This window comes from Micromys minutus, assembly GCF_963924665.1.
Source record: "Micromys minutus genome assembly, chromosome: 27".
Lineage (NCBI taxonomy): Eukaryota > Metazoa > Chordata > Mammalia > Rodentia > Muridae > Micromys > Micromys minutus.
The window spans coordinates 42089172-42232013 of record NC_137962.1 but is presented as its reverse complement, the minus strand read 5'-3'; the positions used below and the strand labels follow the sequence as shown (position 1 = coordinate 42232013).

Here is a 142842-nt window from a genome sequence, read left to right as displayed (position 1 = left end):
TCAGCAAGAGAAGCCTAGGAAGGTTGAGGGCTTCTCTGTTCCTTTTCTATTCCCAGTCCTGTGTGGGGATAACTGTCCCCTCCCTTTTGCTAAGCCTTGAGGACCAGCCCAGTTCAGGTCACTGGGTCTTTGAGTAGGAGGTTTCGTTTCTCTGACCGCATCCCTTTCCTCTCTGATCATAGCCAGGTCCTGTTCTGGTTTGGTCAGTGCTATTGCGATGTCAGAAGTGATGGCCAAGCTCTCCCAGAGTTAGACAAGAGCATCCACCATGGAAGTCAGCCATGCTTAGATGGCCTTTGTTTCCAGAGGGTGGAGAGATTGCACCAGGAGAGAGATGGTTACTCAGCATCTGTGCCCTCCCTGCTGGGCACTTCCCTCGGCCCAGTGTGGAAAATTGGGTGTGGGCTATCGGCTTCCAGAATCCATCAAGCCCAGCTTATCTTGCCTTTCCACCAAAACAGGTTAGGAGGCTGGCTAGGCCCTCCGAAAGTGAACCAAGGTTAAGAAGGGCAAGAACAGGGTCTGGGGCCGGTGAAAACTCAGAGACTGGCTGCTCAGCTCCCCAGCAGGTCAGGAAGGGGCTGGGGCTGTGGGCCATCAAAAGCTAGATCCTTTTACAGTAGGATCTTGTGAAAATGGCGTTTGCAGTTAGCTTTGAAGACAGGAGACTATTGTGGTCTGTTTCCCTCCTGCATTGGTAGGGGTGGCCCTGAGAGGACAGTACAACGTGGCTCACTCTGCCACTATGCTATCTTGTGCCAGCTATCCAGAGAGTGAGTCACCTATCCGTGGTCACCCAAGGATGACTTAATGGCCTCCTTCTTCCAGAGTGAGCCCAGGTGCCACTTTTGTGGGCGCTCTTTAGTGGCATGAGCCTCTCTTGGAAAGCTGGCTTCATGGGGCCACAGTCAAAGTGAATGCCTCCAGGAGCTCCATCCAAGCCAAGATGTAAGCCTCGATTAATCCCATGCAAGGTGCCGAGGATGTTCTTCACGTGACAGTAAGCCACACTTTGAATGCATGGCCAGGATTCACACACACACACACACACACACACACACACACACACACCTCTGTGTCATTTGGACGAGAGCCTTTGAGTTTCTGTGACCCCCTCCCTCATATGTGATCACTAGTGAGGGTGTTCCCCAGGGAAAGAACCATCTGCCAAATCTTTACAGCTGAGTCTTAGGCTGGTGGGTTGACCCACACAGGGTCTGAACCCTGCATGGCTTGGAGGACTTCGTGCTGTGTCCAGAACCACTGATCCCCACTCCTTGGCAGCTCTGAGAGGAAGCCTGTAAGCCACGGCTGGGCCTGTAGTTGGAGAGAGGGGATGTCAGATAACACTGGCCACTGTTCTCACATTACACAGGAGGAGCCTTCATCCCTACTGGAGCTGACAAAGGCACACTGGAACCCAATGCCTTGTTTACTGTATCACAGACCTACCCACTGCCTGAGCAGCACCAGCTCACGGCCCGTAGCTGCATGGTTCTCAGTATCTGTGTCTATGCTACTTCTAAAGCCCTGTGGGCAGAGACTTGTCTCCAGGGCTATGTAGGGCCAGGCCCTTCCAAGGAGGTTCATCCTGGGTTTCAGTAGTGGCTCTCTGGAAAGATGGTCAAACTCCAAGGCTAATTGTACCACAACTGCTTAGTTGATCTGCTGAGTCCCCAGAACAGAAGACATTGATTTCATCAAGGACAATTAGAAAGGACTTTCTATGGAGAACTACAACATTTGTTTATCTTTATTTTATGTGCGTTGGTATCTGTGTGAGGGTGTCAGGTCCCCTGAGACTAGAGTTACAGCTTTGAGTTGTCGTGTGGATGCTGGGAATCAAACCTGGGTCCTCTGGAAGAGCAGCCTATGGTCTTAACCGCTGAACCAGCCCCTTATTTTAATTTTATCCGCCTATAAGTATAGGTGTCCTTGGAGGCCAGAGGTGTTGAATCCCACCCAGTCAGAAGTAGAATTTCAGATAGTTGTGAGCCACCTGACATGGGTGCTGGGAACAAACTTGGGTCCTCCACAAGGACAGTATGGGCTTAACCCCTGAGCCAACTCTCAAGAGGTGGGTCCAGAGCTCCACCCACATCACATTTTAAACTGTAGGGCTATGGAGTGCCCAGTGATAGGAGAGTTGGTTTTCTGGAGAAGCCTCGTGATGTATGGCCCAATTCGTTGGTTGGGATGAGGCTGAGCCTATATTGTCTGTGAACCATTGAGGAGGAGCATTTCACCCCTGTACCCCAGCCAGGCCTGCCTGGGCCCCTGCCTGTGGCACTAGCTTGGGTTCCAGCCCACAGTGACTACTTCTTTCCCCAAAGACAGGCCAGGGTCCTCCGAGCTTGGCAGAGGCTATGCTGATGGGGGCTCTGTGGGCGTAACCATTTGCGCCCTTCCTGCAGAGCTACGACTCCTTCGTGCAAAACCAGCCTGGCCAGCTGCAGAGTCACAGGGCTCGGCTCCACCAGCAGATCAGCAAGGAGCTCCGAATGAGGACCGGTGCTGAAAACCTCTACAGGTGAGCAGTTGTTGCTGCCTAGCCCTGGACAGGGTGACGCTCCTGTTATTAGTCAGAAAGAGGGACACATGCAGATGACCATGACATAGCTACCATTCCGGTCCCAGTAGCCACATACTACACCATTCTGCCTAGACCCTCATAGACAAGCCAGCCCTATTCCTACCTCTGGGCCTCCCCGTACATGCTTGGCTAGAGGACCAACAGCCCCTTTAGGAGGCCCAACTCTGAGGTATCTGGTGAACCTCAGAGGCTGCTCAGAAGAGGCTGGACATTCTAAGGTTGGAGACCTTACAGATGATAGATCATCTGCCCTAGGCTACTCCTCAGAGCACAGTAGCATTCTGAATGCTCTCATCTCCCCATAGCCTTTGCAACCCACACTACATGGGATCCCCAAGCCCTTATGCCCTAAGCATCCTCCTCTTCCCTGTCATCAGAGACCTGTGTTGGTCACCAGTACAGATATATAGGGAGGGCTGGCTGTACCCATAGTCCAGTTGGAATCAGTGGCACTGGAGAATAAGCTATAAGAGTAGGCATCCTAGAAGGGAGGCACTTCTGAGCCAGCCCTACTTAGCTCTACTTCCAGCCTTACTCCAGCAAGGGGAGCTAGCCCAGCAGCACGTATCCCTTTGGATGAGCTCTGACGCTTGGGTGGGTCACTGGAGCTGCCTCAGGCATGGGTCTTCTCGCCTTCCCTGACCCCCTCCCAGAGCCACGAGCAACACCTGGGTCCGAGAGACAGTCGTCCTGGAGCTGAGCCATGTCAACTCCAACCTGCAGCTGCTGAAGGAGGAGCTGGCGGAGCTGAGCAGCAGCATAGATGTGGACCAGCCAGAGGGGTGCGAGAGGCCGGGGGGGGGGGCATGCACACACGTGGGGAGCGTGCACCTAGGTGGTGGGAACCTCAGGATAGGACTCCAGACCTAGAGCCCATTTTTCTGGTTCTAGTGAAAGTGTTACTATTCCCATGATCCCCCTGGGCCTGAAGGAAACCAAGGAGTTGGACTGGGCCACACCGCTGAAGGTAAGTGCCGGCCTGTGAACTTTGAGGGACATGGCCCTGAAGTGGGCTGAGGGAGGGGTTAGATGCTTCCTAATCTCATCATCTCAATGAACAAATGAGGAAGCTGAGGCACAGTGGGGAGGAAGAGCCACCATATGGGAAACCGAACCTGCCCTCCTGCTACCAAATTCTTCTGGTCCCCACAACCTGGGCTAAAGGTTATATGAAGGATTGGATTGGGGTCCTGCCCCAGAATTGCTACGAAGGGGCCTCATCATTCTGGAAGCCCCAGTATGACCACCAAGTTCTAGGACTCCCTATATGAGGTCCCCTGGCACAAGGATGTCACCCATCTGGTACCTACTCTCTGAGAACAACTGGTTCCTGAGTGACCTGGAGGGGAGTTCAGAGCATACAGGACCTCCCAAGAAAGAGACTTACCTTTGGTTTAGTGTCCGAGTCTCCAAGGTGGTAGATGACAAATATGTGTAAAGACAGTCCTACAAGGACCCTGGCCCAGTTCTGTTGTAGGAACCCAAGCCCTGGGGACCAGAACACCAGCGTCAATGTTCCAGCCCTCAGGTCTTCCGCCCTTCTCCTTGGCCCCAAGTACAAAGTCAACCTGCTCTACCATGGCCCCTCCCATTCCTGGAGCAGGCTGCCAGGCGTGGAGTGCCCCACGGGCAATACCCGTTCTTCCTTCAGGAACTGATCTCTGAGCACTTCGGAGAGGACGGTACGTCCTATGAGACAGAGATCCAGGAGCTAGAAGACCTACGGCAGGTGGGTGGGCTACTCCCGAGACAGAAGAGGAAGATGGGAGAGACGGTTGGATCCAGGCGTAGAGCTTCACGTGATTCCCTGCATGATGGGAGGAGATCTGGGACCAACAGCTGACTCTGTTCTGCCCGTACTCTGTTGGAAGGAGCAGTGCATGTCCCCTCCTCAGGGCCCTGCTTGGCCTCTTGTGCCAAGCTGCCTTCAAAGTCCCTAGGATGCCAAGTGCTCTTTGGAATGATGCCCAGAGATTCCCTAGGATGGCATCATGATGGTGAGTCTTGGAACTGGGCCTACCCAGACTCTCCCTTCTAGGCCACAAGGACTCCCAGCAGGGACGAGGTGGGCCTGGATCTGCTTGCAGCCTACTATAGCCAGCTCTGTTTTCTGGATGCACGTTTCTTCAGTCCCGCCAGGAGCCCAGGGCTGCTCTTCCACTGGTAGGGGCTAGCAACAGAGGCGGAGACCCAGGGAGGGGAGGCCAGGTCCTTGTGGGAACTGTACCCATCCTGACACCACGCCACAGGTACGACTCGCTCACGGGGGTCCCGGCACAGCAGCGGGCTCTGGCCTTCGAGAAGGGCAGTGTACTGTTTAACATTGGGGCACTCCACACGCAGATTGGAGCACGGCAGGACTGCTCCTGCACCGAGGGCACCAGCCACGCCGCTGAGGCTTTCCAGAGGGCTGCTGGTGAGGGCTGTAGACCATAATGAGAGGGATATGGTGCCCATCTCTGTGGCAGGAAGTAGGGTTGGTGGCATGGCCTCCCTGTGTGAAAAACTTAGCACATAAGCCCACTGATGCAAAATTTTGAAGGCAGTCCTGGCGGGCATAGGGAATCCCTGCCCACATGAGCACTCTGTCCATCCTTAGGGGCCTTCAGACTCCTGAGAGAGAACTTCTCCCATGCGCCAAGCCCAGACATGAGTGCCACCTCCCTCTCTGTGCTGGAGCAGCTCATGACTGCCCAGGCGCAGGAGTGCATCTTCAAGGGTCTATTGCTGCCGGCCTCGGCCACACCTGACATCTGTCCAGATCAGCTGCGGCTGGCTCAGGAAGCTGCCCAGGTGAGGCCAAGGAGCCCTGCCCAGAAGCCCCAACGAGCTGGTCAAGCAAGCAGTGGCCACTCAAAGAGTGGAGAGCAGAGCTCAGGAGAACAGGAATAGAGTTGGGCTGGAGCCGGGTCCGGGAAGGATGGGTAGCCACAGACTTCATTCATCTTCACCCTGTGTTTTGCGTAAATCCCTAAAGCCAGCTGCTGTCCCACTTTTCTTGGGGTTCTGAGAATAGGAACCAAGCCCCCCAGATGCCCAGGTCTGTCTCAGCTTGGCATCTAGGGAGAGGGTGCTGGAATGTGGGGTCGGGTAGGTGGAGATTGAGCCTAGGGTGCAGAGGCAGGAGACTTACGCTGTTGAGTGGCCTTGTCTTTTGAGCTCCATGGGCGGGAGCGAAGGACAAGGCTCCATCTGTACCTGCATGCCTGTTGTTAGGTGGCAAACGAATATAGGCGTGTGCACCGGGCCATGGCCCAGACGCCTGTCCGAGACTACCTGCCTGCCTCCTGGACCAACCTGGCGCATGTCAAGGCTGAGCACTTCTGCGCCCTGGCCCACTATCACACAGCTATGGCCCTCTGCGAAAGCCACAGTGAGTGTGTCGCTCTACATGCCTGTGTGTACCCACAGAGGCTCCCTGCTTAGCATGGCCTCTCTGACCCCTAGCAGCAGCCGAGGGAGAACTCTCAAGGCGGGAGCACACCTTCCAGCCCTCAGCTACCTGTGAACCCCAAGGTCCCACACTGCCGCAGCACCCAGAAGAACGCAGGAAGCTCGGTGAGGGCCCTGGGCTAAACATGGCAGGCTGCCCCCAGAGTCACTCAGCAACCGACATCCCTGGGTTGGTGGAAACTGCTAAGAGCAGGGTTGTTGAACTGGGCAGCTGGGGGCATAACTGGGGACAGCTCTTTCTTCCCTTGCTCTACTATATGGCCCGGCGGAACTTTCCTAATTTAGCCAACACTGTCTGGCCTTGTGGCCCGTTCCACTTCCTGATGCATCCTGAGACAGAGGGTCTGGAACCAAGCCTGGAAGGGCCAGCTTGCATGCATGGGGTGTGTGTGTCTGTGTGTGTGTCTGTGTGTGTGTGTGACAGTGCCATGCCTGTGCACAGCCAAGGCCCACCTGAAGCGTGCCATCCTGGGCCAGGAGGAGGCGCTGCGGCTTCACACCTTGTGCAGAGTCCCGCGCAAGGTGGACCTGCTACAGGTTGTGGTGACTCAGGCCCTGCGGCGCTCCCTGGCCAAGTACTCAGAGCTCGAGCGCGAGGATGACTTCTTCGAGGCTATGGAGGCCCCCGACATCCAACGTGAGCATCTGGGCCCTTTGGGATGAGTATGCCAGTCAGAGGGCCAAGCTGGACCCCTTTAGGCAGCCAGCGAGCCAGGTGTGGTAGCGCGTGTCTTTGATCCCAGCCTAGCACTAGGAACCCCGAATCAGGAGGAAAGAGTTGAGGGTCAGGTGGGCTGTGTTGAGGAGCAGAGCCTGTGAGGGTATCAGGCCAGCATCCTCCGCCACGTCCTTTCCTACTTGACTCTTGCAAGGCAAGAGGGGACAGAGGCACAGTGCCAGCTGGGGCCTCCTGGTGGGTTCCTGGGAGCCTCTACATATATTCGGGGAAATAGTACAGCCCCAGCTGTCAGTAGGGACAGCTAGGCTTTAAGGACCTAGGGCAGTGCCATGTGACTCAAACTGAGCCACATCTCACTGGTAGAACTCTGGTTTTCTGGGAGGGCCAAAGGCCTGGGGTTCATCTCCAATTCTTCTTTTCCTCCTGTCTGGTCAGCCAAGACTCACCAGGCCCCAGAGGTGAGAATGCCTAGCCTGTCGCAGGTGAAGGTGACTGACTTCTTCCATCGGCTGGTAAGCAGGCCAGTTCCCCCTACCTGTCCCTCTTCCCTTCGGCCCCCTTCCCTGTTCCTGCTCCAGGATGGGTGGGCTAAGATGGGGTGCCAGACAGATCAGAGATCTGCGACTGCCACTCGGAGAGCCCTCAACCACTCGTCTCCTCCCAGGGACCCCTGTCTGTGTTCTCAACCAAGAACCGATGGCAGTTGGTCGGGCCGGTGCACATGACCCGAGGAGAGGGAGGCTTTGGGTTCACACTGCGCGGAGACTCACCTGTCCTCATTGCTGCTATCGTCCCTGGGGGTCAGGCTGAGGTAAAAGCCCCGTAGCCCCTGATCCTGGGGATCCTAGATGACCATAATGCGCTGCCTCACTGATCCGCATTCTCCGTAGTCTGCCGGCCTGAAGGAGGGTGACTACATCGTGTCCGTGAACGGGCAGCCTTGCAAGTGGTGGAAACACGTGGAGGTGGTGACACAGCTGAGGAGCATGGGCGAGGAAGGTGTGAGCCTGCAGGTCGTGTCCTTGCTACCCAGCCCTGAACCACGCGGCACGGTGAGCGGGAGGCCTGGACTAGCCCAGCCCTCAGTCCTATCGGTCACCTCCACCACCCTGCCCCTGGGTACTCGGAGAAAAGGTGACCAAGCAGCCTCACTAAGGGTGGCTTTCTGGGCAATGGTCACCTCTAGCGGTGCCTGCATAGTGTGGCCACTCTCCTGCTCCAAAGGAAAGCCCCAGACCACGTCAGTGGGATTTTTGTCCCCAGAGTAGAGGCTTCTCAACCAGGCTATCCCAGAGGTCACGTCTGTCCAGGATAGCCACTCTGGGGCTGGGTGGCAAGCAACATACAGAGAGCCTCACATGGCCAAAGATGCCCCTAACGTGTCCGGAGCACACCTATTGCTCCTAGAGGGTTCTGATCTCTTCTCAGAGTGGCCACAGATAGGGCAGGCAGTGACGGCTGACCACATTCATCTCTGTCCTGGCTGCAGGGACCCCGACGGCCAGCACTGCTGTGGAACCAGAGAGAGTGTGGGTTTGAGACACCGGTGCCTGTACGTGCCCGCCCCTGGCCCATCCTCGGCTGGGGCCGCAAGAACAAACAAAGCAAGACTGGGAGCCACCCTGACCCCTGCACCAACAGGAACTGTGTCACCTGCCCCTGAGCTGGACATGCTGTACCCCTGTGCTCGGGGTGACTGTGGGGGTCATCTTCCTATGTACATCACCCTGTAAACAGCTCCAGCTAGCCCGGTGTGCCCAGTGGATTCTGCCCTCTACTCTGGGGACTCTCAGGCTGCCCCCCCCACCTTGCTTAAAGGTGTTTATTAAAAATGCTGGTCAGATGAGGTGAGTCGGGGTCAGGTACTGGAGCCATGGCCACTTTACCCCACCAGAGATATGTCTCCGTGTAATCCTCCTGCAGCAGGCCTCTTGGTTCCTGCCATGCCTCATCTACTCTGCTGCTGCCTAGCTCTATCCTCAGGTCCACTTGCTGTTGGCATGTACCCTCGTGTCCCTGCCCTGAATAGCAAGATTCTGCCTGGTTCATGGTAGCCCTTCTGGTCACTCTTGCTGGTTAGTCAGTTTCTCTGTGTGTAAGATCCCAGCAAAGACATTTTATCTCCAGTCCCCTTATTACCCTCCCCCCAACCTTCAAGACACCCTGTTTCCCATTCCACCTGCTCCCAAGCAGGTCCTGCAGGTTCCTTAGAAAGGTGAGACCTGGACTCCAGGGGCACAGGATGGGGGCACCATGTGAGAAGCAGTCCTAAACTGTACGTGGCTGAGGCCGTGAAGATGCTCTTCCTCTGGCAGGTCCCGGATGGAAATAGAAAGGCTGTATGTTTCTCTGTGGTAGAGAATGAGAGAAACCCTGGGCTCAGTCCCTGGAACTAGAAAAACCAAATCAAATTAGATGGGGAACTTGCTCTCTGAGACCACCAGGGGGCAGCTGCCACTCATTCATGCAGCCCTCCGAGGCTGCAGCTCATCCGTCCCCCATGAGTGTGAGAATCTGGATAGCCCAGGAAAGAGAAGAAGCAGCCAGGCCAGCTCCCCAGCTCTGTAGTCAGCAGTGCACCCACTCTTTCATCCCCCAGCCTCTGCCCAGGGGCCAGGTGAGAGCACCCAGAGTCTGTTCTCCAGGCTCTGCCGCCCATCGCGCTGTGCAGACATCTGCTTCAAGGTCCTTCGGGTAAAATGTAGGGTGTAAGCACATGAGTCCAGAAGATCCAAGTACAGTTTTTCCTCTGGAGTAGCAGAGGCTCCCAGGGGATCCAGGTGAGTCCCTCATAACTCACATACCCTCCTGGGACAATCTCCCAGCTCAGCAGAATGGCCAAGGCCACTCGGGTTCCTCAACACTTGCTAATTTTATTAATAAAACTGTGTGTCAGGGAAGCCATTACGTGATAATCAGGGATGACAGGGTGGGCAGACCTTGTGGAGGACAGTGAGTGTGGGACCACACAGACGCGCACACACACACACACACACACACACACACACACACACACACACACCTTTTGGTGAGCTGTCAGGATGAAGAAGACTGACACTGCCCCTCCTCTGCTGCACAGTGAGTGACAAGGCTACCAGGGCCTGTCTACACTTTTCTGCTAACCTTCCCACGCCTGGGCCATCCGACCCTAACTGAGCTCTCTACCTTAACTCCTAAGTCCCCAGCTCAACAGTTTCACCATTTCAGGGGCCTCTCTTAAGGTTGTCCCCGTGCTTTGGTAACTCCACACACAGTTCTGTGTCACTGTGCCTGACTGGGTCATCCCTGCACTCCCTCAGGGTAAGGTGAGTACCTGGAACACACTGTCCTTGACTCAGGCCCAGCTGTCAGTATGAGAAAGCTCCCAAGACCAGAGTCTCCTGGGTCTAGAATCCCATCTGGGCTTGGACTGAGTGGCCAGGAGAGCCCTAGCTAGCCCTTTGTGTGAACTTTTTAGACAGAAAATAGGTGTATGTAATATACACCAGCATGCAGGAGGGAGGGTACTGGCCCTGATTCTTAACAACACACTGCAGCTACCCCAGTGGGCTAGCTGATGGACACCCCATCAGGAATGTGAGCAATCCTGGTTCTGGCCCATTTAACCTGGCATATCCCTTCCTACCACCCTGCCCCCACACAGTTCCCCAAACTTTCCATGGGCTGCTTTTGCTTGGCCACACCCCTGCTCTGGACTACAACCAACCCCTTCTGGCCCAGTCACATAGTGTTTACTCTTGTGGATCATAGGTGGACCCTTGGGTCAGTGGGGGCTCTGAGTACCTGAGGAAGATGTGACATATGCCATGCACGTGTGCTGCCTGAGAGGGGACAACAGGGACCTGCCTGTCTCACCACAGCCAATTCAGACCCGGAGCCCATAGCCAGCAGGGAGAACATAAGGCTCATAGAAGTGGGGTGTCTGTGCACGCTTGCCATACATACACCCCAAGGCACCTCACGCCATGGAGGGGTGCTTCATTTTCAGAGTGGCTCCCTGGGCAGGAGGCTGAGGCGTGCGTATGCTACGATTCCTTTCTGCTTTGCCAACAAAATCTGCCGAGAGGGGAAAAGGCAAACTCTGTTTTGCTTGAATCAGCAGTGAGAGGCCTGGAGATTAATGTGGGAGAGGGAGGCGAAGAAGAGAGAGTGGGGGTGGGGATGGAGTGAGGGCGGGGTGCATGTGGGGTAGGGGAGTTGGTGATGGATAGTCAAAGAGAGATGGCCAGGTGGAAGGACCCTGCTACCTGCCTCAGCCTCAGGGGTCTCAGGGCTAAAAAGACCCCCCCCCCTTTTGCATGTGTGCTTTGAGTCTGAGGCCCAGCTCAGAACCTCCGCCTACCACGCACCCCCACGCTCATCAATATTTTATTTTGTTCATTGTTCCCAATGGCCAGGGATTTGTGAGTTCGGCTGCAGGCATGGGAGAAATCAGTGCACCAAGCTCCCAGGCCAGGAAGGTGGGTCCCTGAACTCCAGTCATCCCTGAGTAAATTTAACACTGCACAGTTGGGGTATCCAAGGAAGAGAGGTGAAGATGTGAGCCAGACATATATGTCCTGCCTGATGGGGCACCTGAGTCGAGAGCCCATAGTAGGGGGTTTCTGGCTGGGTACTGGCTGTGAGTGAGGAGAGGCTACTGATGTAGGACAGATGCAGGGGTTTGGCAACAGGGGTGGGCCACTTAGAGCTGTATTTGGGGGGGGGGGGTTGGAGGGGGGGAGAATGATGGCCAAGCCACAGAGTTACAGAGGTCTAGTTGTGGATGCCTCAGTTTCTCAGAATAAGGGAGAGAGGAATAAGACCTGAGGCTAGCCTTGGAGGAGCTGGATCACTCCAGATCATACAATAGCCTGGCCAGAAAGCCTCTAGAAAACCACAGTCAGAGAGCAGCCATTCCACCATGGCCTGCCACAGCTCTCCACCGAGAGCACAGACCCACATCTCCGGTGTGTGGGGCAATAAAACTCTTGGGACATTGGGGGCCCAGGATCCTGGCTCTGTCGGGTAGAGAGGTTCTTGGCCTTGTTCTGAGAGCAGAGGACACTAGCCAGGCCCACCAAGGGCTCTGCTCTGGATCAAGAAGAAGGTGCTCTGCACCACTGTATCCGTAGCGGCCACTGATGTTCCAGTCACCTGAAGCTCTTCCCTCAGCTCTGAGGAGGTGAGCGGGCTGTGGGTACAGTCCAGCACCTCATCCCGAATCATTATTCTCAGCATGCAGCTCTCCTGTGTCAGGTAGAGGCCAGAGAGGCCCTACCCTGGTCCTTTCGGTTCCTAAGGCCCGTGTCCCATTCCCCCCTGTAGGCTGCGGTAGTACCCTCCCCACACCCCTGTTCCGAGGCCCCCTGAGTTGTTCTGCTAGGCACATACCCCCATCACTCCCCTCTTCTGTGTCCCCATCCTCACAACCCTCACACTCCCCTTCTCCCCTTCCAACTCTATTTCTCTCCCTCCCTCTCTTCTGTCTCCTCCTCTCCCCTCTTCTCTTTCCCCAACAGTTTTGCACCCCATCTCCATCCCCACCAACCCAGGTCTGCTTCACTACCCATCCCCCATCCAACCAAGGCTTACGTCAAAATCGCCTTCCCTGCCGCCATCACTGAATTCCCTGGTATCACCAGCACCACCGTCCTGCCTATTCATTTCTGCCAATTTGACACAGATTACAGTCACCTGAGGAAAAGGACCCTGGTGGGGGGGGGGAGTTGCCTCCCTCAGATGTGCCTGTGGGCAAGTGATTGATGATTGGTGTGGGATGGTGTCATGACTGGTCAGGTGGTCCTGGGTAGGATAAGAAAGCAAGCTGAGGCAGGCCATACAGAGCAAACCAGGAAGCAACAGTCTTCCTTCCCCCTGGCTCCTGTCAGCCTGACCTTATCTACTACCTCTGGTATCAGCACCTTTATGTAGCACTATCTTTTTTACCATCTCTGATACTTAAGTGTTCAGTCCGAGCCTAGGCAACCATGAGGATGTGCCTCATGAAAAATGGGGTGGTGTTAGGAATGGTGGACCTCTTGGTGCTGGCATACGAGTGGACCAAGGTAATGAAGTAGATGCTGGGTGTATTCTGTGGCTGGACAAAGAGGCCAGTGTCACCGAAGCCCAAGTGTCACCTGTAGAGAAGAGGGACGGAGAGTCTAGGAACCCCGGGGATGAAGTCTGGGAACATCTAGAGGAGGAAGTCAAGGTGGGCTGGAAAATGGGGAGGCAGCTCTGCTCAGCCCAGGCTGGCCCAGCTGCGGATGGGCAGAGCTAGAAGCAGAGCCTTAGCTAGGATTGAAATGGCAGCCTCCTGTTGTAGGAATCCAGACTGGATTGCAGACTTTAAGCTGGGGCTTCGGGGAAGTTGAGCAAGAAGCCTTACACATCTGAGGTCCCATCCTTCATGGAGGGGTCTCCACATCTCAGAGCTTGCCTGTCTTCCCAGAAGCCCTAGGAGGCCTGTGGCCAAGGCCTACCCCACCAAGAGGGTCCGCAGCAGCCTGGACTGGCTTCTTTTCTGTGTGTGTCCACCTTGGGGTAGCCCAGGCTCCATGCCCATGCATAATGCAGTATTTACCTGGGGGGTGATTGGCAGCTGCTCTGACTTCCCCTCCCCCCACAGCCCCAGACGTTGAGCCAGACCTGCATTAAGGCGGGAGTGACTTATCGAGCTGTCAGGGGGAGCGTTTTAAGACAGAATTATAGGGGAGAGGAAAAAGATTTTTACCAAATTAATGAAAAATCAATCTGGCCTCAAAAATCCATTAGCCTTCATAATGTGCCTGTTCCAGGCTGAGCCGCACAGCCCAATATCGGCTGTTAAATACCGCAGTGGCTCCCCCGTGGCCCGCCATTCATTATAAGCGGGCAGTGTTTACTTCTGAGAGTGACACCTGCCCCTGTTGTCAGCGTGGAGCTCCTGGCTCCATGACCCCCAAGAGGCCCCAGGCCTGGACCCCCATCCGGGAAGTGAGTCATCGGCTCCCTGACACACGGCCAGATGAGCAGGACCGGCCTGGGAAGCTACAGGGTGAAAGGGCAGACCTCCATGAACGGTGGTTAGGCAAACTGAGATGCCTTGCTGGTGACCAGTGGTGGTATCTGAGAAAGTGCCCATGAGGCAAGGTCACCAGGGACGAGGTCACCATGGAGGTTAAGTGACCACAAAGTGAGGTGCTCATGGGGGTGGGGGTGGGGGAAGCTGGGTGCCCACTGAGAAAGTTATAAGGATGCGGTGATCCTGGTGTGAAGTGCTCTGAGGAGAGACCACAAAGATAAGGTGACTATGACAGAAGTCACAGGAACATCACCAGGATGATGGTACCCATCAGGATGTGGTTGTGCAAACATAGAGTGGGTGATAGGACCAAGGCTGGTGGTCACTAACTAGTAGCTACCATAACAACACTCTAAGCTATTAATGGGAGAAGCTCACTAGGCCATAAAGGTGACCACGGGGTGGCTAGGCACCCTGAGGAACTGGGCAGCTCTCACTTGGGGACAGACTCCCTATAAAAGCAGGTAGCTTTCCTGTCCCTTTCTATTCAAACAGGAGGATTGCCCTGGGACCCAGGGCCTCATACCTAAATCATAAGATAGATGGACAATCAGGGGAGGACAGCAAGAGGAATGTGGAAGCTTAAAAGGCCCAGGATGGCTGGGGGAGGAGCCTAAAACAGCCAAAGGATGCTAAGGAAGCCTGGGGATATTGGGGGTGGCAGGGAGGCTGAGGAGACACGTGAAGGGTGGGAGGCCAGAGACACATAGGATAAGCTTACATGAAGAGGTCAGAGGTCAAAGGACCTGGTCAATAGGAGGTCTAAGGAGGCCCACAGACAGGCTTGCCTGGGGTGGGGCTGGGGCTTCTTCCCCACATCTACATCTTGAGCCACCTGCTGGGCCAGGCTGAAAGCAGATATCTGCGTTTGCTCTGTGCCCTATATCAGTCAGATACACATAGCTAAGAGACTGGATGGATTTTTCTCATTAAATTGACAAAACCCTCTGTACTGGTTGGTTTTGTGTCAACTTGACACAAGCTGGAGTTATCACAGAGAAAGGAGCCTCAGTTGAGAAAATGTCCCCCAAGAGATCCAGCTGTAAGGCATTTTCTCAACTAGTGATCAAGGGGGAAAGAGCCCAGCTCATTGTGGGTGGTGCCATCCCTAGGCTGGTACTCTTGGGTTCTATAAGAAAGCTGGCTGAGCAAGCCAGGGGAAGCAAGCCAGTAAGTAACATCCCTCCATGGCCTCTGCATCAGCTCCTGCTTCCTGACCTGCTTGAGTTCCAGTCCTGACTTCCTTTTGGTGATGAACAGCAATGTGGAAGTGTAAGCTGAATAAACCCTTTCCTCCCCAACTTCCTTCTTGGTCATGATGTTTGTGCAGGAACAGAAACCCTGACTGAGACAGCCTCCTTTCCCTCCCTATGGAACAGTGTCTTGAGATGCTCGCTGCCATCCTAGCAGCAGCCGGAGGTCCCTAGAAGGAAGGCAGAGCAGACACCTACACTGGTTTCCTTGTGAGGTCTCCCTTGGACATGGCCTTGGGCAGGGCAGCATTTCTGGGAAAAGCCCATGACAACAAATCCTACATGGCATTCAGTGTCCCTCCGGAGCCATATGGGCCACCATGCCCAAGTCCTGCTCCTCACAGTCCCCTTGACTGACTCTGCTCTGGTAGAGGTCTCACGGCCTCCAGACCATACTGTGTAAATATATTCACGTTCCAGAGAACCCAGCTCCCAAAGCTGCCAAAGAAATTGTCTGGTTTCTTCTCTCACACCTTCACTTCCTCAGAGTCCCAAGCGTAGAAGATGTGTCATGGGGTGTCAACTGTCCACTGGGGCTTAGTCCTGGCTCCTGCCCCCAAAAGCTGGTGGGTTGGTAATGGCCTATCAGGAGAATGCATCCTCACCAAGTACCCCCTGGAGCCAGACTGCCTGCCAAGGTCTTTTAGATTAAATCCCAATTCATTAGTGGTAGAGGTTGGGCGGGAAGTGTGGGTAGCCCGAGGCCCTGTCTGCAGTCTAGAGAGACTCCACAGGCTGCCAGACCCCACCAAGTAAGCCAGCTTCCCTCTATTGATCTGTGGCCATGCATACTAGCTGCAAGTCATGCATGCATACATGCAGGCAGGCAGGCAGACAGACAGATAAACACAGACAGAGGGCTGCAGTAGCCCCACCTGAGCATGGGCCCATTCTGAAGATTTCCCAGGGCCAGTAGCAGAATCCAAATCACCAAGAACAAAGTTGCTCACTTCTGGCACATCTGTCTGTTAGGGTCTCCTCTTGCAACTCCCTCCTATGTCTGTCTGCAGGTTCAAGAGGACATTTGGGGACCCCTGTCTCTCTCCCTATGCCTGTGCCTGCTTCTCTCTCTCTGGCCTATGAATCTCATGCTGCCTGTGGTATCCTCCCACCCCTCCGTAGCATCATGGTCTGTATAGGAGTGTCTGTGTCCTGGGGTGCCCAAAGCCAACCAATCAGCAAGACAGCCACAACCTGGTTGCTAGGGATGGAGCTGAAGGCCAGGTATCCTCTGTGTAGGGACCTTAGAGCCACAGCTTAAGCACTGGAAAACATCACACACTCGATGGAGAAACAGTCCTGCTCCCATGACCGCCTCTGAATGGACTAATCCCCAAGAGCCCAATCCAGCCTGTGTCTGTTCGATCAATAGCCAGGCACATCCTGTGCATAACGGATCTGCTGACCCAGGCCGGGCCTGTTCCCTCCTGCTCTCCTCATCAATAGCAGATCATCCGGACCCCTGCTGGTCTCAGCCCCTTGGGGAGAGGCAATGCTGACCAGTGCTGACCTGGCCCCAAAGCCATACCAGGGCGCCATCCTGACATAGAGGCCAGACAATCGGTTGGTGGCATCTAGGCCTCCCCATTCTGCTGTCTCCTCTAGGGACCCAGGTCCATTGAGGTGGACTCATCTCGACAGTGTAGGACTTGCACCAGACTCTACTCCCAGATCTCTCATACAGAACCTAGGGCACTGACCTCACCTCAGAGACTCTGCCTGTCAGATGCCATGGTTAGGATGACTTCCCAGGTTGCAGGACTGGATCCTGTGCCAGGAACTTCATGCCTGAGATTTTAGGGGAGGCAGTTCCAATGGAGATGTCCACATCCTGTTTCAACAACATCTGGCCTCTATTTTCTTACCGGCAGTGGTCGGGACAAAGCAGACACACGCCGAAAGAGCAGAGATTCAAAGCATAAACCTCTGCGTTTTATAACGTTCATGCTCTCGGCTCACTTGACCCAAGTCTTTGCTTAACATGGAGGAGCGGGGCTCAATGGTTCCCTTGACAAATGCTCCATCATGATGGGCCAGGGGGTAACAGGGACTTCCCATGGACAAAAACAGCACCTGCTACTGGGTGCTCAGGCACCAGAACACAAGAACCCAAAGTGGGAAAGAAGAGGGCTTTGAAGAATGCTTAGGAATTTCCCAGGCGGGCTGAAGAGGCTTTAGTATTGCTGTGTGGGTAGGTGGGGTGGGGAGGAGGTTAAGCAGGCAGTTCACCTGATGCAGAAGAGGATCTATAGACAAAAAGTCACCTGGCTGGTGGCATGGAAGTAGTTAGAGGGACAGAGGGGAGGTGCCTGGGACTCTCATCTACTTCACAGGTCCTGGGCTAGACTTGGGCTCCTGTTTTAGCCAAAGAGGCTCAGAGACCTGTGAGAACCACATAGCATATGGAGTTCGGCCAGGTTTGACCCTTTCACCCCCTGGAAATGTTCTGGGCAGTTGGTGGCATCTACAAGAAGGCAGCCCCCATCCTTCTACCCCTAGTGTTTATCCCGTCTCGTAGCTGTCCCCGTCAGGAGCAGGGACTCTGTGCCTTTTGCCTTGGAGAGGCCATAGGTTGCCTCCTGTGTTCCCCACCTCATGACTGGCTTGACGGGGACCTGGGACATGCCTGTTCTTGGAACTGAGCTTCATGAATATTCTTAAAGAGGAGGATCAATCAATTACCCCAGAGCAAGGCCGTTTTTTTTTTTTTTTTTCTGACCAGGACAAGCAGCATCATACACCTCAGAAGAGCCTCGTGGCCGATCAATGGTGAGTGAGCAGCCCTCTAAATCCTCTGGGCTGGCGGCGCCCGTCTCAGTCTCAGTGGCAGCCTGCCCTCTGCCCCTGCCAGGTCAGCAACCTTGGCTCAGTGGACTGGAGAGCCTGAGGAGGCAGCAACTCAGGCTCGGAAGAACAAAATGGCTCCTTTAACCCAGCCATGATCTCTGCTGCCACATCAGCACCCTGTCTTCTGCCAGCACCTTCCAGGGATCCCAGGGCACCATGAAGTTTGGTGACAGCAGCGTCTCGGTGATCCTGCTGGCCTGGACTGTTCCCTCCCACCTGGTGGTATTTTCAGGTTCTCTTCCAGACCGGGAATGAGCACAGGCAGCAGGAACCTATCCCACACTGCCACCGTGAAGTGTCCGTCCCACAGGTGGATTGTCCCCTGTGCCCAGCACTGCTTCATTCTCTTGTAAGTGGCTCTCTGGGTGGCAATGGCATGTTTCCCTAGCCCTGATCAGCCCACAAGACTCCTAAGTCAGGCCCGGGATGGTTACCTTCCATGGAACTACACAGAGCATTCACAGCAGCCTCCCCGGCAGTCCCTGGCTTGTTAACCCTCTGCTGTTCCTCCTTGGAGCAACGAATGGGACCCAGAAGCCTCCATTGTCGCCTCTTCAACTTCTAGGGCCCTCAGCTGGGCAGGCTCAGGAAATATAGTCAGACGACTACCCCATATCCTGCCCAGACAGGCTGGAACTGAACCTGCACAGCCTACTAGAAAATAGTCTCAGACATTTTCAGCAAAGGTCAGTGACACCAAGCATAGTGCCACTAGAGCCTAGGGCCATCCCCACTGTTACCTCCAACTTCCCATCTTCCCATGCTGGTCCTCTGACTCACTGATGTCACCTCCTTAGCTAGACACCTCATTCTCCTGCATCTAGAGCCTCCTGTCAGTGAGACCCCCAAGATGTTCCCCAGGGTAGCCCTCAGCAGAGTGCATCCCTGAGGCTCTGAGGATAGGTACCTCTCACATGGCAGGGCAGAGGGGCCCTCGCCTGGAAGGACGGGAGCTAAGAGAGGCCAAATTGAGGCTGGAGAGCCGAGGCTCCGGAGGAAGCTCGGGGGAGGTGAGAGCAGCAGAGTTGTGTCCAGCACAGATTGATGTCTCGGGCGGCCGGCAGCCCAGAATGTTCTTAATGGTCCCTAAAGCCCTGGGTCAGCCAGTGCTGAGCTCAGCAGGTACTTTGGCCAGTGAGTAGGGCGTGGGCCACTAGAAGCCCACCTCGGGCTCCAGCCCCCACCCGATTGCCTCCATCCATACTGGAGATCGGGGAAATGCCCACCAGGAACCACGGAAATGGGCACAGCTGTCTCCTGGGCTTCCCCAGACTCACGCAGTGACTTCTGAGTTTGGGGTTGGAAATATCCTACCCTTGTAGCCTTTCTGGGGGCAGGCATGGAGAGGTAGCTTCCACTGAACCCCACCCCATTTGTCACAGGCCCATTAGGTGCTGACAGCTACTTTCCATCTGTCCAGTCAGGGCAGGACAAGCCCCTCACCAACCCCCCAGGGCCCATCCATCACGGGTCCTCCACCTTGTTCTGGGAGATTCTGAGGAAAGCTTTCCCACAGAGGAAGCCAGAAGGGGGAGTGCCTGGAGGGAGTTGAAGCCTCATTCTGAAGCAGGGATGATAGCTTGCAAGTTTACATTGAGCACCACCTTTCTTACCCGGAGAAACACCACAGCCTACAGGCTGTGTCACCAGAAGCTTATCTAATGACTGGGCCTCACCAGCCCATCCAGGGAGGTTTGGGCCTCAGCTGAGTACAGCTAGTCGTGGGTACCAGAAGACAAAACAAGAAGGCCATCTGCTCTCCTAGACTCCCTTGGCGTGTTCTCTGAACCCCTGACTCATCGTCCAGATTCTGGGGGCTTCCAAGAGCTTTCTCCAAACCTTCAGGAATAGCTGGTGACCCCTTTGCTCTTCTGGGAGGTGTGAGCCACTTTAAATGCAGGATATTGCCTGACCTGGCTCAGCAGCTACCGAAGGTCCAGGCATGCACACAGGCCATGGTTGTTTATAGATGCACTTTATCATTTTTAGAAGACTTCTGGGGTTTCTACAGCAACCCAGGTCCCAGAGATACCCGAGGCCACACTACAGAGGGCAGAGCGGTGCTCTGAGCTACAGCCTACACCACTCCAAGTAAGAAGCACCTCCAGCACCACACCTTTAATCCTAGCCTGGGAAGACAGAGGCAGGCAAATCTCTGTGACTTCAAAGCCAGAGTTCTGGTCTACAGAGCGAGTTCCAGGTCAGCCAACGCTACTCAGAGAAACCCTGCTTCAAACAAACAAACACTTTATTTGAGGCATGTGGTTTCAGAGAGCTAGAGACAGAACAAAGGCCTGGCAACAGGATCAGCTAAGCAGTCACATCTTCATCCGTAAGTTAGCAGGCAGAGAAAGAGAACAGTATGAATCTTTTGAAGCCTCAAAACCCACCCCCAGTGCCACACCTCCTCCAACAAGGCCACGCCTCCTAATCCTTCCCAAATAGTCCCACCAACTGTGTGAGGCGGGAGAGTTTTTAACTATAGGAGCCTATGGGGGCCATCCTCATTCAAACCATCACAAGGTTTCTCCATGGGAAGCACAGGGGCCATAGAGTTACCTGAGGGTAGTGACAACCACATTTATTGAGCATGCAAGCATTCGTCATGGATCTATGGTCTTACTTCAGAAAGTGGGGGTGACCAGCACAGGCTGGATGAGTCTACACTTCACACTGGGGTCTCCAGAAAACATAGACACTCCAAGACGTGTGTTTATATAGCAGTGAACCCTTCATCAGCTAAACAAATCTCAAGTAACATTGGGAATGAGGGAAGTAGAGAGATACACCTAGGCTGGTGTGGTTCTGCTGTTTCCCCTTGCGTTTCTGCATTAGGGAAGCAGATAGCTGCCTTAGAGCACACTTACTGAGGGAGAAAGCGCGTACTGCCTTCTCACGGGGGTGTATTAGAAGGCCGAGAGACTCCCATAGAAGTTCCTGTCTTCCAACCTCCTTCTGTATCTCAGCTTCCCACTTTCCCAGACCCACCCCCACCACAGACTGGATTAATTTGGGAAGGACAATGTTTATATTAACCATTCATTTATCGACATCTGCTTGCTGGGTCAATGGCCAAATTTATTGTCTCACAAGATGGGCTGTATCGAGCCAAGCAGCCTTCTCCCAACCCCCGACAGCCTAGGGTGGAGAAACATTGTCAATATGAAGTCCACTGACCTTGGGCCTACTTAGTCTCTGCTGGGAGCTGGGGAAGGAGAAAGGGGAATCAGCAGCAGGGTCACCCCTGCATACACACACCCACTGTGGAACCCTCATAGCTCCGGTGTCACGGACCGAGGCAGAGGACAAGACAGAGAAGTTGGGTCAGAGAGTTAGTTGACCATGCACACACAAAGTGCCTGCCATGCCTAACCCAGGCTACCAATAGGGATGGAGGAGGCATGACCGGCTGGTTCAGAAGTCAGTGCGGATAAGTATATTAGAAGAGGTTCCAGGGGCCCCAGCCCTGCAGTAATAATGCTCAGAGCCCAGGACCATCAGAGGCAGGGAGGAATGAGGGAGCCAGGGAGCCTCCTCACCTTTGAGCTGTGCCAGCCTTTCTACCAGGACGATGAGGAGCTGACGAGGGTGAACAAGGCCTCTGATCTCTACCTCTCCAGATTAGCCACGCAGTTATACCATATTAGAGGAGGAAGAGGTAACGGGGGAGGGGGGGGCTGAACCTTCCTTCTCACAGCCCTAGAGCTTGTTTGTGTCCCTAGAGTTCAAGTGGGTCAGGTGCCTTTACACTGCCAAAATCCCACCATGCTGCCTCCACAGCGCCCTTCAAGAGAGACCCAACCTCAGCAGCTGGCTCCGGACATTCCTCAGGTGAGAAGCTAAGCTCTGATGAGGAACAGGAGGGCAGGAGCTGATATTAGCATCCTGCGGGAAACTCCAAGCTCAGCTCTGTGACCACCAGGCTCTCCTGCCCCTTCGCACCTGGTTATTTCATCCTTCCGGTCAACAGTGGGCATGCTATGTGCCAAGCTATGTACCAAGCCAGCAAAGGGCTCTGCCTTCTAGAACAGTCCAAGGCTGGGGTGCAGGCTGCAAGGCTGGGGTGCAGACTGGGTGGGGTGCGTTTGGTCACAAGCAGAGGAGCTTACAGACATGGTGACGGCTGTCTGCCTACGGACCTGCACATGCCTGAGACGTGTGGGGAGCAGGGTGATCTGGAAAACAAGGGTGACAAGCATGGGGCCAGCCAGGGGACTGTGGGGTTACTAGAGTTAGAAAATGGGGGCGGAGGGAGGCATTCCGCCCAAGTTGGGAATGGTATGCTCTGGTGTCCTTTTGTGGTGTTTCTTGTTTGTCCCCTTGTACCTCTGAATGGCCTAGAACTAGCTAGTGACCAGGCTGGCTTTGAACTCACAAAAAAAAAAAAAAAAAAAAAAAAAAAAAAAAAACCACATGTCTTGGCCCCCCCCCCCCCCCAAGAATTGGGATTGAAGTGTGCAGCACTGCTCCATTCTGGAGTCTTAGAAAGGTGTCTTGTGTAGGGTGTGACTGAAGAGGGTCAGGGCCCAGAGGCCACACAAGGTGGTCTTCTGCGGTGCCTCCTACAGGCTGCCCACCAAGATCAGTCACCTCCCTCATCCCATCTTCCCCTCTGCCCATAGCTTTCTAGGCTGTGTTTCACCCCATGGCCACTAGAAGGCGCATGGAGCCCAGGTAGGTAACAGCTCTAAGAAGGCCAGGGTCTAGTCAAAGGACTCATTTGTCCACAGGCAGCTTATCGATGGCTTGGGACAGCAGCAATGTTGATTGAGATGCCACACTTGAGTTAGAATCTCCACGAATGGTGATGAGCATTGATCAGCTCATCAGGGGAGCTGGCTCTGGCGATGGAGAGGGGAGGAGGAGAATAGGAAGGAGAAAGGGAGGAGAGCAGAGGGGAGGAGGGGGAGGCAAAGCAGGACAGAAAGGAGGCGGCAGGCGGCAGGCGGCGCAAACACAGCTCCACCCTCAGCCCCTTCAGGTCTTACTCAAGCCCATCTCTCTACCTGTGACCCTAGGGACAGGTAGATTCCCAAGCCTGCATTCCCTTCAACAGAGGTGGGAGCCATGCCAGACCCAAATGCCTCTTCGCAGTTTCCTCTTATACACATAATTAATTGCGTTATTTCCTTGAGCTGTCTTAGATCGTAGACAAATGATGGAGGATTTCCACGTCCCCTTGGTCTCCCCTGTCAGCCACAGCCTGCATTGCAGAGATTGGGTGGTTCTAGCTTGCAGTCCTTGTGACTGGTCACAAGCCCAAAGCCATGCCCACCCTCGACTTGGCTCCTGTGACTCTGCCAGGACCAGGCGGCATCACCACACCCAGCCCTTCCTGCCTGCAAAGTTGATGAGCTCTTGGCCCAGCCCATTGTCTTTTGCGTGAGGAGTCTTCCCGTGTTCCCCAGCTTTGTGGGGTACCCCTTTTAAGGGCTGGGTCATTTCCTGCTGTTTGGATGGGCTGTGGTTTGTATCTCTGGCTGAAGAGCACCTTAGCTGCTTCAGTTTGGGTCACCCTAGACAAAGCTGCTGGGAACACTGTGTGGTTTTGGTGGGGATGTGGTGTGTGTGTGTGTGTGTGTGTTTACCAGCTGGCAAAGGCCATGGTGTACCACCTTTGCTGAGGCCTGTAGCTCTCTTGAAAGGAACCATTTGTCCTTCCATAGAAGATCTGGGCTACTGCCTAATAGGCTCTATGCCACCTAGGGGTACGGGCATGCACCACTACAGAACACGGCCTCCATCCCCTTACCCCTGTGGGCTCCTTGTCACCCCTGGCTCTAGTTACCAGACCACTTGGTCACACTGGGCATATAGATACCATCCAGCAAGTCAGAGTTGTTTCCCCTCCCTTCCTCTGTTTCTGTCCATCTCTCTCATCCCCCTCTCCTTCTTTATGCCAGTATCTTCCCCTCCTGTCTCTTCCTCTCTCCACGCTGGGTACCCTGACCTCCAGTGTGGGAACTTTTGAGACTCAACACTTCAGAGGTCTCTCTTCTGCAATCTAGAGTCTGGTAACTGTATGCGGGGAGGGGGTACACACCCAGTGAGGTGCCCTTCTGATTTCCTTCTGTGTCTATGCCCCTACTCTCCCCTGATGGAACCTTCCAGTAGACTCTCTGCTCTCAACATTGTGAAGTTTTGTGGTTGTCTGGGTCTCTTTCTCCTAGGCAGCAAAGCTTGAGCCCATTTACTGGGGCAGGGAGGGGCCTTCTTCTCTGTCTTTATTGGGGTCTGCTTGGTCCTGCCCAATCTTGGATGCTTCAGGTGACAACTAAAGACCTTTGGTCTCACTGAAGGAAACTCCTACCTCTCCCTAAAGAACATCCCTCTGCAGAGTCCTTGGCCTAAGTTTGTCCTCAGCCATGCCCAGCCCAGGCCACAACTACTGTGCCCTTCTTCCACACAAACCCTATAAAGAACCCAACAGAGAAACCTGAGGTGGACAGTGTTCCAAGCAGCAGAGGGGAAGCCTTTGGGAGGCCTAAGGACAGCCTCTGGAGTTAAGTTCACCATTAGTATCCAGTCCAGTACCAGTTTCTTTGACCCACCCAGGTGGTTAGGCTGGTTTGGGGTATCTCCTAAGCCCCTAGAAATCCTGTAGGGTGTCAGTGAAGAAGACAAGGTACAGGTAAGCAGTAACCAGAGGAGGCAACACGGACTATGGCCACCCAGTTAGGAATCTGCTCATCCTAGCTCTGGCCTCTGCCTGGCATAAGTTCCACAGCAGGAGCTGCGTCCCCCAGGAAGTCCCCTCCACTCTGCCAGCTGTGTGTCACTCTGGTCCCTGTGAATCATTCCCAAACCTGGTGGGCAAATTCTGACCCGCTATTATCACGTCCCCTATAGACGCCCACGCTGCCTTCCCCTGCAAGATCCCTGCTCTTTGCCCACTCTCTCCCATCCTGATCATTGCTCTCTGCACACTTGACCCATGTTGTGTCCTCGTGGAGCAGGTGACAACATCACAAGGGTGTTTGTTGCAATGCAGACTCTGATTTTCCATAGGTCCTTAGATTCCCACGGTGGAAGCAAGAAAGGTGGCCTGTGCTCAGGGCCTCCTTGTGGGTACCTTTGATGAAGTCCGTCACAAGATATGTCTCAGAATCCCCCTGGAGGGACTGGAACATCTGAGTGAAAAGACCTTACCTCCCTGACTTTCCCTATCTTGAGACATGAGGAGCTCTTTCCTCTACAACATGCTCTGGGAGGTTGATGGATAAACTGTCTGGCTTCTTTCCTCACTGTGAGGAAATACACTGAGAGCCAGGCATCGTTACTTTTTCTGTTTAATAAAGCTTACGGGGCCAAGTATAGTGGGACCAGCAGTAATGGCACTTTGAATCCCAGAACTCAAGAGGAGGCATATTTCTTTGAGTTCAAGGCCAGCCTTGTCTACATGGCAAGTTGTACGAGAGCCATGGCTATCTAAAGAGATTCCATCTAAAAAATGATGATGATGATGATGATGATGATGATGATGATGATGATGATGATGATGATGGTGGTGGTGGTGGTTATGGTGATGTGGCTCCAAAGCCACCCCAGGCCATTGCTCTGCCTGCAGTACTCAAGAACATGGCTCTGCCTCCTGTTGCAGTACTCCTGCCCCATGATTCCCAGCTGGGTTCTTTACTCTGTTTGGGCTCCTTAGGCAGGACTATCTGAGGAGTCCTGTGGCAGCCCAGGGCAGCATGATGTCTGCCTAGCAGTAGAGTCAGGCCTAAGCTTCCGGGTTCTTCTACAACCTGACCCAATGACTTTGCCCTCCCACCATGGGGCTTGCAGTGACATTAAGACATGTCCCCACAGTATCCTCCAGCTCACTGACATGGATACCAGTAGCACCCCTAGCAAGGCTTGGTGGGATGCTTGCCTCTGGGAGGAGTCCCTACCCAGCCCCCATCCCACTGCCTCTGTCCTTCTAGTGGGGATGGCTCCTGGATGCTCGGGTTAGATAGGGAGAACTCCGCATATGCCCTTAAGTTCCACAGCGAGCCCTTTAGGACAGGGGACAGTGCTGGCTTCACAGACTTTTTCCCAGAAGCCCCTGCCCTCTGTGTGGAGGGGGATGGGCAGGGGAAAGGCTTCAGGGTCTCTACTCAAGCTCTGCTGGTCCACTGTTGTGTGCTGCCACCAGATTCTGAGCCCTGGATCTGAGGTCCCTTGCTCTCTTTCCTGGGGTCCAGCCACGAAGTCCATTGTCCTTCCTCCTGGGGACTTCAGGGATTGCACACAATTGTTGGGCTAGCTCCAACAATCATGGCATAGCTTCCTTAGGCCCCAGAGCCACCAACCAAAGGGCAGTTTCTACCTATTCCCCCATAGTTCACTCTACAGACATGGCTCTGTGCTGAGTCCTGTGCTTTGCGCCCCAGTCTCGCCACAGTCAAGCTCTCTCTAGTCTGCAAGAAAAGAGATTTGCCCTTCGGTTGCGGGGAGTCCAGTACCCAAGGTTTTAAGGAGAGATAGCACCCCCCGCACATGTATATGGTCAAGTCTTAGTGCTGTGCCCCCGGCCTGAGTAAAGGGGGGTCTCTGAAATTGTCCAGCTGTCCCATCTACATTCCTCAGGGATTCCCTGCAGAGGGATTCACTGTTGGGCCAAACCCAGTCTCCAGGAAGCTTCTGCCTGGATCGTGTAGAGCCTACTCTGCTCTGTGTCCCTCCCCCCTCCAGCTTGCTGTAGACCAAAGCACTTCTTCAGGATACCCAGTGAGGAACTCATGGCACCAGACAAGGAATTGATTTCTAGCAAGAGGCAAAGTCACAGCAGCTGGGTTAGGTACTCTAAGCTCAGATCAGAGAGAGCTCCCGGAGGACAGGAACTTGTTCCCACCCCTATGTTTCTGCTACTGAAATTACTTTTCCCCCCAATCTCCTGGGACCAATCTCTATTCCACCCACATTGTACTAGTGTTCAAGTCACGGGCCACAAGGTCAGCTGCAAGCACTGTAAACAGTGAGGTGGGGGATCGGTGAACACGACGGTGCTCGTCCACAACGTTCGACTGTCCTCTTCCCTTGGCTCTGTACTTCACCCCCCCCCGCGCGCCCAGTACCTCCAACCCCCCCCCCCCATCCCAGCGCGCGAACAGGCTTGAGCGCGTGCGCAAGAGTTGTCTTCCAAGGCGCACAGCTGCGTGCAGACAGCTGTGTGATCTGCGGTTCCCACCTCATCCCACTTGCCCGGGTTGGGACAGCCCGGGGCACTGGCGGTGGCAGTTCATCGTGTCACCTCCCCTGCCACCCGCGCGGCGCAGCGGGCACGCAGCCCCTCCAGATGCGCAGAGCCCAGGGCCCCTGCGCTTCCTCGGGCGGCACCATCTGACACCCCTCTCTTCTGCTCCCGGACCCCCTCACTTGCTGCCATCTGTCGGCGATGGAACCGCGCCAGACCACGAACTGGGCCAAGCCTGAGCTCCCACCCTGTCCCCAGAGCACCAAGTCCCCGAGTCCAGGCTGTGATGTGTTCCCTTCCTCTCGAGGGGAGGAGGACATACCAATGCCAGGGATTGGAGGAGGGCAAGGGACCACCAAGGACGTGTCTTCCAAGACCTTTCGTCTTGGTCCTCCCAACCTCCAGGGATTGGACCTTCACCTGCTGCTAAAATCCAGTCCAAGTCTGCCCAGCTCAGCTGACCCCTGTGGGGTGTGAGAACTCCCTAATCCCCATTGCTTAGCTGCTCCTCAACAGTGTCCTGAGGCCCAAGATGCTCCTTCCAGAGGCCAGCTGAGGGCATTCTCTAGGCTCATTCCTCCCTGACTTTCCCAGGACTCGCCACTCTCCCTGCCTCCTCCACCCTGCTGCCAACGCCTTACAGGGCTCTATGTGGGATCACTCCTGGCAACTCCCCACAGGATTGTCATGACTATCTCAGAGAGGCATTAATACGACCAGCCTATGCGAGCCCAGAAAAGAAGAGGTGTGGCCTACCAGGACCCTAGTGGAGATGAAATGGGCAGAGACAGACCCATTGGTTGTGGGCTGGATGAGAACTGGGAGGAAAGGGCTCTAAGCCAACCCTAGCCCCTGGTTCCTCCCTTCATTCCCTCCGAACATTCCTGAATTACCTGCTGGCCACTGTGGCTACCTGTGGGAGCTCAGAGAGACACCAGTGGACCTGCTGACTAAGGACCAGAGAGGACATGTTCCGAGACCCAGACCCAGAACCACAAAGAAGCAAAGAGACTAGGGCTGGGATGGGGGTGGGGCTCTGGGAGTGGGAGTGGGTGCCAAGAGGTGGCAGAAAATGAGGCTGGCACTGAAGCTTTGGGGGGACTTTGAGAGCAAAGCTACCAGACAGGGGGTGCTCAATGCCAAGGTTGCCCTTCACCCTCCTCCAGTCTCAATAAAGACGGTAATTAGTATCCTGACCACTCAATTAATTAGGCGTCATGAGCTTAATTATGACAGAGGGGGCAGTGCCGTCAGCCTCCTCTGGGAGCTGAGGGTTATTGACCAGAACAGGCACATGAGAAAAGCGGTCATCAAAGACCATAGGGCTGGCAGCACTGGTGGGGGAGAGCAGACAGCAGGAAGGAGCTCTTCAACCCAGTGTGTGTGTGTGTGTGTGTGTGTGTGTGTGTGTGTGTGTGTGTGTTTCTATCTGTGTCTGTCTGTGTCTATGTGTGTCCCTAGCATAGGGAAGTCCACCAAAATCTGAGGACCACCTCTACACTCCAACTCTTAAAGGCCAGCATCTTTCATGTAGCTTTGTTGAGGACCAAGCTTCTAGCACATGAACCCTTGTGGGGATCAGTAGCATAGTAGGTCTCACCTTCCCCATCACAATCATATTTTTGAGGAAAACTAGATGTCAGCCCTTCACGCCCACAGGACAGTAAGTGGGGGAGGGGCTGCCTCTGTGGTCAGAGTTGCTACATCACAGTCATCTGAGCCCCATACCCCATCACGTCATGCATAGAGCACCACAGAAGGAGCAGATGTGGATGCCATCTTATGGCCGGCTCTGCTCTTCTTTGTGCGTGGTTGGGAGAGGGGATTGGCTGATGATTGAACCCAAGACCTCGCACATGTAGTGATGCCAGTGATAGTAGGAACGGTGGTGGCGGCAATGGTGGTAGTGGGGCGGGGATGGAGGAGATGGTGATGGTGGTAGTTACAGTGGTGATGGTGGTAATGGGGATGATGGTGAGGGTGGCGGAGGCGATGGTGGTGATGGTGATGATGGTGGTGGTTCTGGTGGTGTGGTGATGGTGATGAGGAAGTAGTGGTGCTGATGCAAGAGCAGAGGTGAGAGGCTCTGGGGACCGTGCACCTGAGGCTGAGAATGATGCCTATACAACCCACCCTGTCCTACAGAGCTCTGCCCATAGACACCCTTTGGTCTCTAGCAGTCTGTCTTGAACACGGGCTCAGGGTGTCAAGGCCTCCCCTTGTCCAGAGAGAAGGCAGGACCCCAGTGTTCTTGGAGGGTATTTGGGAGTCAGAGGTCCTGGTCGAGGCTAGATAGTTTCTTGGTCCTTCCCAGACTTTTCTGACCTTTCCCCTGTGGCTAGAACACCTCATGACAGGACTCCGGTTGACCATGGAGTTGGCATTTTGGCACTTGGGAGGTCCCAATCATTGGTGGCCTGTCGGGGATGAGACCTGGAAAGACCACCATAGGTTAGCAAAGAGAGTGGCAGTACTTTTCAAAGGGGCAGGAGCCTCAGGGGAGGGCAGAAACCAGCCTCCAAAGCCCAGTGAGTGGGCTATGGTACAAAAGCACCTTCCACACAAGAGGGCTGGAGAGAAAGTCCTCCCAGTGTCTACCTCGCATGACTCCTGCTGTGCTTGGAACTTTCTCTTGGGCAGTCTTCTTTCCCAAAGGCAAGCTGAGGCACTGTCAGGTGCCGTTGCTTTCTGCAGCTAGACTAGAGCAGGGATGCATTCCTGCAAACAGGCTAGTCAGGATACACCTAGAAAAGCCAGAAGGGCCCTGGCACCATCTATGACTAGGGACCCTTTACTGTTCCTCAACCCCAGGAGAAATCCTCAGCAGAAAGGATGCTGCTTTTCCAGGCTGATGGCTCCACCCAAGCTTGGGGCAGTGAAGTTGGGGAGGTGCAGAGCCTGGAACCTCAGCAGAGCCAAGAGGCCAGGGCTACGGGTGGTGGCAGGCCAGGAGTGTGAAGGCCTATGGACCTCCATTGCCCATGGTGGGTGCTCAGAGTCACATACAATTACTCACCCAGTGTATCATAATTACCACAAATAGCCCATTAAAAGAAATTATCATCAAGATGATATTAGCAGACAGCAGGGGAAATGAAGAAAGGAAAGTGCTTATTCCCTATTGTCCCTTAATGGGTACAGGGGATGGCTAGTGGGCAGCAGCCAGAGCCTTAGCACCACAGCCTGCTGGGCTGCCCCAGAGTGGTGTGAAGGGTGGCTTGCCTCGGGCCTATTACAGGCAGATGCTAAAGCCCGTTCCTCAGCCTCACATCTGGAACTTCCACAGCCAGAACTCCAAAGCCTTCAGAAAACCCTGTCCTAGGCACCTGTAACAATGTCCACGTCCTGCAAATCCCAGCAACTTAGACATCCTCTAGCCACAGTGTCCTGAGCTCAGGTCCCAAAAGTCTCCCAATGCCACCAAAAAGGTAGAGTCTGGAGAGAGGTACAGTCTGTGGGGAATAAGGGTCACTGGAAGGTGGCAGAGACTCTTGAGGGTGAAGGGACAGAGAGCCAAGGGATTCTGGGTAGAATGCCAAGGCTCGGATTGGTGGGCCTCTGTGGTTTCAGCACCAGACCCCCTCCCTCTGGCTCCTTCTGGGGACTCCTGGGACCAAGTTAAGCAAGGTACAGGCAGAAGGCCCTCACTGAGCACATGGAATTTAGTGACATTACAGACTCAGGAAGACGGCTGGAGAAGCCTTCCCTGAAAGATTCCCACAGCCACAGCCATGGAGAAAGGACCAGCCACTGGCAACAGTGACTTCCAGGAAGCTGCCAGACCATGGCCTGGCACCTTGTTGGAGAGGCCCTACCTCCGCCACACCTGGATTCCTCCAGGAAGCCATAATGCTGTGTCTTACTTGTAACTAATTCAGGACAGCTCGCCATGATCAGGTTACAGGTAGGTGATTAAAATATCCGCAACGTGGGGCTGGAAAATGGCTCAGCAGTTAGGAGCACGCACATACGGATCTTTGAGAGGATCTGGGTTTCGTTTCCAGAACCCATGTTAGGAACTGTCAGGTGGCTCACAACTATTGGGAGCTCCAACTTCAGAGGGTCTGCAGAACACATGTATGTGCACTCACCTCCCACACAGACATGCATGCATGTACATAATTTAAAGAGTAACAAATAAATAAAAATCTTCCCCCATATGGAGCAGACTGAATAGTCAAAGAAATGAAGCCTGATAAGCCAGAACATGAGCTGGAGAGATGGCTCAGCAGTTAAGAACACTGGCTGCTCTTCCAGAGGCCATGAGTTCAAATCCCAGCAACCACATGGTGGCTCACAGCCATCTGTAATGGGATCTGATGCCCTCTTCATGCAGGTAGATATATATGCAGCAGAGCAATCATACATTAAATAAATAAATACAAGTTTTAAAGATTTTTAAAAAACAGAACATAATGACAGAACAGATCGTGAGGGATGCAAGGGTGCTCAGCCCTTGCTATGTGACCCCAGACTATTATAAAAGACTTGAGGCTGAATGAGGTCACATACATCTCCCCAAAGACAAAGAATCTAGAAGTGGCTGAGTTAGCAATAGAAGAGGGGAGATAAACAATCACAGAGTCGGAGAAAGTTTAACCAGCAAGATTAGAAGATTGATAGATAGAAAATGGGGGGATGATCCAGGAGGCCCAACATGCTGCACCTGCAGTAGGAACATGAGTGTCGGGTCTTCAAAGGGACCCCAGTCATGGGTGATGTCAGAGCCTCCTGGCTTTGCCGGAGTTGGTGAGTGAGCCTTCAAACAGACAGGCTTGCCCAAATCCCATGTGGATAGGGGGAATCTCCAAATGCTGCGAAGCTGGTAGTAACAGGTGGAATGGAGGCCCTACTGGTGGGAGGGGTACAGAGGGAAACTGTCAGCAGGCAGACAGGTCATTTCACCAGAAGGAGCAGGGGAAGTCACAAGAGGGAGGAGTTCAAGGCCAGCAATGCTGCCCAAGCCTACCCTGGGAAAAGGAACCAGCAGAGGGTTTCGTGGGGAGCAGCTCAGCAATGAGGACAATGTTCCGGAGGGAGGTGGTTAAGTGGAAGTGGGAGGAGCCTTTGCTGGTCATCTTGCCATCTAGCTTTTTTTTTCATCAAATGTTTACCAGTGTCCCTCAGGCCAAGCCCTCTGGGAGGCACAGCAGCCAATAGTGTAACACACACGCTAACAGTGTGACAGTCAGGACAGGTGCAGGTGAATCAGATGACAAGAAGAGCAGAGAGAAATGATAGACAAGCTAGACAAAGGCCCTGAGGTGCGCTGCAGCCATAGGCATTCTGGACATGAGTGGGTGAGATTTGAAGGGGACAATGAAGGAAGAGGTGGGCATGGCAGGAAGGAGACCTGTTGTATGAACTTGGAGTTGCCTGTGGCTCTCTATACCTTCCTTCCCATTCAGTTTGCCTCTCTACTAGTTCCACTCAGCTATCCACATGTCTACCACCCATTCATCCACATCCATCATCTACCCGTCCATCTGCCCGTTCATTCACCTATCCATCTATCTACCCATACATCCACTTATCCATCCATATTCCCATCCATTTATTCATCTATCCAACAATCCACCATTCTACCTATCAATTCACCCATGTATCCACACATACATGGGTGTATACTTACATGCACACACACATGCATACACATATGCATGTATGCACACACATACACACATGCACACATACATGCACACATACATGCATGTACACACATACATGCACATACATACATGCATGTACACATACATGCACACACATACATGCATGCACACACACATACACACATATATACATGCACACGCACACACATAATGCATGTATACATGTATACATAAATGCACGTACATGCATGCATACATGTATACATAAATGCACACACATGCATGCACACACATGCATGCACACACATGCATGCACACGCATGCATGCACACACATGCATGCATGCACACACATGCATGCATGCATATATCCACAGGCCCATTCTGAACCACCCATGCATCCCTCTATCCAGCCACCATCCTCCCCCCATCTCTGATCTACAGGCTCTAGTTCTCTCGAAGCAACTTGGTTGTGGTTAGGAGGGTCTTGGAGTACATCTTTGACTAACTGGTCTGGGGCATTCTCTAACGCAGGGAGGTCCACAGCCCGCAGTCCTTACTCAGGTAACATCTTACACACGGAGAGCCAAGGCATTCTGTCATCCTCTCAGCTGGGTTGCACCCCTACTTCTACTCTTCCTGGTCCCTAAGCCCTAGTTTCAGTTCCAGGGTGGAACTGTGGGATCACTCACTCTCCTCTCTAAGACCTTTCCACAAGGACTCTGCAGCTAAAGCGTGTGGCTCCTGAGCTTCCTTGCAGCCAAGAAAGGCCATGTGGCTGACTTCTGGCCATAAGATAGAGGTGGATGGGCCTTCCTTAACATATGACAGCTTCCCAATTCTTCCATGGAATATTAGCAGGAAGTCTTTGGCTAAACTGTGAATTCAAGACCAGTCTAGGCTATATAAGCCCATTTTTTCCCCAAAAAAACAACCAACCAAAAAAAAAAAAAAAAAAAAAAAATACAAGAAGCAACGGTTTCTTTTGCCTTCCCAGAATACAGATGTAGTAATGCGTGGAGTCAAAGCAGCTAATCTGGACCACAAGACTTGGAGAATGTAGGCCCAGGTGGAAGAAGCCTGGATGTCAGAGCACGTCAGAAAGCAGTCCTGGACCACCAGCCTCTGTATTTCCATAAGACAGAAATTCAATCTGCAACACTAAGGATGTGGTTCAATTAGTACAGGGCAAGAATGAACAAAGACTTGGGGTCACTCCACAACTCTAAGTAAACCTGGTTTGGTTGCATACACCAGCTCTGGGGGTAGGGGTAGAGGCAGGAGGGTCAGGAATTCAAGGTCATCCCTGGTTATATAGAGTTCAAGGCCAGCCAGGGATACATGAGATTCTATCTCAAAAATGTGTTTTGTCTGCTCTATTGAGCCATTGTCCGTTCCACTCTATTAGCTGAGTTCGTGTTCTTCACTGTGCATTAGCGCAGTGAAGATGTGGGAAAACTGGGGGTAACTCAAGCCGGAAGACAGATGAGGGTGTGTCCCTGACTGCTGGGGGGGAGAAACCCGTCTGTTGCCCCTCTCTCATTGTCTCTAAGAACTAAAGCTCTAAGCAGAAGGGATCCTGAAGCCCCTCTGCATGGCTCTCTCTCCCAGGACTCCAGCCTGTGAGCTGCGCGGGAGTCTGAGAAAGGCCTTTGGAGAAAAGGTGGGAATAATCAATGTTTGCTTGTTTGCCACCACATGATGCATTTCCAGTGTTTAACATGTGGGTGTGGGTTTGATGTTTAAAATATGTCAGATAGTGGGGGTCTGTGAATATCTCTGGGCTTTTCTTGTGAATTCCTGTAGAGTAATTCTCTCTGGGTTCTAAAGATCAGGCCTCCCTGAATTCTGATTTCCATGTGACCCCAAGTCCAGGGTCTCAAAGTATCTTCAAACCAGCTACATCCTCCCCCCACCAAAAAAAAAAAAAAAATTCCCTAAGAGGTTAGGGTAGATAGACAGTCCAGAATGCCACTCCCAGACTAGTCAGGGCTGGACTTTGTGTGCTGGTTAGGGCCCATATGGGGCAAGCTCATATTGGACACAGCAGCTCCTGCTGCAGAATGCAGAAAGATGGTTATCGTATGGACGCAGCTCAGCTAAGCATCATCCCTGCTGACAGGCAACTCCCGGGTCTGCGGCAGAAGTCAAGCTACCCTCAGGAGATAACTATGCTCCCAGCTCTCCAAGTAACCAGTATAACATGGCCCATATATCTCTCGCCACGGATTGGGAGCCACCCCGGCACGGCAGTTTTGTGTCCCCCTTTGTCAAGGCTTTTCAGGGTGCCTAAGGACTGTGGGGAGACTTTCTGCAGGTTCTTACCACAGCCCCCTGTGATGGAGTGGGTGGGACAGCTCAGTGTCATTGTCAACGGGATGTGGCAGAGCTGGAAGTGGGGGCTTCGCCTGACTGTCCAGTAAGTAAAGGATGTATACCCTCCGCTGCTGAGACCACGGCCCCTTGGCCCACTCGGTCCCCAAGGACACAGATAGAAGTGGACTCGGCAACGGTGACCCCCGTCGTACAGGGAGGGCTTAGTATGATTGGACTATCCATCCGACAGCTGGAAGTTGCTGTGGGTGCTGAGCCTGCAGCCCTTTTTCTCGGAGCTCTGGCGGTCTTCCTAAAACTGACGGGCACAGAAGCAGGTGCCCTGCTGATGCCCAGTGAGTCACCTGAGCTGAATCCTCCTTCCTTGTCAGGCCCCCCTTTCTTCCCTCTGGCTCTGTTCTTCCCTGCTCCCCCTTCTCCATCCTCTCAGCCACCTTTCTTCTGCTTTCTCCCTCCTAGCCTTTCATCCCTCTTCTCTCTCTCTCTCTCTCTCTCTCTCTCCCTTTCTCTCTCTCTCTCTCTCTCTCTCTCTCTCTCCCAGCCCCCTTCCTTTCTCTTCTCTGGGCCCTCCCTTGTCTCTCTTGCCCCTCCCTTTTTACCCCTCCCCCTATTCTCCATCTTCTACCCCTCCTTCCCTTCCTTCTCCATCTCTTCCCCCAACCCCAATCGACCCCCTCTTTTTCTTCCTCCCTCACCCTCTCTCCCAATCTTTCTGTCTCTCTCCCACCCTCCTCACTCCTCCTCACTCTTTCTCGGCCCCACCTCTGCATCTTTGATTCTGTCCTCTGAACTGAGCCACGCCCCCTCGCACTGCCGCTCAGCCAAGACGTCCTATGGATACTACCCTGCCCCAGGTCCTAGGGTAGCCCAGTCTGCACCTCACACACCAACATACACAAGATGTGCAAGTGTCTGCACATGACCTCTCGACATATCTGCCAGAGTCACATCCCGCCTTGGCAAAGCATAGCCTTCGACACTTTACCCTTGCTCCAACCGCAGCAAAGGAGTAGGAGATGCCAGTCGGGCAAGACCAGGACAACAGGCGGGGCAGTGGGTGGGCAAGACAAAGAGAACAGCTCCTCACTACCCAAACTGTAGCAATGATAGCCTTGCTTTAAGAAACCTGGTGATGGCCTCCACCTAGGTACAGCTATCTTGGGTTAAAGAGGTCTTGCCAGAGAATCAGGAGATTCTGGGGTGGAGCCTAGGGTAGCTAGCTGTACCACCAAAAGAGGCCCTTAAGGGGTTCCTTGGAGTTACCTCAGCAGCACACTACTCAGGTGGCATTGAGTAGTCCTTGAGCCCTCCTTGCCTCAGCAACCTATCCCCCAGACCACTCCAAGGAGTCCAAGCATGCCTGGCACACTCAGAGTCCTCTAGTCCCCAGCTCATCTCTGAGGACAGGGTTGGAGTGAAATAGCTGGCTGCCCTTGTGAGCCAGGACAAGGCTGCTATTGGGTGGTGTGGGGGAGGTAGGTCAGGTCTCTGGTGACTTGCACCTGACCACTGGACAGCCTTGAGGGACGTAGAAGGTGGCAGAGTTGAGTTCTTCGGCTCCATCAGAGGTAATGGGGGTATATCACCCCCAGGCTAGAGTTGATTCTAATTGCCTTCTTGACATTAGGCTTAGGTGTCAGAGAACAATAGGCCTGGAGTCACGGCAGCCAACACAGAGGTAGCTGCACAGGAGGAGCCAGGCTGGGGGGTATTAAAGTTAGTGACTTAATGCTCACATCAAGAAATGGGTCTCCAGCCTTTGCTGTGGTTGCGGATCCCCCCCCCACAACCTGCCCCCAGCACAGATCTCCCCAGTCCCAGGCTAATTGGCTGTGACAGCTCAGGCCCTCAGCAGCTGAGCAGTGTCGCTGTGAATTAGGCAGGTGCTGAGCCCGCCAGTCAGTCGCAAATTACTCTGGCTCTGCTGTGCTGCGGGGCTGCTGAGCGTTTGTGAGCTCCGAGTAGTGTTCCTGCACCTGGGCAGGGCAGTCCACTGCGCCAGAGAGTGCAGATGCTAGTCTCTCTCTGTTCTCCTCTTGTTGACCAAGGGTCTCACTTTCCCACAGCCCTTTGACCCCTGACACCTCACATCTTTCCGGGAGACCCTGATCTGTCTTGCCTCCTCTCCCCTGCACCCCTGCCGCAGGTTGGTTCTCACTGGCTAGAAGGGATGCATCTCTGGCTTCAGACACCCCTCAGTGAGCCCTAGAGGATACTTGGGGCTCCTAGAGTAGCCACTGGCCCCCACCATAGGAAACCTGAGATGGGGCATACCGCCCCCCCCCTTCTGCTCACAGCAGCTCCAGGAAGCCAGTCACCAACACACAATGTTCCCTGTTCCTCCTCTGGCTTCTAGACCTGCAGCATTTTGGGGGTTCATACACTCACTGGGTGTCATACTGTGAAAGTGGGGCTCATCCTCATCCATTCCTCTGAGACTGCCCATACATCTGCCAGTTTTTGCTGCTTCCCAGTTCCCTCTGCATCGGGAAGTTCTTCCGGGGCTACTCCATCCTGGTTCTCATTCTCCATACCCCTCCCTTCGTCACTCTATCCCGCACATCTGCCCCTCAAGAAGGAGACCTCTGCGTTGGCTCTGTCACATCGAGAATGATTTGCCTCCTAAGAGCCCACATCACACAGTAGATGCTCAGTCAATGCTCAAATAAACAAGTGTCCTCTCCAGGATCTCTCACTTTTCCCAGGACATGAACCGCAGGAGGCAGGGGCAGAAGGATTGTGGTGATGGGGGTCATGGTGTGCCCCACCATCCTACCTTGGCCTGGGCTGGGTCTGGATCTGGAAGAGCAGGTGGCAGCTAGTCCCCACACCCAACAGGGCTTCCCTGGTTTCTAGCCTGACTCCATGGCCTCTGGAACTGCTGAACAGGCAGCTGGGTTCTAAGGACAGGGCCTAAGGGGGATGATCAAGAAGGCTGTAGATCCTGCAGGATTGGTGTCCCTTCACTGTGACTTTCATGGCTGGCTCAAAGTTTCCACACTTATTCCTTCCAGGGCAGCTAGTGGGTGGAAAATCCCTAGCTTGAAGTGTGGGCCAGCTTCTTCCTTGTGCTTGCCCCATCCAAACAGCAACTGCATGCCCAGGGCCAGGCACCAGAGAACCATCATACAGGAAACCCCTGCGCTTGCCCCTTGGCTTCTGTGTGAGGCTCGTAGGCCTTCATCTGCTGGTGTAGACTTTTGCCCTTGCTTGGAGTCAGCCTCGTGCACGTGCTGGGCTGGGAGATGTCTGTGTGCACAGATTCTGCACCCACATGTGTGGCTATCTGCATACACATGTGTGGGGACGGTGTGCCCTCCTTGTGGGATGCTGGGGGCACTTGGGTCTTGTTTCACCCCAGCCTTAGAGCTATCTATAAATAAAAGACAGGGAGGGGGTTTCAGGGCTTCCGTGTACAGATCAGCATCCAGCTGTAGCAGAGGTGTGTGGGATAGGGGGTCCACAGTGGCAGCTCTGGAGCTTGTAAGTGGACTGCCCAGAATGAGCAGCAGAGCCAGGACCCAGGGCCAGGATAGACTACCTGAAGCACAGTACGACTACTGGATCCAGGTTTGCAGACTTTTCTGTGAAGCTAGTCTTCTGGGGTCCATGCTGCGGTATGCGATCTTTGCAGACCACAGGGAAATGTGAGGCAGCCCCAAACCTTCCTCCAGGCCACCACTATGCTCTGGTGATAGACTGGCTGTCAATCATTTTAGTCCCCATTGGTCCAGAGGAGGCAGGTGGAAGGACGCGCGGGGTGAGGGGTGTTGCTTAGGTGCAGGTGTGGGTGTAGGCTGAGCTTGTCCTCAGGCAGCCTTTTCAGTGAGGTATCTCCCCACCCTAACCCACATCTTGTCCTCAGACCAGAATGGCTGATGGGAGAGGACTGGGGGCCTAATCTGCTCTGAGGCTCAAGAGAACCAGGCTCATGAGTGCCTGTCAGAGTTTTTGTGGCACAGGCAAGACTCCGGACAAACAGTGAACCAAGTTGTATGAAGGCTAATTCCATTGCCTGTACTATGATCACCTTTGCTTCAGTCCCGTAACCACATTGCCCTCTAGCCCAAGTGGTCCAGATAGGTCCTGGCTGATACCTGGTACTGCTCTTGCCCTTACACACCAAACACAGAATGGACAAGCACGTATATCTGCATGTTCGAGTGCGCACACGCACACACACAGGTACATTGAGTACATGCAGGACTCTCAAGTCCATCTTAAATAGAACTTTAAGGCTCCTCAATGTCCCTGAGAGTCTACCCCAACCTCCAGGCTAGGAAACAGGATGTCCGAAACCCTTCCATCCTCAGCAAGTTCCCCAAGAACACACTGGGACCTCCCTAGAAAATGGAAGCCCTAAACTGGGTATGGTGGCTCTTGCCTTTAATCCCGGCGCTTGGGAGGCAAAGGCAGGTAGATCTCTATTCCAGGACAGCTGGTCTACAAAAATGAGTTCCAGGACAGCCAAGGCTACACAGAGAAATTCTGTCTCAGAAAATGGGAAAGAAGAAGGTGGTGGTGGGGCTTTGTGTAAGAGTACCCATGGCCTTGTGCACAGGCCAGAACTTCCTTCCTGCACAGGACAAGAAAAGTCAAGGGAAACTCCCCACATACGGGTTTTCTCCCTGGGTTTCAGAGCTCCTCAAAAGACTTCTAGAAAAGGCCATCTTTGAACTCCATATTCATCTGCATGTATCACTAGTCCTAGAGGAAAAGCTAAAGAGAGAGGGGAAGAGAAAGTAAGTGAACTCAGATCAAGTCCCTCACAAATGGGGCAGGATCATAGGGCAACCCACAGACAGAGGAAGCCTTAGCGTCCTGGATCCTGAGAGGCCAAGTGTCCAGAGAGCTGAGCAGACACAGCTATTACCATCTTCCCAGAAGAAATCCAGTGGGGATCACTCAGGCTGGACCTGTCTCTGTACATCCTCTAAGGGCTCTGCATAATGGAGGGGCAACACAGAGATGCCCTGACTCTGCTGTTCTTAAACAGGACCTGTCATTGGGACCCAGCAGTCAAGTTTCCCTCAACTTAGATCCCTTTTCAGGAAGACAATTTTTGTGAATTTCCTCAGCAAGGGGGGCTGGAACCTGCCAGTCTCTCCTTGCATTGGATTAGTTCTTATAGTTCACCCCCCCCCCCAGTTTCTTCCCTTTCCAACATTTTCTCCCCAAAATGACTAGAGCGGTTGCTCCAGCCTGAGGTCCTACAGGGACCTCCCTTGAGTTTTATTCTAAGGCAGTAGGAGCAGGGGGACCGAGGTGGCCTGCCTTTCTCTGGCTTGGGATTGAGATTCAAACTCAGGCGATTCTTTCAAGACTGTGGTTGCTTGAGCAACTGATGCAGAACTTCCAGCTTCTGACAGAGAACCGAGATCTACACGGGAGCCTGGTGGGCCCCACGCTTGCCAAATTCAGAACTTTATTCTCTACTCTGATGGAGGGAGGGAGCTGTCACTTAAAAGTTTGTAGCTGCCCAGAGAGTCAAGTGAGATTTTTCAAAGATCTCTTAACTACCTAAGTTGTGTTTGCATCCTTTGGAGAACAGAAGCCGGTCACCGCCCCACCCCGGGGAGGGACAGCTAGTGAGAATGGCTGGGGCTATTCGGGCCACCAGGATACAACTGCAATGTACTTGGAGTCACCGCCAAGGCTGCCTCTGCCCTGCCCTGCCTCGATAGGAGCTCCAAGAGATTAGCCACAGAATGCAGTCTTGGTTACTGACAGACATTTATTTGCCTCTTGGTCAATTCCTCCCTGCTCTTGCCTATCTGGACATGCCAGCTCCAGTAAAACCCAATCCAGAGACTTTCATATTTTTCTATTCCAAGAGAAACACGTACAAAAATGAAAGCCACAGACACAACAGCCGGGTTCCAGTGCCTTTTGGATCTAAACAGATTTATTTTTTTTTAAGTTTTTTCTTTCCTCAGTTTCTTAACAAATAAAAAAAAGAACACAACAAAAACCAACAACACATTTTTTAAACCAACGATTTGTCTAGCGTCCTGTTCAGAAGGCTCAGCGGGAGCCACCTGGGAGCAGCAGAGGACGGAAGGAGCCTCAAAGTACCAGGGCCAAGCCTCAAAAACCCAGATCTCAGCCGGTGCAGACGCACCCAGCTTAGAACACCCTCCACCTGGCCTCTTTTCCAGCTAGTCCAAAAATATCAACCAAGGTTTAAAAAAGATTCCACAAACGAAACACAATTAATTAAATTAAATTAAGTTAAATTAAATAAAAACACCTTTCCACCCGCCCATGCCAGGAGGTTCAGGCCTAAGCCTCCTCTTTAAAAATTTTCTTCTAGAACTGTGCATTACTTTTTAAATTCTTTCGCTTCTCTGGAAGGTTAAAATAAGATATATTTCCCCAGGAGTCATAAATACGATCTGGTGCATAGAGAAATAGCAGCGCGGGAGTCCGGGCCAGCCCCAACCCGGCTGAGCACGGCCACCCCCCACCCCCCTCCCCCAGTCGAGTATAGCAGGACAGTGGGACCAACACGCAGGTAAGTTCCTCCGCTTCCTCTACGGGAGCAGCGAACAGGGTGGGGACAAGCGGGCTGGAAGGCAGGCAGGGCCGGACCCCTCAGAGCGAATGAGCGAGGAGGGCACATGCGGGCACTCGCCGATCTCCGAGGGCGCACGGGAACCAGGGGTTTCCTCCGGGTTTTTTAATTACCAAGCAAAATAAATATTAATGTTGCGAAAATATGACCGCTTTAAAAAGGAGGAAGAGTAAAAACAGGACAGGAAAACGGAGGCAGAAGGAAAGAAGACGGAGGAGCGCGGGTCCGGCGGAGACTACCGGGAGCTGGTGGCGGCGCGGCCCCGCTGTGGCTGGGCGGAGGTTGGGACGCAGAACTGCGCCCCACGTCTGTACAAGTGGACGCTGCCGAGGAAGTCAGACCTGGCTCGGGCTTTCCTAAGTATTCACCGTTCCCGGGACGCCGAGGGATCCCCGTCAAAGTCTAGACGGCGACCCCGAAGACGTTCAGACCGGGGCCCGGCGGGAGAGGCGCACCGCGGTAGGTACCTGGAGCTGGGGCTTCGCGGTGGGGCGCGCAGGGCGGAACGGAGGACCCCCGGCAACTGCGGCCGCACCGTCGGAGCGCGCGTCCCGGGCCGCAGAGTCCGAACCGAGGCCGGGGCGGCCTGCGCAAACTTGTCCCCGGCGGCGGCGAGACCCAGGGTCCGGCGCTCACAGAAAGAAGTCGGGTGCGCCTTTGGCCGCCCCGGGACCAGCCTGCGCTGGCGAGGGCTCCCGAGGGAAGCCGGCCCCGCCCGCGCCCCCAGGGCCGCCCCGGCCCGCCAACTTCTCGTATTTCTCCTTGTACAGGTCCCGCTCCTTGGCCAGACGCCCCACCTCCAGCTTCAGCTGCTCCACCTGGCTCTGGAGCTGGCACTTCTCGCTCTCCAGAATGTGCCGCTGCTGCACCCGCTTGAAGCGGCACGACTGCGCGTAGCCGCGGTTCTTGAGCGTGCGCCGCTTCTGTTTCAGTCGGATGACCTCCTCCTTGCTGAAGCCGCGGAGCTGCCGGTTCAGCTCCCGCACTGACATGGACACCAGCTGGTCGTCGGAGAAGCGCTCCTCCAAGCGCACGTGGTGGCCCGCGCCGCCTCCGCCGTGACCCGCGCCTCCGCCGTGGTGGCCGGAGCCGCCGTGGTGGTGGTGGTGGTGGTGATGGTGGTGGTGGGCAGAGTGGTGGTGGTGGGCAGTGTGGTGTGCGCCGTGGTGGTGGCCGGCACCCATGTCGTCCGCGCCGCCGCCGCCGCCCGCGAAGCTCTGGCCCCTGAAGGCCTCATAGGCCGCAGCGGCCGCCGGGTGATGCGCGCCGTGGTGCGCGCCGTGGTGGCCGCTACCGATGAGCGCCTCCACCGCGTCCTCCGGCGTCAGGTTGAGCGCCTCGGGGTTCAGGTGGTGCTGGTACCCGCTCATCCAGTACAGATCCTCCAGCACCGCTTTTCCTGAGGCGCCCCCAACAGTGCCGGGGCCTCCACTCGGCGGCCCCGGGGCGCTCCCGGCCTGAGCCGCGCTGCCCCCGCTGCCCGCGCCGCCGCCGGTGCCCGGGCTGGGTGCGCAGAAGCTGGGCGAAGAGGGCACCGAGGAGCAGGGCGTGCTGAGGGGCGTCGAGGACAGCGAGCCGGGCGGCAGGCGGTGGCAGAAGCGCTCGGCCTCGGGCGGCTCCTTCTTCACCTCGAACTTCATCAGGTCGAAGTCGTTGACGTACTCGATGGCCAGTGGGCTGCTGGGCAGCTCTGCGCCCATCGCCAGCTCCGCGGCCATCGCCCGGGGCCCCAGCCCCGCCGCTGCCGCGCCCGGCCGCGCCCCGACGGGCGGCGGGGGAGCGTGGGGGGAGCCGCGGGCCTCTCTCCCCCTAGCTCCCCCCGGGCCGCGGTGGGCGCAGGCTCTGGTCGCGCCGCCGAAGGGCGCAGCAAAAGTTTCGTGCTGTCAACTCTGGGCTGCGCTCAGGGGACGCCGCCGGCCAGGCCTTTCGGGCGGACCCCCGGCCCGCTGAGGGCGGGCGCAGGGCCCCGATCCTGCGCTCCTCCTCCTGCTCCTCCGCTGTCCTGGCCTGGAGAGTGTAGAGGCCGCGCCCCGGGCTCTGCCGCGCTCGGGGTTCTCCTGCCCGGCCCCGCCCCGCGCCCCACCCGCGCTGCCAGCCGGCCCCGCCTCCCTCGACCCAGCGCTGAGCCGCACAAGCCTTTATAGAGACGCGCTTCTGGGCCCGCCTTCCCAGGTGGGGGCCGACGCCCCCGGGCCAATCGGAGCCACAGGCCTCCCACCTTCATTTACATATCCCCATGGCAACCCGGAACCCAGCTGTCAATCTCCTACGGGAAACAGCTGTGGGAAGGGGTGGGGAAGGGCCGCCGGCAAAAGGAGTGGGCAGGGCCCCCTGGTGGCCGCCGCCTGGGACTGCACAGCAGAGGGCGCGAGACCAAGTGACGGATCCTGAGGTTCCAGGATCGCAAAGCCAGAGAGTGCAAGGGGAGCTGAGGAGGCCCTCGTCCAGGGAGGGGACTCCCTCGGTGTCTCGGACCTATTAGGTGGTCGCTTAGCTGGCTGTATCCCACACCAGGCCCAAGTGGCCTGGAGTCCCCAGAACGGGGACCTCTAACTATCTTGACACCGGTGACTCCGAGCTGCCTGGGAGCGCCAGCTATTTTTATCCGGTGGTTGGGACGGGTTCAGGAATTCAGTCAACAAAGTTGCTGGCACCTCGGGCGGCGGGATGCACTGTGGAACCGCAGGCCTCTGGGCGGTGTGGTAGGTGGAGTGGGACAGACGCCTGTGGCCACCACAGGGCCAGTTAGTTGACCAGGTCTTGGGGATTACCTGCGTAGAGGGCCCATTGAATGTATGGGGCTGATGGGGCAGGTTGCCTGCAGAAAGGCCCACAAGGAAGCTCAGACCCAGCTGCCCGCTGGGGCTGTTTGGAGGCGCCTTAATGGGTGGGCACAAGTTGGAGTGACAAGTAGAAAGCACATTGCCACCCTCACACCAGCTGAATGTCTCTACACACCTACTGTGAGGCCGACTCAGAGCAAAAGAAAGCCACAAGGGGAACACAGAGGGTGGGTGATGAGATGTGAATTCTGTGACACCACCCTTCCCCCAGAATTCCAGATCCCAACCGAAGACAGAAAGGGAGTGCACTCAGGAACAACAGCTGGGCATGACCCAGAATGGGGTTTTCTCCTCTCATTTATCTCCATTCTTATACGTCATTGACTATTAAAAATAATAGCCCGGCAGTGATGGCACAGGCCTTTAGCTGCAGCTCTCCCAAGGTAGAGGCGGTAAGATTTCTGGGAGTTCGAGGTCAGCCTGGTCTACAGAGCAAGTTCCAGGACAGCCAAGGTTACACAGAGAAACCTTGTCTCAAAAAAACCAAAATTAAACCAATCAGCCAGTCAATCAATCAATCAATCAATCAATCAATCCTTAGATATAAACCATTTGTGCACAAAAAAAAAAAAAAAAAGAAGCCTGAAAAGATATTCATAGGATACCAGTCCCAGGATGGCATGGTGCCAGTGGTTTTGCCTGCTATTATACAGGGGATGCCTGGGAGCCCGGAGTGAATAGATCTCAGCTCCTTCCTTCAGTGACACTCCTCACCTGCACATTCATCTGTGCAGGACTTGGTCTTCAGATACAAACCAAAAGCACAAGGAAACCCCTACAAAGAGTCTCCTTTCAGCCTGTTCCAAAGGAGGCTTCGGGTAGCCATTGGTGGAAGTTTATCTTTGAGACTCTAAAGGGCTGAGGTGGTAGCCGCAGCTGTCTGCCAGTGTAACCTGTCCATTGTATGAATGGGAAAACAAGGCCATGAAAAGCAACCGGCTTTGTCCAAGATGACCTACATCAGGTACACTTTGGCCAGAGGGGAGCCTGTGGGTTAGAGCATGAGGTCTCACCAAGTGTGCCAGTGTTTCAGCTCTGTCTCCTGCTGTCTGGCAAAGACATGGGACCAGGGCACTCAGCCTGAGCCCGGCTCAGGGCCTTAGGACGAGTTACATGTTTGGGAACAGCATCCCATGTGGTCCTGGGCATACTAAGAAGGGTACAGAGGAAGATGATGAAATTGGGCAGCCTGCCCCCTCTGGGCCCCACTCCTGGTGTGGATTAAAGCACAAACCTTTAATCCCAGTATTTGGGAAGCAGAGGCAGAAGGCAAGGCCAGCCTGGTCTACAGAGTGAGTTCCAGGACAGCCAGGGCTACACAGAGAAACCCTGTCTCAGAAAAAGAAGAGAAAAGGAAGAAGAAAAGAAGGAAGGAAAAGAGAAGACTGTTGATGTGTCGATTCCCTTCCAGTGTGCCAGCACAAGCTTAGCACCTCAAAAAGAGCATGTTTCCTCACTGTTCCCGGTGTCAGGTCAGGAGCACAGGCAGGGCCCAACAGGGGCTTCTGTTGGCATTTCCCAGCCTGCAGTGGTTCACCTAGGACAGGGTATTTTTTGACTCCAGGACAGTTGCTGACTTGCTGTTGGCTGGTAGCTGCTGGATTGGCCGAGTCCCGGGTGGGAAGAGCAGAAGAGACAGGGGGGCCTTAGACGTGAGGGAAGGGTGAGCCCTGGAAGCAGGGGCAGGAGCCTGGACTGGGCAGGACTGCTTGGCAGAGTGCTGGGGCAGCTAGATCAAGGTTAGACCTGCAGGGGATGTTGAGGTGCGTGAGACCATGTGTGGCTCAGGAGTTTCTCAAGGGCTCTGTGCAGAGGGGAACTGGGCTGTGAGAAGTGATGGAGACATTGGGGTACCCATCATGCCACCCCAACAACTAGTAACCCCTACTTCCTGAGACTACCCAATGCTGCTGCTCGCTAGCTGTTGGCTTGCTTTGGGTTCATTGCACCAGATACTCAGCTCAGCAGCTCCAGCAGCTACTGGATGGCACCAGCTGGGTATGGGCATTGCACAGGGCATGAGTCACAGGTAAAGCTGACCTAACTTCCACGACAGGAAGGATTTCTAAACACCACCCATCAGAAAGCACTGTGCTGTGTGCAAGTATGACCTGTCACGTATTTAATGCATGGGAACATGGCCACTGGGTGAGGCAGTGTCAGATTACATGGAGCCAAAACTACTCTGTGCCCCTTGTTAGAAAGGGTCTTGCCATGTAGCACAACAGAGCCTTAGCCTGTAGGTTATCTTTCTTCTACCTGCTGAACACTGGAGTTACAGTTATGTATCATTATGCCAGGCCAGAAAGGTCACAGGTTAAAGATATGAATTAGGTGCGTGTCTGTCATGCATGAAGCCCCAGGGTTGATCTCCAGCTGGGCATGCTGGCACAGGCCTAAAATTCCAGCTCAGGATGTGGAGGTAAGAGGGTCAAAAGTTCAAGGTCATTCTCCTCTACAGACGGAGTCCAAGACCAGACTGGGATAAATGAGGCCTTGTCTCAAAACAAGAATATTGTGTCCCACAGACTCAGTCTGTATTTCCCAGGTGGAGGCGGCACACAGGCCTGCTTGGGGTCGTTTATATTTAAAAAGAGAAGATTGGACCTTGGAGATGGCTCAGTCAGTTAAGTGCTTGTCTTGTAAACATGAAGACCCGAGCTTGGATCACTAGAACCCACGTAAAAAGGATGTGTGCTGATATGCTTGTAATCCCAGTGATGGGCAGATGGAGGGTGGAGAGAGGGAGGTCCCTGGGAACTTGCAGGCCAACTGGCATCAACTGCATGGTAAAACTATAGGCCAAGGACAGATTCTGTCTCAAGCAAAAGGTGGAAGGAATCATCCCAGGCTTCTGATGAGAGTCCTTGACTTGGTCATTGCTCTGCCCTATCCTTATCCCCATTCCTGGCTATAATCCAGGCACCATTAGTGGATGCATGCTCCATACGGAATATAAAGGGAGACTAGTGGGAAGCAGTAGGCCCAACCAAGAGGCCCACTGCCAGCCCCAAGGTAGCACCCGGTGACAAGCCCTACCCTCCATATTCCCATCCCTGGTCCCCATGGCTTCTTCTAAGCACATAGAAGCAGAACTCCACAAATACACCTCTGGGCACATTCTCTACCCTAGGGCCCTCCAAGTAAAGGAAGCAGTATCTGGGCCCTCTGACCAGTGTATCTGGAAGGCTCCTCGGCTGGGAGGTAGACAGGCTGCCCTGCCTCAGGGAACCAGTTTTGAAGCATATGAATTCCTGCTGCATGGCTCTGCCCAGCAGGCCCTGCCACTGGTGGCCGCTCATATACACCCGTCTCTCAGTTCTTTGGGACTTGGAGCATGTGAGGATTAGCTGCATGATGATCCTGGGAGGTAGAGCCCCTCCAGACAAGTCAGCATGGTCTGTGGGCTGTATCCAACTCTTGTTGGTGCTTGCTGAGAGCTGAACACGAAGGTGAGTTATAGCCAGAAGAGCAGCACCTACCACCACTGCCTTAGGCTACGCCAGTACTAGGTGAGTAGGTCCCCATTGGGTTCTTCAGGATTCCTACTTATTGTGATGCTCACTAGGGAAGGGAGCACAAAAGGTGAGGGTGTGCTTGCTTAGAACCTACCTATGAAGCTAGAGTGCTCTAGGATCCTAGCCGAGAAGCCAGCTGTGTCCTTTTGCCAGCCTGTAGGGCAAGAGAAAGGAGCAGGGAACAGGTGAGTGCCACAGCCTGGTAGCCTGCATCTCTCTGCTTATTTCTATTCCTCCTGCCCAGAAGAGGAGAGAGACTAGAAACTGATATTCTCATAGCTGGGTACCCCAGAGGCATGGGGAGGAGGATGCAGGGATCGCCTTGTAGGCCCAATGGCACTGGATGGTTGTGGTATAGATGGAACTTCATTTTGGTGGGCTTAGCATCTCACATTGTAGGCAAGCATTCTACCTCTGAGCAACACACCACCTCCAGGACACAGGTCCAACAGCATGAGCCTCTTCCATCCCCTGGCTATCCAATGAGAAAAGGCAATCTGAGGGACGGTTAAATACTAATCTGTTCACTCAAGGCCAAGGTTGGTAGCACAGGACAAACTCCTAGTAAAGCATCTAGGAGCCCAGTACATGCCAGGCAAGGAACTTGGCTGTCTTGGGGCTGTCAATAGAAAATCCACCCTAACCGTCAAGCTCCAGGGGTCCAGTATCTGGGGACTTCTATCCACAGACTGGTCTAGGTTGCTACGGTTCCTATAGTAGGCCCTTGGTAAAGTGACACCGTGATGGTGAGGTGTATCTGGCTACACAGCTAGACCTGCCTATGGTGGACGTTTTGTATGGCTCAGCCTCAGGTTTTTGTTTTTTGTTTTTAACTGAAGCCTGGGTGAGGAAACTTACCTCCTGGGCAGGGGCTATGGTAGCGTGAAACAGCTTACCTATATGTTCTATAACCTTAAGGGCAGAGGTCATTGCCACCTGTGTGGGTTGGGCACTAGGATCCTGAAGAACAGACTTGGTGCAGCAAAGGCTGAGAGGCTTGGGGTACTGAGTCACAGCAGGGCATAATGGACCCAAACTACATGGTAGAGGTGCCGCACACTACAGTATAGCATGAGGCAGTAGCTGACCTACACAAACATCATGACAGACATCCTTGGATCCAGCATCTCCATGGAAGGAAACAAGATCCCAACCCAGTCTTCTGGAAGCACCGCAGAGAGGTCGTCTATCCAAGCCATGCCCCTCTCCAGGTTAGTCAGGCCTTCTCTTCCTGTGCCTCAGCCCCAGTCTGTCCCATGTAACTTCAGACTATAACCTGCAACCCAGCAAACCCCATTTACATGGACCTGGCCAAGGAGAAAGGCTGCTTCCGAACCTGAGCCACACCAGAGTTGGTAAGAGCAGGCCATACTCTTGCCTCCCCTATTTGCCCACAGTCCTGTGGTAATGTGGTAGTCAAGACAGGCCAACTAGACACAGGATAAAACCTTTATTGCTGAACATAAAATACCCACCAGAGAGGCTTAGCCAGTCGTCTCTTCCTGGGCAGGAGTCCTGGGTAGGGAGGGTTGGGGGCACCAGTCCTACAGCTACTGCCACTCCACCACAGGAGACAGGCTGGGATGAGTCTCACATGGCACCCTGATGGGTGGGGACCCGGGGACAAGTCCTAGAGTGAGGCTGGGTGCCTTGGAAGGGAGAAGTGACGAAGGAGGAGAAGGAGAGAAACAGGGACTGGACAGGGCCTTGGCTTAAGGGAGAACAAGGCCTGGGCACACAAAGGTCTCCAGAGGCTGTGAGCCAAATGAGAGGAGCTACGTGTCCCTGCTTATAGCCCCAGCTGGGCTCAGTGGCAGGCTGCTTCTCCTCAGGAGCAGTGGTGGGTAGAGCCTCCATCCTCTCCAGGGGTGAGGGTCTGAGGTAGGTGCGGGCTGGTCCCCAGGGAGCCTCACAGGCGTGGTTTGATATGTAGCGGCTTCCCTATATAGAGAGCAAAGGTCAAGCATCAAGCCACTCCAGCTCAGCAAAAACTTCCCCACTCCAAGTTTCTGGCTGAGGCTCAGGCCTAGGAAAACTACCAGCCCAGGCCTGTCAACAAAGGTCTGCAAGGAGTCAGCCTCCAGGTCTCATCTACATCTTCAGTCCCTGCACAATCCCGGCCCTGAGGAGCAGAGAGGAAAAGGACCAGGATTCTGCCAGTTCAAGGTCTTCCTGGGCTAAGTGGCAGCTTAGGAGGGCGAGGCAGCCCGTGTACAGTGGGCGGGCCCACAGGTGGGAGCCACAACACTCTGCAGGCTGAGCTATAAATACTGGTGCCTGCAGACACGCAGACACATGCCACACTCACACCTGGGAGCAAGGCTGCCAGACACAGACAAGGCAGGTGTCCTTTCCGCATGGAAAACTGATGTGTGTAAGAACAGGTGGCCCCCCAAAAGGGTAGGGTAAGACCAGTAGAAGCTGACAGGGTCTGAAGGCAGGAAGGGCAGAAAGCAAAGGGTCCCTGGAGTGGAATATCCTGAGGGCTCCTGCCTGGTGACAGCTTTCTTTTCATAAATGTTCTGTGTCACCCTCCCAGGCACCAGTGTCCTGATGGCCACAGCTATTGCAATGTGGCTCTGTGGCATGGCCCACATGCCCCTGTAAGGCCTCTCATGGTGGGGTTCCTTTCTTCAGGGCTGTTAATTCCATTCACTGCCCAGTCAACCAAAGACAGGAGTGAGGCCCAGCAGCTGGGCCCAGACCTGCAGATTCAACTGCCTCAACCAGGTTAGCCCCCATTTCTCCTCTGGGTTGCTTCAATAGGCACAGCCAGGCTTCCTGCCAGAGACTGTCCCAGGCTCAGCTGCACTTGCCCCTCCAGCTGTGTTCCTGGCTGAACAAACCTCATGAGTTTTTTGGAGCCCTTTTCTAGTCGGTCCAACCAACATACAGGGCACTCACACCCTGTGACTCCTTTCCTCTTGGGATTAACTCCTGGGTTCCTGGTCTTTAAAAAAAACACATGCTGCCTCAGGGTCCCCAGCTGTTCCCCAGACAGTGCCACCTACATGGAAGGAACTGTTGTCCCATCTAGGTTCCACTTAGACAAGGGCCTGGTATCATCTACTCTGCACCCAAGAAGGACGATATAACCAGGAGGCAGCCCCTCCAGCAAGCACTTGAGTGTGCTCAGTGGGGCTGTTAGAGAAGCCTGCAGAAAGCATCTTCCATTAACGTTACGGCCGTGAAATATGACAATAAAATGATAGCCGTATGGTCGCAAATTTGCAGCCCGCCGAGCTGCGTGGGGTTTATCGTCACTCAAACGCGCAGAGAGCTGTAAAATGTTTACAGAAAGGGTCGTTTGCAGCCATAAAATCCTCTTTTCTCTCCTAAACAAGGCTGAGTGGAGCCATTTACCAAGCCCCAAACGCTCATTGGGGAGAGGGAACATCTGTTCTCTCCAGGAGTGTGCGGTGATCTTCCAGAACAAATTAACAGAAATGGGTGCTTTCTAATTAAATCAGCCCTCGCTGGGGTGGTCTTCAAGGCGGCCACTGCTGTGCTTGCTCCTCACTGGCCTGCCCTGGGCATCCAGTACACTAACTCCCAGGCCCCACCCAGAGATGCCATTCTGAGTGTATGTTTAAAAAGAACCTGGAGGGGCCAGACTGCTCACCTGAGTCCTTGGTACGGGGGCTCCTGGGGGCCTGGGGCCCAGTCTGGCCGCCTGGGCTTGGAGAGGAATGCAGGGAGATGAAGGATGGCAGCTTGCAGAGGCTGCTGGAGCCTGTTCCTGAGCCGGTCCCACCTGTCCCAGAGGCAGCTTCTTCCTGGTCCAGGGAAGGGGTGGGGGAGCTAGTAGAGGGAGAGGACGAAGGAGAGGAGGCAGCGGTGGCCTTTGAAGACAGGGTAGAGGTGGAGGCTAATACCCTTGGGGAGGGGGGAGGAGAGGCTGGGGCCTCAGTTCTGGAGGTCAGACCACTGGACATCTGTCTGGCAGGGCGCTGAGTAGTAGTGGGCTTCCTGCAGGAAAGGGGAAACAAAAGTGAGGGAGGGTGATGTTGGAGAGGGTGCACAGCACCTATAGTGTAACAGGGCTCCTAGCCCCTTAACCCCACACCAAACCCGAGTCCACTGGGCATGTCTGTACAGATCTAAGGCTGGCCTACAGTCCAAGGACATGCTGGTTACTGAGACTTTTACCTGAGGTGGATAGGGCTGAAGCCTGTGAGATTCCAGTTCATTCCTCACCTTCTAGAGCCCAGGGTTCATCTGTAGGGAATCCCTATAATCCATAGGATATGGGCACAACTCTGATAGCCCCACCTCCCAGGAGGCTCATTCCCTTCTTGTAGAGTGGGTCTCTAAAAGCCTCCATGCATGAGGGTGTTTGTGACTGTCCACACTCAGGGATCCAGAATGTAGGCATCTTAGAGCTCTTGCCTCCAACTGAGATTCCTCTTTGGATCTAAAGCCCACAGAGTTGGAATAAGACTTTACCCCAGAGGGTCCTAAACATCCTTAGAGCAGGAATGGGCTACCTCTAGCTCAAATAAGCTCACGACTGCAGCACCCACTGATCTGTCACCTGAGTACATGGCCAGCTGAGGCCTTGCTTCTGGGGGCTCCATCACTGGGCCCTGGGATAGGAGGTGCAGCTGTCCGCCGGCCATGTCGCTTCTGGTTACGATGGAGCAGCTGGCACTGGGCGCCACGGGGACAAATACCCCTGCGGGCAAAGTCAGGACACAGCAGCGTGTGCTTCTTCTTGCACTAGGGGAAGAATAACAGTTGCTAGGACTGTGGATACCATGGCTACACATGGAGAGGAGGCCAGTACAGCCCAGTGAGAGCTCACTGACTGTAAACTGCCCACCAGGTCTCAGAACTAAAGGTGGCTTGCTGGAATGATGACGCCACCAGGCTAGAGTTGTTCCACCTGGACATGCACTGAGGGCAGGGCAGGGCCAGGGCCTGCCTGGGGATTCCCAGAGTCTGAGGCCAGGCTACGGCTGGGGTTCTGTCTGTCTCCTCTGTCTGCTTGTCTCTACTCCAGTGGGTGTGTTTGGAGCACAGGAGGTGGGTGGGGCTTGAGGCCTCAGGGGACCTCATGGGATAGGGTTTGGGCTAGCAGCCCAGGCTAGCAGGGAAGGCAGGTCGGCTGAGGCCGGGCATCACTGGGTTAGGGCTGGGCCAGGCACTCGATCCATGGCACCTGTCGTGGGGCTAATTATACCAGTGTAGAGGGTAGGGGGAGGGCCATGCCAGGCAGCAGGTGTCCCAGGCCAAGGCTTAGACTCCGTTCTGTCCACCAGACCATATCAGGGACTCCAGAAGCCTCTGCCCAGGGTATAGTGGCAAGGCCCAACCAGGGGGAGACCCAGGGATGTTGACTGGAGTTCAGTGCTCCTTAATTCTACTCTGTAGCCCTGCTGCTACAAACTCAAAGTCTCTACAAAGGAGGGGATCCCTCTCCCCCATAGTTCATATGAGCACAATTTGAAAGAGAGAATCAGAGTCTGGTTAATCTGGGCACCCAAACTATACCTTCCGTAGGACTAGGAAACAGGAAGTCCAAGGTAAAACTGAGAAACTCCCACTGAACTCACAGGATTTCCCAAGAATTAAAATATCAAAATCAGCCATGGTACAGGGCAGCCCATGGCAAGTCCTGGCTACAGAATGGTAGGCCAGCAGAAAACAGGTCTCACAGACTTAGAACCACATCCTCACAGGTCTTATGACTCCCCTATTGCAATTTATCACATGAGGGGGGGGGGGGTCCCTACCCTGCTTTCAACAAGTAGGACAAAGCCTGGCAGAGTGCCTCACACAGAATGGTACATACACTTCTCCGCAGATGTCCGGCTGCAGTGAGAGGAGCTGAACCGAGTAAGCACCCTAGAATGATTTGCTCCTGTGATGTGGGTAACCTGTCTGCTCCGCAAGTAGGTGCAGGCAAGATTCCTCCCTCTAGACCCATTCATTCCTACAAGAATGCAAGCTCCTGTGCACTGGGAGCAGCCTGCAACCTGGAGCTTAAAACTAAGGGTAGCCTGCAGGTGGACAGAATGAAAGCTGGAATGGCCGGAGACTTGCTACCAGCATGCATGTGAGCCAGGGTAGGTGTGTACAATGTGAACCGTCACAGTAGAGTAGTGCCAAGTGCCTCACACGCATGTTTTAACAAAGCTATAGCAGACCAGCAGAGTTTAGCTCAGCGGTAGCCTGGACCCTACCGCTCTGTACTATGACCCACAAGGCACTGAAAATGGAATGGGTGTAAGCAGAGATACACTGCAGAGGTCAAACATGATTGACTTTAAACTTGGCAGGAAAAATGTAAAATATGAACAGGGAGGGCCTGAAAAAGAAACGAGAGGAGGCTATTAAATATCTTCAGTCATATGTTGCCTTTGTCTTGCTCTTTAATTTAGTAAATATTCTTAAGGTGTATGTGTATGAATGTTAGCTCAACCATATATGTATACTGTCTGCAAATGTGTGCTTATAGTTCTGTGGGAGAAATAGTTTGTCAGTGTTCACCAGCTTGTAGAAACTTAGTGCGCGAGCTTCAACATTTAAATAAATGATGAAATGCCAAAAAAAGTAAAATATGGAATTCTATTTTCCATTGATTGCATGTTAATTTTTTGATATATTGAATTAAAATAACTTTTGTTTCTCTCCACATTTCTTTTTTACACATGTGCATTCTTCCCTGAAAGTGTTAAGCTGGTCTAAAACTCCTGAAAACTCCCAAAACTCTAAGAAGAAAGTGAAGAACTTTCTTAGAATCATCCAAGAGCTATGAGGAGAAAGCACAAAAGAAAATCCTTAGGAAGCAGAGGCAGGGAGCACCTCACTCCCAGGCTGCAAAGGCCTGACCAGCAATCTAAACAAGGACCTGGAGTTAGGCTCTGACTATTACACAAGCAGAAAAATGAACCAAAGTAATGAGAGGGAAAGAAGTTAAAACACAGCAGGATAAAGGTCAAGAAACTCAAAAGGTGCTCCTTCTCATGACTAGTAACCAGAAAGCAAGGTATAAGGACAGAAGTGAGGACAGCACAGAAGGAAAGCCAGATGCTGGGATGACACAGAGATGAGGCAGGCCACAGCTCAGTGCTAGAGCATAAGCCATGGTTGTAGTTTGTAAATTCTTGGGTTCAATCATCCACACTTTAAAAAAAAAAGACCACCGGCCCCTAGAGGCCTTGCAGGTGTGGCTGCTGTGTCACATGTGCATCAGTAGGTGACAGAGAGGAGAGACTATGTCTGTGCTCTGGGTTCTGACCTATGACATCTGAATGAAGTGAACCTAAGACCATTTTGGCACTTGGACAGGCATCCAGGAAAGAGAGCAAGTAAAGACTAAAAAAATCCCACCTAGGACCATGACTCCAGGTAGGAGTGAGTCCAAGACAGATGACCTTTGCAAGGGTCACTCAGGCAGGCCGAGCAAGGGGCAAACCAGAAAGTGCCATGAGGTCTGGACAGGGAGCCAGCCTGCAGTGAACATCAGTCTGGTGCCACCCAGGCATGGGATGGGGGGTGGGGTGGCAGACCATTCCCAAGATGACCCCTGCGTGGTGCAATAATGCATGGATGGCACAGAGCACTCTTGAGATGACCCCTGACACTCAGACACCCAGGCACCACTAAGAGGAGCAAGAAAGTGGTGAAGAAATGGGAGAGAGAGAAACAGAAGAATGGGGGCAGTGAAGAGGCAGAACTGGAGACTTGAAGGTACTGAGGAACAGCCTGATGTGAGCAGCTGGTGAGGCCACCTGGGACCATAGTGGGGTCCTGATCTGTGCTGCCACTGGGGGCCACATCTGGGTCTATAACCCTGTAGCAGCAAGGGTCTGTTACCACCAAAGGCCAGGCGGACTTCCCTGGTCTGGGCTGCCAACTTGGACCATGCTGATGTCTGAGGGCTGCACAGAACTGGCCCCACTCTCCACCTGGGCATGGTCGGAGAGCTGGCCCTGGGGCATGACAGCAGGAGAGCTGTCCCTGCCTATCACTAGCTGCAGCACTTGGGAGAGCAGGCCTGGGTACATCTTGCCTGGGTACCATGTACAGCGGCCTTAGATGTGAGGGTTGTAGGTGAGCCACCCCTGAGGGTGTGAGCACAGGAAAGCTGGTCCTGACTCTTGTCAAGATACCCTCGTCCATTCCCTCACCATCTATGGCAGGGACAGCTGGCCCCAGGGTCATGAGAGTGAGAAAAATGGCCGTGTCCCTCACCAGCTGTAACACTAGGGAGAGCGGGCCCTGCACCGAGTCTGGGCAGCAGGGCAGAGCGGGCCCTGGTTGTGGGCATCGCTGGCGAGTGGGGCCCGAGGACATGAGAGCAGGCAGACCAGCTCAGACACCTCTCGGGCCCAGGAGTACATGAGGAGGCGGGGCCTACAGATCCAAAACTTAAGGATCTCCATGGCACAAGGCAGCAACAGGAGTCCAAATGAGGTTTCAGAATTCACAATGTGGCAGAAGCCAGAAGCCTCAAACCAAACCAACCAGTCATTGCCATGAATAGTTGCAAGCCAAGAAATGTGGACAAAGGATATACTGTGAGACACTACAGCTTTCACAAAGAGATTTTTTTTTTCTGTTGGAGGGGGAAGTTGCAAGGGTGGTGGGTGGGTCTAAGGGGAAGGGAAGATGAGTGGGATTGGGGTACATAATGTGAAGTTCACAAAGAACCAATAAAAGTAAAGAAAAAAAAAAGAAAGAAAAAGAAAAAGAAGAAAGAAAAGCCCAATGTGACACTGTTACAAGCTTTATGTGGCAAACAATCTGAATGCACAGGTGAAATCAACAAGTTCTAGAAAAATTAAGAAATAACAAAATTTGGATTTTCTTATTGCCATAAAGAAACTTCAATCAATATTTAAGAAAGTTCCAACCCAAAGGGGTTTTCATTATAGCTTTCAAAGAATTTACAAGACAAACCTATTTCATGAACAAATCTAATTCACAGAAGTGTAACAGAGAGAACCACTCTTTATGCCGCCAGAACAGTCTTCAGAAAAGAGCTTGTCACAAGGAGAACATCTGGGCCCACAGAGGGCTGCATGAGGACCCAACCTACCAGGACCATGAGGAAATCAACAAACAAAACCAACCAAACAAAAGGCAGAAAGCTAATTAAAGAAAGCCTGGGGATGGCAGGATGGTCCTCTGGGTAAAGCCCCAGCCGAAGCCCGATGGGCTGAGTTGAACTGTGGAACCCACATAAAGGCTTGAAAAAGAAAGCTAATCCACGGGGTCATCTGACTTCCACATATATACCACCACAGAACAGAAAGCAAGTGTGGCCCAGAGGAAAGGCACTGTGAGTACTATGGCCAAGACAGGAAAGAGGAGGAAAGAAACCTGGAATGTGTTTGGACTAAGAGAACAAACAAACAAAAAACCTCACTGATTAAAACACCACAATTTACAAATTGTTACAATCACCATCACAGACACCATGTATGAAGGTTTCAGGAAACAAGGTTAACATAAAGAACTTTTTCTATACATGAGTGAATAGTGAGAAAAAAAATTTAAATACTATTGGGGGGTGGACCTGGAATTGAACCAGGCTTCATGCATTCTAAGGAAGAGCTCTACAACTGAGTCACATCCCCAGCCCATTATATGCTATTGTAATAGTGACAGGGTCCCTTTAACGGCTGGAAAGCAGGCTGTGATAAAGGCCTGTGTCCATTCCCACCGCCCTGACCCACAGACAGAACTCCAGGTGTGCCAGGTGTGGTGACTCCAACTGTGGCCCCATCACTCTGCAGGCTGAGGCAGGAGACTCCTGAGTTTGAGGCTAGCAAGACTTTGCTTTAAACAAAACAAAAGAAGAAATCAACAAGCCAATAAAACAACCCAAGCATCTTTTTAACTTGACAAAGTGACTCTCAATTTTACATCTAGGACGTGGCATCACACCTGCCCAGCATACGAAAAGGAATGAACGTATGAATGGATGGAGGAAAATACACTCTTGGAAGAACGAGGGTAAATCATGAAAACTAGCTGGTGTGGTGGCTCGAAACTTTAATCCCAGCACTAGGGAAGCAGAAGCAGGTGGATCTCTGAGTATGAGCCCAGCCTGGTCTACAGAGTGAGTTCCAGGACAGCCAGAGTTACAGAGAGAAACTCTTGTCTCACCAAAAAAAAAAAAAAAAAAAAAAAAAAAAAAAAAAAAGTCAGAAAAAGGAAAACTTACATTCTACTAAGGAAATCATACACGGTGAGTCATGCCTGCGTTGCCATCACTCAGAAAGCTAAGCCAAGTAAGTCTGAGGCAAGCTTGGGCTCTGTGTAGTAAGACCCTGTCTCTCCAACAACCCAAGTTGCACAAAGAGGGAAAGGCTGTCTAGCAGTAAGGAACAGAAAAGGTGAGCACCCGGTGAAGGTTCCCGCTGAGATTCCTATCCTAGACACTCAGCAGCTCTTCTTACAGCCCATTCTATGTTCATGTACAGCAAATTCCTTCCAAGTCAGTAAGAAGGATAAACCCAAAGGGAGACTATAAATTTTGAGCAAAAATTATCAGAAAGGCAGGCACACAGGGTTCACACAGCAAAACAATCATCAGCAAAACACAGCTTAACAGTTCAAGAGAACTCCCGATGCCTCCAGTGATTGGAAGGAAATGCCAACATCTGTGAGGCTGCCCAGAGAGAAGCTGGTAACATGCTGTCTGAGCATATTTATGGATAACAGAGCTGGGTTCATATGCCCTGCCCAACATCATCTGAGTGGAGCCTCCCACAATGGCTCCAGGCTGTGTGCTCTTCTGTATCCAGGAGCACACAGAAGGAGCAGGTTCCAGAATGAGGGCCATTGCCCATTCCCCACAGCTGCCCACTCTAGACTAGCACAGGCATGGTGGTAGTTTTTATCAGCAAGCGGTTTGCACTCCTGTAGGTAATGTGAAGGGTGAAAAGGTCAAGGTCTGTATGGCATGCTTCACTGTGGCCAAGAACAGGCTGTCTCCACTGGCCTATGGACAACAACTGAGCCGCTCATACCCCTAGTTCCTGAAGTCTACATCTACTAACTTTTCCTGGGACCAAGTCCTCAGTCACGGCCAGCACTGTCTCCACCAAATGCCTTGCTCATGGCCCCTACCCTCAGGGCAAGCTCTAGCCTCCTACCCATCTAAAATTAGAGCTGCATCCACACCTGAAGCTCAGATGGACCCTCTGAGCACCCTGTCTGTCTATTCTTGCTGTCCTGTCACAGTCAGAACCCACCTCACCCAGCCTCATTCACCCTGAAACTGGTGAATACATGCAGTGGAAGATGGGTAGGAAGCTGGAGAAACCCATATGAAGCTTGGACAGAAGGTAGAAGAGGCTGGCAGCAGCAGGCCTCTCTGATGGGCTTTTTGTTTGTTTTACATGTCCCTCCTAGATGCTGGCCAGTCATGGGCACAGAGGGTATCAGCAGCAATGGAGGCCATGGGATCTCTGCACACCTTTTGCAAATCTATAATGATGCCAAAGTAAAAGTTGACTAGATAACATACGTGGTTATTGGCACTGGTTTGGAAAGCAGGGAACAGCAGCAGCAGTGTGGGAAGTGTGCTCCAACCACAAGTAAGACCTTGAGATGGGCCTCACATTCAACTAGTACTGGAGGCTACCAGAGCACCAAAGCCCCACAGGGCAGGATCTGAGTTTCCGATCAGGAACAGTGCATAAGGCAGAAGAAAAACTGTGCTTCTTAGGGACTTCCAGGTTCAAGACCATTAGATATGGATAGCTGATGAGAGCATTTTCTAGAATTATCTACTTCCAGATGGACTGGGCTGTACCTAGGAAATGATTGATGTTCTAGAGCACAGAGACTGAGGCTTTGGTGTGAGGGAGACGGCAGTTTTGAGTGAGCTGGGTATGCTGGGTCATCAGGGTCTGAGGAAACAGGAAGGCGGCGTTGTGTATATGCTGGGAAGAACAGCAAGGGATTAAAAAGGAGAAGCCCCCCCCCCCCAAAAGAGAACCCAATAAGGACCTAGGACTCTACCAAAGGGACATCACAGGATTGACAAAGTCAAAAAGTTAGGTAGAAGACCAAGATGAGGGAAGAGACTGCATTAGGTATGGTCCTGGGTTGAAGGACACTGAGCAGGGACATTTTATTTTTGAGGCAGGGTCTCCTGTAGCCCAGGCTGGCCTAGAACTTGCTATTGCTATGTAGCTAAGAATGACCTTGAACTTCTTATCCTCTACCTTTTAAGTGCCAAGATTATAGACTTGCACTTCCATGTATAGCTTATGTGGTGCTGGAGACCAAACTCAAGGCTTCCTGCATGCAATGTACCTACTGAGGCAACACTCCCAGCAGCTTCTGTCTTCGACTAGGGAGGACAGTGGACAAGGAAGACAGGACAGTCAGCAGTTTTTACCCCATGTGATGATAATGAGGAGGCACTTGCCCACCAATAACAGACAAGATGCCCAAATTTGAGTGAAAAATAATGTATCATCTAAAGAACAAGGAAGAGCTCAGAAGAAATGCTATGGTAGCATTTGTATTGAGTCTGGAAAAGCCACTGGGTGCTCGAAGTTCAGTGAACCGATGTTTAGGAGTTTGGCTGAGAAGAGTGCTGAGAGTCATCACAGACACGAGGTTAAGATGTGGCTGTGACATTTCAGAGGGAAGTGAGAACTCTATTAGAGCTATGCATGTGATACCTGGACTTCAGCATCTGTGGCTCTGGCCAGCTGGAGCTGAAGAACTGAAGAGACCAGAACCACTAAAGTAAAACCTTTATTTTGTTGGGACAATTAAACTCTTCTGGGAAGTGTTTCCTCAGAGTCAGCGCACAGACTCTGTATTCCAGAAGTAGCCAAAGTTGTACCTCATGCTGATAGTCATACTTGGTAGTATACAAGTCACCCAGACAGTACATGTTTTGAAGGTACAAAGAAGCTATTGAGTTGTCAGAACCATGGTTTGCCTTGTCATGAACAGCAGCAACTATGGAATAGATCCAGCCTGAGCCTAAGTCACAAGCTGCAAGTCAAAGAGCTGAGCCCAGTAAGTGATCCAAGCCCTTTGGAGGAGCCCAGAAGATAGCGAGTGGATACCACACCCCGGGCACTAAGTGATTCACACTGTTGTTAGTTGGTTTTACTTTGTTCATATTATGACTATGCCCTGGTTCTTCCTTCTTGGGGTACAGTATTTGACTTGTTTTTTGATTTTACAGGAATCCCCAGTTTTAAGAGAACTCAGCCAGTGCTCTTAACTGCTGAGCCATCTTTCTAGCCCCGAAATATTATTGTTTAATAGTGTTATGTTGGTATGTCAAGTTGACAAGGGACTAACTATCCTGGCTAGTTCTATGTCAATTTGACACAAGCTAGAGTCATTTAGGGGGAGAGACTCTCAACTGAGAAAATACCTTCATAAGATTTGCCTCTAGACAAATCTGTAACGTATTTTCTTGATTAGTTATTGATAGAGAGTGCCCAGTAGACTGTGGGTGGTGCCACCCTGTGCAGGTAGTTCTGGGTTCTATTTTTAAAAGAAGCAAGTTGAGCAAGCTAGTAAGCAACACTCTTTCAGTTTGTTTCTACCTCCAGGTTCCTACCTGACTTCCCTAGAGGATGAACAAGTTGTGAGCTAAAATACGACCCAAGTTTGCTTCTGGTCATGGTGTTTCATCACAGCAGTGGAAACCTAACTAAGAGAATGCTGAGACATTAATATGTGACAACCTGGAAGGACAGGTGTTAGAGCCACTGACAAAATTTAAAGTAGCATCATAAACTGACGAGATAGCGAGTGTGTCAAAACAGACAAGCAGGTGTGGTCGAGCCAATGGAGGTGTTAGAGCTGATAAGTACAATGACTGGAATAAACTCAGCAACAGACAAAAGGCAGAACTGGAGTGGAAATTAACCTGAACCACAGAGGGAACTAAGTCAGACAAGGGGACCTGGAGTCTGTAAGCCAAGACCTAACTATCCTGTAGTAGAAGACACAGAAACAAACAAACAGCCCCTTAAATGCCAAGAAGCATAGTGAACTTCAAACTGGACAGAGAAATCCTCCTAGAATACATAATGATCAGACTCATGAAAGACAAAGAAAGAGCCCTGGAAAGGAACCAAAGAGAAACAGCATAATCTTCAAGAAAAAAAGTAAAATAGTGCTAAGCCAGAATCTGTCTGTTTTCTGAAACAGGGTCTCACAGTATAGTCCTGTTTGGCTTGCAATTTGCTATGTAGACCAGACTGGCCTCAAACTCACAGAGATCAGCCTTAATTTTTGCTTCCTGAGTGTTTAGAATTAAATGTGTGTTCTACTATGCCCAGCTTTCTATCCTTTTTTTAACTTTCTAAATTGTGCTTGAAATGAAAGTTATAATGTTGAGTGTGCTTTGAATTTTTATTTACTCATTTTGTTTCAGGCAGAGTTCCACTATGTAGTCAAGGCTTTCCTCAAGCCAAAGGTGAGCCTCCTGTTTCAGCCTCTTGAGCACTGAGATTTCATGTTCGATTCTACATACTAAATATAAATGGTACAGACTCACTAATTAAAAGAACAGACATTGGCAGAATGCATTTTAAAACATGACTTAGTTATCTATCTATAAAAATGAATAGATAAGTTAAAAATAAAAATATGCAAGCTGGGTATGGTGGTGCACACTTTTAATCCTACTACCTGAGAAGCAGAAACAAGTGGATTTCTGTGAATTCAAAGCTAGCCTGCTACAAGCTAGCCAGAATAACATAATAAGACTATTGTCCCAATATATACATAGATATGTATGCATGTGTGTATGCATGTATACATATTATATATCTCATATATTAGATATATAATATGCATATCTCTAACATACATATCAAATGTATATATTATATATATTATACATATGTAGAGAGAATCTCTTATAAGCAACACGTGCCAATAAAAAGGCTGATGGCCAGTGAGCTGAGGCAGGAAACAGGAGGTGAGACACTGGCAGGAAGAGAGAGAATTCTGGAAAACAGTGAGAGTATGAGAGAGAGATTCAAGAGAGCCACAGAGAAATGGACACAAATCACCAAGCAGCTGAACTCAGGACAGAATAAAGAGACTAGAGAGAGATCTGAGACAGGTATAGAAAGCTGGACAACAAAAGCCATCAGGTGGATGAACCCAGGAAGATGCTAAGGAAGAAACTAAGGAAGAAGTGGGCAGAGACTGAGAGAGGTAACTAAGTGTTAGACATAGAATAGGTTGAATGGGTTAAATAAGTTATGAGCTAGTCAGGAAATGAGCCAAAGGTTATAGCCTACACATTTAGTAAAGAGTCTCAGAGTCGTTGCTGATAGAAACTAAGTGATCAGGAGGAAAACAGTTATTTTTTAACACACATGTATGTATATATGGAGGAACTGGAGAGATGGATCAGTGACTTGGAGTCAGGGCTGTTTTTCCAGAGGACCAGAGTTCTATTCTTGGTGCCCATATGAGGTAGCTCGTAACTATCACTCTAGCTCCAGATGGGTCTGATGCCTCTGCCCTCTGTGGATACCTGCACTCATGTGCACAGATACACACAGTGTACGTGATTAAAAATAAAAGAAAAAAAGACGTGTGGGTGGCTGGATGGGTGCACACTGGGAGACGGCTCAGAGAGATTAAGAGCACTGGCTACACCCACATAGCAGCTTACAACTGTCTGTAACTCCATTTCCAATGGATCCAATGCCCTCTTCTGGCCTCACAGGGAGCAACTCATAAGGAGTGGCACTAAGACACTACATGCCTGCAAGTGATGCACCGACAGACATACAGGCAAAATACTCAAGATGCAACAACAAAAACAAAGTCAGTGCTGGGTGGTGGTGGCTTAATCTCAGCAACCAGGAGGCAGATCTCTGTGAGTTTGGGTCCGTCCTAGTCTACAGAGCTAGTTCTACAATGACCAGAGTTACACAGAAGAAACGCAGCCTTGGGAAAAAACAAACAAAACAAAAGCAAAACAAGCAAACAAATTTTTGATACACACACACACACGGTTGGGGGGCGGGGGAACTAGCTCATATTGAGTTGACCTGGTGAAGAAAGGAACAGCTGTAATCCAATCTGCAAAGGAGGCTGCAGAGTAAAAAAGGCAGAGCCAGAAGGCAGAGTGTGCATGCATACACTCACATCCCTATGTGTGTAACAACTACAACAAAACTGACTGACATGAAGGAGAGATAAACAGACTAATGAAAGCTTAATACGGTGCTAAGGATATAGTCAGTTGGCAGAATGCTTGCCTACTATGCATGATGCCCAAGGTTTTGGTCTCCCATGCCACATAACTCAGGCAGGGTGACACATACCTGTAATCACAACTCTTTGAATATAAAGTCAGGAAGATCAAATGTTCAAGATCATCCTTAGCTATACATTGAGTTAGAAGTCAAATTGGGCTTAAAAAAAAAAAAAAATGAAAGGCAAGAAAGGAAAAGAAAAGAGAAAGCTAGAGAAGAACTCAGAAAGGATACAATATAGAACTCAAAATATCTTTAGGAGCAGCAAGATAGTTCAGTGAGTGAAAGAGCTTGATGGTACAAGTCTGGCCACTTTAAGTAATACAGACTGTCTACACACATGTACACAGGATATGTACTCATACACATATACACATGCAGTAATACAGACTATCTACACACATGTACACAGGATATGTACTCATACACATATACACATGCAGTAATACAGACTATCTACACACATGTACACAGGATATGTACTCATACACATATACACATGCAGTAATACAGACTGTCTACACACATGTACACAGGATATGTACTCATACACATATACACATGCAGTAATACAGACTGTCTACACACATGTACACAGGATATGTACTCATACACATATACACATGCAATAATAAATTTTTTAAGGAAAATCTATTATACAGTCACAGAATGTTTTATTCAACAAAAGAACAAGGCATTTCCCTCCAGGGCACTAGGGTATCTCTTTTTTCCTTACATTAAGGAAAAGGCCTAATGTTCTCACATAACAATAGAAAACTGGCATTTGTGGTCCAACATGATTTGAAACACAGCTGGAACAGACTGTAGTCTCATCACTGGGAAACAAATAGGCTCGAAGTTTGAGTTTAGTCTTGGCTACATAGTTAGATTTTTGTCCCAAACAAAAAAACAAAAAACCTAGTATAAAATACACAAGGAACATAAATACTTAAATGGGCAAGGTGTCTAAAATTACAGGTGAAATGCAAGCTGTCTCTACCTCAAAATTAGCAAAATAAGCAACATATTTTGGTCAGAAACCAACAGATAAGAGGGGAAGGTGGATCCCAGGGCTTGCACTTTCCCATCCTGTAGAAAAGATGCAAGACAGCTCATTCCCCTGAGCTACAAAAACAGGCCCAAAGAGCTAGCCTGTGGTGGAGCATGCCTTTAATCCCAGCATTTGGGAGGTAAAAGCAGGCAGGTTTTTGTGAGTTTGAGGCCAGCCTGGTCTACAGAGTGAGTTCCAAGTCAGCCAAGAAGACAGAAACCAAAACCAAAACCAAAACCAACCAACCAAACAGGCCCAAAGAAACACAAATAGCTGTGGATATAAAGTAATTTAGAGTAGAGCACTTGCCTAGCATGAGTCTGAGTCCAAGCTGGATAGGGGATAGTGGTAGAAAGAAATACTAAAGTATACAGAGTATATTCTTTACTACAAGGGCATCAAATCAAGGCCAGAAAGACAAACATTTCTAGAATCCTGAAAACCGAGCAGTACACTTCTAAATAACCACGGGTCAGCGGCAGGATGGAGACAAGCAGTCCTGCGTGAGAGCACAGCAGGCAGTGCTGGGGACACAGCTAACCAAACATACTTAGAAAAAGGAAAAACTTCCCAGCACTCCAGAACTTAGGGGAAGGAAAGGGCAGAATAAATGCCAAGCAAGCCGAAAAAAGTAATGAAAAGAACAGAAAGCAGTGAAATTGAAAAGGGAAGAAAGCACCAACAGAACCATCAATGGGCTGTTATGGGGAAGTCCAATGGGATCAGCAAACTCTAGTCACACAGGTGAGAAAGAAAACACTAAGTATCAGGAATGGGGTGCTCATTAGACCCTGGACACCACAAACAGAATTAGAAAATATTTCAATCACACAGACATTTGACAACTTAGATGAAACCAGTCAATTTCTAGAAACAGTTTCTACTGACATTGAGACTCACAGAGCACTGAGTAAAAATACCACCCCAGGGAAAGCCCGCGATTGCAGACTGTAGGCCCCACTGGTGAGCTCTACTACATCACTTAACAAAGAATCAGCACCAGTTTTTCTCAGACTTTCCTAACTGGCAAGAAGGACATTTCTAAACTTCTCCCATAAGGTCAGCTTTACCTGAAAATCACATCACACTTCATCAGAAGCCCATGGCCAGAAGCACGCCCAGTGACAGAAAGTAAGAGGAGGGCTCCACTGTCCCCACCCTGACCCCACAGTATCGACTATCCAGCCAGAACAACTAGGTGAGGAAAGGAAACAAAAAGCCTTTGATTGAAATGGAGCAGTAACATTTTGTCTGCCTTCAGATGACAGATCTTACGTTTGAAAAATCCTAAGGAACCCATAAAAAATTCTCAGTGTTAACAAATAAATTCACAACATGCGGTGGGGAAGAAGCCCTGTTTATATTTGTCGTCCAGTTCATATTTGGAACACAGTGTGGCAGGTCTACAAAAAGTCAAACATAGGACTAACATATGACCCAGCAAGGAAGTAAGAGTCGATGTATGCCGGTGTCCGTTACAGTGTCACTCACAGCCAAAGCTGGTACTAACCCACGTCTGTTCACAGATGTGACAGCAGGATGAATGAAATGCCTGCACACATGTGATGGAATATTATGTGGCCATAAAAAGGAATGAAGTTCTTATATATGTAACCCTGAAAACACTATGCTGAGAAAAAGAACCTACATGCCAGACACTGAGGTTCTGTCCGATTCATCATGGAAAACACCCAGACAAGGCTGCCAAAATCTGGGTCTAGGGAGGAGAAAGGCTGAAGTGACTAAAAAGGTTTGAAAATATTTCACAGTGGTGGTGAATGCAGAATACTGTGAGTATTTATTTACTGTTGAATGGGTCTTACTGTGTGACCCTGGCTAGCCTAGAACTCAGTATGGAGATCGGACTGGACATAAACACGTACTGACCTTCCCACCTCTGCATCCTAAGTGCTGATTCAATACTATAAATCTGATTAATCGATGACAAAATTGTTGCCTTAGGGATGGGTATGTGTTATAGCACAGACTTGTTTGGGGTTCTGGGATTCACACTCAGGGGCCTTGCTAATGCTAGGCTGGATCTTTACCATGGAGTTACATCCTAGCTCCGTATTACAATATTCTATTTCACTTCATGCCATAATTAAAAAACAAAACACTACAAACCGTGAATGATGAGAGCTTATTTCTATGATGGGGTACTTGCCTAGTGTGCATGAAGCCCTAGGCTCAATTATGAAGCCCTAAGCACTGAAAAAAACATAATATACCAAAAGCCATGACACTGAAACAAGTGAGCAAGCTGTGTGAGTTACATGTCAATAACACTGTGATTTCCGCTAAGGCTTCTACATTCTGAGGGAGAGGAAGACAGGTTAGAATGTCATTTGAAGAACATGCTCACTACATAACGACACACTGAGTAAAGGATTCATATGAAAAGCAATTCAACACCAGTGTGTCCCAAGAGTGTGTGGCAGCCTTCACAAGAGATGATTAGCTACCATATGGCTTTCACCAGCACAGTACAATGTGGGAAGCAGAACTCTCATCTCTACAAGAAGAAAACATCTCTAGTGGTCATGACCTATGCAGGGTTATGGCTGCAAGTGGCAATGCAAGCTGGACTGCAGTCTGACCCCGTACCCACAACCACCTCATACAGCTAGTGGGGTCAGCTACCAAACATGGATGCTCACTATAATCACCGGTGACGATAAGCCCTTCAACAGACTCAACATACAAATGATGGGGAAAATAGAAGGGCTAATGCAGGATCTGGGCTGACTGAAGGACACCCCAGAGATAACATGTGGCAATAGGCAGGGACACCAAAGATGCTGTGGGAGAACTCAGTGCTTCAGTAGTCATGAGGGTTAGGGGATGGATTAGTGCAAAGAGTTGAAACCTAACTCTCTGTCCGGGGTCCTGGACGGGCCTGAACACATGCAGGGGACAACAAAGCAGGAGGCACTGACTGGAGAATGGGGAGCTATGTAGCAGGTTCAGCAGAGAGGTGAAAAAAGCTAGGACACATGCACACACACTCTGTCTACACACACACATACACATAGAAGGATGGTGCCCGAAGGCACACACATACCCCAAATACACAGGTATACACAATACAAAAATCAGACTTGCCATGCCTTGGGGCATGCACACACAGAATACTCATGACCCAAGGAGAAACATGGTGCAGCAAAGCTGGCATCACATCCATCAAGTGATGACGTGTGTCCTAGGTCACAACTAGGGGCAAGAAGAAGTGACACAGTGCCACCCTTGCCACTTTCTACTACAGTGCAACCCTGGCCATGACAGAGAGAGACACTCACAGTCAGCAGCCTGCAGTTACCAATCTGTCCGCAAGTCCAGGAGGGTTGGCTGCCAGCTGGCAGGGGCTACCCTCTGAGTGGTAAGACCTGGAACGGCCCCGTGGCCCCCAGAAAGGGAAGGAGCAGAGACTTACTCCCAGCCTAAATTATTCAAAAAGAAAGGGAACGTGCCTCTTTAACAAGCCCTGGCTTTATGAAGCAAGGTTAACAGTTTCACTTGATTCAGTGGAATATTATAAACTCTCCAGGGCCCATTTGAGGACTTCTACTTCAGGCGCAAGGTGACGACTCAGCACTTTTTATATTATTTAGAGAATAAAATTAACCCTCACAGGCCCAGACTGCTGCCTCCCCTCCCGCTGGATCTGGCCTGCTCAGCGCTTTCCCCCATATATAATTACAAGCTGCTATCCATCATGCAGTAGGGACGCAGCGCTGACACGCCGAAAGGGACGCAGTAAGCACTTCCACTAATAGAAGCAGGACTTAAATATCGCTCTGATATCTTCATTTAAATTGGAATATTTTACAATAATCAGCTGCAGCCTCCATGGGGTCTTGCACCTCACCTGGGCCATCACCTAAAAGTGCCCCTGCCGGAGCCTGTCAGTTTGCTCCTCCCCGGAAGGGCTTCCTTGCCAGGGATCAGTGCCCTTCAAGGTGACCTGACAGCTCCTGCTATGCTTTTGGTATCAGTAGCAATACAGAAGCATCAGTGGGCTCAAGGAAGTCATTTCTTGTGTCCTCCCTGGGAGGGAGTCTTGAGCCACTTTGCTGCGGGGCAGTATAAAAGACAGAAAGCAAAGAGCTCAAGCAACTTTAGAGGGTTATGCCCAGCTATGATGGGGCACTTACACTGTGCTCTGGTGCCCCCTGTGATGGGAAGCTTCTAACAGAGGGCTATCCCATGCCACAGGGTTTGTGGAATAGGGTCTGGCCTTGCACTTACACACCCTACACTGGCTGTTAGCCTTGATTTCACTTCACTGGCAAAGTGAAGCTGGGGACAGGAAAGATGGCAAAGGCATTTTCCATAGGTCCCCAAATGGTATGTCATGGCTCTACTTTAGGATACAAGGGGCTAAAGGTCACTCTCCAAGAGCACTTAGCCATGTTCAGGCCCACCTTGGGCACAGAGCCCCACTATGAGGAACTCAGGTATGAGAAGCTTGGAGAGGAGGGTTAGGCTCCTGGGGCTCTTCTGAAGATGTGCGGTTGATAAGATCTGCTGGCTCAGCTATAGAGAGTTTCCGGTAAGAGCAGGGAGGTAGAACTGAGCTGCCTGGGCAGCCAAGTAAGTAGTCTTGGACATCTAGGAGAAGGCAGCATGCCAGCTACCCAGGCATATGGTGGCAGCCCTCCTGACCATTTCCTAACCCTTAACTCCATATTGGGTATCTCCAATGGGCAATGGAATCCAACCCTAGCCTCTTTGATAAGAGGATAGATGCCCTCTATTAAAAGTGAGATGAAAGTGAGATGTATACACACACACATATACATATACATGATATATATATATTTACATCATTGTCCCTGCAAGAGGACCTGGGATATGGTGGCCCTATAGAACTCTGGGCAAGTTACTGCATCTCTCAGTAATTTGTGAGATAGACGGAATTACAGTGACCACCTCAAAGCTGAGCAAGACTACAGAAGCCAATGCAGAAGATACTGTTTAACAATCTGTCCCATGCCAACTGCAGTCCTCACCTTTGCACCCAGAGGGCAATAGCCTTTGAGGAAATCACTGCAGACTTCGGCCTTTCGGGACACATACACGTGGCTGTAGGGGCAGTTGCTGTTGCTGCAGATCCCCTTCAGAAAGTAGGAACACACAGGCATCTGTGGGGGGAAGGGGAGAAGTGAGGACCTGTATACCTTTATACCATACTCACTTTACAAGTAAAAATCCCACGACTTGCAGGCCCTTGAGATGTCCCACACCTGGACAACAGCCATCCAGATTCTGCCTGAGACCATCACCCTGGCCCTCCTGAGGGAGAAATGAACACAGAGCTGTGTGTAATGGCACACACCTTTAATTCCAACACTTGTGAGGCAGAGACAGGTGAATCTGAGTTCCAGACCAGCCTGGTCTACACAGCAAGCTCCAAGCTAGCCATAGTGAGATTCCAGTGCATGGGGTTGGGGGGGGGGGTGAGATGGGTTAGGGTTCGGGTTAGGGTTAGGACAAAAAAAAAAAAAAAACACCAAAAGAACAAAAACAAAAACAAAACCCAACAACAACAAAAAAGCCCCACAAGAAATGAACACACATGCCAGCTAGCAGCAGCTGGAGGCCAGGGAGCCCACTTCCCATTGCAGACCCCACCTCTCTCATCTGCTCTAACTTTACCCGGATGAAGCACTGTGTAGTCTGTACCAGTGGCTTGTTCCTAGGTGTGTTCTTCTCTACATGTGAGCTCTGGAACCTGAGCCTAGTACCCATGTGGGGCACACTTGAAGCTGGGCACCCAATGCATCAGGCTAGGCACTGGCCACATGGTAGCACAAAGGCCTAGCCTATCGATAGGTTGGGTCCTGGAACAGGCAGTCTGGACGCACCCTAGCAGCTGTGGGTAGACAGGCCTGGGCAAGCAACTCAGCCCAGGAGCTTGATATGCCCTGGTCTTTTCTCAGCAGAGAGCTCCAGCAGCCCCGGTGACTGTTGGCTACAGTTGCATATACCTAGATGGGGAAAAAGGGCAGCCCAACCCCAAGATGGGCAAAACCTATAACACAGGACCTGGACTGAGACTACCCAGGGTAGAGGCTACCTCTGAATTTTCCAGGCAACTTTTCTCCTTCCCTTCCTGTGGGACAACCACTAGCCCTTCCTGAACTGTTTGGAGACTTGGCATTGTCACTGTCCTGGCCAGCAGGTCCTCCTCAGCTGCAGGCAGTAACTTTTACTATACACTGCATATCTCAGCCTTCTGACACACTCCACATTTGGGCTAACAGTGGGTCTGAGGAGTACTTCCTTGTCCCAAGGAGCCCATGGACTTTAAAAAGTCACTTTTCTGAGGCAAGGTGTGAGAGGGGAAGGCAGGAAGCTATCTGAGGCCGAGGAGGAAGAGGCTGGGACAGCAGCCCAGGAGTAGAGAGAGGAGGGGAAATCGAAGAAACAAAGGGTGATTTACTGAGCTAGAGTTTATTTTTAATTGTCTTTTAACTGCAGCCACAGAGGGGAGAGGGGCTGGGGGCCCCGTTTGGGCTGGTGCTGGAGAAGCTATAGACAATTCCCTTAATGTGGTTTTTGATATAGAGCCCAAATTAGCTCTAATAAAAAGGGATAATAAAGCCAACTCTTGCACCAAACAGAGCTCCTCCTGGCTGTCAGAGCGGGGCCGTTACCAAGAGGAAGCTGCGTTCTCATTTCAATTAACCTTGTTTGCACCCCGCCACGTCCACACAAATAACAATAACATTAATTCAGGGCGCTGGTGCGGCCCACACATTAGACAGCTTGGAGTGCGCACGGGCTCTGGAGCTGGCGCTTAATGAACCTGAAACTCGACGTGAATTTCCAAATTGCTCACGACAGAGTTTCGAAGCTCGATTAGGGAGAAAAATGCTGATTCTCTCCAAGCTTCTCAAGGGGAAAAGCTGTCGGAGCAGCAGCAGACCTTACCCACCAGTCTCCTCTGCACCGCGGCCCTGGCCCCAGCCCCTTCCTCACACTCGTGGCCATCCTTTCAGAGGTCAGTGAGTATATGATACGTAAGGTCATGTGGTCTGTGGCTAGCCCTGGGCCCTGACTGCAGTGCTCTCAGGCTTTCCAGGCTGGGGTACACCTGCACATGGCAATCATGGCTATGCTGCCATGGCTCTTCTGACCACTACACCACCCACGGCAGGAGGCGGTTGAGACCTTGGCCCCGTGATCTAGGAGCATCTATTAGACTTCCTTCCCGAGCCCGTAACCGAGGTAGGAAGTAGCTTGGCATCAATGCAGGACCTGGGCCAATGGTGACAGGAGAAAGTGGACTCCTGATTGTGGAATGTTGGGACCCCAGGCCTGGTGCTGCTTCCAGCTAAGGAAGAGGCAGTATAACATGGCCAGGACATGGGATGAGCTGGGAACTAACTCAAGACCAAGGAAAATGACACAGTGCAATCTGCCTGGAGGCTGGGTGGCACGCAGGAATGTCTGAAGAGAGGGCTGGCTGACCACCCAACACTCACCTTTTCTTTGGACACATGGTGAGAAAAAGGACAGGACCCATCTGTCTTCTTGCATGTGCCTCGGACAAATCTGCAGCATGGGATAGGAAGGTTCGGGGAGGGCTGGTAGCAGGTTCTGCCACAACCCCCACCCCCAAGTTGTCAGGAAAGCTGGCCAGGGCACCTGGTACACACGGCCACCTTCTCAGGGTCATGGATGTAGGGGCAGCATTCACCACGGTTACACCTGCCGAAGCGGTTGTAATACATGCAGTATTCTCTCTTCTTCTCTTTCTTCTGCTTCGCCTGCCGGATAATAGCCAGGCTGCGCTGGATGGCCCGGCTATACACAGGGAGAGGTTTGTGAGCCCATAAGTGAACAGGGAAGCCCTTACCTTCCCAGCCTCAAGGGACGCACCTGGCCAAGGAACGACTGCAGGTGGTGGCAGGGTCCAAGCGTCCTGTAGGGAAAAGGAACAGGCCACATCAGGCCACAGCCCAACTGTAACCCTTACCTATCCTTCCCTGGCAGTTTCACACCTTCTTCCTACCAACCCATCTTGGTAAAGACCCCTTGACCCCCCAGCACTTAGCTCAGGCATACATGCTTCCTCCAGGAGCCCTTCCCTGGGGGGGGGGGGTCAAAGCATCAAGACTGAGGAACTGCTGGTCCCTGTGCATGGGTTATATTAAAGGTGGGCAGGCTTGGATGCCAGAGACAACCAGCTAGGCTCCCTAAAATCAACTTGTTGCTTACTAGTTCCCTACTGGCTTCCCAGCTTCCTGCTCCCCTCAGTGTCCAGGTGGCTCATCAGGCAGGTTCTTGGGCTGAGGTAATGATTGGCCCATGGACATGTTTCTAGGCTCTGTCCTTGGCCTGGCTACCAAGGAGGCCATTGTGCAAATGACAAAGGGTGGTGGCACCTCACTTTGTCAAGCCTGCTAAAGAAACAGAAACGGCTGCTTATACAGGGGAAAAAAGATAGGCCAGGACATATAAGAGAAACATTAGTTTTAAGCTTAAAGAATTGTTTAAAAAGAAAAAGAAAAAGGAGAAGGGAGAAGGGGAGTGAGAAGGGAGGAGGAAAGGAGAAGAAGGAAAAGAAGATGGGGGAGAATGGGAAAAAGGAGGGGGAGAGGGGAGGAGAGAGGAAGAGGAGAGGAAGGAGAGGAAAAAGGAAAAGAAGAGGGGAAGAAATAGGAAATTATAAAGGATGAAGAACGGGAGGAAGAGGGAAAGGATGGAGAGGAGGAGAAAGGAGGATGAGGAGTAATAGGAGAGGAAGGATGAAGAAGGAAAGGAAAGGGAGGAGGGAGAAAGGAAGGAGGGGGGAAGGAGACAGAAGAAGAAGGAAAAGGAAGAGGAGGAGAATGAGGAGAGAAGGGGATGAGGGAAGGAAAGGAAGAGGAGGAGGAAGAATGCAGCACAGTGGTTGCAAACAGGGTGTCCATGTCTGAGGTGTCAATGTGGCATGAATAAGACAATGTGATAGGAAACCCTGAGAACTTCCAGGTATCCATTGGAGGGGGCACACCCAGGCTCAACACATCACCACACAGCTTTGCCTGCCTTTTAAAAACACAGGCCAACTCCAAGATCACAGGGCAGGCAGGGGAGGACCTTGTTCAGGATGGCTTCCCTGGTTCCTCAAATACGCACATGACCCTTCCCAGACCAGATCCAATTTCCTACCGAGCAGCTGCTGAAATGAATACAGCACTAAGAGGCACAAGTGACATCATTCAGAAATTCTGAGGACCTGAGGTGATGACAAAGCCATCTAGGTTTTAAAGGGGGATGTTCTAAAGTGCCTGAACCCACACAATCCGGCCCTGCTCCTCCATGAGCACACTTGTGATCGGTTCCAGAGCAGCACTCCTCAGTCTACTCCAGATCCACTGCAGCCCTTCATGACTCACTGGTTGACAATCAGATCTTCTCCCCTGGAAACCCTGTAAGCTAGTTAGTTGGCCCTGAGAGCTCCCACACTCTTTTAACATCCTCCCTAGGCAGGGGTGAGTGTTCTGCTGAACCTTGATACCTAAGAAACTTGGGGCCTGAGACAAGACCAGGCCTGCTAGGGAAATCTGCCTGCTGCTGGGAAGTACCTGAGGTATCTGCTAAATGAGCTGTGAGGCTGGATACCTTCCTGGGATTTTGTGGGGCTCTTTGGCCAGAGGTTGTCCTATACTTAATCTCGGTGCCCTTGAGTTTGAAAAGGACATCCATGGGGGCCCAATGGGAAGCAGAGGCCCTTTGAACAACTAGGTAGGTACAGGGAGCTGAGGGCACAAGATAGACTGCAGGGTCTGAAGAGGAAGCAACAAGGGGAAAGGCAGAGACAAAGCTTTCGGGACAAATAAAGGCAAAGCATTTAAGGTGGCCTCTATTTCCAGTGAAGGACACCTGTCCTTAGGGTGGCAATGGAGTACTATCCAGGTGGCACAGACACACACTCACACCTGCCAGTCTTTGTAACCAGTGACGTGCAATGTGATAGTCTGTCAATGAACACTGGTTCCCGGGCTGTCGCCCAGCCTGCTGGTGGCACTGGCACCATCTGCTCCCAGACAGGGACACGCGGGCATCACGTGCCACCTGTCAGGACCTGGTAGGGAGCAGCTTTCTCGTCTTTTCACTTTCTGCTTTTAAAAACACATCAGCGTGGGGTTCACGGTGGGAGTTTTGACAAGGATAGGAGGCACCTTTCCAAATGCTTTGCAGTGTTAAAAATGCACATAAAGTATCTGGCTTGAAAAGAAGCAACCAGAGGTGCAAAAGGCATAGCCCTGGCCTGGGAGCACAAGGTGCTGCTTCTGCTGTGCACTCTGGAGCACTTTTACTTCCTGAAGCTTCCCAAAATAAATACTGGCTCCCTCCAGCTCTACCCTTGCTTAGTGTCCTGTCTGTTCCCTGGTCCTCAAAGGGAGCTCATCTTTCTGAGAGGTCAAAGCCTCCTTAGCATGTATGTGGCTATCACTCTGGCTAGCCCATCAGGCAAACGAAGGACCAAGCTCAGGTATTTGTCTGAGTTTCACTGCAGAGATGACTAGTTGCTCCCAGAAGGTTAGAGCAAGGGCCTCCCCTAAAACCCAGGTCTACTCCGCTGAGAGTCTACCAGGTCCAGGCAGGGTACATCCAACAAAAGCACCAAATGGCAGAGGGACTGTCAGTAGGAACAGCTTGTGAGCAGGGTCTCCATGACCTGGCAGTTCTGCACCCCTGGAGTGCAGCCAACAAGGCTTCCCTGCATGCCCCTCTATGTAACCTCCTAGCATCCAGGGAGAGCACAAAAATTAGCAACAGAACACTAGGTGTGATGGCACATGCTTTTAATCTCAGGACTCAGGAGACAGAGGCAGGTAGATCTCTGTGAGTTTGAGGCCTGAGTTCCAGGGGCCTCCAGATCTATATAATAGAAGGACCTGTCTCAAAAAAACAAACAAAAAAGTTACAGATATCTCATTTGCCCAGGAACATGTAGGTAGCTAGTCAGCAGCAAAAAAAAAAAAAAAAACCAGATCACATACCTGCCTCTCTTTGGCCTGAGAGCCCTTGACAGTCCCTCAAGAAGCCAGGGCTAGCCTGAGACTGGAATTCTGTCCCTCACTGAAGGGCCTGTCAGGCTCTTTGTGCCATCGGCAAGTCCAGCCCACCAAGGACACGGGTCCCAGGCCAAATTACAGGACAAGGGTGTAGGAACTGAGCCATGCAAATATCAGGTAAACCTGGGAAGGTGGTCTGAACTTCAGAGAGCCAAGAAAGCCATGGCTAATGCTGACTCTGTCCTTAAGGGCCTGGAGGGGCGCCAGGAGAGGAGTCAGCGCCCCACCCCTCCTGTGAAGGGTTGTACTTTCTTGTTGAAGTCAAAGGTTTGCTGACACTAGGGAAGAAAATTTATTTCTTTAATTATGACTACTGTAAGTGGGCCAGTCAGCGATAGTGCACAGTTGGGAACAATATACCTTCTTCACTGGGGAGGTGGGGGTCATATGGGGAGGGGGTTGTCTGGGCATCAGGTGCTATCCATATCCAGCCCACAGATCATCTCCCCTGGCTCAGAAGGAAGGGTGTGGTTTTGCCAGGCTGTGTCTTTCACCCCAATCCAAGTAGGAAAAAGCCAAGCCCCAGAAGGGTCCTAGAGTGACTGCCAAGGCTTAGGTTGGTAAGTCAGGGACAGTGATAGTCTTGATTGCAGCAGGTTGAGGCCTTGGCAAGAGCAGGAACAGGAGTGGAGACAGTGGTAGAGAGGCCCGCTGGGACTCCCAACCTGCTCTTATCACCTGTTCCCTTAGGTAACTGGTTGAATAGAGACAGGCTCTGGGTGGCTGCTGGGTACTGGGGAATAAGGCTCCAAGGGCTTGTGGGAACACAGATTCCTTCATAGTTGGGTCTATAGCAAAGAAAAGGGCAAAAAGGACAGGCCCAAAGGAACTGTTCACAGCACAATGATATGAATGCTCTGAGCGTGGGAGACAGAAAGGCAGAGTCTACAGAACTCAGCACTTGGCCCCTGGATCACAGGAACAGACAGCTTCCCAGTGAGAAGTAAGAGTGAAGCAGTCCAGGCCTCTTTGTAGCTTAGAGACTAGTGAAGGACACTAGACTACAGGGGGCCAAACCCAGCACTGACACCCGCCGTGCCAGAATTTACATCTCTCATCACCACTAGGCCCTAGGCCCATCCAGTCTGACACAGTGTAAATCAAGATGCAGCATAAGATGGCTAGTCCCAGTATCTGAGGACAGGACCATGTGGCAGTCACTATATAGTGATGGTGGTCACTAAAGGGAGGTGAGAGGGCTTATTTCCCAGTTCAAGGTTCAGTCCTAAGCCAAGCCTGGTGCTTAGGTAGCCTGGAGTATGAGACAGAGCAAAGTCATAGGCACAGGGAGACCACAGTGGGTACTGGTAGGGGAGGTAGAGACCCAAGGGCATGTTAGAGTCGGGGCAGGAGCCCAGGCTATGGCCACAGTTCTCAAGTCAATCTGTCAGGCTCTCCCACCCCCAAAGAAATAAGTCACAGTTGCCACATTCCATGTGCATCTTCCCCAGAAAACAGCACCTGGAAACACCTTTCCTCAAGAGCAGCTCTCAAGCACAGCCTGGCATGGACACAGAGAAGCTGGCTGTCAATGGAATGTGTCTACTGCCCTGGGCACTGCCATCTCCCAGATTGAACCCTGCTCCTTTCAGCCCCTCTGGTGAGCGAATAGGGCTGCTGGGCACAGCAGAGCCTCTGCAAACCCACAGCAGTTCACAATCTTGCCGTATTTTTTGATGGGGAAAGAAGAGGGTAAAATTGGACTGAAACCAAAATACCTTTCTAGTTAATTTGTACAATAAGCACATCCAAAGCATTTCCTTCTCCTCAGCCTGTCCCCAGGCTGCAGGGGGCTTGCAGCAGTGGTGCTGCCTGCCTCTAGATACAGTTGGTGAGGCATCACCAATGTGATTAAGGGTGCCATGGCCCCAGGTGTTCGCTCACCCGGGCATGTTTACCATACCTGGTTCATCCTTTGTCCAAAAGCAAAACACAGGCACTCCTGCATCGTCTCCCATAGAAAATCTGGGGCTGCTCAGCCAAGCAAGAAGCAAGCGCCACTCAGACTCCCAGGGGACACTAGGGTTGAAGGGCCTCCCAACACTGCCCCCACTCTGGCTGCCCCTTCAGTTTCATAAGGGAAAGCTCCTAAAACCCTATGTCTCTCCAGTTCTCTGGGTATATTTATTCTTTAGCTTAGAAATTCCAGGACCCTGGTCTTGTCCCCCTTACATGGCCATGCCCACAGCTGAGAGCTTCAGGGTAGAACCAAGGTCCAGAGAAAGTGAAACACTAACACTCAGTGCCTACCTTCCCCCTTCCATACGCTTCACCATCCCAGATCACTCACCTGTGCGGAGGGCCCTGTTGCTGTCACTGGGTCTGCTGGAGGTCTTGGAGAGCTTGTTGGCAGATACCTTGTACAGAACCCCTCCAATGCATCGGTAGCCTTTGTTACGCCATCGAGGGGAACCAGGTGGAACTTTCCCTCCCCCAGTGATTGCTGGACGAAGGCGGTTCAGCACTAGAGACCTACAGAGACAACAAACTCTTTATCAGACATGGCCCAGAATAAGCTAAACGCAGCCTGAAGCACTTGCTGTATGTATGTATTGTAATTGGAGTAGCTGGGGGTCTTTGGTCCAGCTGTTGCCAAGAGACTTCTGCCCCCTTTCCTCTCATAGATACACTTCTGTGTAGCCAAGGAGTCCCAAGGTGTAGTATTATATAAGCTGGCTAAGAAATCATGAGCTCCTAAAGGGCCACAGGGAGGAATGGAGTCTCCCAACACACACCTGTCCTTGGAGACTATCTCCTAGCCTAGCCACTAGTGAGGATCCCTAGGCTGGGGATATCCCCTGGGCACAAAAGAAGGCAGCTGTCTAGACACCTATATTTTGAAGAGTCATGCAGGGCCCTGGCCCTGACACCAATATATGATACTTACTTGGGCCCCTGCCAAGGCTGGTGCAGATTCTGCCCCAGGACAAGAGCTGTCATAGGATCAACAGGGACTACTGTTCATTATGCCCTTCTTCTCTTTATCCACTGCTCAAAGAACTCTGTTGAAAATGTATGAGGGCATTCCCACAATCCTAGTCGGCCGACTACATAGAATAAAAACTACTGTTCAAGCCAGGCAGTGGTGGCACATACCTTTAATCCCAGTATTTGGGAACCAGAGGTTTGCAAATCTCTGAGTTCAAGGCCATCCTGTTCTACAGAGTGAGTTCCAGGACAGCAAGGGCTACATAGAAAAACCCCGTCTTAAACAACAACAACAACAAAAAAAAAAAAAAAAAAAAAAAAAAAAAAAAGGTAGGGGTGAGCCAGAAGGAAAGGGAAGGGAAGGAATTGCTGACAAGAGTCTGAGGTAGCTGTAGGATTGGTGGCTTGGAGAACAGATCAGAGCTAGGTCAGTCTTGGATCTCAGAGGCCACCTTATTGCTTTTTCCAAGATTTCATGTCTACTAGACACCCTAGGACCACTAAACAAGCCTTGATGTTGCTATCACTTGGGAGAGTGGCTCTACCAATGTGACAGCTTCTGCTTAACCGTGATTCAAGAAGACTGTCCCCTAAGAGGGAAGGAACTGTTTCGGTGGTGTTTTATTTATGTAAATCAGACACTACTTATCACATGATCACAGCCTGCAACCACTGCCCTCTAGTGGCAATGGGCACCAGCTATATACCAGCAGAGCACACAGAGGCCTTTATAACAGCAGTCCCCACTCCCAAGAGAAGAACTAAAATTGAAGGTAAGGCCGGCATATCCTGCCTGGTACAAGGTTGTGACCCCCATCTCTTCCAGATATTTCAGGGCAACCCCCACTATCTCCTGGCCCTGCAGCCTATTCAGGCCTAGCTCCTGAGAGAAAATCTGAGATCCCATAGCTATAAAAGACCAACCTTCTCTAGCAAACTAGTGTATCCCCAGAGCTGAGCTGTAGAGTAACAGCCAGAGGGGGTTTGCTTGCTTGCCTTGCCAAGACACCTGCAGCACTGCCCACCACAGACTGCTTTGCCACCCACAAGGGGAGCCACCCAGAAAGAAAATCACTAAAAGGGCAGCCATGTACTTGGGCCCAGCTACTACTCTAACACTCAGCACCATACCCCCTTCTTTGAGCATTAGTCTCTCCTCTTGCCAGCCAGTGGCCTCAGAGGGCTCATTAGTGAGATAATGTGAGCAAAGCGAGGCAGACGTCAGGGGACCAAAGCTGCGGTGTAAGTACAAACACAGTGATAGGGAGGCCACAGAAGGCACTTAACCCAGTTTCTCTTAATTAAAATTCAAGCTCACAAACACCAATCTTGGAAGGAAAGAGGCCTCCAAAAAGCTAGGCTGTAGTGATCTGTCTGCCTGGCCTTTCTCTGCCCCACCTATCACACACTTCACAGAACATATATTAGGTACCAACTGGAGTAGATGGGGCACCCTAAGAGACTGGGACCTCCAGGAGCTAGTCTATCAGACTTTGTACCCTTGGCTTTCACTGAGTATAAGGAAAGGCTCAACCAAGAACGATCTTCTACTGTGCCAGCCCCTTTCTTGTCGGTCTTGGAAGCTTGGTGGTATGCCAGCCTTTCCATCAGACCTGTGTCCATTTCACAATGAAATGTTCAACCAATCTTAAGCCCTTAGCTAAAATAGACTGGTATTAGAGCAGTAGTTGATGGGAGTTTGGTCAACCTGAGGCTGGCTCCTCACTATTCAGATGGAAAATATCCCTATACCCATCAGCCTGGGGCTAGAATAGCATTCTGAGGAAGAGGAGACTGGGGATTGGAGAGTACCACTCTGTAGTAGTGATTTCTCACCTAGCTTCTGGCTGCCCTGCAACTGGAGCTAGAAGCCAGCTCTGATCCTTACCAGAAAACTGATTAGCCCCTGACTACAGTCCATGCAGGCTCTCTTCTCATAATACTTCTCCCAAACACTCCATCTCTACAGCCATCTATAAAATATGAGCAAACACACAGCCACCAGAAATATGAGGGTCAGAAGACAAGCACACTCAAGCTCAACTATAGTCTTGGGCTTAGCCCTGTGAGAACATACCTGATGCTCTCCCTCTAGACGCTTCTTAGAGGGCTGTGCTAATGCACAGTGAGCCCTGAATGGGATTCCCATCTGGTCCTCCACAGAAAAGGAGCCAGCCACAGGCTAACAGTGAGGCAGCCAGAGACCTAAGCAGGTCCAGCCAGAACTGTGGAGCTCCTTTCCTTCTGTGAGGACTTGCCCAAGAAGAAGCCTGCAGTCCCTCCCTTATGCACAAGGAAGTCTTGAGTTGGAAACCATCAAGAACCTGCCTCAAGGAACCAGGAGTCAAGAGCCAGCATGGGTCTAAGGCTGGGCTAGGATGCCTCAGCCCAGACCTGGTTCCTACTGCCTTCACCCTCAGATGAACAAGCCAGCTTTTTCATGATTGGTCTTCAGAGCTGAAAGGCTTATCTGTGGTTACAGTTCTTCCCAAAGCAGTCTTAGTTAATCTACATGTTTATTTTGTTTCAGTTTGCATTGCTTTTTTGAGACAAGGTCTCACTATGTAGGGCAAGACAACTTCAAACAAGAGACATCTCTCCCTCAGCCTCTTGAGTGCTGGAATTACCGGTACGTATCACGCAGGCTTGTCATGTTTAAATTCTTATCGGTGATCAGGAAATATCCATTTTTCCCTTTCTCTTTCTTCCTTTTAAAAAACAAACAAGCAAAAACCTGCTCATTGTATAGTGGTAACAACTGTGGTCTATCTGTAGATCCCCTTGGACAAGATGCAGTTCAGCAGCTCCTCTGTTCTTATCCCAGTCAAGGCCTGTGGATCCAGGTTCTGCAGGGAATAGGGACAGGTACTACCTGCTGCTTTGCTCAGCTAAGCCTGGAGGCCTTGTATGGAAAAGGCTACATTTGGGGTGTTGATATGGATGATCACTCAAGGAGATCTGGCTGAACCCTGGGGCTTCACCTGGCAAAGCAAAGGCCTTTCCCTCACCCATCCACCCACACCCCTGCTAGCTCACTGGCTTTGGAAGCCACAACAGAGGGCTCCAGGTGGGGCCTTGTAGCTTTTTACTGCCATGGGTGTCACAGCACTCCAGTAAATTGTTACCCTAATGGAGAGGACAGCCTTTGGAAACGAACTGTACAGAGAAGAGGGGATAAAATTAATGAGATAATAGCAGGGCCAAGGACCCTGCAAGCGCCTGCCCTCACGGCATGGCTCTGTAATTCCTTTTCTGCAATGGGAGCCGCAGATCTAAAGGCTTCTCCCATCCGTCCAGCAGGCCCATGCCGCCAGGAAATTTCATTAACGCTGGAAAATAGGAAAGGTATTAAGCGTGGATAATGAAGGCCAGGGAGGGAACAGTGCCTTAAGATAGTCTTCTTTCTCGCCTTTGTAATGGGAGGCATGAACTTTCCCTTCAAATCCATTTCTAATCCATTTGAAATACTACAGCAAATTATCTTTCCTTCAGCCCGAAAGCGGCCAGCCAATTTACTCCGAATAGAAGTGACAATGCCCCAGGATTTATCACCATAACCTTGACTACACCAGGGTGAGGCTGGGCCTCCCCTCTTACCCTTGGGGGGGCACACAAAGGATGGGGCAGGGGGAGATAACATTTTAAATGAAAAGCAGTGATAATGCGGAAAAAGACACACACCTCAAAAGTGGGTTTTTCTTTATTTCTTAAAAAGAAAGAAGAAGAAGAAAAGAGAAGTGCTGTGTGTCCACTTGCTTATGAGCAGTGGAAGCTTCCAAGCCTGAAGCTGTCTGGTCTGGCAGAGAGGTGGTGATGTGGTTGGGGGTACCTGGGTGACTCATCCTGAAATTCCCTGGCCGTATAGGATCTGGACACAACAGAATACTCCAATTCTTGTATAACCAGCAGCAGCCTGAGGTCAGTGAACAGGTACCTGGCCAACAGCTCTTCCTAAAAACTGCCTAGACCTTCCAGGCAGCCTGGCCTCTGCAACCCAGAGACTCTGGACACTATTCTCTTGTCTCTGAAATCTTACTGCATGGGACCTTGACATGCAACACACCCCTCTCTCTTAAGAGACCAGTGTGACCAGTACAGACCCAGCACAGGTGGTAAGGAGGCCAAGGACCCTGGAGGACACTCTGGGCAAGGGACAGTCAAGTGACATACAGAGGCCCAGGCCACAGCCAAGTAATTCTAAACTCGGCAGCCCACACATACCAGGTCCAATGGTATCTCTGAACAACAAATACTGTGATCAGAGCCAGATTTCTACTATAACTGGTGCTGAGGAAAGAGAGTTACTCTAGTAGCTGGGGCAAGGAGTATGACTCTTACAGAAAAGAGGCCCAGAGTGGCTGGTGAAGGGACCTAAGGTCTAATCTAACCCTTAACAGTAAGGATGAAGACCATGAAAAATTCCGCCCAGAACCCTCCTGCCCCTCCCAGTTCTGCCTATATACTAACTCTCTTCCTCTAATCTGCCACCTCCATCCCAAGTACCTTCTGCCTTCCAAACCTTAAGAAAAAAGGCCTTGCCGCCTTCCCTCTAACACCAGACCTCTCTATTTGTCCTCAGCTGATACTGTAGAGCACAGCCTGGCTTCTACTAGGTCAGGTTAAGGGTCCCTTCATCCACTCTTCCCTGACCATTTGTTTGAAACTACACAACTGATAAGGTCCCACCAATTTCCTCAGTCTATATATTTCATAAAGGGTACACAGCTGTTGAGTCCTTGCTGTCATGTTCAGCACCCACCCCACCCCAGTCTAGAATTTCAGTTTTCCTAGGAAGTTACAGAGCCTACAAAGTACTGTATTCCTGGGTATTGGGCCTTTGCTCATGATGCCCGTTTGCCTAAAGACATGATTAAATCTGGATTCAAGATCAGGTATTATGTCCTTGGGGAAGCTTTCCTCAATACCCAGAGAAGGTGAGACACTCCCAGCCTAGGAAAGACCTGGGCTCTACATTTGTCTGTCATCTAGGACTCCCAGGGGACAAGGCCTATGCTGTGTGGAATACGGGAAGCTCTAGAAATCTGTGCTGATGGACAGATGCCAGATGGGAGCAGAAGTATATAATATGGGGCTCCCAGCTATCTCAGGAGGGGCAGGGACTAGGGTGTATCTGAAAGCTCTGGTCAGTTACAGGCAGGGTTAGCAGGAAACAGAGCAAGGAGGGCTTGCTAGAGAGAGCAAAGAGATCTGGCAAGCAAGGTGTCCATCTGTGCATCAAAGGATAAGCACCAAGGAAGCAATAAGCTGGGAAAGAAGAGGAGGAGGGTCAGAGGACACATGTGAGCAGAACGGTGACCCACCATGGCTATCCAGAGAGTGGCAGCATGTGGGACCAGGCTGCCCAAGCTGGTGGGGATGGAACAGGAGCTGGGCGGGCTGGCTGGGGAGCAGAGAAAACAACCAGGGAAGCATTTTTCAGGAAATGGAGCACGGTTTTTGAAGCTCGGAGCTGAGCGATAGAGAGTGCGCAGTCAGCAGAAGAGGCAGCTTGCACGGCGAATCCCCAAGTAGGTCAGGCGGAGCCGCCGTGACAGGCACTAAACTGCTTAGCAGGCCTTTCCACCAGAAACAGACTGCCCCACCCGAGCCATTCAGCTCAGGAGAGAGAGCCAGTATGTGTGCCCATGTGTACGCAAGTACATGAGAATAGGCGGGGGTGGGAGATAACCAAGCAGTATAAACACTCCTTTTCACTAGTGCTAGTCCTACCTAAGGGTTTCAACACCCGCACATCTTGGACAGGACAGTACATGAAATGCTCTGGAAGACAGAAGCCTTGCTCACTAACCTGGACAACTCAGCATCGCAGGTTCCCAAGATGGAGACAGTCCTGGGAAGAAGAGTACCAGAGCCATGAGGGACAAGCAGAGCAGAGCCTTGAGTTTGGGGGTGACTAAGAAGACTTATCATCCCTGGGATATAGGTACCATGTACAAAGGAAAGGGGACCTCTTACCCCAGAGGGCCACAGTGAGGGTAAGGATATGCATGGAGAAGACTATGTGTGTACTGTACCAAAGGAAACAAGTCAACCTGGGACTGGTGGGACCATCTAGTAGGTGGGGATTTGGGTGAATGGCTGTTGATAGAGGAGGTGGAACAGAGTTGGTTAATCATTAGGGCTGGAGGCTGACCCATCAACAGGGCTATATCACCCAAGGACTATTCAGGTATCACTCCTTGGAGGATCCTGCTCCTTCTGTCTCTCTCACACACACATTAATGAGTAAGTAATTCAGTTGCACCCCTTGCCAGCCCAGCCCAGTGGTGGTGGGTAAAGCTAATTGCACTGCCTCCATTACAAACACTGCTGCCCTATTACGAGGGGCTGGGCGGTTTTATGTGCTTTATGTGCTCACGTCTATTCAATTGGTATTTCGATCAATGGATACATTACAAGCTTTCCCTTTAAGAGCCTAATAAACAACAAGATGGAAAGTAAAATTCTCCATAAAATGACACTTTTAAAAATCCATTTCAGCTGAAGCTATTGGTGTTTTGTATGTTAGCTGCAAAAGAAAAAAAAAAAAAAAACAGGTATTGCTAGGCCTTAATAGCCCTACTCAGAGTGCAGAGTTCAGCAACATGGGTAAAGAAGCTGGAGCCCAGTGGCCAACACAATTATCCTTGGTGGTAATGGCTGGTAGATACCACAGGCAATGCTCTCCGTCCTCTGCAACTTGACACCAGTTTTCCCACGTCATCAGCCCAGGGCCCTCTCAATTCCAATGTGCCAGCTGCTGAGGGGCATGGCTAGGCCCTCGGGTGTCCCTGGGTTGTACTTAAGTTGATCTATAACAACACTCTTCCACTATGCCATGGGAAAAGGCCACCAAGACTGCTTACTAAATCCAGTTGGCTCCCTACATAAGGGGAGCCTCACTAGGAAGTGGCTTCTACACCAACACCAGGGAAAGACTACAAGGCTCAACAATAAAAATGAATCGGAATTAGGATGAGCAGGTAAATATATGTGAGAAGCAATAACCTTCCAAGATGTCAACAAAAGCCAGGTGGAATACACAGAAGAAAAAGTAGTAAGTGGAGGCACAGTGGCCCCTGTAGCACTGACAACAGGAAACATACTCAGCAAGACAGGCCTTCCAAAGTGTGCAACAGCAAGGTGGGCCTTCCAAACTATGCAAGAAGCAGAGTGCTAAGAAGAAAGTCGTTGGGTTTGAGGATCGTTGTTGAGGAAGGCTACAAACAGGACCCAGTATTCCTAAAGTTCACCTGAAAGAACAAATGTTAAAGAATGATTCCAGTACACTTCTCCACTGCTGGTGGGGTTGTAAACTGGAACAACCACTCTGGAAATCAGTCTGGTGGTTCCTTAGAAAATTGGACATAGTACTACCTGAAGACCCAGTTATTCCACTTCTGGGCATATACCCCAGAGAAGCTCCAACACACAATAAAGGCATATGCACCACAATGTTCATAGCAGCTCTATTTAAAATAGCCAGAAGCTGGAAAGAACCCAGATGTCCTTCGGTAGATGAATGGATACAAAAATTGTGGTACATTTACACAATGGAGTACTACTCAGCTATCAGAAACAATGACTTTATGAAATTCTTAATAAAATGGATGCATCTAGAGATTATCATCCTGAGTGAGGTAACCCAGTCACAAAAGAACAGACATAATATGCAGTCATTGATAATTGGATACTAACCCCAGAAAGCTCTGAACACCCCAGAAACAACTTACAGACTATATGAAGTTCAAGAAAAAAAAAGGCCAAAAAAAGAAAATGAAAAACCATTATGCTTAATCTTTACACACCAAGAAAACTTTGACTATTTCCAGGTTACATCTTGTTTACATGTACTTTATGCTCATTGTAACTAGTAAGATTTTAAGGCATACTATCAAACCTTTAAAAAAATCAAGTACTGACAAAAATGTAGTCATATACTTTTATGCAAAAAAGCTTTTAAAATCTGTACATTTATCTTTGTTTTTTAAAATAAAGTTGTTCAATTAAAAAAAAAAAAAAAAAAGAATGATTCCAGTGACCAAGGCATCTATTGGTAAAAAACAGAGGGTCAAACAGCCAGTGTTTAAGGACCTGAATGAAATTTGAGTCCCAGGGCTGGAGAGATGGCTCAGCGGTTAAGAGCACTAACTGTTCTTCCAGAGGTCCTGAGTTCAAATCCCAGCAACTACATGGTGGCTCACAACCATCTGTAATGAGATCTGATGGCCTCTTCTGGTGTATCTGAAGACAGCTACAGTGTACTTATATATAATAAATAAATAAATCTTAAGAAAAAAAGTTGAGTCCCATGTGCTTGGGCAAGTTAAGGGAGCTCCTTTTTTATTTCCTTTGGGAGACAAGAGAGTCTCCCAAATAAAATACCCTATAAAATAAAACTCAGCCTAAGAAGGATTACAGACTCAGTTGTGACTTCAAAGTTTCTGGAAGAAAATATGACCTTGGATAGGCAAATTTTTCTTAAACAGGATACAGAGAAGACTATTCATAAAAGAAAAGAATGATAAACCAGAGCATTAAAAAGCACCCTCTCAGACTGCTGGTATAGCTCAGCAGTAGAACACTTTTCTAGCATGTGCAAGAGCCTGGCTTCATCCCCAGCAATGCAAAACACAAGCTTTACAATACAAGAAGACATCTAGGAGTATGTATCCATAATATATACAGTATTTCGGCAAATCAACAGAAAGGCAAACACACACAAAATCAGGAGAAAACTTGACGAAGCTCCATGAAGAAGTACCACAGGATGCTAAGCGTGGAAGGCTCTCTGCACCATTTGCTTGTCAAGATGTACAAATGAAGCCTTCAGGAATAGGGCTAAAGATGGCTTAGCAGGTTAAGGCTCATGCTGCCAAGAGTAACCACCTGAGGTCAATCCCTGGAACCCACACAGTAAAAGGAGAAAATAGAACACACAGCAAATTGTCATCTGACCTCCACTTGTACACACACACACACACACACACACACACACACACAGAGTGAGATGCTACCACATACCAGCAGCACGATTCCAGTGAGAGGACAGAGGAACTGCAGCATTTATACTCGAGCTGACTGTGCTATGGGAGGGCAGCATAGGAGCTAGCTGTCTTCTAATTCTTTCATCCACCCCACGGCTGAACTCCACAGACATAAAGGTAGTCTGTCACCTAAGACATGCTCAACAAGGCTGAGAGCAATTCTGTGGGCAGATGCCAAGGCAAAAAGTAACCAAGACACCCAGCAACAGTAAAATGGACAAGCCATGAGAGAAAGCCAGTACCACACACAGTGCCCTGGACAGCCTAAGGACCAGTGAATGATAAGGTGCCTACCTCAGGGTGACCCACAGAATGCTGCAGCATGGGTGCTTCAACAACAGAAACATGCTTTCTCCTGAGTCTGAGAGGCCCAGACCAGGCGACACTGGCTGGTCTCAGAAGAGGCCTCCCTTCCTGGCTCTAGAAGGAATCTTCCCACAGTTCTCCAGGTGTTCACCTGTTGGACTGGACTAGAGCTGAACATGTGTGAGTCTCATTAACTTTACTCACACCCAGAGACCTCTTCTCCAAATAAGGTCACGTGAGGGTCAGGGCTTTACCTTATGAATTCCAATGGGACACAATTCAATTCACAGCAAGAGGCAAATAAAAGTAATTCTCTAGGTTGCTGTATGTTTCTAGTACCAGGAAAAGCCCAAGACAGAGCCTTGGAGATCAGAGTGTTATAGGAAGCAGGTAGGTGGGTTTCTGGGAAGGCTGTTCTACAGAAACTGATGCATGAAGACTTAGCAGGCAGACTCCATAGCACAGAGAAATAGAACCTTCTGGCAAACGGCCTTAGACAGAAAAGCTCTGAGAATGAGGTAAATGGCAAAGAAGAACTCTAAAAGGGTCCTACAGGCCCATGAGGGACAGGCAAGCTAGAGACACACAATAATAAACAAGGTAAGAACCAAAGCAAAACACAAGAATCTACATTTATAGTGCCAGTGGCCAACAAAGAGGGCAGAACAGCTCTGTAGGATATGTCTACCTCCTGACTCCTGAAACTACAACAGCCCTGCACCAGACCCATACAATAAATAGCCCAGCCAATGGCCCTTGCCCTAGCTAGAGTCACTGACATCACATCTCTTCCTGTGGGAAGAGAACTGCAGGAAAATGAAGAATGGTGACCCTAAAGTCAGACCTCAGGGGAGCTCAGCTACCCAACAAGCAGTGGGACAGTCCTCCTCTAAGACTGTTTCTTTGATGCAAATACCAGAGGACAGCATGGAGTGTGGAGTCACTTGCTCTAGCAAAACTCAGTCCTGTTCTGTCACTCCTAATGATGACATACAAGGGCTACCCCTAGCACTTCATAGCACTGCTGGCCCACTCTGCCAGGATTACCCAAACCTGGGACAAACAAGAGCCAGGGAGGCTAGGTCACACAACCACTCTCCCTACAGCTGAGACACTTGAGACCACAGGTCAGGACTGTGAGAGCTGTCCCTCCAGCTGCTGCTCAGGCTCTGTGGTTAAGCCCTCACCCCGCCCAAGCCCGACCTCCCTGACCCAAACATGGAGGGGAGGAGGGACCATAATTTATGCTCCCACCTATGCTTTATGGCTTTCTTAATTCAGCTCCTGCTACTATTAATGTAGTTAATGCTGAGATTATATCTATTTTCTGGCGTCAGGCAGAGATTTATTCAAGCCATTTTTCCGGTGGAGGCTCCCACGCTGTTAAATCAAGCACCTTGCCAATTAAGTGCTGACTTGGGAAGTGGACGCAATCTTAACAGGCATCCCACTGCAAATTACACAAGGGACTACAGCTCTGGGGAGGGGTGGTCAGCCACAGACACCCTGCTGACTTGGGGAAAGCCCTCAAGAGCCTGGCCTGGTATTGGCAGTGGGTTCAGCGTGAGTCCCAACCTGTCCACACACCTGCAGGCTGACCAGGGAACCTGGGCCTGCTTCTGATACAAAGAGGTCTTACAAACTTCAACTCCAATCCATATACCAGATTGATGTCACCAGCAAAACACACCTCAGGCCCCCATGAGACTTAGCTGTCCAGGAAGCACACAGAGTAGTAAGACCTCCAATAGCCACAGCAAATGCCAGACAGGGACAGATGCTATGGAGGACAGAAACCAAAGCACCTAGGAGAAGGTACTCCCACAGAGACCTGTTCCTTGGGCTCAGGGTAGAGATAGGATATCCTCCAAATCCTACATCCAAATCCTACATCCCAAAACAGAGCATTCTAAGGGGGTAAATGTAAATGAGAGATGAGGAGGCAGGTGAAAGAGATAGGACAAAGAGGGGCCTTGAGCTGATCTGAGAGTCCATGCCCCCTAGGGACACTATTACATTCCATGGAAGTATCATTTTGTCTTGGAAGTATTGTAATGACAGAGATGCCAGGCCTGGTCACCCTCCTTCCCAGCATGATACAATGGGGTCCCAGGGTGAGTCCACCTGGATCCTAAGTGAGCACCTGGCATAGAGCCCAAGAAATAGTGTGATCCCTTCAGATAGCAGCTATCATGGAAGCCTATCCCTGGAAATGCCAGTTTCTCACGTTTTAAAGTAAGGCCACTCACTACCCACCAGCCCAACATCAGACCCAGCCATGAGAGGTGAAGCATGTTTTAGGTAAGATCAGCTGGAGGATGATTTATGAGAAGTTAGATATGGTATTGATTATTTGAATAACACTTTACTACCACCTCTAAAAACAGGCTAAAAGGGGTATTTAAAACAGCATTTAATGATGTAAGGCACCCAGGTGGCACTGAATGACAAAGATACTTTTTTCTTCCTGTTAGAATAGCATCTCCAATTTTTCTGCTGTATATAATGTCCAAAACTGTCCATTCACCCACAATAGGAAGATGGACAGCCATCCACTAACCAGAATTGGTAAAGTCATTCCTGTCTGATTGTGATGTTCTTTACCATAGGCCTATCACAATAGATAGAACTTTAGTCACCCAAGCCAATAAGAAGGGCAAAGAGGACAGACACCTTTATACCCTCTAGATCAAATTCTACTGCATGGGGCTCAGGAACAGAAGCAAAACCCAGTGTCTTGGAAGCCAGCCCCAATCTGGGATCCACTAATTTCTCAGTAGGTACAAAGAAAATCCCATGACCCATTGCCCTAGCCTTTTGTCACCACCCTAATCCAAGAAGACTGTTGGTGTGCAATAAAGCTGTGGTAGTCTAGTCCCACTGGAAGGGAAAGCACTGGGCTGCAAGGTTTCTACAGAAGGCTTGGCTCCAGAGCAGATTGAAGGAGGATCAAGGTGTACCCACTTGAGCTATCCCTCAGACCTGCACCCTCAAGGGAGCATCAGCTCAGGCTTCAGAACCCATGCATGAAAATTACTCCTCTGCTGGCAAGGCCTCAGACTCCTTGTGCCTGAAAGCATATTCTGGAGAGCATCTCCCACTTGTACACAGAGCCTCGGGGTCAGGCACAGTTTCACTCAGACAAAGCAAAAGTGAAATCAAGAGAGAGAATGTCACAGAGCATGTCACAGAGGGGCACAAGCAAAGAAAGGAGGAAGAAAAGACAGCACATGCAACTATTAGGCTGTCACAGAACATACCAGACCGAGACTGAGTCAAGAAATAGAGACATCACAAAGGCCAGCAGAACCCATGAGGGGTGTCAGTGCAGAGCCCTGAGAATGTGCAGGTTCTACTTTTGGACGGCTTATTGTTCTAGCACCCCCAATGCCCTCATTGGTCTGTCTACCTTCAGTGCCTCACTAGAGGGACAAAGAGACCATGGATGACCAAGTAACACAGGAGAATAGATCACTGCTACCTGCCTGCCTTCCTTCTGTCCCACAGGGCCTCAACATGGGACCATTCCATGTCCAAGGCCCTGGGCCCATATGTTCATGAGCCTCTTACCTTGTACCTGCGCTCCTAGCCTGGACCCTTCCCTGTCTCTTCTCAGATGGTTATGTCACACACACTCTAGACGTTGCTTCCGAGCTCCGTGCCAGTAGTCCTGAAAGCAGCAGTGGCAGTGTCGGAAGAGGCTGTCACAGGATATGTGACTCTGTGGGAAGAGGATCCTGGGGACTATAACCCTGTCCTCCTCTTTCAAAATCGGAGGTTAGTTAAGGAACACTGAGTTTCTGCTCCTACCTGGGAGCACAGGAGCACTGAAGTCTCCAGGAAATTGTCATGTCCCTGAGCTCACCCAGAAGCTATCACTCCGATGTGGAGTGACTAAGCGCAGGAACAGACCTGTGTGCAGGAGCTCCAACTGGCTTCCTGCTCTGAGGCCAGAGTCTAGACAGGTGCCGTTGGGAAAGCACAGTGTTTCCGTACTTCGTGTCAGAACATTAAAGAACACAACAGTAGTAATCAACTCAACCATCCGTACCAGCTGGGCCCTGGCACCCAGGAACTTCCTCCTCAGGGGCTCAAGTCTCAGTCTTGGCTCCATCCTACCAGTTAGCAAGGGCTGAGTTTAAAGATCTCTGAGAAGGGGTGGAAGAGATGGCTAAGTGGTTATGAGAACTTGTTGCTCTTATAGAGGACCAAAGTTCAATTTCCAGCATCTACAAGGTGGTTCACAATGCTCTATAACTCCAGGTCCAGAGACTCTGATGCCCTATTTTGGTCTCTAGAAACACCAAACATGCAACTGATACATAGCTACACATGCAGGCAAAGCACCTTATACATAAATAAAGTAACAGTAAACAAAAAAGATCTCTAAGAAAGTACTATCCTCCCTTCCTGAGATGTGTATTCCTCAGGCATATCCCAGCCTCAGTGTTTCAGTCAGGGGCTGGAAGCTGCCCTTCCAAGATGACTTTCCTGCCAGTCCCTCCTTGAAAGGCTTTGAAAGGGCGTGGGCCTCAGCTTTAGTGGAAGCAGCAGGTGTCCGGCTCAGGAGGATGCCACTCAGCCTTGCAACCCAGGACACAAGCTCAAAGGCCTGCCCGCCTCAAACAGAAATAAATAACCAAGGCAGGCTTTGAAATGACTTCCAAATTAAGAGTTGCATCCGTGCTGTCAAACCCCTGCTAGCAACTTCTGTGGCACCTTCCGTGCAAAAACGTATCTCAGCCCATTTATTAGAATGATGAAGGCAAAGGGATCTAAAAATTGCACTCCTTCCTTAATGAGCAGCCGAAGGGATCGGTAAGCATAATTTCAGAAGCCAGTAATATTTTATATAATCGCCGAGTGGTTTAAATTGAAAACCCCCAACTGAATCAATATTTACTGCATTGAAACGAAATGAATAGTAATAAGTCACTAAGCTCCCTGTCCTGTTTCATAAAATAAAAAATTATAAAAATGAGCACAGGCGCAGGGAGGCCATCACATTAACTTTTACAGCACTTGGGGAGCTGTAACCGCCTGTTCTCATAAAATAAAATTCTAAAAAACCTGCCGGAAGAGGCCTCCTTCTACACCACGTGGGAAGCTTGTTGGGGCCAGAGCAGGAGGAGATGAAGGCTCCAGGACTCATCCTCAAGAGCCCTCCCCTGGCCAAAGAGAATCCAGAGCTCTCCTGTTACGGGCTGACAACACACAGAAGAACAACCTTGACTGAAACTCCTGTTCCCCACAGGCACTATCGTACTTTGGTTTCTTTACCCATGTGTAAAATTTCAGAACATCAGACAGTGGACACAGGCCCAAACAGATGCAGTCAGGCATGCATCTCTAACCAGCCTAGGAAGGGACACGACTGAGCTGGCAGGGAATGGGACCCAGTAATTATTCCTTGAGGTATACTAATGGGATCGGGGCTTAGAGCACAATGGTGTTAGCACACAGCCTGCCTTCAAGGGAAGTGTGTGCAGGGTATACTGTGTATGTGCATGAGACAGGTGACAGAGGGAGCAGGTGGGACACATGAGAACAAGCACAAGAATGAGGTCCCTGAAGTCACAACCTTGTTTCCTCAGCCTCAGTCAATCTATGAGGTTGATGAAGGAAAGGGTGGGGGAGGGAAGAGACATGGTGCTATAAAAAAGTTAAATGTACCCCCATAGCTTAAGAATAACCAAGCTTGAGTAAATGCTTATGGTCACCAGGGGATGCAGTGAGACTCTGCCACACACTGAGAATAGAAATAAAAACCAAACCAAAACCCAATAATATCAGGTATAAGGGGACAGAAAGGATCCTACCCTTTTTGGAAGGAAGATGAGACTATTTCATATAAGCTAAACACGTGTCTTCTCCACATTCCAGAAATCCCCACTCAGGTGTGCACAGCTCCTTGGCAGCCTTCATTTACACCTCTCAAATGAGAATCAGCTCAACGTTCACCCAGAGAGAATTCACATCATGTGGAATAAGCAAGAGAACGTTGCTTGGCAGTGAGTGAAGCACAGAGAGTGCAAAACAGATCCATTGCACTGTGCAGACAAAGTGAGGGGAAGTCATGTGTGTGTCATTCCACAGGAAGAAAAGATGCATGGGAGCTGCACTGGGGTTGGAGGCACTGGAAGAGGCAGGAGACTGACCTGGGCAGGGCACAGGGATGTGTCTCTGTACAGGCAAGCACTGTACATAGAGCATTCAGCAAGACTCACAAGTTCCTACATTTATATTTCCGTATTTCACCACATGCCAAGAACAAAGTGGAACTCTACTTAGTAAGCTTGCTTTTCTTAGTGCTTAACTCCAAGAATGAAACTTGCATTCTAGGCCTAACAAATGAGCATCCAAGCACAAGTAGATACTGAGGAGATCCAAAAGCAATATGGCACGCTGTGCTCATCCAGAACTAAATTTCAACACCAATACTTGGTCACAGGAGGCTTTCTACACACTGCAAAAACTGGTCAAGTGTTGACATACTATAAGGGGCAAAGTTTTGTAAAGAAGTGACTGATTCAGGACCATGGAAGGGAAAGTCCAGGGTGAACCTGGAGTACCTTCAGCCCACTGAAAGTCAGTGTCCCGGGAATGATGAGGCCTGCTGAAAACCTCAACCCAGTCTGGAGTATAAGACTGACCGAGGACCAAAATAAATAATGATAGAAACAGATTACAGCCTATTTAAAGTGTGAGTTCAGGACCACGCGATTATAACAAACAAACATACACGAGCAAGGGATCACTACTTACAGGCAGAGTTCTATCAACCCATCAGAATGAAGAAGAGATTGGAAAAATCACTAATAGGTCCTGATGACTGAGTGGCAACAGCTCAACAGGCAGCATGGGTCTGGCAAGTCTTCACAATCTCCTACCAATGGGTCAGAGTAACATGCACAACACAGGCTAGCCAAGAGCTCTTGGACCACATGTCTCCTCCACTGAGCAAGCCAAGAACACATAAGAACCTCAACAACAAATCTACACCTAATTCCAAAGAGACATTTTAAAAAACCCAGTAAAGGGACATTTCCAATAACACCTGGGCCTTTACCCTCCAAGTACATGACCACTGAGACCAGGATAGGCCTCAGACATCCCTCCTGCCTAGAGACTCATGCGGGACCACAAAGAGCCAGTTCAGAAAGCACAAAGGCAATGCAGTAGTAAATGGGCAAAATGAAAATAATTGGTAGGCTTGGGTAAAGAATATTAAATTCCATATCATTTCTGTGCCTTTTCTCTAAGTATAAAACATATCAAAATAAGTTATTCAAATAAACTAAAAGTAAGACTGTAGTTAGGAAAGAACATGTGAGCCAAGAGGTAACGCCTCTCTCCCTTTTCTGGGCACTACTGACACAGAACAAGGAGGAGGCAGCCTGTGGTCCACTGGGAACAGAGGCAAGGAACAGATTCAGAAAAGCTTCAGCCCTAGACCAGCACCACTTCTAGCCCAGGCCCAGCAGCTGTGGTTTTTAGACCTGCTGACAGCCATCTACAGGCCACCTCACCAGGCCCAGTGGGCAGTGCGTGTCAGCAGGGCCCCGAATAGGAAAGTGGCTACATTAAGCCCATACACAGATATTATATCCACATTGTCACTGTGCAGCAAGAGCTGGGACTGAGCAGCTGGCTTGCCATAGCCAGGCCTTCTTGGCCCCTCCAGGGCCCCATATTAATTCTCTAAAACTCCTCTACTATAGACGCAACTGAGCATCTGCATTGGTACTTCACTGGCCTCCATATGGGCGCCAACCAGCCTGTGCCATTTCCCATATGAAGCCTCTGCTATGTCTTTGACCTTCCATTCATCAACAGGTACCATGGTTCTGAGAGCTATAGCCTAGCTGTTCCTCTCAGCCCAGGAATAATGACCTGTTCGGGCTGGCTTCTGCTGGGCTGAAGCTTCCAGGTAGGTGGGGGCCTTCAGTGATTACTGAGTGAGAGAACGCACAAGCAGTAATAAAAAAGAGCAAGGCAGAAACTACCTGGACTTTAAGTCAGGCTGTCAGTCGCTTCCAATATAGTTCCTAAGCAGAGAGGAGTCACCCAACTGTGGCCTGCCTGCAATACCCACTCTTAAGGAAGCTGAGAAGAAAAGTCGGGAAGACTCTGACCACAACACCCACACAGTCAACAAGTAAAATATGGGTGCCAGTCAAGTAAATAACCCCAACCCACATGATCACCATTCTATTCTACTGACCAGAAAGCTAGTTCCCTGAGAACCACAGTATTGGACACTCCTGCCATCCTGGCCTTGAGTGAATCAGGAAACCTCTAGGCTTAGGGTTACCTGTACTTAGGATCTCCTGACTTGAGGTAACAGTCTTTGCATATATGTAATCCAATGCCTCTCAATCATCCCCAATACTGACACTAAGGTAAGAAAAGGGAATTACAGTTGGGTGCAGAGGTTTCTAGGATAAACGGTAATCCTTCTAACTACTGTACCCACTATCTGCAGCACCACCCTAGAGATCTTCTTTTGTTACCACCTCTCTTCACACCCATGCTGTAGGGACTGAGCACTCATGCAGCAGTATCAGGTACTCTGAGAGCTCTAAGAGTGAGTCTTAGAGCTGTGACTCAAATGGAAGAGACTTGTCTTACTGACAACATGCAAGGACCTGGATGAGGGCCTCACAATCAGACATTCAAGCTCAAAGCTGCAAATGCTGGTGGTCCAAGATCAGCAGCACTGTACTGACATCATTCTCTAGGGCCAAAGCATGGCCTAGGCTGAAAGAACAGTCAGAGGAGACCAGCTCTGCCCTAGGGGGAAGGAGGAGAAGGGCTATCTTGAGTGGTCCTACCTTTTTCTCCATTACACGGTCCACCTACAGAGCCAAGGACAATCTCCAGGGAAAGCTTGCAACAGTGCTGCCTCATTGGCAAGTTGTTCCTCATCTGTGTCAAGAATAATGCCTATTCTGATATCCCATGATATCCAACACTGAGTTGACCCAGGAGCAGACTCTCCAGGTTCAGCCTCTTTCCTCTTAGCACTCTAGATTCTTCTCCAGGCCACAGAAAGGCCCTGCTGCTGTGGCCTGTGCTGCCCTTGCCCTAACTCCTGGAAGCCTTACTTCCAGATAGGTCTTCCCTAAAACCAACCCCAACCTGCCATTTTGGGCAGATTTCAGAGCCTCAGTAGCTACTCACAAAACCGCATGCCTCATTTGTCCATATGCTTCTTGACTGCCATCTCCAAAGGACCTGAGTCCCAACAGGCCCCTAACCTGATATACCATTAGCTCCTTGGCAACTAAGATTATCAGTATGACCCCATACTGAGCTAAACGTGGGCCTTCGTAAACTCCCAGAGAGGTTCAAGACCAGGCAGAGGATGAGGATGAAAGCAATCTGGAGAAGTGAGCACTGGTCTCATAAGGAGTCACTCCAAACACCTTCCTTCTCTCTACTGCACGCCCTGGGAGTGTCGGGAAGCTCCAGTTGTAGCTGATGGTGGCCCATCCCTGCCATGGATGGAATAATGTGCCCTTCTAACTTCCATGCTGCAGCCCTAGCTTGAAGAAATGTCACGTGGAGGTAGGGCTGTTGGGAGCCTATTCAGAGTCCTCAAGAACTAAGGATCAAGGCCCTCGGGATGGGATAAGGGTCCTCTAAGTGAAAAAAACCAAATAAATGTTCATGAGATCTCCTCTTCTCCCTTATATGAAGATATTCCCCCAGGAAGCCAACAGCAAGCCCTTATTAGCCCCCACAATCTGCCTTCACCCTGATCTCAGACTTTGACCTCCAGAAGAGAGAGGCAAATACACACTTCTAAGCCATACACATGGTGACAGTTTGTTGTGGCAGCCCTGGCAGTCACAAGACAGTACCCTGCACAGAGAGCAAGTAGGAGGCAGAACAGGGCGTTTGCTGGTAACCAGGCTAGTGGGTGCAACTGCTCATTAAGGAAACACATGAAGACAGAGCATAGGAACCAGCCGTGCAGTTAGAGATGCCTCCCATTCTTGGCTGAATCCTCTTTAATGAGACGTCACTTTGGAGAAGCGTTTCAGAGCCTTTCAAAATCTTGGCCTAAACCTCATCAAACTGCACAGAGATTACTTAAGATTTACCGCACAGGCACAAAATAAAATAAAATAAGGCAACCCAGCAAGCAGCAGCTCTGTGACAGGACCATTTGTAGTAGGGCTGGAAAAGCCTCTCGATTCATCTGCTTAAGCACAGTGGCTTCTGTTTATTTCGCACTTTCATGTCAAATGAATTTGGTGAAAGAAAAAAAGTGACAGGCAGTTTAGGGATATAAGTCACATCAGCTTCAGTTCAGATTAATGAACTTGCTGAAAGCCACAAGGACACAGGCAAATCCACAAATCTTAGAGAGAGAAAAAAAAAATCCACCGGCCATGCAGATGTGTGCCTCTGTTCTGGGATGGCTTCTCTCTGAGGCCCCATTCAATTTCTGCCCCCACATCTTAGACCCTAGGCCTGAACAGCATCCTTTGTGTGACTTGGGCTGGTTCTGGGCCTGAAACCCCTGGGGACAAGCCCTATGCCAAGACATCAGTGTTCTGCATGGCTTAAGGATGGCTTTAGGAGGCTGACATGGGGCCAAGATAGTGTGCCAGGGCCCTGGACTGAACTAACTGAACAGGAGCTCCATCCTGCTAGCTCCCCTGGGTATGAGCTGAACAGCACATTCAACAGAAAGCCTCAAAACTAAGCCAATAGCCACTGCCAAATACCCAAAGAAAACAGTGTCCAGTACCACAGACACTACCCTCAAAGTCAGAGTCTTGTACCAGAAGGGACCTTCTGTTATAGGCCTCTATGCATTCACCTGGCCAGGACAACAGGTGAGCTTGCCAACCTCAGCATCAATGGACATGGCCATCCTCCATAGACCCTGAATGGGAATACCTCAAAGTTCTAAGGGCTATGCTCAGCAGTCTCCCAGCCTTCTGTTTGGACAGAGACAAGCACCAAACAAACAAAAGAATCTGAGGCCATGAGCTGACTGTCAACATGTCCAACCCAGAGTGTGCCAGCAGCAGAAGGAAGACCCATTTCCCCTCCTGTGACTATTCTGTATAAGTATATGCCTGCCAGTTTCTCATGGCCTTACAGTAAGGTGACCTCATACCATAAAATGTGTTCAGAGATAATAGGTGATGGCAGGTCCCCTACACTGCCACCTTAGGCTCCAAAGAAAGGAAGTATAAAACTTCCCAGAAGGGAAGATGGTCACTCCTGCTCTTTCCCAAAAACGGCATTGCTAACAGCCCATGGTGCCAGATACTTCCTGCCTTCCCAGGATCACAGGGAGGGAAGAGCATAGACAGGAAACCCCAGGATGTAGGGGGAGGCCTCACACAAATAAATCATAGCATTGCCAGTTTGCCCACTCCATCATCCTGGTGACCTAAGGAGGGCAGAGATGTAACCAAGCTACCTGTCAGGTGGCACAGTGCTCAGCCCAGTCACTGAGAAGTCCTGCTTCAGATGGGCCTTTGAAGACCTGCCTGAACCCTGGAGCCTTCTTGCCACTCACTATCCATATCTTCTATACCCACTACCTACTATCCCATTTCTTATACTTCAGAATAAATAATGCCAGTTCAAGGGCAGATTAGAACCTGAGGCTTCAAGTAAGAACTGGCTTACCCAGTCAAGGTCATTTAACAATGATCAGGAATGGCTAAATCTTTAACCACAGTTATCTGCAAAGAATGAGAAGATGCCATCTCATGCCCATGCTTAGCCACCCCACCACATGTGCTTACCAGGCTCCAACTCTGCTCATCAAAACTTCTAAGACTTCTAGGGCTACCTATCTGAGTAGGGAAGATGCCCTCCCTCCCAGGGTAATGGACAGTTATGGGCCCAGTAAATGGCACTGCAGCAGTCCTTAGTCTGCAGTGGCTTGAATCCAGCACCAACCCAATTCCTATTACACAAGGAGACCTGAGAAGCCTTCAGGGTGAGCTGCATGGAAGCAAGCCTGCCAAAAACTCCCTGTGGCCCCTGGCTCTGATAGGGCGCAGGCAGCAGGGAGGCAGGTATCAACTCTACCACCAGCTTTAAAGACAGGCTCTTTCTGCTGCTTCAATAAGCCAAGCCCAAGTGTATGCAGCCGACAATAGCAGGTCGGCAACTGGCTGGCAGCCACTCTGCTGAGCAGGCAGCTACACCAGGGAATGGGTGACCTTGGGTAAGGGAGGCCTAACCTGCTGACCACCACTCTCTTTAGGGTCTCCTGAGAATTATACCCCTAATCTTAGTCCCTTTCCCACCCCTAGGCACAGAAGTCATGACACCCCAAGAGTTTCAAATATCTGGCAGAGGATTAAAAATAACCAGGGTGAGTGGTCAGGAAAAAGTGTTGGGGCCTCTTTACATATCCTCAACAACTGTATCCAAGCTGAACTGGTCCTCTGAGTAAAGGGAAAGCATTGAGGCCTGGAGTTCACAACAGCTAGCCAGCACAGCAAACACATCAATTCATTCCAGACAAGCCCCCATAGCTGTGAGACCTGAGCCATCAAAAGGCAATAATATCCACCCCACCTCCTGCCCACCCATACAGTTGAACCACACCAGGTACCACCTTGGCAGGATCGGAAGTTAGAGAGAAGGGCCCAGTTGACTTGGTGTTCTTTACCTCCTAGACTCCACAAAAGACTGTGTGACATGCCTGCTGACTGTGCACCCCTTGCCTCAACAAACACCTCCCTTTTCCAGGACTCAGCCCACTGGAGCCAAGGCACAAGTTTCTACATAGGAACTCCTTTAGAACCCGCCTAGGAGGCCCTACTGAACTGAAACTTGGAGCCCGCTTGGCTCTTCAAGGTTGGAGAGAAAAGATGGCTGGGTCCCCAAAGAGCATTACCTTGGGCCCCTATCCATGCCCTACAAGAGGAGGGATGCAGGCCTAATACTGGCTGCAGGAGGGGGAGGTTCTCACTAGCTGAGAATCAATAAATCTGAACCTCATTCATGATGATCTGGGGCTCTTATTAAGTAAATTAATTTAAGTTAATTTAGCTCGATCATGACTCCCGATCACAGTGATTTAGTGAGGGGGAAATTGCATTAGGAAAGGCCATGCTCACCAGATAGAGGAACGGAAGAAAATTAGATCCACTTAGCAATGTGAATTAATATGGAAATAGCAGGTGTAAATTTAACCTTATCGAGAGAGTAAAAATTATCTTCATAAATTTGTAGAAATAGCCCCAAGATGCATATAAATCTATTTAAAACAAAAATATTACAAAAAGTGCAGTAAAATTAATTTAAAATATACTTCCAGCTATTGCCTCCAGAAAAGTCAGCAATAGGACCAAACCTGGTGTGGCCAGTGGTAAGGGAAGAGGCTGGTAGGCCTTGGACATACATACAAGCTAAGTAGGTTTACCCACCATAGGCTCTAGAGTCAGGCAGGACTGTCTACACAGCATGATGTGCCTCTGGTGTTGGCCTCAGCCCCAAAATCCTCTGGGTAGCGGCAGGAACAATGGAGGGCTGCAGGTCGTGAACTACACTGTTCTGCAAGTAGGCCTATCCAGAGTCTCCAGTCCCACATTTCCCCAGGGCCACACTCTGTCACTTCTTGCTCCCTACCTACCCACTGGGATGCCACCCCTGTGTCTGAAGGTAGGACACTGCTACCTAAAATAAAAAGAGGGGTGGAGAGCAATGTTCCAAAAGACTCAGCCTTCTCCTGGGACCTGGAGGGAGCCCCAATAATGCCAGATACATTGCTGCTGTCTGACATAGTAGCTATAGAAGGCCCAGTGCACTCTGAGGGAAGACTGTGTGAGATGGCCTAGGTAGGGTAATGAGGAATCTACATCACCATTTTTGACAGTTAACATGTTGGTAGTGTTCAGACAGGGTGCTCAGGGCCTGGCTTCTCACAGCAGGATACCCATGGGCAGCTTATATAAAGAACCCAAATATCTTGGGGGCAGCTGTTTCCATGGTGCCTGAGATCCCACCAATCTCAGTTAGCATGCTGATATTAGCAGTAGACATATGCACACATGTACCTTTGTAAACATGCACTATAAACAAGTTGGCCATTATATGGTATATAAACTGCTAAACAAATGAAAAAAAAAAAATTAAGCCATTTGCTACCCAAGATGTTGCCCCCAAGCAGTTCCTTAAGAGAAGCTGAGATCCTGTAGCCCAAAGGCCTCATCTTCAGTCCTCAATATCCAGACAGTGAGAACAGTACACAGGTTTGCTGAAGCCTACACAAGGTCTTCCCTACCTCGATAATGAGATGCGCCGGGCCCGCCAGGAGGGTAGAGATGAGGGGAAGGATGGAGCACCAAAGGAAGAACTTGGGGTCTTCTTGACAATGCGGTAGCGGGTCTTGATCACCTTATTGGAGGATGGGATCCGCATGTGCACACTGGAAGCTGCAAGGAAAACCCAGGTTTAGCATAGATCGGCAAGTTAGCAGCACCCTAGAGGGCCAAGGCTATCCTCTGAGTTAAAGAAATTTCTATCACACCCTGCCTCTAGCCTCACTCCTCACACACATAGATGCCCCCTTAGCCTAAAACAGAGAAGGTTTTAGGAGGTGGTTTGTGGTAACACTGCATGTCTGCTCCCAGTGAGAGCAGAAGCCCAGCCAGTGAGCCCTGGGCAACAGGGAGGCCTCACAAGTGAAAAGCCCATACCAGGAACCCCCAGACTCCAAACTCCAGGGTTGGTCCCAGAGGACAGAGCAGACAAAGTCCTGCATGGGAGGGGGCTTCCTTTCCACACCTCCCAACAACATGCCCAAACAGATTTATGTACTTAATCACTGTTTTCATAACATTCTGTGGAGTGATATCCACAATAGCTTTTTCTTGCTGAATGTTTCTTGCAATTAGCAGGGATCTGTTTTGCCCGAGTTCCCTTCCACTTGATAGCCAGCAATTTCTCCATAGCTTCAAGGAACACGCCTAATTGCCCGACTTTCATAATGTACAGCTCTAACTGCCCAGATAATTAAAGCTAACACGGCCGCCTCTCATGGCTGCTCCCCTCTGACATGAGGCACAGGGCCCTAAACAGAGCCAAGCCAAACACAGCCAGGTGGTCTGACTCCCTGGTCTGTTCCTAACTCCTCCTGCCCCAGGAACCCTCATAGTCTGTCCCTGCTCAGACTATGAGTGCTCAGGCCATGAGTAGCTCTGAGTGACCCAGCAGCAACTGTGACAGTTCCTGAGAGTAACGTGCTGAAAGTCAGCAGAGCTCCCACATTTCACCCTCCTGAGGCAGCACCTCAGCCACATAGCCTCTGGGAAAGCCAGGAAGAAGAAGAGCTCACATGCCCACTGTGCCCACATAACTGTCTTTCATTTAGATGTGAACAAAAGCCCCACCACCACCACCTCAGACACTGATTGCCCCACTTGCACAAGAATTACAGCTTCAACCAGGGCTTACTGAATGTCTCCAGTCACTTGGTCAAAGCCCTCTGGGTTGTGTTGAGGTTGAGTGGCCCTCAGAGTGACAGTTCAAAAGCTATCTGGTTCCAGAGAACAGAGGAAGATACTAGCCAAAACAATGCCATTGCAGCATCTAGAGACTCATCCCAAACACATCTTCTACCTGCCATCATGTCCTCATCAACAGTTTCTCTTCTCTTTTCCATTAAAGTATCAGTAAGAGTGTATTGTATTTATTTACTTATGTAGGTGACTGCACACGTGCACATGTGCCACATCACCCATACAGTGGTCAGAAAACAACTGGTGGTAGTCTCCTTATACTATGTGGACCCAGGGATCAAATTCAGCTCCACAAATTTGGCAGCACTTTACCCACTGATGCATCTCACCAGCCTTCTTTCTGACTTTCTCTTTTTCTCTTCCCCTTCTGATTCTCTCTGTTCCCAAGGGGAAAACAGGAATTCAGGAACCAAGGCATTAGAGTGGGAAGATGATTCAGCAGTTAACAGCGTATACTACTCTTTTAGAGGACCTATGTTTGGTCTCCAGCACCTACTTCAGGCAACTCACAACAACCTAGGATACCAGCTCCAGAGAATCTGATGCCCTTTCCTGTCCTCCATCCAGACACAGATAATCACATACAGACACATACACAATATACATATCCAGACATAGACAATCACACACCCACACAATGTACGTACCCATACACAATCACACACACACACACACACACACACACACACACACACAATGTATATACCCAGAGACAATCACATACAGACACACTCACACACACACACACACACACACACACACACACACACACACACACACAAAATGTACATTCCCAAACAGAGACAGACAAACACACAGATACACACAAACATACTACAACACTTTAATCCCAGATCTCTGAGTTCAAGGCCACCCTGGTCTAATATTGAGTTCTAGATTAGTCAGAACTATATATATGAGGCCATCTCTAAAAAACCTAAATAAATAAAACATCCAAGAGAAGTTGCATTACCTGGAATTCTATGATCCTCTCTGAGTTACCAAAGTGAATCTGCAACTCTGAACACTGTCCTGTAACTCAACATGTTTTAAGACGCAGGGGAGGGCCTGGTGTATAATGGGTATCAATAAAAATTGTTTGTTGAATTGAATTTTCAAGGTCTTAGAAGCAAGGAGAGGCCAACAATTAATCAATACAAGCTTGTTTCAACTAAGAGCTCAAGAATACAGGCATCCTCACTGTCAATAACCCCAACATGACTTCACTGCCTGCAAGCCCAGCCCAAGGCTCCCTGCTTCTTCCTGAGATGAGAATGTGGCCTACTGGATCATTCCTTCCTTACATGGGACAGTTGGGCTACCTGATGTCAGTATTCCCAGTAGACAGGGGTAAGTCAACAAGAGCCATGGTCAGATTCAACGTGTTTGCTCCCCATGCTAAGGTTCTCCATACAAACACACTACAGGGCTCCCAATTAGTAGCTAGCAACTTCTGTTCAAATCCTGCTCCCGAGTCTGCATAGCTACTGCGATACAAATTCTAAAACACTACTACAGCGTAGAGCCCCAATGCTTAGTTCTATAGCCCAGTGTATTCCACAGCAGCAGCCTGGGTTGGGCTGTTCCAGAGCCCAATATTCCCTCTGACAGCCTAGCTCTGCTCCTATAATATTCCCTTGACAGCCTAGTTCTGCTCGTATTCCCTAGCCATCTTTTTGGAAAAAATAAAATAAGTCTCTTATCCAGTTTCCTCTAGGAAGCTTTACACCCCACTGCCCATATAACTGAATTCTAGAATGGATTTCCAGCTCAGAGCAGTCAGCACTTGAGTGGCAGTAGCTTCTGCTGTTCTCTTCCCTCCTGCTACCAAACCTAGGGTCAAATTTCTTCACTAACTTCCTGCATTTCACTTAGTAGTGCCCAACTATCACACCAAGAAAATACAAGGGAACATCGCTGACTCACTGACCTTGGATCACTGTAAAGCAAGGTGGGATATTTTCTCACAACCTACACCTACCATGGTCCCAAGGGACAGCCCTCCCAGGACAGTGAAATTATTTGAGGGGTTCACAAAGAGGATTATGAAACCCATGTCACCCAATAGTTAGTTGGGTGGCATCCCCCTAGTCTGGCCCCAAACTACTCACAGTCCCTGGCCTTTTCCAGATGAACAGCTTAGATATATTCATAACAATGACCCTGGGGACATAGGGTAAATTGTCAGATGAGCTATAGGAAGAAGAAACCTCAGATGCCAAAGCAGCAGGAGAAAGTTTCTAAGACTATGCTTAGCACACAGGGACCAGACAGGCTTCAAAGAGGATAGGCCTCCCTCCCTGGTGGACAAGGGATAAAGACTTAGAGCTACTGGGCAGCCAGACTGACTGTCAGGAACAGCCTCAGCCTTCCTCCCAGAGGACACAGGTGGGGGCAGCCCACGCCTCCTTGCTGGCTGAAGGGTTTTGTGTAGATAATCATGTTATTTAGATAGGATGTTGGTTTAATTCCCTTCATTACAGACTCCCAGGGCTGTAATTTTTTTTCTCCGCATGATGTATCCCCTGTGGCACGCTTCACTCAAATCAAGCCCCTTGCGCCTTTATTGCCTACGCTGCCCTAGCTGTGTTATCAGGCCCACACATGCAGCCCTCTCCGCCCGCCGTCCAGAGGTCACTTCTAATGACTAATCGAACTCATTAGCTTTCCTAATTAAAAACTTTACTACCGCAATGGAAGACAAACTACAAAAAAACTGCTGGCATCATATTTGAATGGGATATGAGCCCCATCTATCAGCAGGGCTCCAGCTCCTGTCCAAGACTGAACCTCTGGCTGTGAGGTTCAACACCCTCACTCCCAGGCTGGGGGCTGGTCAGGGCAGCTCAAGGGTACCCTCAAGAGCTTAGTTTGTACCCTCATTCAGAGACATACTGTCAGGAGGGAAGAAGTGAGACCACTCAGCCCAGGAAGTTTGGACAGTCCCTAAGTGGATGACCAGAGGGCCTAGGAGTCCAGTAGCACTGCCCTCATTCTAGGCAGCTCCACCACAGATGGCAGAATCCTCTGATGGATGTCATAAGGCAGGAGTTGAGAAGTAGTTCAGACTTTTATGGAACTTCAAAGGGAAATGACTAGGAAGAAAATAAGTTGCTAATTTCACAACCAGCTAATACATAGATCATATAAGTAGCAGCATTTTGTGCAAAGAAATGCCTAAGGCAACCCAGGGAAAAGCTGCTTCCCCACCTCTTGCTCTAGCAACCTGAAGAGTCAAGGTGAGTATTCTCACCACAAACCCCACACAAACTCCTTTCAGGAAAAGGGAGGACACTTAAGTGGAACCTTGTCCTCAGAAAAGCAGAGAGCAAAAGATTACTGAGCATGTTCAAGAGTAGTATCCTCCAACCCCTTAGCTGAGGCCCCCAAAAGAGGCAGGTAAAACTTCAGCAGCTTCTGTGGAGGTGGCTAACACAGGACAGTAGGCATCATCAGCAGAGCAGAAAAACTCCTCCCACTCCAGTCAGGTGATGGGGTCAGCTAAGGAGGAGGCCAGAGATTGGTCCTAAACACAGAATGTGCCAGAGTCAGCAGTGAGGCAGACAGGCCAGTGGAATAGAAGGAGGGCCTACAAAGAAGTATATGACCTTGTTGACAGAACTCTGAAATTTCTCCAAGTTCTTGGCAGCAGAGACCCTTGGGAACAGGCAGGCAGGGGGCAGATCCAATGGAAGATAGCAACACTCCAGGATGAGTGAGGAGAAGGCAGAGACACAAGGTTTCCTGGGGTTGGCTTCTCATTCCTGCCCAGGTTAAGGACCCTTCATGGTAGAGGACAGGGACCAGGCCACAGGGATGCCTACAGGACTGAGAGTATCTGCCTAGTTAGGCTCTCTGCCCCTAATTCTGTATGATTCAACTTTCTTCCTATATTGCCTAATCTGCTTTTTATCAACTGCTACACTGACACTTCTTCAATATCTTCAAACTGCCTATACTCTTCACTGGCTGATGACAACTCTAAGAAGTCATCATGGATTAGCCCTTCCAGAAGCCACATTGATTTCTACTCTGCTCCATAAACCGTGCTCCCTTCCCATTCAGCTCACAGGCTACATGTACTGTCTGTCCATCAACAGCATCTTCTTCCATGGTCTCCACCTCAGGATCAGCATGGGCATTCCCTAACCAGCTCCCAGTGGCACTAGCTAAATTTATACATCTAACTCTCTTTTGTCAGTGACAGTTGTCTTATTGTAGTTTCTGATGAGGTATAAGCTCGAGGCTAGCTCAGGATCTGTCCTGGTGCACCTGGCCTGAGAGAACAAACAAGAGCATGAGGCAGAGGGGAGCAGTCAGCAGGAACCAGTCTGACCCCTTCTCTAGCATAGACAGTGAGCTACAAGAGCCTTCAGGAACATGTTGACAAAGATGGGGCTATACCTATCACCTTGGCCTGGAAAGTGGTCCCTAATAATGTGACCCAAGACTAGCACAGGCCTTCATGCCCATCCATCTTCCTGTAAGTCCTTTTCTTCTCCCGTATGCATTGTTCTTGCCATCCTATAGTTCAAGAGCTGTACCTGAGTCCCCACAACTACTGAAGGGCTCCAACTAAGGCAGAGGCACTCTCCCATGAGAGCAGACTTCTCACAATTAATTGTCTAATTAGTTGTGTTACAATAGATGGTATCCCGGTGCCTCGTGTACACACAGCAGGCAAAACAGACATTACAGAGCAACTTTTGAACCTGGTTCTGAAGGAGCAGGAATAGCCATTGATTAAAGTCACAGTCCAGGACTAAAAAAAGGGCCAGGGCTTCAAGAAGCAGGGACAGTCCTGGACAGTGGTACCCTAATTCCTGGTTAAAAGAGAGAAAAGAGACAGAGAGGCAGAAAGAGACATACAGAAAGACAGAGATAAACTAGAGATTGCCAAAAACAAGAGCATACTGGCTGGGTACTCAGCAATATCTGACAAGTCAGGACCCTTTCTTAAGCCTGAAGTCCAGCTCATGTGAGTGTCCTGTCCCTCCTGCTGTGGGCTAGGAAATGGCTAAAGGGCAAAGTCCAGCAGTGGAGGGGGCAGAAATGGATCTCTTGCCTGTCTGGGATGAGCAAGATCCAGAGAGCAGTGGTAGTGAGAAGTCATCTGAGCAGACTCTCAGCAGCTGAGACAGCATGGTGGGAAAGGGACATCGTCTTATCCCATCCAATTCTCTTCTGCTGCAGTCAGCAGGTCCCCTGGGGGACAACAGTCCTCTCTAACAACTCCTACAGAAAGGCTACATGTTACACATAGACAGGCATAAGAGGCCAGCACTCAGGTCCGACTCTGTAGAGCCAGTATAGTGCACCCTGCCAGCACAGGGCCCTGTCAGACAGCCTCTCCTCCAACAACTGCTGAATTGCACTCTTGGGAAAATGACCACAAAATTCTAAACAGAACATGCAGCACACATTTCTGAAAGGCCTCTGCTCCTACATTTAAAACCGTGACATATATCTGAGCTGTCTGCAAACCCCAGGAGCCTGCACAGTGCCCACTAGTGCAGCTGGAGGGAGCAGAGACAGTGTCAGCAGGACTTTCTCTCTCATGGAAAGCAGGGCAGGCAAGAGCTGCTCTGGAGTGAGAAGGCTCTTCCTGGCTTAAATAGGCATACCCTACCCTGTAAGACCTGGGGTTGGGACCTGAGATATAGAACACTGTAGTCCACACTGTAGCCAGGTGGCATAGTCAGTGACCAGAGCTTGGGGACATAGCAAGACTCAACCAAAGTGAGGACTGGAAAACCAGCCACTTCCTGACCAAAGAAAATCACCTCAGCTCATCATTCTTGGGAAATCCGAAACCAGGACCATATATGTGTGCAAGTTTTAGTCCCTGAGGTAGCTGAAGGTCAAACAAGGTAGGCTTTGGCACTCCTGTGTCATAATAGAGAGAAAGGATCCACAAGAGACTCCTTGGGGATCCCTAAGCCATCTAAATCCATCCCCATAAGACTTGGGACCTTCTCTGGCTCAAGACCATTTCTCTCCTGTTTCTGTCATAACAATACATGCTTAGAACCAAAGCCCAGGATCAATCACCCCTATCTCAGGCTCTGCCTCAGCTCCTCATCTCTCAGTGCCAAATTCTGGATGTACCATATAGATGTATCAGCACAGACATGCAACACACACACACACACACACACACACACACAAATTTTCTTTTTTCACACCTCAGTACTATGATACCTATAGCTCCTGTACAAGGCAAAACTAAAGCTCCAGTTTTCATCCTACCAGCTTCTTCAGTTTCTGTGCCACCAAGTTACTGTTCTAGAGATGGGACATCCTGCTCTGAGGCTACAAAGGAAAGAACAGCTCCTACAGAGCCTAGCTCTGAAGCCCTGAGCTCATGCTTAGGAGTATGCCTGGGCAGGAATATCTGAGCACGGCATCAATAGCCAGGTTCCTACTGACACCAGGGAAAGTCAAAAACTGAGCACAGTCTCCCAGGCCAGAAGCACAGAGGCTCCTTTGTATGTCTTTCTCCAATCTTTCTGATCCCTGACCATCTCTACCATCACCTCTCCTCTATGTAAGAAAGGAGGGGTTGAGAGAAAGGAGGTAAGATGGGGAGGGGGGACAAGGAGAAGGAGGGAGAGGAAGCTACTTTCAGGATGTAAAGTAAATTTAAAAAAAAAAAAAAAGTGCAGCCAGGCTTGGCTGTCTCAGTGTGTGCCTTCTGCTTCTAGAGAGATGAGGCATGTTACTAGGTCCCACTCACTCCACCCAGCAATAATTCCTCCACTGGACCATGGGTGCATACAGCTGGCATGGCTTCCTCTCCTTCTGCCTCCTAGTTTTCAGTTCACACCTCTATATATCCAGACAACATAAGGACCAGCCCTTGGTAGAGTCCCAAGAGTGTCCATTGGATCCTGACCCTACCTAGCTAAGAAGTTCTGTTTTTCATTTCCAGACACCAAGGATGGAATATGTGCTATCTCCAGCCCTCAGTCATGGCAGCCGGGCAGTCAACAGCAAGGCCCCTCAGAGTGCAAGAGATAATCAGTGCTGACGAGTGCTGCATCCCAGTCTGCTCGTGCATGACACCTGCCTCCCTGCTGGTGGCACTTGCAGGCTATGGGAACAAATGGCTGTAAGAAGAAGCAAAATCAAAGCAGAAAAAGCTAAAGGTCTGACCCTGTCCCCTGTCTGCCTAGGTGCCCTAGACCCTCAACCATTTAGGAAGGCAACAGCCAGATGATCAGACATCCTGCCATTAGAAGGAAAAAGTTATCTGTCTCTCACACTCTAACATAAAACAATGCAAATCATATGGCAGAACTGAAGGTCATGGCAGCCCCTCAATATACTGATGAGAAGACAGCAAGACTTACAGGAACTGAGAGCAGCCTGCCCATACTACCTAGCACAGGGTCTAGCTCAGGCCATGTGGGCACCAGGTCACACAGCCTTTATGGGAGTCTCTAAAAGACACATGGGCTTAACTCCTACTCTCACCAGCCTGGCAGTCAGTACAGAGGCACTGCATCCTCATCATGGCAACTGCTAGAATCATGACTGCCCGCTTGAACTTGGCCTTCTCTACCTGTCCACAGCTCTTCCTATGCCCATGTCTTCACCTTTGCACAGACTACAGAAGCTGCCTGTCTGCACATAGGTATAACGCCAACCTGAATGAGCCCCAGAGACCACTCATACTTAGTGCTCCAACACCTGACCCAGCCCGGGTCTTTAGCGCAAGAACTCTACCCACCTGCTCTCACCCGTAAGGACACAGCCCAAATTACAGCTGCATTATTGCAACAAAATTTCTGCCCTCCCACCACCCTCCTTTGAGGAAGAATCATTCATGTGCTTCCAGAGCCTGTCCGTCTGTTTTTCTAAATAAGGCAGGATGGCAGCTAAGGCAGGGAGCGACTGGTGAACCCTCCCCACCGCCACACTGGCGCGGCAGGAGCTGCCAGGGACCGTGCTCTAACAAGCTTCAGATGTGGGATGACTGAAATCACAAAGTATGAATTTTTATGAGTCTAATAAATCACTCTACTTTTCCTGTGCTTGATAGTTCTCAGCAAATCAAAAGGGAAAAGACATGCCACAAGCAGCCAGGTCCTTGGGTCTGCAGGTGGGCACAGGCAGCATTAATGGGGCATCTCAAGCCCTTCCTTAGCTCTGTACTCTAAGGACAAGGCCAGTATGTCTAGAAAACCCCTTTGGAACAGCAGCAAAGCAAGAGGCAGGTGGAAGTTCATTAGCTTTAGAAAGGCCCTGCCATAATCCCCAAATGGTAGAAAAACATACCTCAAGTTCTTTTCAGCAGGTAGGACTTATAGTCATATAGGCAGCTACAGAAACAGGTCTTCTAGTTCCTAGCTTCACAAAGGACAGTGACACATGTGTACACACACAAACACATATGTTCACCTAACACAGAAATAGCAGGAAAAGCCAGTCCTATGAGGAAGAGTCTCTTGGCTGTCATATCCCAGGCCCAGCTCAGGTTCCTTAAGACCCAGGAACTTCAGCCATTCTTTCTCAAGTGTACATGGTCAAGAGACTGTCCACATCTCCTAACCCACAGCTGGCTTGTCGTTAGCCTTCACTGCAGCGCCATGGAAACAAGGAATCTATCTTTGACAAACATTTACAGATTATCAAATCACAACAGCAGCCCCAGACAGAGCCATAAGTCACCCTAAGCAGCCATTCGCACTGCAGTCTGAGGACTTCGGGCAGCTCGGTGATGACAAATAACTGCTGTCAGCCACCCCGTCCCCTGTGCAAGATCCGTGTTCTCTGTTGTTCCACACTACCTGGTGTTTAATGACAACACTGTCAGCCCAACACTCAGCCACCAAAGCCGCTGCCGCCTCAGACTGTCAGAGCCCTATTAGAGGGAAGATTGAGACCCTACTCTTCCTAAAGTCACTCAAGCAACACAAGCTGCTAGTTCCTGTAATTATTGTGCGGTAGCCATCGATCGTGCACGACACCTGACCCGCCTGTATGAAATGGGAGTAGTTTGCTATGTGACAGTCGCTATAGATTATAGGGGTAGATCTCCCCTCCCCTTCTAACCATCACTCTACCCGACCTTAAAGGCTATTGAGAGAAGAAGAAAAGATAGTGCCACCAACATCAGAGAGCTGCCACCAACAGAGTGGAGATGGGCCTGCACAGCACTTCAGGGGGCCACTCAGGTAGCCCTGAACTGGCTTGCAGCTGCACCCAGTCAACTTCAGATCCTGGGCAGCTAGAAGGTAGCTCGTTCCACTTCAATATTCTGTAGGGACTTAGGCATATGGACAGCATATGGGAAAGGAACTTCCTTGGTACTGTGAGTCCTGGCTAGATAATGGATCATGATGGCTTCACCTTGTTGATCTGCTGTGACACTAGCTCCAAGTATGCAGAGGCACAGTGCTCCTTCTGTTGCTATAGGACCACCTATAACCCCCCAAACTATTATGTAGCATACACCAAAGGTGGAAACCTGCTCCTAAACCTGATGCTCCAATCCCTGAAGATAGGTTTAGCACCAGCTCACCCAAGTGGGTTCATCCTTAATCCATTATCGCTGTGACCTAGGGACCCTGTGACCCTCTTCCTTGAAATGCTTATGTCCCCAAGTCCTCTAGAGACCATGCCCTCACATGGAAGCTCGTCAAACTCACAGACATGAATGGGCAGAAGCACAGTATCAGAGGACAGGGCCAGCGTGTGTCAACACTGCCCCTCCAAGCTCTGAGTAAGGCACAGGCAGAATGCCCAGGCCCTCCTCACTCAATTTCAGGGGACAGGCCATAGTGACCTTTTAATTCAGATTCAGGTCCCCTCAATTTCTGTTGGTCATAGCTAGCTAAATTCCCAGAACTCCAGACCTGCTATGTAAGGCAAAGTAACAGGACAGGGCAAAGGACAGGCTGCATCTGAGGCCCGCAGAACCTGAGCTGCTAAAGTCACTAAATGTTTTCATTGGAAATCTCAGGAATCAGTCTCAGCTTACCCTAAAAAGTCATAGATTGAGCCATCATAGGGCTAATTCCTTCCTGCCCATAGCAGTGAGCTGCATGTAGCCTTCCTACCAGTGGAACCTGGCTAGACTCAGAAGTCAAGAGGAGGGATCACAAAGCTGAGTGGCTGCCAAATGGCCTGAGGGCCTAACTCCATCTTGTAAACTTCCCCTGAGAACACAAACATCCTGCTCACCACTGCTTGGCCTTTTCTTGACATCCCTCCTCTTCTTACTACCTGAGTTAGAGCCAAGAAAAGATGCTCTGAAAAGAAGCCTCAAAACCACACTCTAAAAACAGGCACAAGTGAGAGGAAGCTGTATTCCTCTTGTTAACTGGGTTATCAGGCCCTCCTGGGCCACCCTGGCCTTCTACTACAGAGCAGAGAGCCAGCTGCAGAAGGAAACCCTTTGAGCTAGATACGAAGTATGCTAAGCCTTCGGAAATATGTCTCTGAGTCTGTACTGTGAACTACACACTCTTGGAAAAGATCGAATTGATATCACAGCTTCAGAAAACATGTTCACCTGTGCCTCTGCACATCACACTTGTGGATGTGTGTGTGTGTGTGTGTGTGTGTGTGTGTGTGTGTGCACGAGCACGAGCACACACACTGCCTACAGAGTTGTCAGTACAGATAAGGGCCTTGAGAAATGAGCAAAAACCTCCCCAACCCCTAGCCCAGTGTAGATCCCAACAGGCAGCAGGGCTCCCTCCCTGGCCTCAAATGAATCCCACTGGTAGGATAGGCACCATCACCCTCAAACTGTGAAAAATACATCCTTTTCCTCTAGAGTTTCCCAGCCAGTAGCAATGACACAATCTGTTCAACAACTCCTGGTAACACCCCACCCCCGGCCTGGAATAAAGATCCTAAGGCCAGGAAGCAGCAAATGTTACGTGAAGCTAGGCAAAGGGTGTCCTGGAGAGGAAGAGTCCTCACCACAACACAGCAAGCAAACACTTAAGACCACAGGATCCTCCAACGAGGTAGGAACAAGGAGGGAAGGAAGAAACAGAAGAACTGTGATGTGGTCTGGAGAAGGGCTGAGGGGTACAAAGCCCACCAAGTGGTAGTCAACTAAAATTAGACAGACAGCTGCAGTGACAGACGGCTGAGTGGATCTTCAAACAGTACTGACCTCCCCGCTCCAGGTACAGTCCTCTAATTCACTTACAGTGCCCAAGAACTGAGGATGCCAGGGTGATGCCTCCTCTGCATTAATGGCAGCACAGGGAAGCTTCACACAGTAGCAGTAATCCTGAGTCATCCCAAACAACATCAACAACCCAAACCTGCTCCTGTGACCCACCATGAGAACTAAAGAAGGAGCCTAGGATCTGAAGCCTAGATATAAGGGCAAAACAACTCCTGCTGCTCCTGCTGTCTAGACAGCACAGTCAGAAGCCAGGTGGGCTTCTCCAAGACCCAAGGCGGGAGCTTGCAGGAGACAGTCAGATGTTAAATAGGCCTCTGGAGTTGGGACAGGTAGGGTCCTGAAAAGAATGAAAGGGATGAGTGGGATGAGTGCTCTAGAACTCTACCTGCCAGGATGGCAAGCCCAGCATGGGCTCTTCAGCTCACAGCACTACTCTGAGTGGAGAGAGGGGCAAACAGATGGTCTGAGCCTGGAAAACAAGTCTTAGGAGACGATTTCCAAAACACTAGTCTAATTTCAACCTTCTAAACATATGCTGACAACTGTGCACAGGACTAGACTTGTGGTGTGGCCATAGCTCAGAAGGGCTTGGTGTCCTCCTGTGAGCTACTCAGAATTCCAGGGCATCCTGAGAGACACACATGAGGATTCTGCTGCCAGCTGCTAGTCTGCCCTACCCTTTCCCAAACCTTCCTCTCAGGTGACTAGGGTTCCAGAAAGTGGCCAATGTCACCACCCAAGACTTACCCTCTGTAAGTAACACCAACCCATCACAGGAGCTAGAACTTCTGCCCAGGTTTCCACAGATGTGTGCCTTGCCACTTACACACTCTGCTACTGACAGAGAGGGCAATGAGGAGAAAGGTCACCAGATCCCAGCCCAGCCCATGAAGCTCTGAATACACTGTAAAGAGCAAAACCACAGCTTTAGGACTAATTTAGAAGAGAAGCGCCCAAAGAATGACAAGAGAGAAGCTGGAGGCCTAACCACAGCACCTTCTGCAGCCTGCCAAACCTTCACAGCCCTGGCTATAAAAGCCTGAGCTCTAGATAATTATCCAGGAAAGTCATCCAGAACAGCAGCATCTCCTCCCTCTCCCTCCTTCTCAACTCCTTCTCAATATCTCTCTCTCTCTCTCTCTCTCTTTCTCTCTCTCTCTCTCACGCGCGCACACACACACACACACACACACACTTTAACAAGCTGAGAAAGGTATGTACCAAGGACACAGATCTTTGGGCACTACTCTTTATCCTATGAATATGTAGCACTGGGTTCCCTAAGCATGTCCCAGCAGGGTGGCTGACATGGAGCAGGGAGGCTCTGAAATCTACTCCTCCCAGGGCAGCTTTGGCAAGTAAAGGGGCAAAAATCCCAAAACCTGTCATCCACTGAGCTTCCTGATACTTGGCTATCACAGTCTCAAGAGCTACCTGGCGCTATCCTCATGTGACCTACTCAGAATTCCAAGTAATCTGCAAAACACACATGAGGATTCTGCTACCAGCTGCTAGATGGTTCAACTCTTTCCCAAACCTTTCTTCTCAGGTGGTTAGGGCTCAAAAAATTGTCAAGGTCACAACCCAGGATTTATCCTCTGTAGGTAATACAAACCCACAGCAGGACAAACAGCAGCCTGCCTCTGGGCTACTTTTTTAAACTTGTGTGTCCTAATCAGATACCACACTCACAAGTTAGAAAGAACACAGGGAAGATTCTAGTATGGCCCTATGTTGAACTACACTAGTCAAATCTACCTGGCTGATATACCCAACTGAGATAGGAGGCTCAGAGCCAGCTGTGCCCCTAAGCCTACTCCACCACCTCATACCAGAAGAAAGCCTGACAGCCTGTGACTGGTTATATGACAGGTGCCCAAGGTAGCCTGTGCATTAGCCCCAGGAGAAAAAACTACACACACACACACACACACACTCCCAGTATGTGCATCCAGCCAACATCTCCAACTAGGCATCACCTTCAGAACAAAGGGGAGAAGCTTCATTCCCTTGCTTGGGGCTAGATGGCTCTGGGACTCAGTACTGTGGGAGATAATGGAGAAGACAGTGGTTGGCTTCTAGTCAGAAGACTCCCCCACAGCAGTGACTATCAGTCTACCTAAACTAGATCCTTTGTCCTGACTCTGCAGGGCCAGGCACCAGTGGGAATAAGCATGCAGGTCATGACCAGGTGCTTCTTCTCTGAAGAAGCCCGAGAAGACTCACGGATCAAAAGTATCAAAACAAAGATTGGGACCCAGGGGCTTATCTCCAAGACCAGGGTTCCTTCCTGCCAGGCCTAAGAGATAGACACTCAAACAAAGCCACAAATAACTGGACATTTAATGATCACAAGCTGCTGGATTTACAGTCATCAGACCCAGCTATAGATTTTCTTTGCAAATTCCATCAATTTCCATGCATTTAGACTAAATCTTTAATTTGGAAGGCATGAGCCCTAAAACCCCCAGCTATATAACTGTGGTGCTTTCTTGGCTACTCCTGACCTTGAAGACTTCCTATCTAGCAGGCTCAGCCTAATGCATGCTGTCTCTTCCTCCTCCTCTTCTTTCTCTTTTTCCTCCTCCTCTTTCTCCTAACAAGACACTAGCCTCACACAAAGAACAAGGGCCCTTTACAGTAAGCAAGTTCTTATTGGCAATACTAAGCCACCACCATGCCCATGGCCACAAGGGGAGGGATGAGTGATCAGAAAATCCACAACAAGCAGAAGGCCACCGTGAAAGCAGTCTCCTCTCCAGTGATTCCTATGCTACCGAGATACTCTGACAGCAAGAGACACACACAGCCTGGCGCCAAGACAGATCCTTTATCTAAAGATCTTCCTTTGGCAGAATCACCAGAGGGACCCCAGCATTAAGGGAAAGGAAGGCACTCAGCTCCAGATTCCAGTGGGTACTAAATCATGAGAGGGTGAAGCTCCATCTGGGTCACATGCTCCCAAGGAGGATGTAAGCCAGGAAGACTGCAAATGTCAAAAGGAAGACCAGCAAGGGGCTAGGTCTGGGGGGGTTCCAAAGAAGAGCATAACAAATGCCCTTCTGGCCTGAACTAGACTCTGATTTTGGTAACTCAATGAGAGCAAGTACAAAGAAAAGGTCCTGCTGGGTTTCCTGGCCTCAGCCCCTCAGCTCTTTTCTCTGGCTATCTTCTTGACAACAACACTAGCCTATAATGGGCTACAAGATCAAGGAGTGAACTGTTCAGGAAACCCAAGACCCAACCTACTTAGGCCTTGCTTGCTATGGGTTATCACCACTCCCTCCCAGGTCTGCCCTAGGCCTCAAAAGTCCTACTCTCCCTGTAGTTCCCTCAGAGGCTGTCAGTACCCATTACTATCCTGCAACTAGTACACAGTCTCATCCAGCAGCCCACTCTATGATCAATGCACAAACACAGAAATTTCTCACCCAAAAATGGCTTAATCATTAGTTTCCACTTGGACTAAACTCTGAAGTCTCACACCTCAATTCAGCTAAAGTGGGTTCAGAATTCTAACCAGGATGGACTTCTTCCAGTGGCCTAGAGGTGGAACAAGGAGAAAGCTGCAGGAAGAAGGTTGCCTCCAGGACCCCAAAAGCTGCCTTACCCTCCCACCACTCTGCTCCAGAAACTCTTAGAAGCCACAGGTCAGTGAGCTACACACAGATCACCAAGACACAGTAAGCCTTATTCTGTTAGTGACAGTTTGGGGAGAGCAGCTCACACACCCAGCTTGCTGATGAGAAAGTGAGTCCAAGGCTTAAAAAGCTATATAGCTTGACTAAGTGGGTTCCTATTGCTCACTATCCTCCCTCTTCCGGCATAGACTCTGCTTTCTGGTTTGATGTAAACTTGACACAAGCTAGAGTCATTTGAGAAGCAGGAACCTAAATTGAAAAAAAAAAAACACCCTCCCTGCCCAGAGTGACCTGGAGCAAGGCTGTAGGTCATTTTCTTGACTGGTGACTGGTGTAAGAGGGTCCAGCTCACTGTGAGTGGTACCACTTTTGGTGCTATGAGAAAGCAAGCTGAGCAAGCCATGAGGAAGAAACCAGTAAGCAGCATGCCTCCATGCCTCTGCTTCAGTGCCCTTCTCCAGAAGGTCTCCTTAAGGTCTTGTGCTGATTTCCTTTAATGATTTCTTGCAATTATGTTGAAGTTTAAGCAAAATAAACCCTTCCCTCCTAAAGTTGCTCTTGGTTGTGGTGTTTCATTGTAGCAACAGAAAGTCTAAGATAGACTTTGCTCAACTAAACCAAACCATCAAGCACAGTGAACTCTTGGGCTTAAGGGGGTGCTAGCAGCAAAGAGCTAGAAGCTCACAAGGCATCCTTGGACCTATGCCCCAATTCTTCCTAGGGCTTATAGAGATATAGGTCCAGCCAGAACTGCCCAACAAAGAGTCCCTCCCTGGTCAGGACAATCGTCCGTCCACTGGCCCAGAAGACTGACTCTGTAGGTCCTGTCATACAACTGAAAGAAGACTGTCCATCCTCAAGTTTCTTCAGGTCTCTTATACACATTGTCTACTACTCTCTAGAAATAAGCAAACATGTGAGCAAGTCAGATTTGACTCAAAACTAAGAAAAACACAACAGACAGCAAGACAACCAGATATCTTAATAATAAATAATCTTTAAAAGTACAATGGCACTTGGGCCATGGCAGCCATCTTCCAGTAACTTACCAAAATGATGAACACAAAGGGAAAGAGGAGAGGTACTATATGTTCTCCAGGCCTTTTAGGAAACATGGAGTTGTTCCTTTGGCCACATACATGCAAATCTACAAGAAGGGTGATAATGTAGACATCAAGGGAATAGGCACTGTTCAGAAAGAAATGTCCCATAAGTGTTACCACGGCAAAGCCAGAAGAGCCTACAATGTCACCCAGCATCTTTGTAAACAAGCAAGCTAAGGGCAAGATTCTGGCTAAGAGGATCAGTGTGCAGATTGAGCACATCAAACACTTGAAGAGCAGAGACAGCTTCCTGAAGTGGGTGAAGGAGAACAACCAGAAGAAAAGGGAGCCAAAGAGAATCACACCTGGGTTCAGCTGAAGCGCCAGCCTGCGCCACCCAGAGAAGCGCACTTTGTGAGGAGTAAGGGAAGAGCCTGAGCTGCTGGAGCCCATTCCTATACATTCATGGCCTAATGTGCAAACAGAAATAAAGAACCCGGACTGCAAAGTGTTTTCCTTAAAAAATAAAAATAAGTAAAATAAAAGTACAGTGGTAGGTGAACACTAGCTCAGTGCAATAGAGCATAAAACACCTGGGAGGCCCTAGGGTCAGTCTGCAGCACAAAGGGCTGAAGTCCAGACTTGGACCTGAAAAACTTACTAGCTGAAAGCCAGTGAGTTGTACACACCTTTGACCCAGGCACTCAGTACCCAGAAGGCAGAGCCAGGTAGACCTCTCTCTGAGGATCAGGCCAGAGCAACATTCTTTTCAGATCCAACTTAACAAGTTGAGCTACAAACCTGCAGAAATAACCAATGGCCTGAAAACCATTCGTTAAAATAACTTCAAATCCCCATGTCTGCAAATTTAAAAGTACCTTTTATAACCCACGGGTCAAAGGGGGAAGAGTCACATAAAAACTATAAAGAATCTGGAGAAAAACAAAAATAATTAACTTACAGAAAACAGCTAAAGCAAGCAAGCCAGCAAGATGCCTTAGCATATAAAAGCTCTTGCCACCAAGCCGGGTGACCTGAGTTTAATCTCCAGGGCCCACATGGTGGAAGGTGTCCTCTGACCACCACATGCATGGTGTGGCACATGTGCACACACTATGCACACACTATACAAACACACACACATACATATACCAGATATAAGAAATGTAATAATTGTGGAAAGCTATACTTAGAATGAAATAACAGACCTACTTTTAGACATCTATAAAGCCTGGGTCCTGTAGTGCCTCCTCAGACCACTGACTGGCTTCTGTGGTAGGTGGGGTTCTACCATGAGCCCCTCCCTGTCCATTCTCCTTGCTTGCTCACTTGTAAGCACTATAACCCCTTGCCTTCAGGCGCTCACCAACCACGCCCAGCAGCCCCAATGCCCAGATCAAGTTATGGGTATAGGAAACCATCCTGAACTAAAACCAGATGAACCCCACCCAGGCATGTGTTTCCCTTAGAAATTAAGAACACCCCTGCATGAAAGAAAGGGTCAAAGAACGGTTTTAGAGCTTTTGGGGTTTTTTGTTTTTGGTTTGTTTTTAAGAATAATCTTTTTGGGGGCTGGACAGATGGCTCAGTGGTTAAGGGCACTGACTGCTCTCCCAGAGGTCCTGAGTTCAATTCCCAGCAACCACATGGTGGCTCACAACCATCTGTAATGGAATCTGATGCCCTCTTCTGGTGTGTCTGTACTTATATATAATAAATAAATCTTTTTTTAAAAAAAAAAAAAAGAATAATCTTTTTGAGCAAAGCATATTATTAGAGACCTTAGGCACAGCTGTCAGTCCCAAGGCCTAGCCAGCTGACTGCTCATGTCAACCTCAGACACGCCCTGTCTAAATTTCATTCTAGCCCAGGTGTCAAACAAGGTCTCTGTGCATCCCTCAAGCAGCAATGGCAGCCTCATCTTAAGCAGCCATACCATGCTGCCTTCTACAAGGCCAGCCCATGGAGGGAATTGGCTCCCCATTCAGATAACTATCCCAGAACCCTCAGCAGGCATCTCCTATGCCCCACTTGTCCTGCTTGTCTTCCTCAGACATCCCTGGCTGGGGTGCTGCCCTGGAGTTCCCAGTAGAATTCTGCAGGAGTAACACCCTTTCTATTTAGTTTCCTTGACCAGAGGGACCAGGTCAGGTCCTTTCACTGAGTGGAGGGAACCCAGGCAGCCTCTTGCCAAGAGGACAAGAGGAAACCCTGCCATCCTAGAACACTGTGTCCCAGCTGCCGTCCATGCCCAGCTGTCTCATGGAATGTCTCAAGCCCACCATGAGCATACCCTTCCAAGCCAGGCATCTTCCAGCATCATTCCATTGGGCTCATGTCTAGCACCAATCACAGTACTGCTGCCCCTGGCTCTGCATGGTACTAGAGGGAAGGTTCTCTTCACCTATGAAAAAGTAGACTTGAGATGAGCCCTTGAGTAGCCTAAGTCATGAACTGGTGACCCAAACCAGGTTCTCTGGCACACTGTGCCATCATTGTTGTCTATCATATGAAAGAAACATCTTGACTTGAGGATTTGGAAGGGTTGCCTGAATCCACACATCACAGTCTGCCAAATCCATGCAGAATACCCATGCTAGGTTCTATCCCCAAATGCACTAAGAAGCAATGCTGAGCAGGGATCTACTGTCAACACAGTGCTGCAGACAGCAGCACTCACTCACAGGAACAAGCTGGGTGGAGCTCATAAGTGCCTCTCCCCACCAGAGGAATGTGCTGTGCGCTCAGAGTTCTGTAACCTGCCCCATTACAGTGAGATTGAGTACATTCCTAAGACCACCAACCACCTGAGGACTAGCCAACAAAAAGAGGCTCTTGAAAAACCCACTACCAGGGCACAGCCCAGCACAGGAAAGCCATACACTAAGGCTGGCTCATAGGCTGTGTACTGGCCCCCCGACTCTATCCCACACTAATAACACAGGTTTGGGTATGGGCTCCTTTCCTGGCCCACCTAAAACCCTGTCACTATGTGCAACTTCCTGCAACCCACCACAAACTACTTCTAACTCCACATGAAGGGCATCTGCCTACAGCTGGCATCCACCCACTGCCAGCTGTAAAACAGGGTGAGTATACTAAATCATATCCACATGCTGCAGTAGGCCTTGCTGACTGCTTGAGGACAAACCAGGCCATGGGGACAGCGTCTAGGACAGATCTTATGCCATGTTCTCTGAGAAAACTCCTGGGTACTCAGTAATGTAACCTCAAGGGAGTCATCAGCTTTTGTGGGCCCTGACAGCCCAGCAAGAAACAGTTGGACAAAGCTTAACTCGGCAGCCTGAAACCTAGTATGAAGGTAATCTCTTGAGACCCTTAAGCCAGTCCATGCTCAGTGGCCAAGTTTGCAGTATTTGATTAAAAGTCAGTCAGGAATAGAGAAGATAGGCGATTCTTTGACCAGAAGGAAAGTGACAAGAGAAGACTACTCACACTTAGATTTACAGAGGAGCTACCAAAACTGACCTAAGCCAGAGGGGAAGGCCTGCTGTCTTGAAGATACAAGCTCCAGCCACCCTGATACCACCACCATTCCCAAGCCAGGAGTCAGAAGGGGCAAGCTCACCAGGAGTAGCACACACATGTGTGTTCATGCCAATTCTGGTGGAATAATTAATTAGCATGGTTGCAACAAACGTAAAATTGGAGGCCTCCAGCGTGCCTGATAATTTATGCAAGATCCAAGGATCGCTGCAGATGCCTTTCTCAGAGCCTAATTCAGCATTTTCTTTTTTCCCTTATGAAAGCAGGACTCCAGATTTAACTGTTCTCATGCCCTTTAACAGTGTTTGCCGTAGCCATAGTAAAGTCGTACAGTCCAGCTGCATGCCAGTGAGCAACAATGGATGGTGGGCCCTGGGGCACTGGGTAGGACTTCCCAGGCAGTGGCAGCAGCCACCACATAGCACAGAGCAACACCACACTGGACTGAAACACCCGAAGGCTCCAGCTCCTTGATCTGCATAGAAACCCTGTAATTTTACAGATATATTTTAAAAAAGAAAAATCAGACAGTAGTGCAAAGAACACAGAAGATCGGAACTCCCTCAGCAAGACAATGGCACCAACCAGCCTAGAGAGGGTGTGTACTTCCTGTGTACAATATCTCAGGCAAATTCTAGAACTTGAACATCAGACATAGCTGCTCCCAGCACCCACCATTAAAGGATGTCCATCAAGCCTGGCCTCTTACCAGATCCCTTGCCCTGAGCCCTTCCCCACCAGGTGCAACAAGCCACCCTGTGTACCCCAACACGTACCTGAGGCTCCACAGCATCTGCTGCCTCAGCATTAGTTATGACTAGAGAAAAAGCAGCGTGCATTCTTGCTCTAAACTTGGGGTCCTGATTGAAGCTCTCTGCTTCCCTGCCTTGGGCTGCAGTGAAGAAGGCAGCCAGCCAAGACCACCAATAGCTATTGCTCAAGCCTAGGTCAGGTAGGGAAGAATGTTGTCACAACCAAACTGCCACTCCTAACGCTGTGCCACTAGTTTCTGATCCCTGGCTCAACTCTGTTGGAAGTCAGCTCCCCAGAGGCCACAAGGCTCAGGGCCAAGCAGAGGACTGGGTACCTGAGAGACTGTAGATCACACTGCTGCTATATAGTCAGCCTGTGAGCATTTTCATCTGCCAACCCTCCTATTCCCAGATTTCCCCCAACTTCCCTTGCTGACACTAGTGGTGAGACAACACCATCCCATAGCCAGCCAGTGTTGTGGGATGTTCATGAACCCTTCTAACATGCCACTGGCTCTCACCCACCAGGAACCCTTGGGCAACAGGCAGGCTGTTGTTTCTCCTCCCAGGTCAGTCCCTTTCTGACTCTCAGCCTCAGATGCTGAATATAATGATGCTCCAATAGGTCTGGGCCTTGGAAGAACCTGATATAATAAAACACACCACGATGCACTCCATTCTGCCCACATAATAGCCACACCCTATCCATCTTAAGTCAGATGAAACAGGTAGGTATCCCCCAACCATCAGGGCTTGCTCACAAAATAAAAGCTTTGGGTTGAAGCCAGGAATTGGTTTCTAACATATGTGGTGACAAAATTAGTGAGAACAACCTTCTCAGAGAACATGCTGCAGAAGGGAACCCTGTCCCAAACAGTACTTCTGCAATGAAATAAGCCACCTTCCTCTTGCTCTGCACCAAGAGACTCACATCTATGTGCCAAGAGTAGGACAAAGCCCTCATACAGGACCTTTCTTGTGAGGCAATACAGACAATTAACACAGAAATCACATAGTGCAGAAAATGAAGCAGGAAGTGGGAATGCTATGGCAATCTTAAAGCAGACAGGCTTGTAAGGCTTCGTAGTTGCCTGAATGAAGGCAGAGAAGCCCTAGATTCTGAAGGAAGAGGATCACACTGCAAAAAGTAGGCAGATGTAGAGTGTGGAGGTATGGCTACAGAGTGGGTAGGGCCTACTCACAGAAAAGAAACATCTGGCTGGAGATGGGAAAAGCCTTCAGAGGCAGGTCCTATTGAAGGGGCAAAGTCTAGTGTCTGACCAGAATAGGTGGGGCTTGGCTGAGAGGAGTAGAATCTAGCCCATGAATGAACGAGTCCTGGCCAAGGAGTGAGGATTTCAAAAGGGGGCAGGCTTTTAAAGGACAAAACCTAGGCAGAAAGAAGGCAGGCTTAATCACAGGCAAAATTCCCATAGTACTTTGACATAGTACTTTGCCTACAATTCCAGCCCTGGGAGGCAGAGGCAGGAGATTCAAGAACATTCTTAACTTTATATTTACTCTAGGCTGCATACATAGCCTAGGCTTTAAAAATAAATGTGATGAAGTAGAAGGGTAACTAATCCCAGCTACCCAAAAAGCTGAAGCAGCTCACAATTCAAGGCCTCTCTGAGTTACAGTGTGGGTCCAAGGCCACACTGAAAAACTTAGTAACACTCTGTCTAAAAATAAAAAGTAAAAAAGAGAACTGAAGATAGAGCTCAGTGGAAGAGCATGTGCTTGTATGTTCAAGGCTCTGAGTTCAATCCCCAGTACCACAGATGAGTGGACAAACTAAGTGGGAAGCTATGAGTACAGGAAGAGTATGGGTAGGTTTCCTCTCATGCCCAAAACCACCTGGCAAACAGCCCCTTCCCTCAGAGTAGCTTAAATAAAAAAACAAAAAACAGGCATGATTTTGAAATGACCCATGATCCATATACACCAAAAGGACCTGCTTGGGAACTCTGAATGAAACTGAATGGGCAGGGCCTAAAGGCACACAAAATCATGTCAGCAGGCTTGAAAACATTTACAGGGCCAGGAGGAACAATGGAGAAGCTGTCCTACCACAGTATAAAGGCAGGCCTCACCCAGACACTGAGACAGACTTGGAGCTCTGGGGAGGCTGCCTTCAGGATGGCTAGAAGTGGAGGGTAGGGTCAGCTCTCAGAGAACACTGAACATCTTGAGGGGTTCCCAGCCCTCAGATTAGTACCAGTCCTAGGCTGAGGATGGCAAGAGAGCTACCCAATCTGTAGCAGGATGAGTGAAGCTAATAGATCTTAAACTAGGAAGACTCCCTGAGCACTTTCCTCAGAAACCATTGGACGTGGGAACAAACGACCATCCCAGCACACTCTCACCATAGGCAGGACAACTTCACTGAGTGATCTGTGGCCAGACAAGGGGCTAAGACCCTTACTTACTTTTATGTCCAAAATGAGTGGTCACTCTGTTTTTTTTAACCTAAAAGTATTAACAGTGGTTCCTTCATACCACAAAGCCACTACAGTGAACTGAGGAATGGTTCCTGCCACAAGCCAAAGCACTCTGCACTAGAGGTAGGTAACTATCCCCAGGAGGCTCGTGTGAAAACCTAGGAGGCTGGTAGGTCTCAGTCTGAATGAAATCAAACTGAAAATTCACCTAGTCCTTATTATCCAGCCCTCTAGCAATCCCTAACCCAGAACCTGCTGAATTAACCCTTTACCAAGAAGGCTCTATTTCCAGGGCTAGGCCAAGGTTTGTCAAAAAGATTTTTAATTTTTATTTTATTGTTTATTTTTATATTATTTATTTATTTTGGTTTTCCAAGACAGGGTTTCTCTGTAAAGCCCTGGCTGTCATAGAACTCACTCTGTAGAAGAGGATGAGCTTAAACTCAGAGATCCACCCACCTGCCTTTGCCTCTAGAGTTCTAGGACTAAAGGTGTGTACCACCACACTCTGCATTCATTTTATTTTTAACTCTGTGTGTGTGTGTGTGTGCGCGCACACGCGTGCACTTGAGTATGGGTGTCCATGGAAGCTGGGGGTGTCAAGATTCCCTAAGAACAGGAGTGACAGGCAGTTGTGAGCCACCTGAAGTCGGTGCTGGGAATCAAACTCTAAAAGAGCAGTATAACCTCTTAACTGCTAAGCCATTGTCCCAGCCCTGTTTTTAAAAACATTTTAAGTGATCTCTGTGTGTCCATATGTAGGTAAGTGTACATCCATGCACATATGGAAGAAGGTGACAGCTCTTCTGGAGACAAAGTTATAAGCAGTTGTGAACTGAATTTGATTCCTCTGCCAAAGCAGTAATGTTTTTAATTAAGCCCTAAGACCAAAATTTTAACATAGTTATAGGAAGAAAAGGACAGGAAATGACCACATATCCACTATGGGCAGATAAAAGAGGAGGGTCTTCCTATCTAAGCCTACCTCTGAGAGGTGATGATACAGAGCCTGTCTACCCACAATGGCTCTTTCTTGGCAGTGGACAGCTAATGCTTCCAAGAGGCTATTGGTTAGAAGCCCATGATTTACTGGTACTAAGCTAGAGCAGCAGGTGCTATATCAGATTAAACAGCACCCATGCACACAGCTCAGGGAGCCAAGCCACATATTAGGCCTAGGTAGGCCACACCTTATGTGAGTAGTAAGTATGGGAGCTCACTCCAAGCATGCCAGGCCCCATATCCCCATACTGACCAGAAGAGTATCACAAGGTAACTACCAATCACATCCCTAAAGTTTCATCTCCTCTCCCTGAATGCCTTTGCTAACGTTTGTCCATGGGAGGCAGACCAAGGTCTCAGCAGCAGACCAAGCACACACTGCCTCCTTGACCACCTCAGGGCTCTCTTGGGGCATCCATCCCACCCCATAACCAAAGGCTGACCAGAAGAGACACACTACATCAGACTGGAACCTTCCTGATACTCTCAGTCCCCAGGCCTGAGCAGCCCCATGGCTGCTGAACAATGCAGTTTTGAATTCAATTAAAGCGATTATCTGTTGTGCCAAATAAATTGTGTACAGCATATATCCTGCGGCACTTCACACCTCCAGGCTCATTATTTCCTAACTGTTTCCTCCTGTTTATGCGCTCTCAAATTAAATTGCTGATAATACGCGCCAAAATAAAAAATGAGCGCACCTTGTCCCAAGAAAATTGATTCTCCTTCTCCTGAACTGGCGATTGCCAGGTTTTATATACTCGGTTCCTGGTGATCATTAGTAATTCAATTTTCTTTTTATTAGCCCCCTTATCTGCTGAGCAATATAGTGGCAGCGCTGACCTCTTTCGCACGGGTAAATGTTTAAAATCTTTTCCCTGATTAATTTTGCCAGTTAAGAAAAAGAGGAGAAATGGCCCGGCTCTTAGCCATCACAATGAATAAAGCTTAATGTTGATTGTGATGGAATTTCTAATGCCAGGGAAATTGATTGAACGCGGCAATTACACTGCAAGAGTAACTCGAGGGAGATGGGATCGCTTTCTTCTGGCCGTAGCCTTTTGGTTATTTAAAACAATCCAATTTGCAAGGATAATTATGTATTAGTGTTTTATCTGCCACTTGAAATGAACAGGGGAGTTTCGATACTGGCCCAGCATTAGCAGGTTATTGCTGCAAATTACTTGATATCTGCTTTCTTTCACATAAAGAGGAAATTAGGCAATCAATTACCAGAAAAAGGTGGATGGAGGGATAAAAGGGGCAAGTGCGCCCTCTGCTGGCTACTAGGCCACAAAGTAGGGCGAGTAGGGACCTGGAGGAGGGGCTAGCCAGAGCAGCTAGGCTAGCTACCCTTGGCACACAAAATCTACTGAGCAATCAGGTTCCTCCCTAGACACCACAGTACTGGCACCAAGAAAAAAATCTGGAACTAGGGCTAAGTGGTTTTTTTTGTTTGTTTTTTGTTTTTTTGTTTTTTTGTTTTTTTTTTTTTTTTTTTTTGGAGGGAAGCAGAAAGAAAAGACTTTAAGCGCTAGCTTAAGGGGCAGCCCCTATTCACTGACACTATGTACTGGGATACACTAACTTGAACAGCCACATAAGCTTGGGGGCTACACCAGTTTGGAGATAGAAAAGCTCCAATCAGCACTATGGCAAAGACTGCAGCCCAGGGAATCAAACAGATGGCCAGAGTTTTGCACATAATTCAGGCTGGGATACTTGGACAAACAAGGAAAGAGGCGGCCAGTAAGCCTTGCTAGAGGAAGCTGAGGAAACCACAGCCAGTTCCTAAAGCCAAATCCATCCAGGCTCCAGACGAATTACTACTGCCACTCCCATCTCCTTCCCGTCCTGTACACAGCCACCCTGTCGTCTCCGTCTGTCTAGAGTTGTACAGAGTAGTTTCTGAACTACTGTACCTGAGTAGTACAGGCTCAGATCTGTTTTCACAGCTCATCTGCTTAGATGAGGATCCTCCCTTGAGCTCACACACAAGGCTTTGCATGTTAGCCATCCTGACTCACTGTCTACTCCAGCCTGCTAGCCCAACCCTGTCACCTGATATTTCCGAGAGCAGCAACACAAGCTGTCTCCTGGCTCCCTCTTCTACCCTTCCCTGAAATCACAGAACCTATTCCTTGCCTTGCAGTGGTATAAAAGAGCTTCCCCCATTGCCTAGTACCCTTTCCACTGGGGTAATCCCCTTTTCTGATCCTGAAGAGCACACTGGCTATATGGTCTTCCTTCTGCTCTGTGTTCCAAACAGTGCCTTCACCTTCTATTTCCTCTCCTCACCCAAGTCTCAAGATGTACTCCTAATGCCTGCGTAGTGTTTACACTCTACCTGCAGCCCATAACTGTATGCTTCTGCTTTCTTGTTCTCAGGACACCTTTACCACCCAAAGCCAACTGTCCAACCTGTTGACATGGGCTCAGGCAGCCATTCGTCTTCTACAGAATGTGGCTCAGTATCCCCAGGAACCAGCATGACGATTCTTGGCCTCAAAGTGGCCATCGCATGCATGGTGGGTAAGCAGGTGAATAATGGATAGAAAGACCCCCCAGAGCCCTTCCTGAAACAGGAACACTATGCAGTCATCACATCTGTCTATAATTAAAGGCTATCCATTCCTCCACTCGTGGTGGAGGCACCACTAACAGTTTCAATAGCTCCCTAATACACCCAAGGCACCACGGGTACAGCCATTGAACTCAAAACCCATCACCCTTCACTGTTCCCTGGCCAACTGTAGGGCAGGGGACACTGTGACAGCCACCAGCAGGAGACAATCTTTGCTGTTCCCAGTCGGTTCTCACAGACACAAGCAAGTGGTGCTGTCCTAGAAAATTCCAGTAAGGACCCCACAGCTCTTCCTCACACTCTGCCAGGCAGAACACTAGCAGACTATTCATCTTCACCCAAAGCTGGAAGCCTCTCAACCCATCCTTCTCAAATGGCCATGGGGAACCCAGCCATGTCCAGCCCACCCCTCTCTCTAGCCTTTCACTCGGTCCCATACCCCACCCTCCTAACATGGTTCCTAACCACCCAGTGGAGTGCAGCCCATTCTCAGTCAGTACCTAGAGCTTCCCTCCTTGTCATACCTTCCTTGCTGGAGAGGTGGGTCCGGCTGGATGGCATGCAGCACAGCCGATGTCTGTTGACCTGCATCAGACCCTTATGGGGAGTCTTCCTTAGAATGGGGCTATTCTTCCCCCGGAGGACCTGTCTCCGTCGCTGGGTAAGATGGTTTTTGTTGGCGGTGGCAGCTGAGGGGCTGCTCTTCTTGTCCCCAGGAAGGCTATGAAGATAAAACACAAAAGCTACCAACAAGCTCACTAGGTAGAGCTACCCAAGCACCTTCGTCATCTGGAGACAGCACAGGTTGCAATGTTCTCCAAGTAAAGCAGAGCAGAGTGGCTTCAGACCCTGCCCTTGTCCCAGCCCTTCTCCAAGCCAGATGGGCTTTAGTACAAGATTTTAGTACAAGACTGCAGGAAAAGGTGATGGAGAAGGACCGCATTCCTACAACGGAGCTGTCATCAGCTTGCATGCCATCTCCCAAGCACAACTTCAAAGATGCCACATAATTCCCTCTCTGAGGTCCCCACAATAGAGGAAGGCACCAGTATAGAAGAAATCTATTCTCTAGACAGGGTAAGCACGACACTCAGGCTGACATAACTACAGACAGTATATGTCTGAAGCACAGAGCCAGAAGAAGTGAGCACAGAGAGAGCCAAAGACCAAATTAAGACAACAGGAAGAACTTCCTTTGGGGATTTATAACAAGGACAGTAAATGTCTTCTGGAAGAACATAAATGTCTTATGGCATAGGCAGGCCCTCTGCCTGGTAAGTAGACAATACCTTTGCCATCAGTGGCTCCTGACCCCTGACCATATATTCCGGGCTATGATGCCAACCTTCAGTCTCCTGTAAGCATGTAAGGGTGCGGATCTCAGTAATATGTCTTCATAAACCAGTAGCTTGGCCTAGTCACTTGGCCACCAGCAAAGGGCCAGCTGGGATGTAAAACCAATCTGCTTCCTCTGGAGCAATGAACACCCAACAGCTCAGCACACTTGGAAGGTGGCAACTGAGCACAAAGCAGGAAAAGCCTGGGACAGCAGTGCTGCAATCCTTACAGACACCCCACACAGCACAGGCAGTGCATCCTGCTGTGTGGACAAGGGCAGAGTGCCCCACCAAGCCTGACTCCTAGAACCTAAAGCCCTCAAGCAAAACCTGTGCAGGAAAAGTCCAGGCACACCTGGCAGAGCCCAGCACCCTAGTCCATCACCCACAGCTCAGACACATAACCCACTGCGCTGGCCAGAACAGCCATGCAGCATTCACTGACTGCTACACACTGGACAGGCCCAGGGTGCAGCTCCCCAAGCACCTAACCTGGCATAACACGTTTTTGAACCCTGCCCACCAAGAAGGGAAATGACCTAGTTTCTCTCCAAAAGAAGAAAGGATGGGTCTGTCAGCATCACCAGTACCCAGAGCTCTTGCCTCCCCAACTCTAGTGGGGCCCCATGCAAGCCCCTGAATCATTCAGTCTTTACCTGACATATCTTTATATGACAACAGTATTCCAGTCTCACTCCTATTAGAAGCATGACCCAAAATCACACTCAAAACTCCGTTAGGTCACACATCAGTGGTGCTGAATAAACCCAACATGGGCCTTCTTTTTCCCCAACCTGAAAACCAGGAAGGGAGCACAAGCTAAGGTCCAAATTCCCTAATTCAGGAACCAAAACCACTTAATAAGCCCCACCCCCAGCCACCTAGACAGGACATTGCAAGATAGCACACCTGGTATTACCCCTCCTCCGGATAATCTTGGTACGGCTCTTCACTTTGTAAGCTGAGACCTGTGACTCTCCAAAGAGGGGCTTCGAGCTGCTGGGTCCCCCTGCTGGTCTGTCCCCTGATGGGGACCTAGATGGAACTGGGGAGAGCTGAGAAGTATGGTCCTTGCTACCAGCCTCAGACTGCCAACGGAAAGAGGAAGAGGAGGAAGCAGAGGGGCTGGAAGCCTTCCACTTGTACTTGCTGGGAGAGGGTCCAGGCTTGGATGGTGTGGCCAGCTTCTCAGGTCTCGCCTCTGGGTCACCTTTAAGCTGTGGCTTCTCTGTCTTTACAACTGTACCAAAAGCAGCCTTGTTCACACTCTCCATAGTTGTTCTGGGACTGAGGGCTCTCCGAGTGGCGCGTGGGTTCTTTTCTGAGGCAGCTACCCATTTGTAGTTGTTTTTCCGAAACTTGCTGGTTCGACAAGACACTAGCAGTGAGGCCTCCCTGACCTGCCTGGTTCCCGTTGCTGGTCTGACTGGAGCCCCCACTGACCCCAAGAAAGCTGGCTGTTCTGCGTGGCCAGTATTTGCTCTTTGATCTCCAATGAGCTGTTCAGAATAGCTGGTAGAATGAGGGACTACCTTCCGGCACAGAGCCACACCAGTGCGTTGGGATAGGGCAGAGGATGAGAAGTGTGCCTTCATGGCAATTTCACCTTCACTGACTGTCCGCCGATACTCAGGAGTGCTGTCACTAACCCTGCCCACAGACTTCACGACCCGAGGCTTGCCAGGCTCCTTCTGGCAGACCAAGAGAGGATCATCCACACTGTAACCCACCTTGGTTCTTCCTGGCCTTGCAGGCTGCAGTTGTCCACCAGGGACCTCAACCTCACTTCCTTGGGGTCTTTGGTCACTCCAAGAGGGGTCATCACAGTATTCCAAGGACCCCCGCTGGACCCCTGAAGCATTGATGGAGCCTGACTTTGAGGGTGGCTTGATTTTAATAACCATATTCTGATCTGGACTGAGCTGGACCTGTCTCTCCAGTACGTACTGCTGGGGTTCAGCATGCTGGCTATCCTCAAACCTGAGGGATGCCTGCAAACCATGATCACTGGCTGGGTCAGGCAATTCCAGAGGCTGGTTCACAAGGGAGTATTTCTTGCGCCACGAATGGCCATGGTGTGAGAAGCCCCTCCGACTTGGACGGGAGTAGCGGGCGCCAAAGGTCCTGCCACCCTGGAACACAGGTGGCTGCCACCGAGTAGTTGATGAGTTGCCCAGGGCAGGGCCATTGCCGTGGAGGGTTTTATAGTCATCAATTAGACCTGAGAAGGCAGAATCACAGGCTCAGTTACCTAGGAGATGTGAATAAAAACAGCAACAATCAAGACTACTACCCCTACCCTAATACCCCAGACCCACTCACCTTCCTGAGCCCCTTGCTGACTTGAGAGCAGCCCTAAGTGACTGGAAACCACATCTTCTTCATCAATATTACTTCATTACCATTTTGCCTGCATATCCTGACGATGACAGCTTCTATAGGAGGGCTGCTTCTATTCACTGGCCTACTAGGTCTACAATGTTTTGACAGCAAGTGTCGCTCCCTAAACAAAAAACCATGAGGGGCCAGAAACCTGTGGTGCCTGGGTAAGAACAGGACAAGTCTTCCATCGAGGCCCTGTGGTTTACCCACTCATGGGAAAAATGCTGGACTCCACCTTAGTAATCTCAGAACTGATGCTTCTCTAACCCAGTACTTGACAGAAGAAAAAAACAACACAATACACCCACTGACGACCCAACAGCTAACATCTTCTACAGAAAACACCTGATACCACCACCACCAGCATTTTCCAATGAAGTGACTCATGGAGCCCTGGAGGAAGAGAGAAGAACGCTAGCAGGTTCACTGGGTCCCCAATAACCAACCACACAGACACAGACAGACAGACAGACAGACAGACAGACACACAGACAGACAGACAGACACAGACACACACACACACACACACATACACAGACAGACAGACAGACAGACACACACACACACACACACACACACACACAGCCTGCCTCAACCTCGAACCCTGTCAAGACACCTCCGGTTGGGTGTTAGAAAAACCCAAATAGGCAGGCCACCTGGACCCTCCTTCCCACCCCCTAAGTATTTTCTGTGGGGAAAACTTTGGAAACGATATGAACGCTTATAAAGGCCAACTTGGGTCTAAAAATCTGAAGCTATAAAAGCTGGTGCCTGAGTAGTCAGCCCTAAGTACAAGGGGGCTGTGCCTGAATCGAGCCAAAAGCACTCAAGGCAGCGGAAGAGAAACGCTTCCGAGCCAGCCAAACCTGGAGGTCCGCTGACGCGACCACCGCGGGTAGACCAACGTGCTGCGGTCTCCTGACAGCCCTCGGAGATCCGGCCCACTCACTCTCCCCGAAGCCTGGCGGGTCTGTCACCCGTGGGCCGCACCCGACTCCGCCGCTGCGATGCCCACCATGACGACCATCAGGAGACCGCAACCGACATCACCCGCTTCTAAGAGGGTCTACGGCGATCACAAGAAATAAGTGAACACACGCCCCGACCACGGCCCGCTCACCCTGCAGGAGGCGTATCTGCCGTCGTAGCTGCTCCTTTTCCTCCATCTCCGGAGTCCGCGACGCCTAGCCAGACCCCCTGGACGTCATCACTGTGCGACTGTTTCCCGCAGGCGGGGCCGAGAGAACGCGGAACTTCACTACGCGTAGACTTGAGGTTAAAAAGGCACCGTTGCCCCGGCAACCCTGGGATAGCGCATGCGCAGAATGAGAAAACTCGTTATCTTGACGCACCCGGAAGTGGCGGCAATCTGGCTTCTATACTAATTCCTGCGCCTCGTTTCCACTTCTGGGGGTTCCATGGAAGACTTGGAAGAGATGGATTGATAACAGTTCCCCCTAGACGCAGGAATTTCTTTTATCAGTTTATTGTTTGAGACAGGGTCTCACTATATATTCCTGGCTAAGGAGAAACATAAATGGTAAACTCCTTATGTAGACTAGGCTGGCCTCGAACTTAAGGAGGTTCACTTTGGTCTGACTCCGGACCAAGAATTAAAGGGATGCCCCTTTAACGCCTTTGCTGCCGTAGCACGAGAACAGCGGAAAAGAATCGGAGGCTACTTTTTGCAGATAGTTACAGGTGTTAAGACGAGAAAATTCTTGAGGGCATTTAGTAGGAAAAGCTGCAGCCTCTAGAAAATAGAGGGCTGGAGAGATGGCTCAACTGTTAAGAGCACTGGCTCTTCTTCCAGAGATCCCGAGTTCAATTCCCAGCAACCAATGGTGGCTCACAACCATCTGTAATGGGTCCTGATATGTGTGTCTGACGATAGCTACAAAGTACTCACATACATAAAATAAGTAAAATATAAAAAAGACAAGATCTTAAAAGAAAATAGAGGAAAAAAACTCATGAAAGTTACCACGTGATCAAACAATCTTACGTATAGGTGTATAACCAATGAATGGAAAACACTGATTCTAACATACTTCTATGTCATTATTTATAATAGCTAACTTGAAGCAACCCAAATGACTGTTCACATGGAAATGGGGTATTATCCAGTGTTTTGTTTTATTTTAAGATTCATTTATTTATTTTATGTATATGAGTACACTGTAGCTGTCTTCAGACACACCAGAAGAAGGCATCAGATCCCATTACAGATGGTTGAGAGCCACCATGTGGTTGCTGGAGATTGAACTCAGGACCTCTGGAAGAGCAGTCAGTGCTCTTAACCGCTGAGCCATCTCTTCAGCCCGTTTTGTTTGTTTGTTTGTTTTGTTTTGTTTTGTTTTTAAAGATTTGTTTATTTATTTTATGTATAGTTTTGTTTTATTAGAGTCCTGATTGTCCTGGAATTCACTATGTAGACCAAGCTGGCCTTGAATTCTAAGAAATCTGCCTGCCTCTGCCTCCCAAGTGCTAGGATTAAAACAGTGCACCACTACATGAGGATGTGCAGTATCTTTTGTTTGTAGCACTAAGGTCTCAAATCCAACCAAGTCTCTACCAGCGAGCTACATCTGCACTGTCTATTGTTAGAAAGAAAAATTCTAGAAGCTGTGTTTGGTAATGCACACCTGTAAGACCAGCATTAAGAAGTTGGGGTAGATAGCAGGACAGTGGTGGCACACATCTTTAATCCCAGCACTCTAGAGACACAGGCAGGCACTCTGGAGGATTTCTGAGTTTGAGGCCAGCCTAATTTACAGAGTAAGTTCCAGGATAGCCAAGTTAAGCACTGAAAGAGTTGGGAAACAAAAGATTAGAGATAACGTAATAGAACAAGGAGTCCATCTTCTAGCTCCATCAGCAGCTTTGGCCATGTGACTCTGGCTTTAGAGTCAAGAATAGATAGCCAAGGTTGTATGTCCTGCTGGTAACCAGACTTGGGAATGTATAAGAATCACCCAGGTGGTACTGGTTTTTGAAGGCATAAAGGGTCATGGAGTGCAGCTGAGGCTTGGCACTTTGAGAGGCCACGGAAGGCCATTGGTAAAAGTGCAACCTCAGTTGCAGTTGGTGACCCAGGCCTGAAGGGGTCATGCAAAGAGGTTGAGGTTGGACACCTTAAAAGCAACCTATGAGAGGCTATTGATGAAGCCTAATTGCAGTGAGAAATCCCAGTGTGTTAGAGATGCCAGCACCATGAAATGGCCACCAAGAACAGCAGCAGCAGTGAAGTGGAGTCAACCAGAGCCTAGAGTGCTACAAAGGACAGAGCTGGAGAAGTGACCAAGTCTTTTGGAGGATCCCAGAAGATTGTGTGTGGATCCCTCTCATTGAAACAAGAAGCTACAGCACTGAAGTTGCCTTGGAGACACCAAGATATTCCAGAGGCCAGAGTTGTGGGATTCCTGCTGAGGAAAGCTGATAACAGGGAGTGGAACCAGCCAAAGAGAATTGTCAAGAAAGCATAAATATGTTGGAATCAGATATGGAGATGCAGAGTTTGGAGGTTTCCACCTGGCTTTTGGTCTTTTGTTCAGGATTTCCTCACGCTGACGTTTTGGAATGGTAATGTATATCCTGTGATGTTAGAAGTATGTAATCTGCTTTTTTTTAAATTGATTTATAAGGGCTTTAAGTATTTGGATGAATTCCAGAAGAGACTTTGAACTTTGGACTTTAAACCATGTTGAAACTGTTATAGACTATGGGAAGTTAGACTGAATGTATGTTTGCATTATGCTATAGCTAGTTGTTGCCCCAAAGACTCTTGTGTTTGACCAAGCCTGTGGGGGCCAGGGAGTGGAATGTGGTGGTTTAAATTTGCTTGGCTCAGGGAGTGGCCCTACTAGGAGGTGCGACCTTGTTGGTGTAGGTGTAGCCTTGTTAGAGGAAGTGTGTCACTGTTGGGGCGGGCTTTAAGACCTTCCTCCTAGCTGCCAGGAAACTGCCTGCTCCTGGCTTCCTTTGGGTGAAGACAATAGAACTCTCAGCTCCTCCAGCACTGTGCCTGCCTAGCCACTGCCCTTCTTTCTGCCATTATAATACTGACTGTCAGCCAGCCCCAAGTAAGTGTTGTCCTTTATTAGAGTTGCCTTCATCGTGGTGTCTCTTCACACCAATGGAAACCTAAGACACAGACAGCTGCAACTTTCCAGCCCTCAGATTTCTGAGAGAAGCCAACACCAGCCAGCAGCTCAGGGGAGAGGGAGACCTGTTGCTTCCTGCTTAGCTGTGACTCTGTGGTGAGCTATAAGCTCACCTCATACTGAAAACGAACCATAACAATGTATTTCTTACACATCTACCACAAACCTTCACAATAAGTAAAAGTAAGGGAAAGTTCTTCAGACTGACTATGGGAACTCAGTTCTGCAGTAATAAAAAGTACAGGGAGTAGAAATGTTCTAGTTAAATGTAAACATCTTACTCAAAAACAAATATCTTCAGCAAAACATTTTATGTATAAAGGGATATATAAAATGTATAAATGTAAAAATGTATATATTGACTCCGTGGGTACAGATATTTACCATCAAACCTAATGATCTCAGTTTGACCCCTAGAATCTACATGGTGGAAGGAGAAAACTAATTCCTTAAAGATTCATCTGACCTCCAGGCATATGCCATAGCATGGGTGTGCAACCAAATACACATACACAAATAAACTCATCTTTCTATAAATTTCCATATGAGTAAAATGCCCACAATGTCAAGGATTCACATGAATTGTGCTTCTAATGAAGGATCTGCTCACACAGGCAAGGATATAACCCATGGCCTGAGCCCCACCCATTGAAGCTTCCATGGCACCTACATGCAATGACAGGAACTTTGAAGACCTCTGTGATAATGATAGAAACTGCAGGTAGCTACACAGTGGTGACACATTGTTGGGATTCTGTAAACCCCATCCCTCAGCAACAGCCAGGTATAGCCCACCCCTCAATTACCCAGCAGTAGCCAGGTATGCTCCACCCCAGTGCCCCTACCTCTCCTCTTCCCTTCCCTTCCCCCCTCTCCCTCCACATGCTCACAGCAGGCCTCTTCTCTCTCTCTCTCTCTCTCTCTCTCTCTCTCTCTCTCTCTCTCTCTCTCTCCCTCTCTCTCTCTCTGCCTCTACCGCCTTCTTAACTCTCCCATGACCTGAATAAACTCTATTCTGTACTATACCATTGTGTGGCTGGTCCCTCAGGGGGAAGGGATTCCCAACATGGGCCCCTCAGAGGCATCTCCCTTGCCCTCAGGCCTTGCCGCACCTCCATGAGCCATATTCTCCCCCCCCCCCCACTCTCTTCATCCTTCCCCTAACATTGGTGCTGAAACTCGGGAGGTCATCTTTTCACAACATTGGTGCCCCGTGAATTTTCCTTTCCGTGACTTTTCCTTTCATTGGTGCCCCATCATCTTTTCCTTACACACATGCCTTCGGTCTTAGCACTCAGGAGGCAGAGATAGGTGGAACTCATGAGTTCCAGACTAGCCCAGTCTACAGAATGAGTTCCAGGACAACACAGAGAAACCCTGTCTTGAAGAAAACAAAAAACAAATGAAAGACTGCAGGTGGAAGTCTGTATGCAAGACAAAAACACCCGGCTTTCCAGATCTGAAGAACAAACCAAGGCTGGGGAGACTTGGCAGGAGGATGGCCCACACAGAGGCTTTAGGAAGGAAGGTCAGAAGCTGCTCTCATATGGAGCACCTCTATGGAAAGGGCTAATCTATCAGAACCATCTTTGCTTCCTGCTTCCTTCTTTACCCAATTGTAGATTGTCCAGAAGCTATTTGTATTTTAATGTTAATTTCACTTCCCCAAGAGGGGCTGCCTAGTCACACAACTCCAACTGAACCTTCCAATTTTAATTAGTAAAATAAAAGAAAGCCAGCGACTGGGCAGGGCGAGGGAAGTAGAGAGGGCTGAAAGGTCTGAGGAGGTCAGAGGAGGTCAGACGACAGAGGGGGAAGATCATGGCAACATGGAGCTTCCCAAGGACCAGCTGGACTCAGGTGGGATTGATTAGTGTTAAAAACCTATGAACATTAAGGATTTTACAGGTCTAGTATCTCATATAGAAGGGCAGTTTGTATCTTTGTCTATTTGATGCAATCTTCTTGTGTAGAGGGTTTGTGGATTGAGAGTTGAATATATAAACCTGTATGAAAAGCTATCAGGCTGTAGAGTTGTGTTTGTGGGATTTTGGGATACAGAAACACCCCAGGACAGAGGCAGGGAACAGGTAGTAGTAAACTGCCAAGGGAAGGGAGTTTCAGGGACAAGTTGGGCTGTAGTGGCTCAGGCAGGTGCGTGGGGTCTGTGAGGCTCTGTATCAGGGTTGGGCCTGAGGAGTGAGACCTCAGAACTGGAAAAGAGATAAACCTTTTTTATTTTTTAATATTTACTGCAACACTCGATCCTGTCTGTCTACCTCTAGACCTCCTCACTGTCATACTCTCAGCTGAACTTTGGAATGTTTCTGGTTCTTTCCAGTAATTTCAGCCAGATATACCCAGGGAGTAGCTAAGGATACAAGCCCATGAGAGACTTATGTGCCAAGAGTGGTGACCGTGGATTGGCCCTGCCCATTCCTCAACACTTAGGTCTTGGAAGACTCAAAGAAAGAAGAAAAACCCCCAAATTGTGTGAGATGAAATCTCCACTTGCAGTCTTTTTTTTTTTTTTTTAAGATTTGTTGTGATGTGTTTGTTTTTTGTGCATGTGTCTATGCACATCTGTTCAGTGCCTAAGGAAGCAGGAAAAGGGCATTGGATCACCTGGACCTCTGGTTACAGGTGTTTATGAGCTGCCATGTGGGTGCTCGGAATCAAACACAGGTTCTCTCCATGAGCAACAAGTGCTCTTAATCTCTGGGCTATCTCTTCAGACCTCTCCCTGCAGACTTTTATTTTTCTTAAGCACTCGTCCATTGGCCTAGCCCAGTCTTACTTCCCATAAGTCTCCCACAACTGCCATCTTGTAAATAAGTTAAAGTTGGCCTCCTGGAAGACAGACAGCACAAACTCAGTTATGTGTGTTTCTGTTCCTCCTCCAAATTCATATGCTGGTCCTTTGTGATGCATTAACAAGTAGAACCTTTGGTAGGTAAAGAGGTCATCAGGGTAAAATTCTGATGATAAATGGTTATCCTAAAAGAACCAGAAATGGAAAGGCTAGAGAGCTAGCTCATTGACCACCACATACCGATACAGCAAGAAGACTGCCCTTTATAAACTGCCCGATCATGTAAGAACCTGTGGTGGCTAATCTTAGTTGACAACTTGACAGCATCTAGAATCAGCGAAAACACAAGCATCAGAGCACTGCTATGGGGGCTTCTGATCAGATTTGAGCAGGTAGAGTCTTTCTGAGCTTAGGTGGCTCCTTCTGGTGGCAGCCAGATAAAATGAAGTAGAAGACAGTCTCTTGCCTCCTTTCTCTCTCCCTGGCGAGTTCATCCAACCTGTTGCTGCAGCATCTTTCACTGATATTAGAACTAATTTCCTTGGGCCCCCCAGGTAGACAAGAGCAGACCAGCAGCTGTCCAGGAATCCCCCGGGTCCTGTTCCATAGACACAGCATCTGTTCTTGAACTATGGACAGAGAGATACTTAGTCTAAGTCTCTAGAGCAGTCTCAGCTGGCTGGCCAGTTTAATAGCACTGACCCTACTGACAGCCATCTGCCACATGTGAAACCACTGCTTGTCTTCTGAGCACAGGAGTTAATGCCTCAGTAGACAGACGAAGCCATCTCTGCTGAGCCCTGCCCAAACTACCAACTTCCAGAATTAGTGGCAAATTTTTAAATTATTTTTAATCTGTTATTAATTTTTAAGTGTAGGAGAGCTCTGTCTACATGTACACCTACATGCCAGAAGATCCCTTTATAGATGGTTGTGAGCCACCGTGCAGTTGCTGGGAATTGAACTCGGGACTTCTAGAAGAGTAGCCAGCATTCTTAACCACTGAGCCATCTTACCAGCCCTTACTTTCTGTTCTCTGATTTTTTTTTTTTTTGTTTGTTAAGCAACTAAGTTTAGTTTTGATTTATTTGCAGCAAAAACTGATGGGCTCACAGGTCCAGCCAGCACTAAGGTGTGTTCTCATCTGTGCTGGCTAAATTCTCAACTCCTAGGATTCGGTACAGAGATCGCAGCAGAGCCAATGGGCACTTGCTAAGGGGACAGGGCTTGTGGATTTATCCAAGGATGGGCAACTGTCAATGAGATGGGCACTGTCAGAATTATTTTACGGACACTTGTCTTGGCAGTTATACTTGTCATATTAAGGACAGACCAGAAAGATAGCTCAGTGGGTAAAGGCAGTTGCCACCAAGCCTGACAACCTGAGTTCACTGTCTGGATCCCATGTGGTGGAAGGGAGAACCAACTCCTGAAAATTGACCTTCATAGGCACTCTGTGGCATACACACATACACACACATACAGGCACACTAAATTAAGTTGGTTTTATTTGTTTTAACTCCACTTCTACTGTTGGCAACGGGAGTAGAAGTGTGTGGTCCAGTCACCTGGAGAGCCATGTCATGTTTCTGAAGGGTAGTTTGCCATGTGAGTCAAGACCATAGCTACCTTTAAAAAGAAAAAAAAAATTGATTATTGGAGTGTATGTATGTGAGTGGGGTGTATGCACATAAGCAAAGGTGCTTCTGGAGGCCAGAGGCATGGGATATCCCTAGAGATGGAGTTATAACTGGTGTCTAGTCCCCCAGTGTGGATGCTAGGAAACAAACTGGGGTCTTCTATAAGAGCAACTGTTGAGCCGTGTCTCTGGCCCAATGATACCTTTTGAATATTTTATTCTTAGGAAACAAGCATATTCAGGGATTAAAATAAAAAAAAATCAGTGCCACGTTGCTTATGAATTCTGAAACCATGTAACATGTTTATAACACTTTACAG

At 50.0% G+C, this 142842-nt stretch overlaps 3 protein-coding genes across 6 annotated transcripts in view; 1 reads left to right on the top strand and 2 right to left on the bottom strand.

The window, feature by feature from the left end:
- The window catches only part of RHPN1 (rhophilin Rho GTPase binding protein 1), a 9667-nt gene extending 1206 nt beyond the window's left edge, over positions 1-8461 (top strand). Inside the window, exons 2-15 of one of the 3 annotated variants that reach the window (XM_080939057.1) lie at positions 2415-2530; positions 3247-3375; positions 3485-3560; positions 4245-4322; positions 4632-4756; positions 4843-5009; positions 5193-5386; positions 5810-5966; positions 6044-6151; positions 6489-6683; positions 7161-7183; positions 7390-7536; positions 7616-7777; positions 8215-8461. In XM_080939057.1, the coding sequence (XP_080795183.1) occupies positions 2415-2530; positions 3247-3375; positions 3485-3560; positions 4245-4322; positions 4632-4756; positions 4843-5009; positions 5193-5386; positions 5810-5966; positions 6044-6151; positions 6489-6683; positions 7161-7183; positions 7390-7536; positions 7616-7777; positions 8215-8388 (1851 nt within the window). In that variant the 3' untranslated portion in view covers positions 8389-8461. Of the gene's footprint in view, positions 1-2414; positions 2531-3246; positions 3376-3484; positions 3561-4244; positions 4323-4631; positions 4757-4842; positions 5010-5192; positions 5387-5809; positions 5967-6040; positions 6152-6488; positions 6684-7160; positions 7238-7389; positions 7537-7615; positions 7778-8214 lie in introns of all 3 variants that reach the window. The other 2 variants (XM_080939055.1, XM_080939056.1) reach the window with 2 other exon arrangements.
- A 32394-nt stretch (positions 8462-40855) lies between these two features.
- Positions 40856-43630, bottom strand: MAFA (MAF bZIP transcription factor A). Its single transcript, XM_080939693.1, has one exon. The coding sequence runs from the start codon at positions 43283-43285 to the stop codon at positions 42200-42202; it is 1086 nt and encodes a 361-aa protein (XP_080795819.1). The 5' UTR covers positions 43286-43630; the 3' UTR covers positions 40856-42199.
- A 5752-nt stretch (positions 43631-49382) lies between these two features.
- Positions 49383-135111, bottom strand: ZC3H3 (zinc finger CCCH-type containing 3). 2 transcript variants are annotated; one of them, XM_080938964.1, is made up of 12 exons: positions 135029-135111; positions 132436-133747; positions 130714-130910; positions 102831-102981; positions 78568-78749; positions 73090-73132; positions 72856-73014; positions 72693-72762; positions 70215-70346; positions 52463-52647; positions 51551-51897; positions 49383-49869 (listed from the first exon to the last, which is right to left on the bottom strand). In XM_080938964.1, the coding sequence occupies exons 1-12, from the start codon at positions 135072-135074 to the stop codon at positions 49838-49840; spliced, it is 2856 nt and encodes a 951-aa protein (XP_080795090.1). In that variant the 5' UTR covers positions 135075-135111; the 3' UTR covers positions 49383-49837. The 2 variants fall into 2 exon arrangements, with proteins under 2 accessions (XP_080795090.1, XP_080795091.1); XM_080938965.1 differs by lacking the exons at positions 78568-78749; positions 102831-102981; positions 130714-130910; positions 132436-133747; positions 135029-135111 and adding an exon at positions 73429-73569.
- Between the last annotated feature and the right edge of the window lie 7731 nt (positions 135112-142842).

Coding starts and splice junctions, on each gene's coding strand:
- MAFA (XM_080939693.1), bottom strand. CDS start 43,285: ATGGCCGCGGAGCTGGCGATGGGCGCAGAGCTGCCCAGCAGCCCACTG.
- ZC3H3 (XM_080938964.1), bottom strand. CDS start 135,074: ATGGAGGAAAAGGAGCAGCTACGACGGCAGATACGCCTCCTGCAGG. Junction 130,911..132,435: donor CGGAGGAGGGGTAATACCAG/GTGTGCTATCTT, acceptor TTATCTTCATAG/CCTTCCTGGGGACAAGAAGA. Junction 70,347..72,692: donor ACCATGTGTCCAAAGAAAAG/GTGAGTGTTGGG, acceptor TTCCCCCCACAG/ATGCCTGTGTGTTCCTACTT.